This window comes from Somniosus microcephalus, chromosome 34 (genome assembly GCF_052327205.1).
Source record: "Somniosus microcephalus isolate GS21.2 chromosome 34, FLI_Smic_1.0, whole genome shotgun sequence".
Lineage (NCBI taxonomy): Eukaryota > Metazoa > Chordata > Chondrichthyes > Squaliformes > Somniosidae > Somniosus > Somniosus microcephalus.
Genome location: NC_141020.1, coordinates 19,022,380 through 19,158,843, shown reverse-complemented (window position 1 = coordinate 19,158,843; position 136,464 = coordinate 19,022,380). Strand labels below are relative to the sequence as shown.

The window sequence follows — 136,464 nt, the reverse complement described above, 5'->3', positions numbered from 1 at the left end:
AAGTCAGTATTTTGGCTTCAGCCACCCTTCCCGGCAACCTGCCCACCTGTTGCTCACTCCCTGTGTAAAGAAATACTTCCTGGTTGTGACTTGTGTAGAGTTATTGTCCTGTTAGGTGTGTACATGTCTTTTTAACACTGGCGGTAACCCAGTTCTGAAATGGATTCCAAGTTTACAGGAAACGGGATTGGCTTTGAGACACGGGTTTCAAAGGCAAGTGTTTTAGGCCGCCTTGTATTTCCCAGAACTACAGCTTCAGTTTGGAATGGAAAGAGGACAGTGGTGCCAAGCTGCGCTGGTTTCAGGCCCCCACTGTGTCTCCGAGCTGGGCCTGGGACCGTCGTGCGAAGCTCCCATCTGACACCAGGCAGGAACTTCAATTGCTTATATAAAACGGGGGGGGGGGGACAGGGAAGAGCACTGCACTGCATTTTCCGCACCCCCGGGAATGTCCCCAACAAGCGCACGGAAATCTGAGACACAGAGGCCTCAGGCAGGTTAGAGGCCCTTTCAAAGGCTCGTGGGTTTCAAAGGCTTTCGGCTGCCTTGTAGTTGTTTTTCTCCCCCCCCACAGTTCCCTTTAGTGGGTTGACCAATAAAGATGCTCCAAGCTGGCATGCTCAGAGAATGAGTTGGAGCTACAGAGGCATGCCGGGCAGATCAGGCTGCCTTGAGAGCTTCTCACACATCGGCAGAGGGAGAGAACGGGGGCGAAATTAGACATGGACGGAGACATGAAACGGGCAGTATCGCATCAATCGCCGGTTCTATGCCCTGGCCAATATTCAGTTCTACTAACTTTAACAGAAATCAACGTCAGACGTGTCCGATAATGGTCAACAAATGCAATTCCACCTGTTTGTCAAATTTCACTCCCAGCATATCTTGCTTAGGCAGATGGTGTGTTGATAGAGGCTCACCTTCCCAAAGGAAACACTGCCAGCAAATCGCTGGTGCCTTCAGTGAGATGTGATTGCCTGACTAACCATCCTGGTGTAATGTTCAATATCACAGCATGCCATGCTATTCATGGTCCTGCATGAAAGAAGCCAGTGATTAGACGCCAGCGATTGGCTGCTTGACCACACCTGTCAAGATCCAACCAACCTGAAAGTGACCAAGGGAATGTGTCTTCGAGGGGGCCTAGGTCAGCGCAGAGGCAGATGTTGCACTGTAAGAATGCCTGTAACTATCGAGCAGCAGAGGGCTGGCACATGCAAGGATAATAATGGTCAGTTGTGGCCTGAAACCTGACCACACCTTGCAAGCACGCCGCAGTGCTGAGCTATGGGGTGATGCCATGGAGTGGCAGAGAGGGCAGTACATTTTCAAAGATCTCGTGCAACACCACCTCCACTTCACCGTCTAACATCACTAATACAGATTATCTGGTCATTACCTGTGAGCTTGCTGTGTGCAGATTGGCTGCCGCATTTCCTACATTACAAAATGACTACACTTCAAAAGTACTTCATTGGCTGTAAAGCGCTTTTGGACGTCCTGAGGTCATGAAAGACGCTATAGAAATGCAAGTTCTTTTCTTTCCAGCCAGGCTGCTCCACCAGTCATTTCCTGGCAAGTCTGTACCTAGTCCTCCATTTCCCTTCATCATGGCCTGCCCATTCTAAATTTTCTGCCCGCTTAGCCTAGGCAAAGGCCTTTGATGGGTTGAGGTGCCTTTTAGGGCTCCAGATACTGTCTAGATGTTTGTTCGCGGTTGAAACTTTTTTTAATTGTCCCCATTCTTTAAAATTTCCAGGCTCCTGTTTCCATCCTCAGGATGATACTTAGAAATTGTTCTGTGGACAGATCTGAAGCCCTAGCTCCGTTAACCTCGGTGCACGGCATGCTGGTTAAGGCGGCACTAACTTAGGATCCTACAGCAGCTTGCCTAAAAGCAATGACTTGCATGCATAGGATCCCGCTTATCATAACTTCATGAGGCTCCCGCCTAAGTTGGGCAGACACCTCCGCTACCCGGCTTTAAGATAACCGCAGGGTGGAAAAACAACGGTAAGCGGGCTGCTTTAATTACATCTCCCGTACCGCCTCTGCTGTTTACATGGGAATCCTGGTACATAGATCACTAAAATGTCATGAACAGGTACAGAAAATAATCAAAAAGGCCAATGGAATGCTGGCCGTTGTATCCAGAGGACTAGAATACAAGGGGGTAGAAGTTATGCTGCAGCTGTACAAAACCCTGGTTAGACCACACCTGGAGCACTGGGAGCAGTTCTGGGCACCACACCTTAGGAAGGATATTTGGAGGCATTGCAGGGTAGCTTTACCAGAATGATGCCTGGATTTCAAGGGTTAAGTTACAAGGAGAGATTACACATTAGGGTTGTATTCCCTAGAATTTGGAAGGTTAAGGGGTGATCTGATCGAAGTTTTCAAGATATTAAGGGGAACAGATAGGGTAGATAGAGAGAAACTATTTCTGCTGGTTGGGGAGTCTAGGACTAGGGGGCAAAGTCTAAAAATTAGAGCCAGACCTTTCAGGAGTGAAGTTAGGAAACACTTCTACACACAAAGGGTGGTAGAAGTTTGGAACTCTCTTCCGCAAATGGCAATTGATGCGAGATCAATTGTTAATTTTAAATCTGAGACTGAAAGCTTTTTGTTAACCAAAGGTATTAAGGGATATGGGGCAAAGGCGGGTATATGGAGTTAGGTCACAGATCAGCCATGATCTCATTGAATTGGCAGAACAGGCTCGAGGGGCTGAATGGCCTCCTCGTGTTCCTATGCCAGGTTTCCACCAGGCGAAATGAAGTTTAAAATCCCGCCCTGTGCTTTCTCAGAGTGTTTATTATTTTTGGAATCACATAATGACTGGGTTTTTTAAGACAAGGATTTGGAGACAGCTTCAACAACAACAACTTCTACCGGTGGTCAGGAATGGCCTTGGCTGCTGCTGCGGCCCCCCAGAAACTAGAGTCACTCGGAAGTCCCATAATCTGAAAACTCTTTCTGTGCCCACTGGGTTCCTTTTATTTCCAAGGTAGAAGATTTCCTCGGTGTGTTTATAAACATGCGCATCATTTTGTTTCTAGCAAATAGAGAAAATCTTCCCCCTCCCCTATTACTAAAAGAAGCTGTTGTAGGTAGTGGTCATAAGGTCCTTCATAAAAAAGACAAACTTTGTTGTGTTATAAATTTACGTAAGAAATAGGAGCAGGAGTCGGCCATTAGGCCCTTCGAGCCTGCTCCGCCATTCAATGAGATCATGGCTGATCATCTGCCTCAACTCTATTCACCGGCCCTATCGCCATATCCCTCGATGCCCTTACTAGTCAGAAATCTATCGACTTCTGCTTTGAATATACCCAATGACTGAGCCTCCACAGCCCTCTGGGGTAGAGAATTCCAAAGATTCACCACTATCTAAACATCCTGGAAGATTAAGCTTCCAGGATGTTTAGATAGCCACTGTAATGAATGTATTTTATATAACAAGGGCTTTGTTTCTGTTTACAGCCCTTCGTGTTAGATTGCCACGTTGATGCCTAATTACAGGCAGTTTTGTGTTGCGGGGCCATACACAGTAGTAATAATCCCTTAGCCTTTTTTTAATCTATTGACATTCTTCACCCATAGTCTCTTCAAGTGCAGCACCCACATATCCTCAAAGATGCAATTTCTAGGCCATTAACTATATTCAGCCCAAGTGTCTCCACGACTTGAATACTTGTCCCATATCTAAGGAGATTATTCTAATACCTCTCCCAACACTCTGATAGATTACAATAAAAATCTTGTCATCTGATAGATTCTTCTCTCACCTCTAGCCCTCAACCTGTCAAACCCTTGCTTGTCTTTCTCTGTTTTGTCAATACTACTATGGTCACTGTTTCTCTGAACTTTCCTCTTTTAGATTGCTCCACCATTGGCGGCCGTGCCTTCAGCTGCCTGGGCCCTAATCTCTGCAATTCCCTGCCTAAACCTCTCCATCTCTATACCTCTCTTTCCTCCTTTAAGACGCTCATTAAAGCTTACCTCACCTGTCGGGGGCCAGAGAGAGGGGAGGGGGCATCTGATCGCAGGGAATGGGAAATAGCTTTGCTTCAGGGGCCCGAGGAAGCATTCCTGCTCCTGGCCCACAAGCCGTGCTGGAAAGGAATTTACCTGCTGGATCCGGCCATTCTCTCCTCCCTTCAGCTGCCGGGTTTTCCGAAACCTGGCCCACAGGCGATAAATTTTAAACTCAGCTAAAATCTGAGCCACACAGCCCATTAAAATATTTAAAATAGGGACCCACGTCTGCAGAGCCGATTAGTTGCCTGCCCCGCAACCCGTCTCCGTTTAAACTGGCAGTAGGCGCGTTGGAGATAGACGCTCCAGTGCAGTGGTGAGGGAGTGCCGCACTGTCAGCGATGCCACCCTGCGGATGAGACGTTAAAACCGAGGCCCCGTCTGCTCTCAAGTGGACGTAAAAGATCCCACGGCACTATTTCGAAGAAGAGCAGGGGGAGTTCTCCCTGGTGTCCTGGCCAATATTTATCCCTCGACCAACATTACTGAAGACATATTGGCCCTGAAATTAGGATCGGGGGCTTGCCGCGCGTGCAAGCCCCCGATCTGCACTCACCCTGCGCGCTGACATCTGAAGCCTGGGCCTGCTTGCATTTCCTGTCACAGGCCCGGTTCAGATGTCAGCGCGCAGTGCTTACCTGATCCAGCGGCGTAGTTAGTGCGATGTGCCGGCTGGGATCAGGTGAGCACTGCACAACCAATCAGGGGAGGGGAAGGTTCATTCATGAGTTTGAGAGTAACAGCTGTCAAACTCATGAAAACTACAGGGGCCCAAAACACTATTTAAACTTTAAATAAAAATTTAAAAAACATCCCAATCATTAAATTAAGTATAAATAAGTTTAAAAAAATAATTTAAACAATTTTTTTTGTGAACAAAATAAATTTTTAATAAAAAGGGTCTAAAACTAAACTTACCTTATTGTAGATTCTTTAAAATAATAAACCTGTGGGGAAAATTTTTTCTAAATTACACTAAAACACCACTTACCTGTAAAAAAATAAATACTTACGTGTGCTTTTTACAAGCGTAAAGACCGGAGGCCTTTACACATGCGCAAATCCCCCAAAATAGAGGAAATTCAAGACGCAAGCGCTGCCCCCTACAGCGCACGCGCTAGCCTCTTCACCTCTTGGGTTAGAGGAGAGGAAATGCTGGTTTTCAGCGCATGCGCTGTGCATGCTGAAAACCGGCATTTCCTCCGGCCAGACGCGTGAGTACCCCTTCCGTACTCACGTGTTTGGGGAGGAATTACTGCCCCAATATCAGTATGTTGATAACGTGTTGTCAAGTAGCAATCCTGGTCCCCTGACAAATTGGCTGGGGCAATGGGGGGTACTTTATAGTCAGCCGAAGTGTGCAGAATGATTGTGGCCTGCTGCATGCTGATTTAACCTTGAGGCTTTGCAGGGAAAGATACTTCCTTTACGGTTCTTCTCTCATCACAGAGCCCTTCAGACAAGAGGACGGCAGCCCAACGATGCTCTTCCTCCTCTGCCAAGGATTAGCTTTGTTCTTTTTCACTATCTGCAGTGTAGCTGGTGGGTTTGATATGTAATTGAGGCAGTGCAATCCGAGCGTTGATAAAAGTCTTCGGTTGATGTTTGCACAATCTCTTCTCATCGCTTAATTGCCATAATTACCAGCCAACTTTCATCCTCAGCCAGCCGCATCTATGCTTCCAGTTTCTTCATACGACGGCTTGTGACACTGTGTTAGCACAGAAACTTCAAGTGCCAGTGCCCTGAAATACATCCTGGTGTCGATGACCCCATCACCAGCCTTGTCCCCACATGCCCTGTGCCCAATTCCTGGCACAGTGGCTCCAGTTGCATGTTAAACCGTCAGTCATATCTGACTGATACTTAGCCAGCTCGAAACATGCTGGACCAGAGAAGAAGGTAGCTAGTTGCCGATCCTAAGGACTGTCCCAAGCTCCCCTTTTCAACAACAAACTATTCCCACCATCTTCATCTCCCACACCAAAGGCAAGGGGGGAGAAATTCGGTATCGCCCCGTTTGGGGCGCAATTATCGGCCGGGCGCAAAGTTTAGCGCCTGGCGCTAATTATCGCCTCCGACGGCAAACTTGGCTTCTATCGCCCCTGGAGGTGATTGCAACGCTAAATCAGGCGCTACACACCTGTCTTAAGGCGCTAACACTGAGGAGCGAGGCGCTAACTCAGAGCGCTGGCGAAGCTCATGTGATGTCAGTCAGCAATGGAACACAGACACACTGGCGCCGGTCAGTTCTTAAAGGGGAGGGTCGATCTTGCTCTCCATCCACACCCTGCTCATTGCAGCTTTGAATCTCGGCCTGGAGAGACCGTACATCAAATCTGCTGGAAAGAACATTGGAGAGACCCAGGGAAAGAGCTCAGAGTGCAGCCCCCACAGTCTCTTCTAAATCGATGCAAGGAAGGTCAAATCAAAATGAACCTGCAAAGTGCTGCTCAGTACCCAGAACTCCTTCACACAGCGTTGAATCTCTCCAGATGTCTCTCTCTCTCTCTCAGAATGCATGGTACAAAAATGTCGCCGACAAAAAAGGCAGGAAGCAGTCGCCTTTAAATAGCGCTCCCCCAGTCCCTTCCCGACTGCAAAACGCTCCCCTCAACCTGTCGTTGCTAGCGGCAGGCGGTAAGACAAGGGGCACCACTGAATATCCGGTCCAGGGCGTTACACGCTCGACTAACGTCACGATCTGCGAGCGCAGGAGATCGTGGCAGTAGTGTTTAGCACCGCCGCAAAATGTCTGGTCAATTTCGTGAGCGGCGCAAACATCGGTGCAAACATCGGTGCACCCGGGCGCTAGTTGCTTTGTGCCCCATTAGCGCCCTCTTAGGGCGCGTAAGGGAGGCGCAAAGCAATTGAATTTTTCCCCCAAGGAGTTTACAGATTTCTTCAAAGCTCAAGACCATGCACTCAACTGCCTCAGCTGCACCTTCTCCACCCACACACCCTCGATTTCTCCACACCTTCCTTGCTGATCTCGAGTTACACCCGTCACAAATTACACCTCATCCGCAATCTGCTGCCTGCATTATCGCCTCTACTAAATCGCATTCCACGCTCATCTTTGTCCTCATCAACCTTTATTGGGTCCCCACCGCAAAACACGTTTCTTTCAAAATCCTCATCCTGATTTACATAGAATGTACAGCCCAGAAACAGGCCGTTCGGCCCAACTGGTCCATGCCAGTGTTTATGCTCCACACTAGCCTCCCCGACTTCTTCTAACTCCATCTGCATGTCCTTCTATTCTTTTCTCCCTCAGCTACTTATCGAGCTTCCCCATACCAGTCCCTCCATCGTGTTGCTGCCCCCGACCTCCGCACATGCTTCTGCCCTGTATTATTGCATGACCTTCTCCACTATTCTGACTCTGGCCTCCATTGCATCCTTCCCCCCCCCCCACCCCTGCCCATCTCTCAGCCATTGGCAGAAGCCTGGAAACAGGCCTCCTGTGTGTCCTTTTGATTAGGGGGAAAAAAACCAAATGAGAGTTACTGAGAGAGCCTTGGAACACTGCCTTTTCACATCTGGGATCAAGATTTGAATGCAAAGTCATCTGATGAGTTCAGCAGCCTCGCTATTAGTGGTGCAAGTTTCCCAAAATTGAGCACTGATTGACACTAAATCAACAATCTCAAGCAGACAGTCCCTATGGAAAATGGAAAGCGCAGCCTGGTGCGCTGAGTGGGTGCCAGCTCTAAGTTGGAATTAATGCACGCTATCGAAAGAAAGACTTGCATTTCTATAGCGCCTTTCACGAGCTCAGCACATTCCAAAACGCTTTACAGCCAATGAAGTACTTTTGAAGTGTAGTCACTGTTGTAATGTGGGAAACGTGGCAGCCAATTTGTGCACAGCAAGCTCCCACAAACAGCAATGTGATAATGACCAGATCATCTGTTTTTAGTGATGTTTGTTGAGGTGTCCCCCAAGGATCTATCCTTGGCCCCTCCTATTTCTCATCTACATGTTGCCCCCTGGCGACATCATCCGAAAACACAGCGTCAGTTTCCACATGTACGCTGACGACACCCAGCTCTACCTCACCACCACTTCTCTCGACCCCTCCGCGGTCTCTAAATTGTCAGACTGCTTGTCCGACATCCAGTTCTGGATGAGCAGAAATTTTCTCCAATTAAATATTGGGAAGACTGAAGCCATTGTTTTCAGTCCTCGCCACAAACTCCGTTCCCTAGCCACTGACTCCATCCCTCTCCCTAACATCTGTCTGAGGCTGAACCACACTGTTCGCAACCTTGGTGTCATATTTGACCCTGAAATAAGCTTCCAACCACATATCCACGGCATAACTAAGACCGCCTATTTCCACCTCCGTAACATCGCCCGTCTCCGCCCTTTCCTCAGCTCATCTGCTGCTGAAACCCTCATCCGTGCCTTTGTTACCTCTACACTTGACTATTTCAATGCACTCTTGGCTGGCCTCCCACATTCTACCCTACCTAAACTTAAGGTGATCCAAAATTCGGCTGCCCGTGTCCTAACTCGCACCGAGTCCCATTCACCCATCACCCCTGTGCTCGCTGACCAACATTGGTTCCCGGTTAAGCAGCGCCTCGATTTCAAAATTTTCATCCTTGTTTTCAAGTCCCTCCATGGCCTTGCCCCTCCCCATCTCTGTAAACTCCAGCCCCACAACCCCCCCGAGATATCTGCGCTCCTGTAATTCTGCCCTCTTGAGCAACCCGTCTATATCGTCCTGTAGCCTGAGGCTTCCCTCCTCGCTATTTACCACTCCACCAATTTTCGTGTCATCTGCGAACTTATTGATCATACCTCCTACATTCATATCTAAATAATTAATGCACACTACAAACAGCAAAGGACTCAACACCGATCCCTGCGGTACACCACTGGACACAGGCTTCCAGTCACAAAAACAACCTTCGACCATCACCCTCTGCCTCCTGCCACTAAGCCAATTTTGGATCCAATGTGCCAAATTGCCCTGGACCCCATGGGCTCTTACCTTCTTGACCAGTCTCCCATGTGGGACTTTGTCAAAAGTCTTACTGAAGTCCATGTAGACTACATCAACTGCACTACCCTCATCCACACACCTAGTCACCCCCTCGAAAAATTCAATCAAATTGATCAGACATGATTTCCCCCTGACAAAGCCATGCTGACTATTCCTGATTAATCCCTGCCTCTCCAAGTGGAGACTAATTCTGTCCCTCAGAATTTTTTCCAATAATTTCCCTACCACTGATGTTAGGCTCACTGGCCTGTAATTCCCTGGTTTATCCCTACTACCTTTCTTGAATAATGGTACTACATTAGCTGTTCTCCAGTCCTCTGGCACCTCCCCTGTGGCCAGAGAGGTTCTGAAAATTTGTGTCAGAGACCCCGCAATCTCCTCCCTTGCCTCACGCAGCAGCCTGGGATACATCCCATCAGGGCCTGGGGATTTATCCACTTTTAAGCCCGCTAAAACCGTTAGTACCTCCTCCCTCTGAATGCTAATTTGTTCAAGTATATCACAATCCTCCTGCCTGATTTCTATGCCTACATCACCCTTCTCCATAGTGAACACAGGTGCAAAATATTCATTTAAAACCTCACCTACATCTTCTGGCTCTACACACAGATTGCCACTTTGGTCCCTAATGGGCCCTACTCTTTCCCTGGTTATCCTCTTGCCCTTGATATACTTATAAAACACCTTGGGATTTTCCTTTATTTTGCCCGCCAGTGTTTTTTCATGCCCCCTCTTCACTCTCCTAATTTATTTTTTAGGTACCCCCCTGCACTTTCTATACTCCTCTAGAGCTTCCACTGTTTTTAGTCCTTTGTATCTGCCAAAAGCCCTCCTTTTTTTCCTAATCCATTCTTGTGTATCCCTTGACATCCAGGGTTCCCTGGGCTTGTTGGTCCCACCCTTGACCTGTACGGGAACATGTTGGCATTGTACTCTCTATTTCCTTTCTGAAAGACTCCCATTGCTCTGATGTGGATTTTCCTACAAGTAGCTGATCCCAGTCAACGTTGGCCAGATCCTGCCTTATATTAAAATCGGCCTTCCCCCAATTTAGAACCTTTATTTCCGGTCCATCTTTGTCCTTTTCCATGACTACCTTAAATCTCACCGAATTATGGTCACTGTCACCAAAATGCTCTCCTACTGACACTTCTACCACTTGCCCGGCTACATTCCCTAGAATTAGGTCCAGTACCGCCCCCTCTCTTGCAGGACTTTTTACATGCTAGCTCAAAAAGCTCTCCTGGATGCACTTTAAGAATTCTGCACCCTCTAAGCCTTTCACACTCTGATTATCCCAGTTAATATTGGGAAAGTTGAAATCCCCTACTATTATTACCCTATTATTTCTACACTTCTCTGAGATTTGCCTACATATCTGTTCCTCTATCTCCCCCTGACTGTTTGGGGGCCTATAGTACACTCCCAGCAAAGTGCTTGCCCCCTTTTTCTTTTTAAGTTCTACCCATATGGCCTCATTAGAGGAACCTGCTAAGATATCATCCCTCCTTACAGCAGTAATTGACTCCTTGATTAATATTGCGACACCCCCCTCTATCTCGCCTGAAGATTCTATACCCTGGAATATTGAGCTGCCAGTCCTGCCCCTCCCTCAACCATGTCTCTGTGATAGCAACAATATCATACTCCCATGTGTTCGTCAACACCTTCAATTCATCTGCCTTACTCGCAAGACTCCTTGCATTAAAATAAATGCCATCCAGCCTTGCCATACTCCCTTGTGCCGTTACATATTTGCTCTGCCTTCCAGGCTGACTTGTTTTTTCCCTCTATATTTGGCTGTGCATCACTCCGTATCCCATCCCCCTGCCAAGTTAGTTTAAACCCTCCCCCAACAGTACTAGCAAACCTCCCCGCAAGGATGTTGGTCCCGTTCCGGTTCAGGTTCAACACGTCCGACTTGTACAGGTCCCACCTTCCCCAGAAGCAGACCCAGTGATCCAGGAAACTAAAGCCCTCCCTCCTGCACCAACTCTTTAGCCACGCATTCATCTGCTCGATCCTCCTATTCCTATACTCACTAGCACGTGGCACCGGGAGTAATCCAGAGATTACAACCTTTGAGGTCCTGCTCTTTAATCTGCTACCTAGCTTCCTAAATTCTTGTTGCAGGACCTCATCCCTCTTTCTACCCATGTCGTTGGTACCAATGTGAACCACAACCTCTGACTGTTCGCCCTCCCCCTTCAGAATGCCCTGCAGCCATTCAGTGACATAGAAACATAGAAGATAGGAGCAGGAGTAGGCTATTTGGCCCCTCGAGCCTGCTCCGCCATTCAATGAGATCATGGCTGATCATCCAAATTCAGTACCCTGTCCCTGCCTTCTCCCCATATCCCTTGATCCCTTTAGCCTTAAGAAATATATCTAACTCCTTCTTGAATATATTTAATGAATTGGCCTCTACTGCCTTCTGTGGCAGAGAATTCCACAGGTTCACCACTCTCTGGGTGAAGCAATTCCTCCTCATCTCTGTCCTAAATGGCTTACCCCTTATCCTTAGACTGTGACCCCTGGTTCTGGACTCCCCGACCATCGGGAACATCCTTCCAGCATCTAGTCTGTCTAGTCCTGTTAGAATTTTATAAGTTTCGATGAGATCCCCTCTCATTCTTCTAAACTCCAGCGAGTACAAGCCCAATCGACCCAATCTCTCCTCATACGTCATTCCTGCCATCCCAGGTATCAGCCTGGTGAATCTTCGCAGCACTCCTTCCATGGCAAGAACATCCTTCCTCAGATAAGGCGTCCAAAACTGCACACAATACTCAAGATGTGGTCTCACCAAGGCCCTGTACAACTGCAGCAAGACATCCTTGCTCCTGTACTCGAATCCTCTCGCTATGAAGGCCAACATACCATTTGCCTTCTTAACCACCTGCTGCACCTGCATGCTTACTTTCAGCGACTGGTGCACAAGGACGCCCAGGTCTCATTGCACTTCCCCTTCTCCCAATCTATTGCCATTCAGATAATAATCTGCCTTCCTGTTTTTGCCACCAAAGTGGATAACCTCGCATTTATCCACGTTATATTGCATCTGCCATGCTTCTGCCCAATCACCCAACCTGTCCAAATCATACTGGAGTTTCTCGGCATCCTCCTCACAACACACACACACACACAGCTTTGTGTCGTCTGCAAACTTGGAGATATTACATCTAGTTCCCTCGTCCTGATCATTAATATATATTGTGAATAGCTGGGGTCCAAGGACCGATCCCTGCGGTACCCCACTAGTCACTGCCTGCCACTCGGAAAAAGAGCCGTTTATTCCAACTCTTTGCTTTCTGTCTGCCAACCAGTTCTCTATCCAAGTCAATACCTTGCCCCCAATCCCATGTGTCTTAATTTTACACGCTAATCTCTTATGCGGGCCAATCCATGGGTACTGTTCCAGAGTCTATCGAATTTTGGAAGATGACCAGCAATGCATTTACTATTTCTAGGGCCACTTCCTTAAGTACCCTAGGATGTAGATTATCAGGCCCTGGGGATTTATTGGCCCTCAATCCCATCAATTTCCCGAACACCATTTCCCTACAAATACTGATTTCTATCAGTTCCTCCCTTTCATCAGACCCTATGTTCCCCGACATCTCTGGGAGGTTATTTGTGTCCTCCTTTGTGAAGACAGAACCAAAGTATGTATTTAATTGGTCTGCCATTTCTTTGTTCCCCATTATAAATTCCCCTGATTCTGACTGCAAGGGACCTACGCTTGACTTCACCAATCTTTTTCTCTTGACCCTGGCACCAGGGAGGCAACATACCCTCCTGGAGTCACGTCTGCGGCCACAGGAGCGTCTATCTGTTCCCCTTACGATAGAATCCCCTCTCACCATTGCTCTCCCACTCTTTGTCCTCCCCTCCTGTGCAGCTGAGCCACTCGTAGTGCCACGGACTTGGCTCTTGCTGCATTCCCCTGAGAAACCATCTCCCCCAGCAGTATCCAAAACGGAAAATCATGTAGGGTATGAACACCAGCTGGGCCAAGTTGATGTAAAAAGATTACTAAGCGCTTTGAGTATAAAACAAGGCTTTAATCAACTGTTTCACAACCATGAGATTCTAGTTACATCACTAATTCCTGGTTACAGAAACATCCTGAGCAAGCTGGGCCCACGCCCGAGTATTTATACTCCTTGGAAGGCGCCACCAGCTGGCCACCCAGTGTTACTTCATGAGTCATGATAAGAGTCATGACACAAGTGATAGAAGCAACGTCGACACAGGCTCCAAAGATTCCCGGGTCGAGATCCCCGCAGTTACCCCAGAATCGTGCCCACCGGTGAATTCCGGCAGTGACCCCGCCAAGGTTCGGAGGGCGAGCAGGAGAGTGCCCCATTCACATGGGGCTGGTGGGGGTGGGGGTGGGGTGGGGATGGACGGTGCACTAGTCACTGGGGGCACATCTCCAGCGTGCGCCAGTCCCGTGTAACCAGAAAAGCTGGCCCCAGCCCGCCACTGTGGGGTGAGGTGGAAACTGGCATTGAGAAACCGTTAAACTACGTGTGAACCAACCAAGCTCCAAAATGAGGCTTTAGTACAAAGCAAGTCAGAGACTAGGGGGGACAATAAAAAAGCTGAGCTGAGAGTTTCGCAACCACTATCAGATGTGCAGGTGGGAACAACGCATTAGGATCAGGATTAGGCCAACAGGATTCAACTCGAGGACTTGAGCCAAGAACCTGTGTGAGAACAGCTGCTGATGTCAGCTGGGGCCTGTGGAGAATGTGCTCACCCTCATCCTGGCGCAATCATACCAACTAACAACACACAAGGAGGCCACTTGGCATTGGCACCCCCACTCCATCATAGTCACCCTCTACAGATGTAACCCATCCATTCCTTACACTCACTCCATCTCTCTCACTCAACCTTCTCTTCTTTCCCTCCTTGCAGGAGAAGAGAGCCCACAATGAGAGGGAGAGAACTGGAGGTGGGCCTCCATCATTTGCCACCCTCACAACAGCAGAGGAGGCTGCGTTGGAAGTCTCAGGAGTGGTCGAGCAGCTGGAGTTGGGATACAGAGAGAGGGGGACATCACAGCAACCTGGTGACAGAATTACATAGCATACAGCTACATGGCTAACGTCAGTCACTCATAAAGGTGGCTGATGTCAGCAGCTATTGAACGGTCATTATGTGCATAATGGTATCTGTACCCAATCTACACATGGCATATCTAACTCATCTCTTTACTCTCCCACAGGTCCATCAATAGCCCCCACCACTGTCCAGGAGCAAGAGGAAGACAACTCCTCAGAGGAGCCTCCAGCCTCTGAGGACGCATCGTCACCAGACAGAAGTGCACCCAGCACCAGCGCAGAAACGCACACCTCTGTGGGTCCCTCGCGAGATAGACTAGTGTTGTCACCTGGTGTCTCACAAATCACAACCGAGCAAGAGATGGTGGGGACAGGGACAGCAGTGGAGACTCCTCGCCAGAGGGTGCAGGACTCTCCCAGCTCTGCTCAGCTGCATGTAGACACTGAGCCTCAGGGGCCATCCAGAAAGAGGGCGATCCTGGAGGTGCAGGGAGAAGTGCAGGAGGCTCTGACAGGTTTTGCGACCGCGATGTCTGCAAATGTTCAGAGAATGGAGGAGTCCATCTCCAGCTTGAGCACCACCGTATCGCAGGCGATGGCGACTGTAGGTTCCTCCATGGATAGGATGGCTACCTACATGGAGCAACTAATGCACCACTCAGGAGTATATGGTCTCTATGGAGCATAGATAACTATCTACAGAGTATACATGATTATCTATGGAGAATAGATGGCAGAGGCTCATAGACCTCCTGTCTACGAGGGATGTCAGTGTAGACGTGGATCCTCATGGCCCCACTGAAGTGCAGCAAGGTGCTCTTCAGCTACTTGATAGCAGGAAAGTGTGAGTGGCCCATGAAAGGAAGGATGTTCTTGCCATGGAGAGAGTGCAGCGAAGATTCACCAGACTGATACCTGGGATGGCAGGAATGACATATGAGGAGAGATTGGGTCGATTAGGCTTATATTCGCTAGAGTTTAGAAGAATGAGAGGGGGTCTCATTGAAACTTATAAAATTCTAACAGGACTAGACAGACTAGATGCAGGAAGGATGTTCTCGATGGCCGGGGAGTCCAGAACCAGGGGTCACAGTCTAAGGATAAGGGGTAAGCCATTTAGGAGGAATTTCTTCACCCAGAGAGTGGTGAACCTGTGGAATTCTCTACCACAGAAGGCAGTTGAGGCCAATTCATTAAATATATTCAAGAAGGAGTTGGATATATTTCTTAAGGCTAAAGGGATCAAGGGATATGGGGAGAAAGCAGGGACAGGGTACTGAATTTGGATAATCAACCATGATCTCATTAAATGGCGGAGCAGGCTCGAGGGGCTGAATGGCCTACTCCTGCTCCTATCTTCTATGTTTCTATGTTTCTGAGAGGGATGATGGTGAGAGGGGACATGGAAGTGGGGGCTCCTTTCAAAGTGCTCACACTTCTCCCCCATTGCCACCCTCTCAGTCAGAACCCCAAATGCCTCCCTGGACAGCGATGGTCGAGTCTGCCCCTGCACAGTCGCAGAAGGAGCAGACTTTGGCAGGGCCATCACAGGCTCCAAAACCCAGAGAACGTCCACCAAGAATGTCTAATCAGTGGCAGCAGGGAAGTGAGCAGGCTGCCTCTACCTCTGCTGAAGTCACAGGGGTAGCACCTGGTAGAAGCACGCGTAAGAGAAAGATGACACACAAGTAGATTCACAAGGGTAGCCACTTGGGTGTTTTATTCAATGTTAATGTGAAGTTTCCATGAATGTGATCTCAACCATAAAAATCTTTATTTTCACCACTTTCTGGTCTTGGACAAATTTATGTGCCCCTTTGGTAGTGGCTTAGTGAGTTGGAGTGAATGGTGAGACATAACGTTACCTCCAGCAATGGTGGTCAGTGTGAAAGGAATGGCTTGGTCATTGTAGGGATGCTTTAGGGTGTTGCTGTGGGGTGGCACCAACCTGGCACAGCATGTGGCAGCCATATGGGTGTGTTGCATAAAGTTAAGTAAATCTGGCCGTGATGAGACCATCCCTGGCCTCCCGGGCAGCAATGTGCTCGTGTGCTGGTAGGATCTTGCCGCAGGTTCCTCCAGCTCCTGCTCCTCCTCCTCCTCCTCTGAAGTGGCTGTGCACTCAGTGCCTTGCTTCTCATGCAGCGCTAATCCTCGCTACTGCGCTATGTTGTGCAGGGCGCAGCAGACCACGATGATTCTGGAGACCCTGGCTGGTGCATATTGAAGGGCTCCTCCAGATCTGTCAAGGCGTCTGAAGCACATTTTCAGCATGCCTATTTTCTGCTCTATGACACATCTGGTGGAAATGTGGCTTTCATTACATCTCTCCTGGACCTTCAGCACTTTGTTGCCTCAAGGGTGTCATGAGCTATGTCTTCAGTGGATAGCCTTTGTCTCCGAGCAGCCAGCCAGAAAAGTCTGTTTGGTGGTGCAAAGAGCTGAGGGAGGGTGGACTGGTGAAGGACGGAAGAGTCATAGCAGCTGCCAGGGAATTTGGTGCACACATGCATGGTCTTCCTATTGTTGCAGACCAGCTTCACATTGAGGGAGTGGAAGCCCTTGCGGTTGACAAAGACTCCTGGGTTATGATGGGCTGCCCTGATGGCCTCATGTGTGCTGTCAATGACGCCCTGCACCCGTGGGAAGTCAGCCAGAGTAGCAAAGCCGAGCGCCCGTTCAGTAACACTGGCTTCATCAGTGGCAGTGTTGATATAATTGGCTGACTTGCCAAAGAGGGCCTCGGTGATCTGTGCAATGCATCTGTGGGCGGCCGACTGCTAGATGGCACAAATGCCTGCTGCAGATCCCTGGAAGGAGCCTGAGGTGAAGAAGTTGAGCGCGGTGGTGACTTTGACAGCCACTGGTAAGGCGTGTCCACCCGTTCCTCTGGGCTGCAGGTCTTGCTCGAGCAATCTGTAAATGTCTGCGATGACCTGGCGCGATAGCCTGAGCCTCCTTTGGTCCTGCTGCTCAGTCATGTTGAGAAAGCTCATCCTCTGCCTGTATACCCTGTGTTGGGGGTATCGCCTCCGGCGCGGTGCAGCCCTGCGCTGATGCCCTCTGTCCTGTGGAGCATCAGGTGGTTGAGGAGAAGGTTGGTGGTGTTGTTGGTGCTGATGGTGTGCCTGGTGCTGCTGGTGTTGGGGCTCATCGTGGTCCGATTCTGAGGGCCAAGGTGAGAGTATAAATGGCACCCGTGCTGATGGAATAGATGGCAGGTCAAGTAGAGATCAAAGGAGCAAGCTGTCAATGGTGTGATAGGTTGTAAAAATGAGGTGAGACTGGATGCCGACTTTGCTGGAAACACTTGCAGCCTGCAGAAAGCTCAATCTGTGCTGGGAATGCAGTCAGCAACAGCTTCTGCCTGAGGAAAGTGATCAGCTGTGAGGTGGGAGCTTTTATACTACATTTGATGCTGTCAACTAATCAGCTGGAGCAATGGCCACTCAACTCCCGCCTCAGGTTGACAGACGTGGTTCCCGAGTTGCGTGAATCCCGTGGGCATCCCGAGAGAAAGGCGCACGGGGGGTGGGATGATGGCGGGTTCCCGACCCGCTGCAAGATATTTCAAATTTCCCACCTGTACGAACCCCAGAAAGTTCCTTACAGGCCTTACAGTGGGAGATGTTAGAGTTAATTGATTATATTTTGAAAGACAAAAGTTGAATCTAGCTGCAAAGTTCTCAAGATTCAGAAAGTGATAAAGATTATTCCTCACGGATGTCCCTGATGCACAGCTGTCATTGAGCACTGCTCATATCCGTCAGGGCTGTTTGATCTTATCTTCAAAGTTTACCAATCCGGGTAATTCTTGTTAAGTAATTAAGCAAGTTAACAACCTGATGTACACTCTGTGAGAGGCATACATAACCCTGGACCTCCCCCGGCTACGCTGAGGAACCATTTCACAGCCTCTGAGGACGCATCGTCACCAGACAGAAGTGCACCCAGCACCAGCGCAGAAACGCACACCTCTGTGGGTCCCCCGCGAGATAGACTAGTGTTGTCACCTGGTGTCTCACAAATCACAACCGAGCAAGAGATGGTGGGGACAGGGACAGCAGTGGAGACTCCTCGCCAGAGGGTGCAGGACTCTCCCAGCTCTGCTCAGCTGCATGTAGACACTGAGCCTCAGGGGCCATCCAGAAAGAGGGCGATCCTGGAGGTGCAGGAAGAAGTGCAGGAGGCTCTGACAGGTTTTGCGACCGCGATGTCTGCAAATGTTCAGAGAATGGAGGAGTCCATCTCCAGCTTGAGCACCACCGTATCGCAGGCGATGGCGACTGTAGGTCCCTCCATGGATAGGATGGCCACCTACATGGAGCAACTAATGCACCACTCAGGAGTATATGGTCTCTATGGAGCATAGATAACTATCTACAGAGTATACATGATTATCTATGGAGAATAGATGGCAGAGGCTCATAGACCTCCTGTCTACGAGGGATGTCAGTGTAGACGTGGATCCTCATGGCCCCACTGAAGTGCAGCAAGGTGCTATTCAGCTACTTGATAGCAGGAAAGTGTGAGTGGCCCATGAAAGGAAGGATGTTCTTGCCATGGAGAGAGTGCAGCGAAGATTCACCAGACTGATACCTGGGATGGCAGGAATGACATATGAGGAGAGATTGGGTTGATTAGGCTTATATTCGCTAGAGTTTAGAAGAATGAGAGGGGGTCTCATTGAAACTTATAAAATTCTAACAGGACTAGACAGACTAGATGCAGGAAGGATGTTCCCGATGGCTGGGGAGTCCAGAACCAGGGGTCACAGTCTAAGGATAAGGGGTAAGCCATTTAGGAGGAATTTCTTCACCCAGAGAGTGGTGAACCTGTGGAATTCTCTACCACAGAAGGCAGTTGAGGCCAATTCATTAAATATATTCAAGAAGGAGTTGGATATATTTCTTAAGGCTAAAGGGATCAAGGGATATGGGGAGAAGGCAGGGACCGGGTACTGAATTTGGATGATCAGCCATGATCGCATTGAATGGCGGAGCAGGCTCGAGGGGCCGAATGGCCTACTCCTGCTCCTATCTTCTATGTTTCTATGTTTAAGTAATGAAACCCCCACACTTTTGGTAGAGTGAGCAGACAGCACTTCCGCCACTTAAGCTGCCAAGTGAAGACGGGATCAACCTGTGAGTGCCCAGGACAGTAAGCTGATTACTGTCCAGTCGAGGAAGGAATGGAGGGATAGGAACATAGGCCATTGAGCCCCCTCGAGCCTGTTCTGCCATTCAATTAGATCATGGCGGATCTAATCAGATGCGATCTAAGCAGAGCTCTGTACAACTGTAATATAACTTTGTATTCCAGCCCCTTGAGATAAAGGCCAATGAACCTTTTTAATTTTTATACCTGTCCACTAGCCTTTAGTGATTTCTGTACTTGGGCCCCTAGACCTCTCGGCTCCTCTGCAATTCCGAGCTTCTCGCCATTTAGAAAATACTCTGATCGATCTTTCTTCGGTCCAAGGTGGATGACCTCACAATTCTCCATATTGAACTCCACCTGCCACCATTTTGCCCACTCACTCAATCTGTCAATGTCCCTTTGCAACTTTGTAGTCCAATCTACATTACTTACTGTGCCACCAAGCTTAGACCGAGAAATTGGGTTGGGGCGCCAAAGTGGCGCAAAAGTCGGCGGAGCGCAGGATTTAGCGCAGCGATCGGAGTGATACCGATCGCCAGAAATTCAGTTTCAGTGCCCCTCGAGGGACACAGGGCGAGGCTCGAGGCGCTCCGCGTCCCTCTTAGGGCGCTGAAACTGATTATCGCAGCGCAACGTGCCGCAGCGCCATATGCTGCGGCACGGCACGCTGTGATACTGCAGGCCTTCCTCCCACTGTTAAGGTGGAGGGGCCTGCAACAGCGCGAGCCCCGCTCGCAAGTGCCGGCAAACGAGCCCGGCACCAAGGAGAAGTGCCGGGCTCGCGGGAAACAGCCAGCAATGCCGCGGGGGGGGGGGGCGGTTAGGAGGCCGGGGACGGAGTTGCTGGCAGGCGGCCGCCGAAAAAGCGGCCGCCCTGCACCTCCACCTTAACTTGCGCCGCTGCCGGCACAGTAAGGCCCCGTGAACCGGGCGCGGGTAGCGAGCGGCGCAACTGCGGCGTTCGCTACCAAACATCGCAAACGGGGCATGAATGGAGCGCTGCACACACCGATGACATCATCGGTGGCGGCGCAGCGCAAATGCCTAACGCCACCATTAGCGCCCCTACTGAATATCGCCGCAGATGCAGCCAGTGGCGCTACAGCCACTGACTGCCTCTTTAGGCGCTAACAGGTGGCGCTACTCACCCAATTTCTCCCCCTTAGTGTCGTCAGCAAACTTTGGAAATACGGTTCTCTATTGCTTCGTTCAAGTCATTTATAAATACAGTGAAAAGCTGAGGCCCCAGTGAGTCCCCTGGGGGGACACCGCTAGTCACACCCTGTCAATGGGAGTACGTACCCATTATCCCTGCTCTCTGTTGCCTATCCACTAACCAATTCCCTACCCGATACGAGTGCCTGAGCGACCCCCTGGTCAGGTTCAGGAGAGAGGGGTAAGGGGAGGAAACTGTTACTTTGCCCCACTGAAAGGTTATTTACCTTCTTGCTCGCTGATTTACACAGCCGTTGTGGGAAACAGAACTTTGTCCAATGACTTTAAGCTCAAAAAACAAGCCCATGATTGTTTGCGGAGTCGGAATTCGAGCCAGTGAAGGACTGGCACCAGAGTAGCCACAATGGACAAAATGGCCTCACCCTCTGCTGTAATCTCTATATTGCCTCTATAAATGTGTGACGGAATTCTCGGTGAGCCTGTTATTCAACCTTTTGTGAAACCCACCCGCAGTCTGCAGCTGAGCTGAGGCAGAACGAAGATGTTGTTCCTGCTCCTGATTGCAGCCACTCTGCAGCCCTCCGCCGTGAGTTTTTTTCTCATTTATATTTGCTTAGAGTGACTTCAGGATAAAGGTTTTATCACTTCTGGGTCTGGCTGTGTTTGAGTCACCTTGGATTGAAGAGATCTCAGCAGGCTGGTCAGCCGATGATCTGGTGTGGGCAGCATCGAAGCTTTGACCACGCTCGATCAGCTCCGACGGACGGGTCACATTGTCCGCATGCCCGATACGAGACTCCCAAAACAAACGCTCTACTCGGAGCTCCGGCACGGCAAGAGAGCCCCAGGTGGGCAGAGGAAACGCTTCAAGGACACCCTCAAAGCCTCCTTGAAAAAGTGTAACATCCCCACCGACACCTGGGAATCCCTGGCCCAAGACCGCACAAAGTGGAGGAGAAGCATCCGAGAAACATAGAAACATAGAAACATAGAAGATAGGAGCAGGAGTAGGCCATTCGGCCCCTCGAGCCTACCCCACCATTCAATGAGATCATGACTGATCAGCCAAATTCAGTACCCTGTCCCTGCCTTCTCCCCATATCCCTTGATCCCTTTAGCCTTAAGAAATATATCCAACTCCTTCTTGAATATATTTAATGAATTGGCCTCAACTGCCTTGTGTGGTAGAGAATTCCACAGGTTCACCACTCTCTGGGTGAAGGAATTCCTCCTCATCTCTGTCCTAAATGGCTTACCCCTTATCATTAGCCTGTGACCCCTGGTTCTGGACTCCCCAACCATTGGGAACATCCTTCCTGCATCTAGTCTGTCTAGTCCTGTTAGAATTTTATAAGTCTCAATGAGATCCCCTCTCATTCTTCTAAACTCCAGCGAGTATAAGCCCAATCGACCCAACCTCTCCTCATACGTCATTCCTGCCATCCCAGGTATCAGTCTGGTGAATCTTCGCTGAACACCTCGAGTCTCTTCGCCGGGAGCAAGCGGAAGCCAAGCACAGGCAGCGCAAGGAGCGCACGTCAACCCAAGCACCCCACACCCACCCGCCCCTTCAACCACCGTCTGCCCCACCTGTGACAGAGACTGTCGGTCCCGCATTGGACTCATCAGTCACCTGAGAACTCATTTTTAATGTGGAAGCAAGTCATCCTCGGTTCCGAGGGACTGCCTAAGAAGAAGAAGAAGAGAAATGGGCAGTAGCTGAGAGGTGAGGCTCAATCGCCTCTAGCTTGTTTCCCCATTAATGTGTCCGGCCAGTATAACACCGTGTGCACAGTCACTGTGAGGAGCCCTCGCACTGCACTCTGTCTGAACAGATCCAAAGCTCCTTTCTACTATAGTGTGTTGAGTGGCAACGTTAGTGTAGCGCTTAAAGGCTGCATGTTTTCTAAGCTTTTTTTGTTACTCCCTGGTCCGGTTGATGTACTTTACTGTGTATTTTACATGAAATTTATTTTATAAACAGACCCTCAATGGTAAGGCATTCTATATTACCTTCGATACATTAAAAAATAATTGGGAAAATCACATCAAAGTAAATTGTGAGAGTAGGGCCAGGAGATGCAGGTTCAAACTAGTAAAAGGCAAATTTAGGAGCAATGTTAGGCAGTTGTACTTCACACCATCGATGGTCAGTGCAGGGAAACGGCCTCGGGGAAGAGGGGGGTGGGTAAGTAGGTTGTAACTACGAATCATTTAGGAAAGAATGATGGGAGACTATAGGGACCTTCTGGGTGGGTGAGGTAATATGGGCCGAATGGACTACATTAACCATATTGGTCTTGTGAACATACAGAGAAATAAAACAACAGAAAACGCTGGAAAAACTCAGCAGGTCAGGGGACCGTCCGTGGAGAGAGAAACAGAGTTAACGTTTCAGGTCGATGACCCTTCGTTAGAACTGGAAACAAGCAGGAAATGGAAAGCAGGTTTAGGGGCTGGGAAAAGGGTGAGGGGATGAAAGAACAAAAGGGAAGGTCGGTGATAGGATAGAAAGCAGGAGAGATTAAGAGACATTGAGAGATATTCAAGGCAAGAGGAGGTGGTAATGGGACAGGTTAAGGAACAAAGGATGGCTCTAGATGAGGTGTGAACTGCGCTGGCAGAATGAAGGGTTAGGGTTAGGGTTAGATATCACTTTTATAACTGTGGATATAATGAGGTCTTCAGTCTCTTTCCTCATTGGTGGAATTCATTCCGTATCAGCCTCTTGTTGTTGAATATCTTATTTCCAAGGGTGCCCCGTCACTTCTCTAGTCTAAGGATAAGGGGTAAGCCATTTAGGACAGAGATGAGGAGGAATTTCTTCACCCAGAGAGTGGTGACCCTGTGGAATTCTCTACCACAGAAGGCAGTTGAGGCCAATTCATTAAATATATTCAAGAAGGAGTTAGATATATTTCTTAAGGCTAAAGGGATCAAGGGATAGGGGGAGAAGGCAGGGACAGGGTACTGAGTTTGGATGATCAGCCATGATCTCATTGAATGGCGGAGCGGGCTCGAGGGGCCGAATGGCCTACTCCTGCTCCTATCTTCTATGTTTCTATGCCATTGATGGTGCTCTTTGGGGCTTTTGTTCATATTTTATTACCAGTAGAGTTTAGTGAACTGTGAGATAAAGATGTCACTGAGTCACAGTTACTGAAGAACTGTGCAGATACGGGAATATTTCCGCTGTTATTAACCTACATATTGATGGTGGTTGCAGATCTCCCAGGCTGTCAATGGGACCATCAACAGCGATGGTGTGTGCGTCTGCTCGCTGGTTTTGCCGGATGCCACATTCCCAGTGGAAAGAGTGGAATATTTAGAAATAGTATCACAGGAGCTCAATATCAGTGTGCAACATGAAATCGGCAAGGTATGGATATTACTGATACACTCCATCCCCTTTCAACTCTGGTTTCATGACCTGTACCCTCCGTATGAAAGGTGAATGCAGACTGCTCCCTGATGTTTCAGTGGGCATATTCCCTGACCGATAGGACGTATCCACTCCAGAGACTTGCGCACAAACTCCAGGCTGACACTCTCTGCGCAGTACTGAGGGAGTGCTGCACTGCTGGAGGTGCCGTCTTTCGGATGTGATGTTAAACCGAGGTCCTGTCTGCCCTCTCGGGTGGACGTAAAAGATCCCATGGCATTATTTCGAAGAAGAGCAGGGGAGTTCTCCCCGGTGTCCAGGGGCCAATATTTATCCCTAAATCAACATCACTAAAACAGATGATCTGGTCATTATCACATTACTGTTTGTTGGAGCTTGCTGTGCGCAAATTGGCTGCCGTGTTTCCTACCTTACAACAGTGACCCCACTTCAGAAGTACTTCATTGGCTGTAAATCGCTTTGAAACATCATAAAGTTGTAAAAGGCGCTATATAAATGCAAGGTCTTTTTCTTTACAAGAAGAAGTCCAGGATAAGAAAAGATTGTCTGTCTTTCAACTCCGCAGATGTCACTGCTCTGGTAGATTATTTCAAATGTATCACCTTTAAGAAAGAATGCTTTTTTCTATTTTACTATTCACTAATTATAATGTTTTTACTCTTGTCCTATTGGCCTGGCCTACCTTGAAGTAGTATTCTATTTAGATACTTCAGTGAAGTACAGGAAACTCTTTTTATCTGGCACCGACGGGACCGGCGTGGTGCCGGTTTATCAAAAAGTCCGGATTACAGAGAGGTATAGTAAAAGGTACGAGAGCCCCGTACACAGCAACAGATCCAGGCTTCCCTGTTGCTTAGCAACAGGTGCAGGAACCCCGGCCACAAGATCCAGGCGTCCCTGTTGCTTAGCAACAGGTGCAGGAACCCCAGTTACACGGCCACAGATCCAGGCTTCCCTGTTGCTTAGCAACAGGTGCAAGAACCCCGGCCACAAGATCCAGGCTACCCTGTTGCTTAGCAACAGGTGCAGGAACCCCGGCCACAAGATCCAGGCGTCCCTGTTGCTTAGCAACAGGTGCAGGAACCCCAGTTACACGGCCACAGATCCAGGCATCTCTGTTGCTTAGCAACAGGTGCGGGAACCCCGGTTACACAGCCACAGATCCAGGAATGGCCACTAATATGAAGTAAAACTTATCTGAACCTACTCCTGAATTTTGCCGGTTAACAGAGATTTCCGGTTATTTAGGTGCTGGTAAATCGAGAGTCTCCTGTAGTTCCCCTTAACCACCTTCTGGCTAGACTGTCGAGCTTAATGCTGTCTCATTTTTCCTCCTACCTCACCAACTTACACTTGCGATCATCCAGTGTTGCTCTTTTCTGCACTCTCCCAGTGCTAGTGTGTCCCTCTTGAAGTGCAGCATCTTTGAGCTTCACGCAGTGTTTATTCTGGACGAGGGGAGTTGCCACGGGCGGTAAGCTGGCGGAGCGGATTGTCCGCCCGGAGCCTCGTTTCCATTGAAATCGACGGCAATGAGAAGCGGACCGGGTCCGTAATGGGCAGGCGATACACTTCGCCAGTTTACTGTCCCTGCGTTGAAGGTGAAAGTTGCCCGCTAGGTCTGTCCAGTGCATGATCAGCCATGATCTTATTGAATGGCGGAGCAGGCTCGAGGGGCCATGTGGCCGCCTCCTGCTCTTAATTCTTATGATGAAGCCTCAACATAAACTCTGTAGACTTTACTCCGCCGTGCTACACAGCCTGAATTGTCTTCATTATTTCTCCTTGATGTTGAAAGTGACAAGTGTGATACAGTTTCCTTTATTGTCTACCTGTGCAGTTCACATTGCGATGGTCAGCACTGAATTTCATTTCTCTAATTTCATAGCCACACCCCATTCGCTGACGTCAGTGGAGTGAGGTGTAAATGGTTCATAGAAACATAGGAAAATAGGAGCAGAAATAGGCCATTCGGCCCTTCGAGCCTGCTCCACCATTCAGTATGATCATGGCTGATCCTCTATCTCAATACCATATTCCTGCTCTCTCCCCATACCCCTTGATGCCTTTTGTGTCTAGAAATCCATCTATCTCCTTCTTAAATATATTCAGTAACTTGGCCTCAACTGCCTTCTGTGGTAGAGAATTCCACAGGTTCACCACCCTCTGAGTGAAGAAATTTCGCCTCATCTCAGTCCTAAATGTCCTACCCCGTATCCGGAGACTGTGACCCCTCGTTCTAGACCCCCCAGCCAGGGGAAACATCCTCCCTGCATCCAGTCTGTCTAGCCCTGTCAGAATTTTATACGTATCAATGAGATCCCCTCTCATTCTTCTAAACTCTAGTGAATACTGGCCTAGTCGACCCAATCTCTCCTCATACGACAGTCCTGCCATCCCAGGAATCAGTCTGGTGAACCTTCGCTGCACTCCCTCTATGGCAAGTATATCCTTTCTTAGGTAAGGAGACCAAAACTGCACACACTACTCCAGGTGTGGTCTCACCAAGGCCCTGTATAACTGTAGTAAGACATCCTTGCTCCTGTACTCAAATCCTCTTGCAATGAAGGCCAACATACCATTTGCCTTCCTAACTGCTTGCTGCACCTGCATGTTTGCTTTCAGTGACTGGTGTACAAGGACACCCAGGTCCCTCTGTACATCAACATTTCCCAATCTATCATCATTTCAATAATACTCTGCCTTTCTGTTTTTCCTGCCGAAGTGGATAACTTCACATTTATCCACGTTATACTGCATCTGCCATGTATTTGCCCACTCACTCAACTTGTCTAAATCGCTTTGAAACCTCTTTGCATCCTCCTCACAACTGACAATCCCACCTAGTTTCGTGTCGTCAGCAAACTTGGAAACATTACAGTGTCTGTGGAGGTGGCTGTAACTCTGTGTGTTCGCTGTGCTGCTCCACTCAGGTGCAGCAATATTCGCGGACCCTCTCCGTGCACACGGCGAAGCTGCTGAATCTGACACGGCGGGTGGAGATAATGGAGGCCGGCGGCTCCTACACCCAGCTCGACTTTGAGCTGCTGAAGCTGGAGATCCGAGAGCTGAAGTCCCTCACCGATCAGCTGAGGCTCACGGTTAGCAGAAGCAGCACCATCATCGAGCAGCTTTATATCGAGGTGAGCAAGAAAGAGCCATATCAGAAACTCAATTCTCTTTGTCTGTGTAAATTGTGCGTGATTCATCGTTGATGGAAGGGGCCTGGGGGAGTTACTGAGCTGACAGTGCAATGCTGCTGAATTAATATCAGCAGAGCCATCCACAGATCTTCTCATTGACTGTGTGTGTGTGTGTGTGTGTGTGTGTGTGTGTTAATTCAGCTCCTCACACCATCAGTCTCAGTAACTCTTCCCATCAATGAGTCATAGAAACATAGAAACATAGAAGATAGGAGCAGGAGTAGGCCATTCGGCCCCTCGAGCCTGCTCCGCCATTCAATGAGATCATGGCTGATCATCCAAACTCAGTACCCTGTCCCTGCCCTCTCCCTATATCCCTTGATCCCTTTAGCCTTAACAAATATATCTAACTCCTTCTTGAATATATTTAATGAATTGGCCTCAACTGCCTCCTGTGGTAGAGAATTCCACAGGTTCACCACTCTCTGGGTAAAGAAATTCCTCCTCATCTCTGTTCTAAATGGCTTACCCCTTATCCTTAGACTGTGACCCCTGGTTCTGGACTCCCCCGCCATCGGGAACATCCTTCCTGCATCTAGTCTGTCTAGTCCTGTTAGAATTTTATAAGTTTCAATGAGATCCCCTCTCATTCTTCTAAACTCCAGCGAGTATAAGCCCAATGAGTAAATGAGAAGATCTGTGGCTGGCTCTGCTGATATTAATTCAGTGGCATTGCACTGTCAGCTGTGACACAATGGGTAGCACCCTCACCACTCCAGAGACTTGAGCACAAAAATCCAGGCTGACACTCCCAGTGCAGTGCTGAGGGAGTGCTGCACTGTCGGAGGTGCCGTCTTTCGGATGAGACGTTAAACCGAGGCCCCGTCTGCCCTCTCAGGTGGATGTAAGAGATCCCGTGGACACTATTTCGAAGAGTGCCATGGGTGTGAAGCACTTCGAGACGTCCGGTGGTTGTGAAAGGCGCTATATAAATGCAATTCTTTCTTTCTTTAACCCTTCATCGCCGCTGGGTCAAAATTCTGGAATTCCAAAGGCGAGCACTCTAGGGGTCCCGTACAGTCAGTGAGCCGGCTTTTAAATCGCAAACAAAAAACCGCGCATGTGTGGAATTTTGAATGGGCAGCGCAACCCGTTAAAGGGTTAAAAATGACAGGGAACGTTGCTTCCTCCCTAACGGCACTGTGGGAGAACTTTCACCACACGGGACGGCGGCGGTTTAAGAAGGCGGCTCATCACCACCTTCTCAAGGCCGCCCGTGTCCCCAGAATCAATTAAAATAAAGACAATCCTCAATAACCTCAGTAAATGTCACCAGGCGTAATGTTAATCAGAGGTACTCGGCAAGAAATGGAACAAGGCAGAAAATAGAAGCTATTAAAACGAATTATTCCCACGTGGTTAACTTCATTATGGAAGTCTGCGGATAAGCTTGTTCTCCATCGGTGCAAGGCCCTCACTTTAATTGAGATCCTGATTTTCCACTTTCACTTCTTTTAAGGAGGTACGGTATTGTTGTGTTTGTACCGCTATACACAACTACATAAAATAATAAAGCAGCAGAGACTGAGAGTAACTTCAAGTGATCTTTACTGGTTAACTGGAACTTTGGCACTGACTATACAAATCGATACGCGTCTGTTATATACGCTCGCAACTAAGGATGTACATCCGCAAGACAAAGTAGTCCCTTCAATGTTGTATACATTACACTTCATCCCCCTTTAGTTTAATAGTATATTAACGCAAAATTTCTATAATTAATGTACAGAACCTGTCTTTACAGTAACCTTTTTGTTTTCTTAAAAGTAACAAAATTCAAATTCCAACATAACATTTTATTTTGTCAACAGCCCTTTTACAAGTCAAGTCTCTGGGGAGGCCTCCTCTGCCTCTCTGGGTAACGTCTCTCCAGACTCTTTTGCTTTGGGGAATGAGACTGTACAGGTACAGGTGCATCAGGTGAGCTATCAGCACAGGTAGAGCTCTCAGCTGTGGATGAGGCTGGTGCTGATGCTGATGAATTAGGAGTGTCTGTTTCCATGTCAGGTGAGTCTGGGCGAGGTATAGGGGTGTTTTCCACCTGAACATCCAGAATTTGGTCCACATGACATCTCAAAACGTCCTCTCCCACATCCACAGTATACATCAGTGGTCCCTCTCTTGTGGATATCGTACCTGGTTGCCACTTTTCCGTCCGGAAATCATGAGCAAGAACTGACTGTCCCACACTGAAGCTTCTTGTTGGCTTAGCATTCAAATGTTTGAACTGTTTGTTCTCTACATCACGACGTACATTCGGTTTAAGAAGGTCCATGCGAGATCTCAGGTTCCTGTTCAGAAACATCATCGCTGGAGTCTGATTAGTGTCTGCGTGTACTGTGTTCCGATAAGCAAAGAGGAAATTGTCTATCTTGTGTTGCAGTGGTAGATGCTTTGATGGCCTTCTTGAAAGTTTGTACGAATCTTTCTGCCAAGCCATTTGTAGCTGGATGGTACGGGGCAGATGTGTAGTGCTTGATTCCATTTTTCCTCATGAACCCTTGGAATTCGTCAGAGACAAATTGTCGTCCATTGTCTGTGCAGATTTGTTCTGGTAGGCCATTTCTAGCGAACATGGTCCTCAGAACTGAAATGGTCTTTTCAGATGTGGTTAATTTCATTTTAATAACCTCGGGCCATTTGGAATGTGCATCGACTGCAATCAAGAACATGGAGTCCATGAACGGTCCAGCAAAGTCGATGTGCACACGTTGCCATGGTGATGAGGGCCATTCCCATGGATGGAGAGGAGCTTGTGGTGGTGCGTTCTGGACCTTTTGACATCCTGAGCAGCTCTTTGTCAGGTCCTCCGTCTGTTTGTCAATTCCCGGCCACCACACGTATCCACGGGCAAGGCTTTTCATCTTTACTGTACCTAAGTGGCCTTCATGCAGTTCATCTAGCACTCGGTTACGAAGCTTGGGAGGAATCACAACTCGTGAGCCGCACATCAGTGTTCCCCGACACACTGATAACTGCTCCCTCCTAGCTGAGAATGCTGGAAACAATGAGTCACCATGCGCTGGCCATCCCTTCACAGTGATGTCATAAACTTTTGACAATGTAGGGTCATTGCGTGTTTCTCTTTCAATGAGGGAGTTTGTCACTGGTAGCTGCTCAACTATTGTTGTGTGAAATACCACTGCTGAGTCAACTGTTGTAGTTCTCTCTGAGGTCGGCAGTGGTAAACGTGACAAACCATCAGCGTTACCATGTTGCTTGGTCCCCTTGTATTCAATGTCATACAGGTGAGCCCCTAGGAAGAGTGACTGTCGCTGTAGCCGTTGTGCCGTCATCACTGGAACGCCCTTCCTTGGGTTGAAGATTGAAAGGAGAGGCTGGTGGTCAGTTAACAGTGTAAACTGTTGACCATACAAGTAGTGGTTGAATTTCTTGACTCCCCACACAAGGCTGAGGGCCTCTCGGTCAATCTGTGCATAATTGCGTTCAGCTGTAGTCAATGATCTTGAGGTAAAGGCTATTGTCTTTCTGAGCCATCTGGGAACTTATGTGACAACACGGCATCAATGCCATGGGGTGAAGCATCACATGCCAGTCGAATAGGTAAGGATGGGTCAAAGTGAGCTAGCACCTCTTCTGAAGTAATGAGTCTTTTACTCTCTTGAAAAGCTTGTTCACAGCTGTCACTCCACTTCCATTGTGACCCTGTCTGTAGCAGTGCATTTAGTGGATGTAACACTGTGGATAGGTTGGGCAAGAACTTGTGATAGTAGTTCACCAGTCCAAGATATGATCTCAACTGAGACACATTTTCAGGTGTTGGTGCATTAATCACAGCTTCAATCTTGTCTGGAGACTTGTGTAAACTGTCCTTGTCAATCACATGTCCACAGTATGAGATTTCCTTTTTGAAAAACTCACACTTGTCTCGGTTCGCTTGGAGCCCATACTCCCGTAACCTGATGAGCACCTGTTCGAGGTTGGAAAGGTGGTCGTTGTCATTCTTGCCAGTAATGATGATGTCATCAAGATAACACTGAGTACCTGGGATCCCCTGCAGGACTTGGTCCATTGCCCTTTGCCAGATTGCAGGAGCTGATGCTATTCCGAATACCAGCCGATTGTACTGGTAAAGGCCTTTGTGCGTATTTATTGTCAGGTACTTCTTTGATGCATCATCAATTTCCATTTGGAGATAGGCCTGGGCCAAGTCAATCTTTGTGAAGCGTTCCCCTCTTGACAGGGAAGCAAAGATGTCCTCAATGCGAGGCAATGGGTACTGTACTGTGTGGAGGACTGGGTTAACAGTCACTTTAAAGTCTCCGCAGATGCGCACTTTTCTTGGCTTTCCTGGTTTTGTGCTGGAGGTTTTCTTCATCACTGGAACTATAGGTGTGGCCCATTCACTCCAATCCACCTTGGACAGGACCCCTAACTGCTCCAAGTTCTCCAGCTCTGCTTCTACTGAAGGGCGAATTGCATAAGGCACTGGTCTGGCCTTGTGGAACTTTGGATTTGCATTCTCCTCAATCTTAATTTTTGCTTTCATGCCCTTAAGTGTTCCTATTCCCTTCTTGAACACTTCCTGAGAGTCAGAGAGTATTTGTGACAGTCTCTCAGGAGTGGCGTTGCTGTCCTCCTTTGCTGACACAAACAGTGCTTGGATGGTGTGCCAATCCAACTGTATTTTCCTGAGCCATTCGCATCCCAGTAATGGTAGTCCTCCATTTTTCAGTACATAGAGGTTCAATTGCGGTATTTTTTTTTCTTTGTATGTCACTGTCACTTTTATTTTACCTTTGGAGCACACTCTTTGCCCTGTGTATGTCTTTAACAGTACTTTAGTTGGCCTTAGCGGTATGTGTGAAAACAGTCGTTTGTAGTCATGTACAGAGATCACTGTTAAAGCTGAGCCTGTGTCCAACTCCATTTTCAGCCTAACTCCTGCCACTTCTGGAGTAATCCATATTATTTTGTGATCCTCTGTCTCTTTCACACTGTGTAGTTTCGGACAAGCCAAATCCTCTTCCTCTGAGTCTGTGTCACTTTTTTTTTATCTGAACTGTTTCCAGTCACGTGGTGTACCTTCTTGTATCTTTCTTTGAAAGGTTTCTTGTTTTCAGTCACTTGATGTACCTTCTTGTTACTCTGTATTGTATCAGTTTTCTGCTTCTTATTTGCTTTGCAGACTCTTTCAATGTGCCCTTGTCTGCCACATTGTCTGCAGTCTTTGTCGTTAAACCAACAGTCATTGTGGTCATGTGACATTTTGCCACAGCGATAGCACTTCTTTTCTTGTTTCAGTGACATTTTATTAGTTGAATATTCCAGGGATTTTTGTTGAATTTCTAAAGCGCCACGTGCTGCTGCTTCCATTGATATTGCGATACTCAGAGCCTTCGCCAATGTGAGGTCTTTTTCAGACAGGAGCTTCTTTTGTGTGCTTTCATTTTGCATGCCACACACAAATCTGCCCCTCAATGAGTCTGATAAGCCCACTCCAAATTGGCAATGTTCTGATAATTTGCGCAACTTTGCCAAATATTCAGAAATGCTTTCATTTTTGCTCTGGTTCCGTTTATGGAATTTAAATCTTTCAGCTATGAGCAGTGGTTTGGGGCTTAAATGGTCTTGGAGTGTGTCCACTATTTGTTTGAATGTTTTGTTTGTTGGCTTTTCAGGGGTTAATAAACTACGTAGCAGCGCATATGTCTTTGCGCCCTTAACACTCAGCAAAACAGTGGCTTTCTTTTCTACCTCCACTCCGTTAGCCTCACAGTACAACTCCACTCTTTCAATGTAAGTTGCCCAGTCTTCAATGCTGCTATCAAATGCTGCAATAGTGCCAATCATCGCCATTTTTTTTTCCAAACCCATTTTTCTTTCTTTACTAGTTAGCTAGCGTCATGCAAGTCACTTTCTCCCTTTCTCCCAAGTTTCGGTGTCCTCTGGATGCGATGCCAGAATAGGAAGACGTAAGTTCATAATTCTTGTCGCCAATTTGTTGTGTTTGTACCGCTATACACCACTACATAAAATAATAAAGCAGCAGAGACTGAGAGTAACTTCAAGTGATCTTTACTGGTTAACTGGAACTTCGGCACTGACTGTAGAAATCGATACGCGTCTGTTATATACGCTCGCAACTAAGGATGTACATCCGCAATACAAAGCAGTCCCTTCAATGTTGTATACATTACAGGTACCATAGAGGTTATGTTACTGGACTGATAATCCAGAGGCCTGGACCAATGATCCAGAGACGTGAGTTCAATTCCCACTCACGGCATCTGGGGAATTTAAATTCAGTTAATTAAATAAATCTGGAATAAAAAGCTAGTGTCAGTAATGGTGATCATGAAACTACCAGACTGTTTGTAATGAAATCTGTTTGTCTTGATCCTGTATTCGTTTTGCACTCATGTATATTACCCTCCCCCACTGTGTATAGTTTCACTTCCTCTTTCCCGACTAACCTGGGAGGTTCCAGGTCTTGGCTCTTGGCTCCGCCCCTGACTTCTCTTACATAAAGATCCCAGGATCTGTATGACTCATTCCTGTGAACCAGTCGGCGTGTTGAGATGTTAGCTCTGATCTTAGTGATTAAAAGCCAACTTGTTTAAGTCTATAACTTCTAGTTTTGTGGTTATTGAAGGCCCATCAATTTTAATCACTAAAGAATACTAGGATGGATCGACTCCTAAAACCAAAGCGTCTGGACTTGGATCCACATTCTGCTGAAGCATCAAATCAATTTGGACACTGGCTCAAATGCTTCGAACTCTTCGCGGGGGCCTCATCCGCTAGCGAGGTAGATAAACTGAGTCTACTGACTACTCGCGTAAGTCATCGGATTTATTCGTTCATCCGGGGCACCACCTCTTAGACGGAAGCCATCACTATCCTGAAGGCCCAATACCAGAGGCCGGTAAACGAAGTGTACGCCAGACATCTGCTGGCTACACGCAGGCAGCGACCAGAGGAATCAATGGACGATTTCTTACAGGGCCTAAAGGACCTGGTCCGGGACTGTAACTGCAAGGCCGTGATGGCCAACGCGTACTCTGATGAATTGGTCCGCGATTCCTTCATCACGGGCCTCAAATCGAATTATATCCGGCAGAGACTGCTGGAGAAGGAGGTCCTGGACTTAAAAAAGGCAGTGGCCACTGCGCGATCGCTGGACGTGGCCCAGAAAAACTCTGACTCTTATTCTTCCGGCCATTGCGCCCTCACCGCCTCGTGCGCGCCGAGGGGGCCGCCATCTTGGAATCAGCCATCTTCCCCATCCAGGTCTCAGACCAGCTCAACGCCGCCGGAGTCCCCACACAGAAGTTCACCCAGGAGTCCTACTACAGCGGCAATGTCTCGAGGCCCGAAATGCTACTTCTGCGGCCAGGCCAAGCACCCCAGACAACGATGCCCAGCGAAGGACGCTACATGCTTCAAATGTAAGAAAAAGGGGCATTTTAGCAAAGTCTGCAGGGGGAATCCGATTTCCAACTCCGTCACCGCCTCGTGCGTGCCGTGCGGGCCGCCATCTTGGGATCCGCCATCTTTTCCCGACTCAACGGCCGCCCAGGACCCAACAGTGGCTTCGATCATGGTGGATCAATCCAGGCCACACCCGTTGACAAAATCCATGATGGACATACAGGTAAACGGGAATTTAACGAAATGTTTAATTGACTGTGGGAGTACCGAGAGTTTTATCCACCCTAGCCTGGTACGGCGGCACTCATTAACGGTAACCCCTACACGGAGCAGAATTGCTATGGCTGCTAAGCCCCACACTTCGGACATTTTGGGCTACTGTGTGGTAACACTGACTGTAAAAGGCACGGACTACAAGGATTTAAAACTCCTCGTGATGCCAGAACTCTGTGTTAATGTAATCTTGGGCCTGGACTTCCAGTGCCACCACGAAAGTGTCACGCTAGTATATGGCGGGTCCCAGCCGCCACTCAGTCTGTGGCCTATCAACCTTAAAAATCAGCCCGCCCTCTTTATTCGCTAATCTCGCTCCAAACTGTAGGCCCATAGCGACCAAAAGTAGACGGTACAGTCTGGAAGACAGACACTTTATCAAGGCGGATGTGGACAGACTCCTGCGGGAAGGCATTATTGAATGCAGTACCAGCCCGTGGCTGTTAAAAATAGTTAAAAATAGCGAAAAGAAACGGATGGTAATTGACTACAGCCAGACTGTTAATATTTATACCCAGCTGGACGCCTACCCTTTACCCCGCATATCAGAAATGGTCAACCAGATTGCGCAATACCGAGTCTTCTCGACTATCGACCTCAAATCCGCGTATCACCAGCTCCCCATTAGAACGGAGGACCGCCCATACACCGCCTTCGAGGTGAACGGGCGCCTCTACCATTTTCTCAGAGTGCCCTTCGGAGTAACAAATGGGGTCTCGGTCTTCCAACGTGAGATGGACCGCATGGTTGACGAGAATAAATTACAAGCTACCTACCCCTATCTGGACAATGTCACTATCTGCGGGCACAGCCAGCAAGACCACGATCTAAATCTTGCGAGATTTTTTAAAACTGCCCTAAAGCTGAATCTAACCTACAACGAAGACAAATGTGTCTTCAACACAACCCGTCTCTGTATCCTCGGCTGTGTGGTGGAAGATGGGGTAATTGGACCGGACCCTGACCGATTATGCCCCCTAAAGGAACTGCCCCTGCCACACAATCCCAAAGCTTTAAAAGGTGCCTGGGATTTTTTTCGTATTATGCCCAATGGGTGCCCAATTACTCTGATAAGGCCCGACCCCTCATTAAATCGACGTCCTTCCCACTATCAGCTGAAGCTCGGGAGGCTTTCACCAGTATTAAACAGGACATTGAAAGGGCTGCAGTGTGTGCAGTGGACGAATGCATTCCCTTTCAAGTCAAAAGCGATGCGTCAGACTTTGCCTTAGCTGCGACCCTCAATCAGGCTGGGAGACCTGTGGCCTTCTTCTCCCGAACCCTTCAGGGACCTGAAATCAGGCACTCTTCTGTCGAGAAGGAGGCACAGGCTATAGTGCAGGCAGTGCGGCACTGGAGACACTACCTAGCTGGCAAACGTTTCACCCTGCTCACCGACCAGCGGTCGGTGGCTTTCATGTTTAATAACAAACAAAGGGGGAAAATCAAGAATGACAAAATACTCAGGTGGAGGATCGAACTATCCACGTTCGACTATGATATTATGTACAGGCCGGGAGCCCTTAATGAACCCCCAGACGCCCTATCGCGGGGAATGTGTGCCAGCATTCATACGGACAAATTACAGGGTCTCCACAATGACCTCTGTCACCCAGGGGTCACCCGACTATACCATTTTATAAAGTCCCGCAATCTGCCCCACTCCATCGAGGAGGTCAGGGCAATGACCAGAGCCTGCCGCATCTGTGCGGAATGCAAGCCTCGTTTCTACAGGCCTGACCGTGCACACCTTATCAAAGCCACACGGCCATTCGAGCGCCTAAGTCTGGACTTCAAGGGACCCCTTCCCTCTGCCGACCGTAATGTATACTTCCTCAATATCATTGATGAATATTCCCGCTTCCCCTTCGCCATTCCCTGCCCAGACATGACCAGTGCCACGGTCATCAAGTGTCTCTGTAATCTATTCTGCATGTTTGGCATGCCGAACTACATACACAGCGATAGGGGGACGTCATTCATGAGTGACGAGCTGCGCCAGTTCTTGCTCTCGAAGGGGATAGCCACTAGCAGAACCACTAGCTACAACCCCCGGGGTAATGGGCAAGTGGAAAGGGAGAATGCTACTGTTTGGAAGGCTGTCACGTTAGCCTTAAAGTCAAAAGGCCTTCCGACCTCCCGCTGGCAGGAAGTCCTCCCAGACGTGCTCCACTCCATAAGGTCTCTGTTATGTACAGCCACTAACGCTACCCCTCACGAAAAGATGTTCGTTTTCCCCCGGAAATCCACCTCGGGCATATCTCTACCCACGTGGCTGACGTCTCCGGGGACAGTACTATTGCGGAAGCACGTGAGAGGCCATAAAACGGACCCCCTTGTGGAAAAGGTACAGCTCCTCCATGCAAACCCTCAGTACGCCTATATTGAATACTCTGACGGGCAAGAGGACACTGTTTCCATAAAAGACCTCGCTCCCTCGGGGAGCGGAGAGAACGATGGGAGACTACCCGATGAAGACCTACACTACAAAGAGACAGGACGCCCAGAGGTATCAATACCCAACTTTAACCTGGAGGACACTGCAGATAACCTGGAAGACACTGCAGAGGTCCGGACAGTGGAGGAACCAGAATCCACTCCCCTAGAGGCACCCCAACCGGCTTTGCGCCGATCACTGAGAACTGCAAAACCTCCTGACAGACTCACTTATACCAACTTTTAAGAAACATCACCCCGATGGACTAAATCTATAGAAGGGGTGAATGTAATGAAATCTGTTTGTCTTGATCCTGTATTCGTTTTGCACTCATGTATATTACCCTCCCCCACTGTGTATAGTTTCACTTCCTCTTTCCCGACTAACCTGGGAGGTTCCAGGTCTTGGCTCTTGGCTCCGCCCCTGACTTCTCTTACATAAAGATCCCAGGATCTGTATGACTCATTCCTGTGAACCAGTCAGCGTGTTGAGATGTTAGCTCTGATCTTAGTGACTAAAAGCCAACTTGTTTAAGTCTATAACTTCTAGTTTTGTGGTTATTGAAGGCCCATCACTGTTGTAAAAACGAATGTCCTTTAGGGAAGAAAATCTGCTGTCTGTACCCGGTCTGGCCTCCAGACCAACAGCAATGTGGTTGACTCTTAACTGCCCTCTGAAGGCAATTAGGGATGGGCAATAAATGCTGGCTTCTGGATGATGCCCACATCCCATGAACGAATAAAAAAAAATATTTTTGGAAAAAGCGTTTGTTTCTTGAAACAAAATGAATTGTATTGGTACCAGCGAAAAGAAATAATTTTTTCTTCAGCCTGTACATCCGAGTAAAAGGATTGACGTGTCGCCCGCTCCATTTATCCTCCTCTGACCCAATTCTTTGTTCGTCGTCCTGATGGAAGGGACAATCTGAGCTGTCGATACCTCCACTGGTGCAAATAGTCATCATCGTGGGGGAGGCAAGATGCTCTGGGGTTTGATTGGTGTTGCAGCTCTTCCTCCTCCGAGGCTGCTCTTGTCTATAATGAAGATGGAAGGACTGCAGGATTTGGACATTGAGTTTAAACTGCAGTTTGGAGAGCCAAGCCCAGCCATTGGACAAGGAGTCCAGCTACAGCAACTGGTTGGCATGACTTGTATTAATGGAGCTCCAATTTCTAATTGCTTCTCCCTTTAACCATTCCGCGTGTTGCAGATTGAGAACATGTCACTCATCGTGCACCAGCTGGAATCCTATGATAAGAACAACGTGCTGGAGATCCGCAGACAAATCACAGCCCTGAAGAAACGGCTGGAGGAGTATGAGAAGATCAAGATTCCGACAACCCCGCCTCCTCCCATTGATTGCGGTCAGTTATTGATCAAGGTCAATGGCGACTCGCTGAATGAAATGTGTTATTTTTAAAGGGGGGAGGAGGAGGGAGGTCATCACGTCTGTCGAGTTCTGAGGAAACCATTTTCCTACTGCTGACTTACGTGCAACACAGTGTTATCATTGATAGCGTCATTGCAAGCCAGGGTGGAGCCCGGTACATGTTTCATCCCCTGGGATGGTATCAAAGGATCTGACCAAGAAATTGGTGCCAATGTGCTCCTTGATGGGCTTCTCACCACTTCTCCTGGTGACAGTTCTTCCTGTCCTTCAATCTCTCTTCTTTCCTTCCTGACTCACTCTCCTCTTTCCCTTCTGTGTATTTTTCTCTCTCCTCTTTCCCTTGCTTCTGCTACTTTCTCAATTTTCCCCTCTGTCCCTCCTTCTCTCTTTTTCTTCCACCCTGTCTCTCACTGTCTCCTTCCTATCTGTCTCCTCATCTTTCGATTAGGCACTTTACAGCCTTCTGGACTCAACATCGACTTCAACATTTTCAGACCATAACCTCGGCCCCTATTTTTTCAGATGGCAGCTGCTGCTGATTCTGCCATTCCCATTTACACCTCTTCTAGACCCATCTTTTGTTTCTTAACTTGTCCCATTACCATCTCCTTTTGCTTTGTACAATCATCCCTTTTGTCATTTAATCTCTCCCGCCTTCCACCCTATCACAGACCTTCCCTATTGTTCTTTCCTCCCCTCCCTCCTTTCCCCGCCCCAGCACTTGCTTAAAACCTGTTACACCTCCAACTTTTTCCAGTTCTGACGAAGGGTCATCGACCTGAAACGTTGGCTCTCTTTCTCTCTCCACAGATGCTGCCTGACCCGCTGAGCATTTCCAGTATTTTCTGTTTCTATTTCAGTTTTCCAGCATCCGCAGTATTTTACTTTTGTCTCGTCTTCTTCCCTTCTTTGATTGTTTTTTTTCTCTCCTGCTACCCTTCTCGCTTCCCCTCTTCTGGTCTCCATATTATGAGCAGGATATAGAGACGCTGGAGAAGGTTCAAAAAAGATTTACATGGATGGTACCAGAATTGAAAGGTTATACTTATCAGGATAGATTGAACAGGGACTCTTTCCTCTGGAAGATTGAAGGTTGAGGGGTGACCAGACATAGAATTATAGAAACTTACAGCACAGAAGGAGGCCATTCGGCCCATCGGGCCTGTGCTGCCTCTTTGAAAGAGCCGTCGTGCTCAATCCCACATCCCCCGCTTTTTGTCCGTAACCCTGTCAGTTCCTCATCCTCAAGAACCCGTCCAACTCCCTTTGAAAATTATCGATGGAAACAGCTTCCACCAGCTTTTCAGGTCGAGCGTTCCCGATCCCGACAACTCTCCGAGCGAAAACATTTCTCCTCCTCTCCCCTCGAGATCTTTTCCAATGATTTTAAATATATAACCTCTGGTTATTGACCCACTCGCCAGAGGGAACAGTTTTTCTCCATCTACTCTTTCAAAACCTTTAATCATCTTGAAAACCTCTATTAGGTCACCTCTGAACCTTCTCTGTTCCAAGGAGAACGGCCCTAACTTTTCCAACCTCGCCTCATAACTGAAGTCCCTCATCCCTGGTAACAACAGATGGAGGTCTTTAAGATTATGAAAGAGTTTGATAGGGCAAACATAGAGACTAGGGGCCATAAATAAAAGATAATCTCTAATAAATCCAATCGGGAATTCAGGAGAAACTTCTTTACCCAGAGAGTGGTGAGAATGTGGAACTCGCTACCACAGGGAGTGGTTGAGGTGAATAGTATGGATGCATTTAAGGGGAAGCTAGATTAACACATGAGGGAGAAGGGGTAGAAGGATACGTTGATGGGGTGAGATGAAGTAGGATGGGAGGAGGCTCATGTGGAGCATAAACACCGGCACGGACCAATTGGGCCGAAAGGCCTGTTTCGTGCTGTACATTGTATGTAATTTGTTCCTTTCCTTCCCTTGTTCTTTCTTCTGTTCACTCTCCATTCTCTTTTCATCCCCTGTGCTCCTATCTTTTTGACTGTCACTCTCCTCTCTTCCCTTATTGCTGCACTGTCGTCGGTGCCGTCTTTCAGAAGAGACGTTAAGCCGGGGCCCGTCTGCTCTCTCAGGTGGATGTAAAAGATCCCATGGCCACTATTTCGAAGAAGAGCAGGGGCGTTCTCCCCGGTGCCCTGGCCAATATTAACCCCTCAACCCACATAACAAAAACAGATTATCTGGTCGTTATCACATTGCTGTTTGTGGGAGCTTGCTGTGCGCAAATTGGTTGCTGTGTTTCCCACATTACAACAGTGACTACACTTCAAAAAGTACTTCATTGGCTGTAAAGTGCTTTGAGACGTCCGGTGGTTGTGAAAGGCGCTATAGAAATGTAAGTCTTTCTTTCTTTTATTGGGCTGCTGCTGACATGCAGTGGCCCTCAGGTAAGCAATAACAACAACAACTTGTATTTATATAGCGCCTTTAACGTAGTAAAACGTCCCAAGGTGCTTCACAGGAGTATTAAAAGACAAACAAAAAAATTTGACACCGAGCCACATAAGGATAAATTAGGGCCCGTGACCAAAAGCTTGGTCAAAGAGGTAGGTTTTAAGGAGCGTCTTAAAGGAGGAGAGAGAGGTAGAGAGGCGGAGAGGTTTAGGCAGGGAATTCCAGAGCTTAGGGCCCAGGCAACAGAAGACACAGCCGCCAATGGCAGAGCGATTATAATCAGGGCTGCTCAAGAGGGCAGAATTAGAGGAACACAGATATCTTGGAGGGTTGTAGGGCTGGAGGAGATTACAGCGATAGGGAGGGGCGAGGTCATGGAGGGATTTGAAAACAAGGATGAGAATTTTGAAATCGAGGCGCTGCTTAACTGGGAGCCAATGTAGGTCAGTGAGCACAGGGGGTGATGGGCGAATGGGACTTGGTGCAAGTTAGGACACGGGCAGCGAGAAGTGAGGAAAGGGTCAGGTTGGGTCTGGAGGGGAGGGAGCGGTGGTGATTGTGTGCGGTGGGGGGGGGGAGGGAAGGGAAAGAAGATGGCACAGCACTACATCTGCCTCCCTGTTCATCCAAACCCTGAGAAGGAAGATCCAACTGACGTGGACATACATTGCATAACTGGACGGTGTCACCATGCTCCCAGTCAGGCAGTGTTGATTGCGCTGACCTGCAGTGCCTCTAATAGCGAAGCATAGGCCCGTATTTTCCGACCCCCACGGGTGGGTATGAGGTGCTTACGCAGCCGTAGGGGGCCTCGCAAGTGCCGGTTTTAAGCGCATGCGAAGCTCACGTGCTGAAACCCGGCACTTCCGATCCTCTTGACAGATCGGACGCCTGTCCCGGAGAGGGACCTCTGCGGGGGGGAGAGTTCCGCTTTCTGCAGAACCTCTGCCTGCTGAAAACACTTAAAAATCTTACACCTGGTAAAAGCCTGCGTAAGGCCTGCTTTTACCAGCGTAAGAGTTTTAAAAAAGTAAAAAAAGATTTTTTTCACGCATTTAGAATTTATTAAATACTTTTTTAAAAAGGCACGTTTATTTTTAGCCCCGTAAAAAGCTTTAATTACATTTTTCAAAAAATTACATTTTTGTTTAAAATATTTAATTTAATGTAATTTTAACTCATTTTAAAAACGCGATTTAAAAAAAAAATGTTTTAGCGTGTTTCTTGAGTGATCTCCATTCATACTTTTGACGGGTCTAAACTGAGAGACCTTTCAAAAGTATGAAGGGAGATTCCCTTCTCCCATTGGCTCCCCATGGCCCACGTGATCCCAGGGACGCTTGCGAATCGCCTGCGCCCCGGGATACCTGGGCCCTGCGCACTTTGCCGTGGAGAGGCCCAGGAGCGGAAATGTCCAGACCTCCGGAACCCTCAGGTAAGACTTAGAGTTTTTCCAGATCGGAGGCCTCCGCACGCAGGAAGCCTCCAATCGGAAAATACGGGCCTAGTGTTGTAGGGTTGTTTCCATGATGCCCTTGGGACCTAGTATCCCAACTTACTTTGGGAAGACATGCATCAATACGCACTGAGGACTCGAATTTCCAAGCCCCGTGTAGGCGGGTTTGGAGGTGGGAGTGGGGGGAAAATTGCAGAATCAGGGGGCACGAACCCTTCCCGCCCCCAACCCGCCTCCATGCCCGTTTCCCAGGAGGTGGGTACCCGACCTGTGCTGGGAGCCGCCTCCCCGAGGCGGGAAGGGGGTTAGTGCCAATTAACTGCCTGTTAACAGGTAGTTAACAGGCAGTTTTTAACCTAATCCCTATTTTTAGCCCTGAAGTGTGGGCTTCCCGACGGCTCCGAACCACGCCAAGTTAGCGAGGCGGGCCGTCGGGCTGAAGGGCTTGGAGGGTTCGAGATGTCCGGTGTTCAAGTGAGTGATGGGTGCATGAGTGCAGAGGTAAGTGTGTTTGGTGTGTGTAATGTGTTTAAATAAGTTTTACTTACCTTTACTTACTAATGCAGGCTTCCTTCCTTCAGGTCTCGGGAGTCCCTCATCTCACCGGCACAGAAAGCAGAATGGCCGCGAGCTGTCAAAAGTTGCAGCATTCTGCTTTCTGTTCTGGAGAGATTTCTAACTGAGTCTGAGGAGAAGGACTCAAGTTAGAAGACAGATTGTCAGTGATTGACAGCTTCACAGAGCTGTCAAACGCTGATATTTCATCTGTCAAAAGCTCTTGACAGATGAAATGTCAATCCCTGACGTCACCTGTAACCGGGTGTCCCTTAATTGGCCTGCTGAGCCCGCTGGGCGGGCTTAACAAGGTCAATCAAGGGAAAATCACGTGGGTTGGCCACAAATCGATGGAGGCGGGACTACAACCCAAAAAGTGGGAGTCCCGCCTCCATCACATCCCCATTGACAAAATCCAGCCCAAAGGGTCTACCAAAGGGAGGCATTTTACCTGGATATGTGGGTACGGGTAGATGGGCACAGAGCATCCTACGTACATCACTCTGTAGGTCCTTCTGCTCTTCCGCGGGATTCCCATTGTAGTAAACGTGCTGGCGGGGGCTGGGGGGAGAAATAAATCATTGATGAGAACTGGCACAAAGTCTCATCCGAACATGAGAAAAGAGAAAGAGAAAATAACACAATACAGTCAAGAAAAGCAGTCAAGAAAAGGCTAAAATACCCTTGTATCCTCTGCATGGGTTCCAGAATACATGCTGCCGCCCAACAACCCTGGAAGCCTATTTTAAAAGGACTTTCTTATAGGCCAGAACTGTGGGAAGAGGCATGGGCTGACATGGCCCCTTAATGCCTATTAAAATTAGATGTACAGGAAACTCTCGTTTAAATGGCACCTAAATATCTGGAAATCTCTATTAACCGGCAAAATTCATACTCCGAAAACACCTCAATAACCGGAAATGTTGCCGAGTCCGAGTCCGAGTCTGCCGTGGTGGCCGAGTTAGTTAGTGGGGGTAGTTCTCCAAACTGCCACTACTCGGCTTCTTGGCGCTGTCAGAAGTCCGAACACCTCAATAACAGGAGTCTGACTCTTTGTTTGTTAAAAATAGCCTCGGTAGATAACCCTCTCCGTCATCCGGAATTTTTAATCAACCGGCACCATCCCGGTCCCATTGGTGCCGGATACCAAAGAGTTTCCTGTATTTTATTATAATAAATACCCCAGAAAGCTGTGGATGCTCAGTCAATGAGTATATTCAGCACTGAGAGCAATAGGTTTAAGGGATATGGGGTTAGGCTGGGAAAGTGGAGTTGAGGTAGAAGATCAGCCATGATCTCATTGAATGGCGGAGCAGGCTCGAGGGGCCGAATGGCTGACTCCTGCTCCTATTTCTTATGTACTTAGGTTTGAGATGGGCACTTCTACCACTGCTGCTTGCCCTCACTGAAAAATGCCCCGGGAAAAAAGAAAATGACTTGCATTTATATAGAACCTTTCACGACCACCGGACGTCCCAAAGCGCTTTACAGCCAGTGAAGTACTTTTTGAAGTGTTGTCACTGTTGTAATGTAGGAAACATGGCAGCTAATGTGCACAGAGCAAGCTCCCACAAACAGCAATGTGATAATGACCAGATAACCCTGTTTATGTTAAGTTGATTGAGGGATAAATATTGGCCCAGGACACTGGGGAGAACTCCTCTGCAAAATAGTGGCCATGCGATCTTTTACATCCACCCGAGAGAGCAGACGGGGCCTCGGTTTAACGTCGCATCTGAAAGACGGCACCTCCGACACTGCAGCACTCCCTCAGTACTGCACTGGATTGTCAGCCTAGATTTTTGTGCTCAAGTCTCTGGGGTGGGACTTGAACCCACAATCGTTTGCCTCAGAAGGCGAGGGTGCTGCCCACTGAGCCACAGGCTGACACGGACACAAATCGAGCAAATTCCCAGTGGGGCGGGACGTTCGACAATATTCCTCGAGTGGCCGCCGTGATAGCATCTGGAAACGGGGAAGGAAAAAACAGGGTGATGGGTTGGCACTCTGTACAGATGGAAACGTCACAGATGAAATAAACTTGATCACAAATATACTTTTATTTGTTTAACAGGGAGCTGCGATCATGGTGGCCTTCTGAATGTAACTGTGCCCCTCGTAACCCAACTGAACTGGAGAGGATTCAGTTATAAATATGGAGGCTGGGGCAAAGATCCTGCTCCACTGCCCAGTAAAAAGGAGGTGTATTGGGTGGCACCACTCAACACAGATGGACGAATACTCGACATCTTCAGACTCTACTATTCACACGATGATTTGCTGCTCTACAAGAATCCAATACAGAAAAGACTGGCTTTAGGGCAGGGAAGTGGAATGGTTTTGTACAGTAACTCCTTGTATTACAACTGTTACAATACTCGGGACATGTGCAGCTTTAACATAGACACTGGTGATGTACAGAGGCAAACTCTTGAAGGTGCAGCTTACAACAACAGGTTTTCTTATGCGGGCGTCACATACCAGGACATGGACTTTGCTGTCGATGAAACTGGGCTGTGGGTCATTTACTCCACCGAGGAAAATGGTGGAAATATTGTTATTAGTAAAATTAATGTGACCTCCTTCACTGTGGAAAGGACATGGGTCACCAGCCAGTATAAACCTAGTGTGACCAATGCCTTCATGATATGTGGTGTGTTGTATGCAATTAAGCCGGTTGAGCACACGGATTGAGGAGATTTTCTTTACATTTGATACCAAAACTGGTGAGGAAGACAGGGCGAGTATAAAGATGGATAAAGTGATGGAGACACTGCAGAGTGTTAGTTACGACCCATCCGACCACAAGCTCTATGTGTACAATGATGGCTACCAGGTGACTTACGATGTGATATTTAAACGCGATGAACGACCATCGTAATCTCAACAGATCAATTTTAACAATTAGCAAACTGATCAACAGGGGCGGGGAATCACTGGGGGAATCTGGGTCCAAATTGAAAATTCTCTACCTGAATCTCAGGTTAGATTTAGACTCCACGTTACACTCTTCTTACCATCACACCTTAACCTGCAGCGCCAAAGATCCTGAAAATAAATTCACCCAGATCGACTAGCATGTGTCGTCCGAGGTCTGACTAATTCTATCTGAAGAGGTCCACAGTCCCAGCGGTGAATCAAAACAAACATTGGTTCAACCAATTGGCCGTGGTTGGGCTGGTCGGACACTCAGTGTAAGAGTTGGCGGGCGGGTATCTGAACTCAAGCTGACGCTGCAACTTACGGCTTTGGAAGACGAGCCAAAGCCAAAATGGGTTAAATTCTAATCTGCAAAATAGCTCTGAGATTGAATTTGCAAATGTGAGAGGCAGGTGATCTATCTGTTAAGGTTTAATTGACTGAGTTCTTTCAACTGTTGGACAAGTTGACACGGTAAGCGTGAAGAGGTGTCCTTTCAGATGGATGGTGACGTTCTGACTGTGAGAATAGCTCTGGGTGTGACGGTTCGTTTAGTATCTGAACAGCTGTCCTGCTGGATGGGCAGATGGTAAAAACCTCACACAGGGAGAAAGTGCTTCTGGTAGGACTCTCATTCCTGGGTGTTGTATTCATTCATTTTCTGCCTCTGTCACTAATTATTATAGGAGTTAATTATCAGATATAAGGTGACAAGTGTTTATCTGGAGATTTACACCGGAATTCTCAGCAAATTTATTAATAAACAGCCGCATCTACAAAGATTGTGTTGTGTGTTACTAATTGCATTTGTTTATTCTAAGTTTCTTTACTTTTCAGCCCTTTATTCCCATCTGGAAACTCTTTGATTTCCCCCTCACCATACCTGGGATGGCAGGAATGACGTATGAGGAGAGATTGGGTCGATTGGGCTTATACTCGCTGGAGTTTAGAAGAATGAGAGGGGATCTCATTGAAACTTGTAAAATTCTGACAGGACTGGACAAACTAGATGCAGGAAGGATGTTCCTGATGGCGGGGGAGTCCAGAACCAGGGGCCACAGTCTAAGGATAAGGGGTAAGTCATTTAGGACAGAGATGAGGAGGAATTTCTTCACCCAGAGAGTGGTGAACCTGTGGAATTCTCTACCACTGAAGGCAGTTGAGGCCAATTCATTAAATATATTCAAGAAGGAGTTAGATATATTTCTTAATGCTAAAGGGATCAAGGGATATGGGGAGAAAGCAGGGACAGGGTACTGAATTTGGATGATCAGCCATGATCTCATTGAATGGCGGAGCAGGCTCGAGGGGCCGAATGGCCTACTCCTGCTCCTATCTTCTATGTTTCTATGTTTCTATCTCTATCACACCACGCAACAAAAGGAAAAGGCTGCGGCGGCTGGAATTCAGAAATAAAAACGCAAAGTGCTAGAAATACTCAGCGGGTCAGGCAGCGTCTGTGGAGAGAGAAACAGAGTTAACGGTTCAGCTCGATGACCTCCTCTACACTGGGGAGACCAAACGCAGATTGGGCGACCGCTTTGCTTTACACTTCCGTTCAGTTCCCGAGCTTCCGGTCGCCTGTCACTTTAATTCTTCGTGCCACTCCCACTCTGACCTCTCCGTCCTCGGCCTCCGACACTGTTCCAACGAAGCTCAACGTAAGCTCGAGGAACAGCACCTCCTCTTTCGATTAGGAACTTTACAACCTTCAGGACTCAACACTGAGTTCAACAATTTCAGACCATAACCTCTGCCCCCATTTTTTCGGACACCAGCTGCTGATGATTCTGCTATTCGCATTCACACCTCCTCTCGACCCATCTTTTGTTTCTTTACTTGTCCGATTACCATCTCCCTTCGCCTTGCACCATCATAAAGAAACAGTTCTGACGAAAGGCCATCAAGCTGAAACGTTAACTCTGCTTCTCACTGAGAGTTCGGCACAGGCTCTTGTTCCTGGGTTTCTGCCAATGTCCCACTCGGTCCCGTCTGTAGTCAGTGCACAAGAGTATCCTAAAGCCCCTGATCCAGTCGGTTCGCTTACCTCTCCCTGCTGTCTAACTCCTTCTGTGGGTATGTTTCCCAACCGGTAGCAACCATGAGAAGGGGCAGAAAACCAGTGATTGCAGCATCTGTTGGTGATTTCAGTGCTGTTTCCAGTCCGTTGCCTTGTAATTACACTAATCTTCTAACAGTTAGTTCCCAATGTTCATGAATATCAATTAAAGGTTTAGCAGGTGACCCTAACACTGATTGGTGCTTTATACTGCTGGGTACTGTTAAGTCCGTGCATGATTGAGACACGGACTAGCAGGAGTGAAAACAGATAGATGTTTACTGGTGTAAGTCCATAACGAAACTAACCAACAGAGGCTCTCTAGCGCCTTTTATACAGGGGTGGTCACTGCCGGTACTGCAGTCTGAGACCAGTTATTCTCTTAAAGGTACATACACAACAGGTACAATATTCTCACTCATGATACCTCTTCACCCATCAGCCCTGTGCTCGCTGACCCACATTGGCTCCCGAATTCTCATCCTTGTGCTGAAATCCCTCCATGGTCTTGCCTCTCCCTATCTCTATAACCTACTCCAGCCTTACAACAACTCTGTAATCTCCCTCAGCCCCACAACCCCCCGAGATATCTGCGCTCCTCTAATTCTGCCTTCTTGAGCATCCCTGATTATAATCGCTCAACCATTGGTGACCGTGCCTTCTGTTGCCTGGGCCCTAAGCTCTGGAAGTCCCTGCCTAAACCTCTCCGCCTCTCTACCTCTCTTCCCTCCTTTAAGACGCTCCTTAAAACCTACCTCTTTGACCAAGCTTTTGGTCACCTGCCCTAATTTCTCCTAATGTGGCTCAGTGTCAAATTTGTTATCTTATAATACTCCTGTGACGCGCCTTGGGACATTTTACTACGTTAAAGGCGCTATATAAATACGAGTTGTTGTTGCATATAGCGTCGTTAACATAGTAAAATGACACCGAGCCACATAAAGAGATATTAGGACCAAAGCTTGGTCAAAGAGGTACGTTTTAAGGAGCGTCTTAAAGAAGGAGAGAGAGGCGGCGAGGTGGAGAGGTTTAGGGAGGGAATTCCAGAGCTTAGGTCCTCGGCAACTGAAGGCACGGCTGCCAATGGTGGAGCGATGAAAATTGGGGATCCGCAAGAGGCCAGAATTGGAGGTGCGCAGAGATCTCGAAAGGCTGTAGGGCTGGACGAGGTTACAGATAGGGAGGGGCGACCAGGAGCTCCTTGGAATACTCGAGGCTAGAGGTAACAAAGGCATGGATGAGGGTTTCAGCAACAGATGAGCTGAGGCAGGGGCGGAGAAGAGGGATGTTACAGAGGTGGAAGTAGGCATGTCTAGGTGATGGAGAGCGCATGAGGTCAGATGCTCAGCTCAAGTTAATGCTTGCTATATAATAGCACACAGGAATTACAAAGAACCGTGGTAAACCTGCCCACATTTCCAGGTTCTTGCCTCTGATACACCTCAGCTCCTTCTTCAGTTAAAAATGTGTTCACCATCACCCACCCCCCTCCCTGCTCTTCCATCTGTCAACACTTGCTGGCCAGTTTGTTCCACACATTGCTGCCCTCTGTGTGAGATCATTAAATCTAAGGTTCACCCACTCATGTTCTGATCTTGAGTCTGTGTAATTTGTGGTTCGGTTAGTTTAGGTTCCAGTTCATCTCTAACCGTTATGATCCTTTGATAATATCTCCCACGAGCCTCCTTTACTCCAGTGCGAACATTCCCAGCTTCCTGAACCTCTCCCTATAGCCCAAGTGTCTAAAAGCAAAAAGAGATTGGGGGCGAAATTCGGTATCGCCCCGTTTGGGGCGCTAGTATTGGCGGTGCGCAAAGTTTAGCGCCAGGCGCAAATTATCGCCACCTCCTGCGAAATTGGGTACCTGCGCCCCTGAGGGTGATTGCGGCGCTAAATCAGGCACTGCACGACAGTCTGAAGGCGCTAACCCAGCGGAGCGAGGCGCTACCTCACAGTGCTGGCGAAGCTCATGTGATTTCAGTCAGCAATGGAACACAGACACACTGGCACCATCCAATTCTTAAAGGGGGAGTTCTGACGAATGGTCATCGACCTGAAACGTTAAATCTGTTTCTCTCTTCACAGATGCTGCTTGACCTGCTGAGTTTCTCCTGCATTTTCTGTTTTGTCCTTAAAGGGGAGGGTTGATCTTGCCTTGCTCTCCATCCACATCCTGCTCATTGTAGCCTTGAATCTCGGCCTGAATCTCAGCCTGGAGAGACCTGTACATCTAATCTGCTGGAAAGAACAATGGAGAGGACCAGGGAAAGATCTCAGAGTGCAGACCCCACAGTCTCTTCTAATTCGATACAAGGAAGGGCAAATCAAAACCAAACTGCAAAACTCCTTCACACAGCGTGGAATCTCTCCAGAAGTCCGTCTCACTCTCTCACAATGTGTGGTGCAAAAATGTCACCTTCAAAAAAGGCAGGAGGTGTTCCCCTTTAAATAGCGCTCCCCTAGTCCCTTTCAGACAGCATAACGGTCCCCTCAACCAGTCGTTGCTAGCGCCAGGCGGTAAGGCAGGGGGCGCCACTGAATTTCCGGACCGGGGCGCCCCAAGGGCGTTGCACTCTGGAATGATGTCATGATCTGCGTGCGCCGGTGAGCGGGCGCTACGGTTTAGCGCCAGCGCTAAATGTCCGCTCAATTTGGGAAGAGGCGCAGGGTTCGCTGCGCCCAGGCGCTAGTTGGTTCGCGCCCCACTTCTCGACCTCTTTAGGCGCTAATGGGTGGCGCAACCAACCGAATTTTTCCCCCATTAAATTTACGTTGCAATTTTCATGTCATCCCAAAGCTCTTCACAGCCAATATCTTTTGAAGTGCAGTCACTGTTTCATAGGCAAACGAAGTCGCCAATTTACACTCAGAAAGTTCCACAAATAGCAATCAAGATGAGTGACCAGTTCATCCGTTTTAGTGGTGTTAGTTGAGGGATGAATGTTGGCTCCAGGAGAACTTCCTCCTCATTGGACACCACCATGGGATCTTTTACGTCCACCGAAACAGTTGGCCCGGGCCTCAGTTTGACATTGCATCCTCAGGACGAAACCTCCGTTAATGCAGCACTCCCTCAGTACTGCACCAAGTGGCAGCCCAGCGGATGTGCTAAAGACCTGGGTGTGGTGCCGGAACCCACAATCTTCTGACGTAATAGCAAACAATTGACTGCGGAACCAGCTGATGTTACTGGGAGCTGATGAATAAAGGCAGATGAGACATAGCGCTAAGCAAACAAATCGTCTTGATTCAAACTCTTCCTGTTACAACTCCCCTTAACAACCTCCTCAAAAGTCTCAGGTCAGCGTAGTTTCTCCTGGGTTACAGTAAGCGACCACTACATTTTAGCCACTAGATGGCAGCATGGCTTAGAACAATAGGGGGCTATGCACTAGCTGATCTCCTGTGGCAGTGCTCATGGCGAGTAGGGGGATATGCACTAGCTGATCTCCTGTGGCAGTGCTCATGGTGAGTAGGGGGATATGCACTAGCTGATCTCCCGTGGCAGTGCTCATGGTGAGTAGGGCGATATGTGTAATGTATGTACCTTTAAGGGGGAGAACTACTTTTTACAGCTCCTGTATCCTGTAGTACCGGCAGTGACCACACCTGTATATAAACCCTGAGTAGTGATCTGTACAGTCAGTTGCAGTTTGAACCCTCATTCAGTAAACACCTGTTGATCGTTCCCTGCAGTCTGTTGTCTGATTATTGAAGGACACAACATTAAGATACACGGATCTAACATTGGTGACGAGCAGATTCGAACCTACCTGCAACTCTGCATCACCTCCCAGGGATTCGCTCCTGGAGAACAGTGGAAGGAGGTCGAGTCCAGAAGCATGGGCGTCGACCACGGGCAACCGCCCAGTCATCCAGCGGAGATTTGAGCATCGCAGGGGAGGCTGTCGAGAGCCAGGCTTGGCTTTCCAGTCATGGTGGTCCTGCGAAACAGGCTGGCAACAGGTACTGCGCAGACCCTTCCCGGACAGCGGCGGCTAGAGCCGACCGAGCGGCACAGAAAAAGGCCGAGCAGCGTCGACGGGGGAGAGAGGGCAGAGCACACAGGGTGCAGCCGGTGTTCAGGACCGAGCGGCGTCAACGGGGGAGAGAGATGAGAGAGAGCAGAGCGCAGCTGGTGTTCAAGGGCCGAGCAGCGTCAACGGGGGAGAGAGGCACGCAGGAAAACGCGAGGCGCTGCCATTGCCACGAGGACGGCAGAGAGCGGCATTGGCAGCAGCGCAGGAGCAGCGCAGGAAACCCACAGGGCGTTGCCATTTGCCACGAGGACCGCCGAGAGCGGCGTTGGCAGCAGCGCGGGAGACGCCATTTTAAGCCGCAGCGGGGAAGAAAGTAAAGTGCGGGAGAAGCCATTTTAAGCCGCAGCGGGGAAGAAAGGAAAGCGCGGGAGACGCCATTTTAAGCCAGTCTAACCACACCCAAAAATGCCGAAGAGTGGCAGTATCACAGCGTTCGACAATGAAGTCGAAGATTGGACGACATATGTCGAACGCATAGAAGTATACTGCAAGGCGAATGAAGTACCAGATGACAAGAAAGCGCTGGTATTGTTGAATTCAATGGGTGCAAAAACGTATGGCTTACTACGAAACCTAGTAACCCCAGAGAAGCCAGTAGAAAAGGATTTTGAAAACATAGTGTCAATCCTACAGGACCACTTAAACGCCACACTGCTGCTGATAGCAGAAAGATTTAAGTTTCACAAAAGGAACCAGCATAAAGATGAAAGTAATGCTGAGTATTTAATGGAACTGCGCAAGCTATCGAAACACTGCCAGTTTGGAATGGGACTAGCAGATACTTTAAGGGACAAGTTTGTGTGTGGGCTTCAAAGTGAAGGAACCCAGAAACGGCTTCTATCAGAAAAGGATCTTACGCTGGACAAGGCTTTCAGCATTGCAGTATCACACGAAGCAGCAGCACGGGGCGCTGCAGAGATACAACGGAGACCGCAAGAATATGGCACAAATGAAATGTCATACGGAACAGTGAAGTGCTATCGCTGCGGCAGAACAACACACGACCATAATGATTGCTGGTTCAAGGACAAAGTGTGCAGACAGTGTGGAAAAGTAGGACACATAGCAAGAGTCTGCAGGTCGGGAAAAAAAACCAGCAGCAAGAAATCTCCACAGGAGAAGTACAAGAAGGTACATAAGGTGACGGAGAGTAGTTCAGATGAACAGAAGAGTGATACAGACTCCGGAAGCAAGGAGCTGGGTTGTCTGAAACTACATAATGTGATCAAACCGGAGGATCACCAAACTATCTGGGTCACGCTCAAGATAGCAGGAGTCCAAGTGAAAATGGAATTGGACACAGGATCAGCCCTAACAGTCGTAAACCGAAGGGACTACAAGCGGCTATTCTCACATATACCCTTGAGAGATACAAAGATTGTCTTGAAGACGTACATGGGGCAAAAAGTCTATCCCAAAGGAAAAATAAGAGTGAACGTTATATATAACGGCAAGGAAACACCAAAAATGGACCTATATGTATTGCCAGATGGAGGACCACCACTACTAGGACGTGAATGGATCCGGAAGATACAGCTAGATTGGCATTCCATACAAGCACTGACTGTAGATGCCAAAAAGGATGACGACGTCACACCTGGACGACTGTCAAAAATGCTAACTGACGCACAAGAAGTGTTCCAGCAGGGACTCGGAACACTAAAAGGCATAACAGCGACGATCAAAATAGAGGAAAATGCAAGCCCAAAGTTTTTAAGGCCAGACCGGTACCTTATGCGATCCGCCCAGCCGTTGAAGCAGAGCTGGAAGGTTTGGAACGTTCAGGAGTACTGTCCAAAGTGGACTGGAGCGAGTGGGCTACACCCATCGTTCCTGTAATGAAGAGGTCGTTGAGTAATACGCCTGGGGAACCAAAGAAGGTTTGCATCTGTGGGGACTTTAAGGTGACAGTGAACCCAATCCTTCACACTGTACAATATCCGCTTCCGCGGATTGAAGATATTTTCGCCTCGCTATCTGGAGGGAAACGCTTCACTAAGATTGATCTGGCCCAGGCGTGGCTGCAAATGGAGGTAGAAGAAGCCTCGAAACAGTACCTCACGATCAACACTCATAAAGGTCTCTACCAATACAACCGGCTGGTGTTCGGGTTGTAGCATCAGCTCCGGCTATTTGGCAAAGGGCAATGGAACAAGTCCTGCAAGGGATTCCAGGGACCCAGTGTTATTTGGACGACATCCTGGTCACGGGCGAAAATGACAGTGATCACCTCGCCAACCTGGAACAGGTGCTCACTAGATTGAAGGAATATGGGCTCCGAGCTAATCGCCACAAATGCGAGTTTTTCCAGAAGCAGATCTCGTATTGTGGCCATGTTATTGATAAAGAGGGGTTGCATAAGTCCCCTGAAAAGATTGAGGCAGTAGTCAAGGCTCCAGCACCGGAAAATGTGTCACAACTGAGGTCGTTCCTCGGGCTGGTGAACTACTACCATAAGTTCTTGCCGAATTTGTCTACCGTACTACACCCACTGAACACCCTACTGCAAACGGGGGTACCATGGAAGTGGAGTGACGAATGTAAATGAGCTTTCCAGAAGAGCAAAGCATTGATCACATCAAAAGAGGTGTTGGCTCATTTCATCCCAGCACTACCAATTCGGTTGGCGTGTGATGCATCACCCTATGGCATTGGAGTGGTGCTGTCGCACAAATTCCCAGACGGCTCGGAGAGGCCAGTAGCCTTTGCGTCTCGGTCACTAACCTCAGCCGAGCGTAACTACGCCCAGATTGACAGGGAGGCCCTCAGCCTAGTGTGGGGAGTGAAAAAGTTCAACCACTATCTGCAAGGGCAGAAGTTCACCTTGCTGACTGACCACCAACCATTTGTCTCCATCTTTAATCCAAAGAAGGGCGTTTCGGTGATGACTGCGCAACGGCTACAAAGATGGTCCCTTTTTCTAGGGGCGCACCAATATGAAATCGAGTATAAGGGCACGAAACAGCATGGAAACGCTGATGGGCTATCACGCCTGCCACTGCCTACAGCAGAGGAAGAACCAGCAGTGGATCCTGTCGAAATATTTCATGCGACTATAATTGAATGCTTGCCAGTAACTAACGCTGGTATAGAGAAGGAGACCCGAAATGACCCGACACTGTCTCGGGTATATGATTTGACGGTGAAGGGATGGCCAGCACATGGCGACTCACTGTTGCCAGCATTCTCATCCAGAAGAGAACAGCTGTCAGTATGCCAGGGGACCTTGATGTGTAAGAATTCGCAATAATTTACAGTTCTGAAGATTAATTTTTTTTGATTAAAGAATCCCTGGGCGTTGTGCTTTTAAATTTCCAGGGATAAAAATGGCTGTCACCACATGGCCGAAGACAAAGGACAATGCTTTGTTTACAAAGCAATTGAATGCTATTAGCATTTGTTTGACCATAGAGCATATATATCAGAAACGCTGCCTATGGAGGGCACGGTCCATCATCAAAGACCCTACCCACCCCAGCCACAGTCTGTTCGCCCTCCTACCATCTGGAAGACGCTACAGATGCATTCACACCCGTACGACCAGATTTAGGAACTGCTTCTTTCCCAGGGCTGTCATCCTACTGAACTCCACAAATAAACACTAAAGCCTGCACATCTGCCAATGCACTTTATTATGGTCATATTTATACTAATATACTGCAAGCCAAATGTATAAATGTATGTTGAATGTTTAAGTGTCCTAATCCAAATTGTACACTCTCGGGAGCCGCAAGCCTACATTTCGTTGTACTGCACTTGTGCACTAACAATGACAATAAAAGTTGATTTGATTTGATTTGATTTTGATTTGTATATCGAGTGGATACATCTAAACTGCAGAAGAGACTTTTGGATCTTGAATGAGAATCCGTTTAAGAATTGAATGGGTCTAAATCACCCAGCACTGGACAATAGGGCTGTTGCATTCTCTTTTGTTTCAGCCCAGGATGCTCCGGAAGACACATTAACCCAGTCTAACCACTTTGAGTTGGCCAATCACAGCTTTCTCTTGTGTATTGGACCCTTTGGGCGGGGAATTTTGCACACAGCCCTTGCAGGGCAGAACGGCAGGACCTCACCAGATATAAAAGATAGCTGCTGAGAAGCTATCTCTCGCTTTACTTCGCTGGACCACAGGTGAGCAGGGTGTTCTGACTCCTCGGCAAGGTAACCTAGCAGGAGTTTGGGGGATGGTAATTTAAGGGGATATTGCTAAGATTGTTTAATCAACATTGTGGTCACTTACCCTTCGTTTTTGCCATCTGCCTTACCCCATTTTAAGCAATTTTACTGTAATTACTGTGTTCGTGTGGGATAGTTTGATATTTTGATTATAGTTTCTTTTAGTTAATAAAACTTGATTTTTCTCTCATCCAAACCACGTGTCTGTTTTAATATCAATAATTATAAGCCCTGCAGTCAGAACTGGAAGGTGGGGTAGCGATTCGAAACCGCTGTTATAAAATTGGTTTTATTGGAATTGGCATGAGTGCAGGCAAAGGCTGCAAGACCAGGAAAATTACTTTAAACCAGTTTAAAGAAGTCCCAGCCTTACAGATGTGTGGATCCCGAGTGGTAATTCCACCCAAGTTAAGGGAGAGAGTGCTCAATGAGCTTCACGAAGGTCATCTGGGAGGGGTGAAAATGAAAAGCCTTGCTAGGGCTTATGTGTGGTGGCTGGGCATCGATCAGCAAATCGAGGACCTGACAAAGAGCTGCTCAGGATGCCAGAAGGTCCAAAATGCACCACCACATGCCCCTCTACACCCATGGGAGTGACCCTCATCTCCATGGCAATGGGTGCATATTGATTTTGCTGGTCCATTCATGGACTCAATGTTTTTAATAGCCGTGGATGCGCACTCGAAATGGCCTGAGGTGATCAAAATGTCCTCCACCACCACGGAGAAAACTATTGCAGTCCTACGGACCATTTTTGCCAGGAACGGCTTGCCAGAGCAGATTTGCTCTGATAACGGACCACAGTTTGTGTCCGAAGAATTTCAAAGATTTATGAAAAGGAATGGGGTAAGGCATTACACATCCGCCCCGTATCATCCAGCCACAAATGGATTGGCTGAGAGGTTCGTACAAACCTTTAAAAAAGCAATAAAGGCCATGTGCGATGACGACATTCCACTGCAGCATAAGGTGGACAATTTCCTGTTAGCCTACAGAAATGCGACACATGCAGTCACCAACCAGGCCCCGGCCATGATGTTCTTTAACCGAAGGTTGAGATCTCGTCTGGATTTGCTCAGACCAAATGTACGAAGAGATGTTGAGAGTAAGCAATTCCAGCACATCAATGAGAAGCCGACAAGGAGCTTCAATGTAGGGCAACCAGTCTTGGCCCGCGACTACTGAACAGAGAACTGGCAACCAGGAACGATATGCACACGGCAGGGGCCACTAATGTACACAGTGGATGTTGGGGAGAACATTGTGAGACGCCATGCTGACCAGATCCTAGAGTTACAGGAACGAGTCAACCCCATGTCTCGGCCATACGTACCTGGTGAGGAACCCAATGTACAGGTCGCATCTACCTCAGAAACAATAGCATTGGAAGCTGATGAATCAACTGACGACAAGGTGTTAGAATCGCCTCCGCACCAAGAGCGAGACACTCGGGAAAGGCGTTATCCAGAAAGAATCAGGAAGCCTCCCCAAAGACTGAATTTATAAATAGACTATTTTCAGTTAATGTTGCATGTTAAAAGTGTTAATTGTAATTAGTTTGATATTTAATTGTTAAATGAGTGTTATGGTACTGTTAATCTATAAGGGGAGGAATTGTAATGTATGTACCTTTAAGGGGAAGAACTACTTTTTACAGCTCCTGTATCCTGTAGTACCGGCAGTGACCACACCTGTATATAAACCCTGAGTGGCGATCTGTACAGTCAGTTGCAGTTTGAACCCTCATTCAGTAAGCACCTGTTGATCGTTCCCTGCAGTCTGTTGTCTGATTATTGAAGGACACAACATTAAGATACACGGATCTAACAATATGCACTAAATGATCTCCCGTAGCAGTACTCATGGTGAGTCAGGGGATATGCACTAGCTGATCTCCCGTGGCAGTGTTCACGGTGAGTAGGGTGATATGCACTAGATGATCTCCCGTGGCAGAGCTCATGGTGAGTAGGGGGATATGCACTAGGTGACCTCCCGTGGCAGTGCTCACGCTGAGTAGGGGGATATGCACTAGCTGATCTCCCATGGCAGTGCGCACGGTGAGTAGGGGGATATGCACTAGATGATCTCCCGTGGCAGTGCTCATGGTGAATAGGGGGATATGCGCTAGCTGATCTCCCGTGGCAGAGCTCATGGTCAGTAGGGGGATATGCACTAGCTGATCTCCCGTGGCAGTGCTCACGGTGAGTAGCGGGATATGCACTCGCTGATCTCCCATGGCAGTGCTCACGGTGAGTAGGGGGATATGCACTAGCTGATCTCCCGTGGCAGAGCTCATGGTGAGTTGGGGGATATGCACTAGCTGATCTCCCGTGGCAGTGCTCATGGTGAATAGGGGGATATGCACTAGCTGATCTCCCATGGCAGTGCTCATGGTGAGTAGGGGGATATGCACTAGATGATCTCCCATGGCAGTGCTCATGGTGAGTAGGGCATATGCACTAGCTGATCTCCCGTGGCAGTGCTCATGGTGAATAGGGGGATATGCACTAGCTGATCTCCTGTGGCAGTGCTCATGGTGAGTAGGGGGATATGCACTAGATGATCTCCTGTGGCAGTGCTCACGGTGAGTAGCGGGATATTTTCTAGCTGATCTCCTGTGACAGTGCTCATGGTGAGTAGGGGGATATGTTCTAGCTGATCTCCTGTGGCAGTGCTCACGGTGAGTTGATTGATATGCTCTGGCTGATCTCCCATGGCAGTGCTCACGGTGAGTTGATTGAAATGCTCCAGCGATCTCGAGTGACAGTGCTCATGGTGAGTTGATTGATAGGTTCTAGCTGATCTCCCGTGGCAGTGCCCATGGTGAGTAGGGGTTATGTTCTAGCTGATCTCCTGTGGCAGTGCTCATGGTGAGTAGAGGGTACGTTCTAGCTGATTTCCTGTGACAGTGCTCACGGTGAGTAGGGGGAATATTCTCTGGCTGATCTCCCGTGGCAGTGCCCATGATGAGTAGGGGGTATATGCTCTGGCTGATCTCCCGTGGCAGCGCTCACGGTGAGTAGGGGGATATGCTCCAGCTGATCTCCCATGGCAGTGCTCATGGTGAGTCGATGTATATGTTTTGGGACTCATATATTTGAATGGAACCTGTAAATCAGTGCCTTTTATCACAATTACATGCTCATTTATCTATTCTAGGAATTTAGGGCTAGATTTTCAGTTGCTTGCGCCAGCAGTTAGCGCCTTAAGAGAAGTGATTTTCGGGCGCTATGCGTGTAGCGCCCGGGCGCAGCGCAGTTTGCGCCCCGCCCCAAATTAAGTTGCCCGTTAGCGCCGGCGCAAAGTTTAGCGGCCGCCCGGATGCGCGCGCAGAAAATGGCGTCACATCCTCGTGCAACGCCCTTTGGCCGCCCCGAATCCAAACTTCAGTCGGACCGCCCCATTGTGCGGCTGGCGTCCAGAGCGTTTGTAAAATGGAACGCAACACACCCTGGGGAGCGCAAATTAAAGGGCACTCCTCCTGCACTATAAAAGGCAGTCTGCATGTGTTGTGTGGAAGGATCCAGTGTGTTGTTGTGAATGGTGTATTCTCCTCCTCCTCCTCCTCCTCCTCCTCCTCCTCCTCGTTTTCCCCCCCAGACTCTGCCTTTGAAAAAAACACATGCACCCTTCCCCTTTAAGAGCTCACTGGCACCAGAGTGTCTGCCGTGCGCTGCGCCCGAGCTCGGGTGTTGCGCTCTGCACCGCCGGCTTAGCGCCTAAAGATAGTAGTGGAACGCCTCTTTTAGCGCTCCACCAACCTCTTAGGGCGAAGCCACTGAATTTCCGGCAACGGGGCGCTACTTTGGGGCGGGCGCTAACTTCGGGCGAGCGCTAAGGTTAGCGCCCCAAAACTGTCTATACTGAAAATCTAGCCCTATATCTCTAAACTTTTTTTAAAAGCCCAGGACACAGAGAAAAGTAGAAGGGGACATTTTTCTGGTAGATTGTAGGTAAATTGTAGGAAGTGTATAGAAGCAGTGGAAGAGGAGAGGTGTGGGGGTTGGTGTGTGTCATGAATCTTATCATGACTCATGAAGTAACACTGGGCGGCCAGCTGGTGGCGCCGTCCAAGGAGTATAAATACTCGGGCGTGGGCCCAGCTTGCTCAGGATGTTTCTGTAACCAGGAACTAGTGATGTAACTAGAATCTCATGGTTGTGAAACAGTTGATTAAAGCCTTGTTTTACACTCAAACCAAGTGTTCAGTAGTCTTTCTACATCAGTGTGTGTGGAATGGAAGCATTCACAAAGTGGGTTCGGGAGCATTGGGGAGTGGCAGCGGGGGTGGGGGCGGGCAGGGTCTGCTAGGGGTGGGAGAGGAGTGTGGGGTGTGCCAGCATGGGGTGAAATTCTGGAGTGTGGCAGGAGGGTTCAGCAGTGTGGGAGTATTTCTTTGCGGGGGGGGGTTGCAGAGTGCCACTGATAAAGTGCAACGCTGGGGGCTTCCTGGGGGGTACTTAGTGTACGGGGGAGGATGACAGCACTGTGTGGGTGTAGGAAGGTGAGTTGGTGCATGTGGTGAGAGGGCTTCGGGCTCAGCAAAGTGGTCCTGTCACAATGAAGGGCAGCAATGGGGACAGTGTTTTGGGAGCGAGGGATTTCTGCAGCTCCCTGATATACAATGCCACCCTTGCCAGCACGCTTAAAGCACAGATGCATGAATGCAATGTAAACTGGCCAAACCAGGTGCTTAAATGCTTGTTAATTTGACAGTCTCTGCATTTTTACGACCTCCTCTTGGTTTGGCACTGTGCATCCAGTGAGACAGTCAGCTAAATAGGTCACTCAGTGAATAAATACTCCACCCTCTTCAGATGCTGTTAGCCATCTTGCCACACAGTATCTCAGCTGAACTTCGAGAAGATTCTTGGTGTTCCTCAACCTATTGCATGGTTCCTGCCTGCTTGTAGGGTGAATCGCCCGTTCAGCCCTCACCTTGGCTGTTTCAAGTCACTGTCCTGGTTTATTTTGGTGCCTCTTTGAAGGCCGGTCAATCACACATCGATATCTATCACATTCAATGGTTTCCCCTCAATGCATCGTCTATTTAGGGGCAGCAGTAGATGTCAATGTGGAAGGGTTCCAGTTAGAATTTGACTCACTGTCGGGGTCTTCAGGCCTCATTGTATTCATTTCAGGAACACAGTGAACAGATTCAAGGTGGAAGAGCTAAGGTCGATCGGCAAAGCAGTTTGACACTGCCTGCCATTTTGGTTCGGAGATAAACATAGAAACATAGAGATAGGAACAGGAGTAGGCCATTCGGCCCTTCGAGCCTGCTCCGCCATTCAATGAGATCATGGCTGATCTTCATCTGAGATCTTAGCTGATCTTACCAGTTCAGTACCCCGTCCCCGCCTTTTCTCCGTAACCCTTAATCCCCTTAGCCTTCAGAAATATATCCAATTCTCTCTTGAAAATATTTATTGAATTAGCCTTCACAGCCCTCTGTGGCAGGGAATTCCACAGGCTCACCACTCTTTGAGTGAAGAAATTCTTCCTCATCTCTGTTTTAAATGATTTGCCCGCTATTTTTAGACTGTGGCCCCTGGTTCTGTGCTCCCCTGCCATTGGAAACATTCTCTCTGAATTCAGCCTGTCCAGGCCTGCCATAATTTTATATGTTTCGATGAGATCCCCTCTCAATCTTCTAAACTCCAGTGAGTACAAGCCCAAACTATTCAATCTCTCCTCGTAGGTCATTCCCGCCATTCCAGGTATCAGCCTGGTGAATCGCCGCTGCACTCTTTCCATGGCAAGAACATCCTTCCGCAGATGGGGCGACCAAAACTGTACACAATACTCCAGATGCGGTCTCACCAGCACCTTGTACAGCTGTAGTAAGGTATCCCTATTCCTATACTCGAACCCCCTTGATATGAAGGCCAACATACCATTTGCCTTCTTAATCGCCTGTTGCACCTGCATGCTCTCCTTCAGTGACTGGTGCACAAGAACACCCAGGTCCCTCTGCACTTCCCCATCTCCCAATCTATTGCCATTTAGATAATAATCTACCCTCCTGTTTTTACCCCCAAAGTGGATAACCTCGCATTTATCCACATTATAGTGCATCTGCCACGTATCCGCCCATTCCCCCAACCTGTCCAAATCGCACTGTAGCCTCCTGACATCCTCATCAGAGCCCACCCCTCCTCCTAGTTTAGTGTCGTCAGCGAATTTGGAAATATTGCATCCAATTCCCTGATCCAGATCATTTATATATATTGTGAACAGCTGGGGTCCCAGGACAGATCCTTGCGGCACCCCGCTGGTCACTGCCTGCCACTCCGAAAACGAGCCGTTTATTCCAACTCTCTGTTTTCTATCCGCCAGCCAGTTCTCTATCCACGTTAATACTTTGCCCCCAATCCCATGAGCCTTAATTTTGCATGATAATCTTTTGTGTGGAACCTTATCGAAGGCTTTCTGGAAGTCAAGGTACACCACATCCATTGGCTCTCCCCCATCTATTTTACCAGTTACTTCCTCAAAAAATTCCAGCAGATTAGTCAAACACGATTTACCCTTTGTAAATCCATGTTGACTCTGTCCGATCCTTTCCCCATTTGTCAAGTGCTCCGCTATTTTATCCTTAATAATGGACTCTAGCATTTTGCCCACAACCGATGTAAGGCTTACTGGTCTATAATTCCCTGCTTTCTCTCTACCCCCCTTTTTAAATATTGGGGTAACATTAGCTACCCTCCAATCCACGGGTACTGTTCCCGAGTCAATGGAGTTCCGGAAGATGATCCTTAGAGCATCTGCTATCTCCAGGGCCACCTCCTTAAGTACCCTAGGATGTAGTTTATCAGGCCCCGGGGATTTGTCGGCCTTCAGTCCCCTCAACTTACCCAACACCATATCCCTAGAGATACTAATTTCTGTCAGCTCCTCCCTCTCATTAGTCCCTATGTTTGCCGATATTCCTGGGAGGTTATTTGTGTCCTCCTTTGTGAATACAGAACCAAAGTATGAGTTTAATTGGTCTGCCATTTCCTTATTCTCCATTATATATTCTCCCGAATCGGACTGCAAGGGACCGACTTGGGATTTTACCAGTCTTTTCCTCCTGATATACCGATAAAAGCTTTTGCAGTCTGTCTTTATGTTTGCTGCAAGTTTACTTTCGTATTCTATTTTCCCCTTCCTGATTAATCCCTTTGTCCTCTTTTGCTGTATCCTGTACTGCCCCCAATCTTCCGGTCTGGTGCTTTTTTTTGCCAGTTGATATGCCCTTTTTTTTGATTTTATGCTGTCCCTAATTTCCCTCGTTATCCACGGTTGAGCCACCTTTTTAGGTTTATTTTTATGCCAAACCGGTATAAACATGTTCTGGAATTCTTCCATTCTATCTTTGAATGCTTGCCATTGTCTATCCACTGTCAATCCCCCCAGAAACACCACCCAATCAATCTTACCCAATTCCCGTCTCATACCCTCGTAATTCCCTTTATTTAAGTTCTGGACCTTAGTCTCTGATTCAATTTCCTCACTCTCCATCTCGACTGAGAGCTCGATCATATTATGATCGCTCTGACCCAAGGGGCCTCGTACAAGAAGATTGTTGATAAGTCCCTTCTCATTGCACAATACCCAGTCTAAAATGGCCTGATCTCGAGTCGGCTCCTCGACATATTGGTCCAGATAACCGTCCCGAAAACATTCCAGGAATTCCTCCTCCTCAGAATTTTTACTAATTTGGGTAGTCCAATCAATATGTAAATTAAAGTCACCCATGATGACAGCTGTGCTCTTATCGCACGCTTCTCTAATTTCCCTTTTTATGCCTTCCCTCACCTCCATATTACTATTTGGAGGCCTATATATCACACCCACTAACGTTTTCCTCCCCTTGCTATTTCTCATTTCTACCCATACAGATTCCGTTTCATCCGAGTTAATATCCTTCCTTTCCATTGCATTAATCCCCTCCTTTACCAGCAATGCTACCCCACCTCCCCTACCTTTTTGCCGATCCTTCCTAAATATTGTATATCCCTGGATGTTAAGTTCCCAGCCTTGCCCACCCTGCAGCCACGTTTCTGTAATCCCAATCAAATCATACTTGTTTACCTCTATTTCCACAACTAATTCATCCACCTTGTTCCTAATGCTTCTAGCATTAAGATACAAAGCCTTCAGGCTTGCTTTTTTCACACTCTCATTATGAATTAGTTTGGCCCTTTGTGTTTCTCTCCTTTGCTTATTGCTTCTCACCTTTCTACCATCTATTTCTGACTTCATATGACTTCCCTCTTTTCCACTATCTAGGTTCCCATCCCCCTGCCAAATTAGTTTAAATCCTCCCGAACCGCCCTAGAAAATATTACCCCGAGGACATCGGCTCCCTCACAGCTCAGGTGTAGACCGTCCCCTTGGTACAGGTCACTCCTCCCCAAGAACTGGTTCCAATGCCTCAAGAATTTAAATCCCTCTCCCTTGCACCACTGCTCAAGCCACGTATTTAGCTTATCTATCTTACTCTCTCTAAACTTATTAGCTCGTGGCACTGGTAGCAATCCAGAGATTACTACCTTTGAGGTCCTACTTTTCAATTTAGCTCCTAACTCCCTAAATTCAGCTTGTAGGACCTCCTCCCTCTTTTTACCTACATCGTTGGTACCTACATGTACCACGACAACTGGCTGATCCCCCTCCCCCTTCAGAATGCTCTGCACCCGCTCCGAGACATCCTTGACCCTTGCACCAGGGAGGCAACATACCATCTTGGAGTCTCGGTCTCGGCCACAGAAACTCCTATCTATCCCCCTTACAATTGAATCCCCTATCACTATAGCCCTATCCCTTTTTTTCCCACCCTTCTGTGCAGCAGAGCCAGTCATGGTGCCCTGAACCTGGCTGCTGGTGCCTTCCCCTGATAAGTCATCTCCCCCAACAGTACCCAAAACGGTAAACCTGTTTTGGAGGGAGATGACCGCAGGTGACTCCTGCACTACCTTCCTGCCTTTACCCTGCCTTTTGGTCACCCATTTACTGTCTGAGCTAGCCTTTACCTGCGGTGTGACCAACTCACTGAATGTGCTATCCACAACATCCTCAGCATCGCGTATGCTCCAGAGTGAGTCCATTCGCAGCTCCAGCGCCGCCATGCGGTCTGCTAGGAGCTGCAGCTGGACACACTTCCTGCACACATAGTTGTCAGGGACAGTGTCCCTGATTTCCCACATGGCACAGGAGAAGCATGACACGGGTCCGAGCTGCCCTTCCATGACTTAACCCTTACAATACCCTTTTATTTACTACGATTTAGCTTAACTATTGAATTCTACTTAGAATAAGTTTGTGAAAGTACTCACCAACCAGTCACCTACCTGTTTTCTGGTGTTGTATTTTCACTGCCGCCTCCTGTCCTGGAACCTTCTCCACCTAGGTTAGGCTCCTGAAATAAAATAAATTGAACCTACCTTTTCAACTTCCCCTAACCCCTAAAAGGTTAGAGGAGGTGGAAGGGTGGGAGACACTACACTGTAGTGTTTCGGGTTTAGCAACAGCTCCACCTATATAAGAGTTACTGGCCTCCTGCTCTCCCGTCTGCACCAGCTGTGAAAGAAAAAGCCCGCGAAAGGTGAGCTTTTAAACTCACCAGTTACTGGCCTCCTGCTCTCCCGACTGCCCCAGCTGTGGTCTCGGGCCTCGCCTCTCTCCGGTTTTTATACCGGCTCTGAATCACTGCTCCCGACTGGTCTCGGGCCTCGCTGGTCGCCGGGTTTTCTCCCAAGCTCCTCCTCGCTGCTCCCGCTGCTCCCGACTGGTCTCGGGCCTCGCCTCTCTCCGGTTTTTATACCGGCTCTGAATCACTGCTCCCGACTGGTCTCGGGCCTCGCTGGTCGCCGGGTTTTCTCCCGAGCTCCTCCTCGCTGCTCCCGACTGCCCCAGCTGTGGTCTCGGGCCTCGCCTCTCTCCGGTTTTTATACCGGCTCTGAATCACTGCTCCCGACTGGTCTCGGGCCTCGCTGGTCGCCGGGTTTTCTCCCGAGCTCCTCCTCGCTGCTCCCGCTGCTCCCGACTGGTCTCGGGCCTCGCCTCTCTCCGGTTTTTATACCGGCTCTGAATCACTGCTCCCGACTGGTCTCGGGCCTCGCTGGTCGCCGGGTTTTCTCCCGAGCTCCTCCTCGCTGCTCCCGCTGCTCCCGACTGGGATTGCAGTTGTATTACAACAACAACAACTTGTATTTATATAGCACCTTGAACGTAGTAAAACATCCCAAGGCGCTTCACAGGAGTGTTATAAGACAAAAAATTTGACACCGAGCCACATAAGGAGAAATTAGGGCAGGTGACCAAAAGCTTGGTCAAAGAAGTTGGTTTTAAGGCGTGTCTTAAAGGAGGAAAGAGAGGTAGAGAGGTGGAGAGGTTTAGGGAGGGAATTCCAGAACTTAGGGCCTAGGCAACAGAAGGCATGACTGCCAATGGTTGAGCAATTATAATCAGAGATGCTCAAGAGTTGCTGTAAGGCTGCAGTAGGTTATAGAGATAGGGAGAGGCAAGACCATGGAGGGATTTCAGCAAAAGGATGAGAATTTTAAGATCGAGTTGTTGCTGGACTGGGAGCCAACGTGGGTCAGCGAGCACAGGGTTGATGGGTGAAGAGGTATCATGAATGAGAATATTGTACCCTGCAGTAAAATGCACCAATCAGTGTTAGGGGCACCTGCTAAACCTTTAATTGATATTCATGAACATTGGGAACTAACTGTTAGAAGATTAGTGTAATTACAAGGCAACGGACTGGAAACAGCACTGAAATCGCCAACAGATGCTGCAATCACTGGTTTTCTGCCCCTTCTCATGGTTGCTACCGGTTGGGAAACATACCCACAGAAGGAGCTAGACAGCAGGGAGAGGAAAGCAAACCGACTGGATCAGGGGCTTTAGGATACTCTTGTACACTGACTACAGCTGGGATCGAGTGGGACATTGGCAGAAACCCAGGAACAAGAGCCTGTGCCGAACTCTCAGTGAGAAGCAGAATTAACGTTTCAGCTTGATGGCCTTTCGGCAGAACTGTTTCTTTATGATGGTGCAAGGCGAAGGGAGATGGTAATGGGACAAGTAAAGAAATGGGTCGAGAGGAGGTGTGAATGGGAATAGCAGAATCATCAGCAGCTGGTGTCCGAAAAAATGGGGGCAGAGGTTATGGTCTGAAATTGTTGAACTCAGAGTTGAGTCCTGAAGGTTGTAAAGTTCCTAATCGGAAGAGGAGGTGCTGTTCCTCGAGCTTACGTTGAGCTTCGTTGGAACAGTGTCGGAGGCCGAGGACGGAGAGGTCAGAGTGGGAGTTGGGCGAAGAATTAAAGTGACAGGCGACTGGAAGCTCGGGAACTGAACGGAAGTGTAACGCAAAGCGGTCGCCCAATCTGCGTTTGGTCTCCCCAGTGTAGAGGAGGTCATCGAGCTGAAACGTTAACTCTGTTTCTCTCTCCACAGACGCTGCCTGACCCGCTGAGTATTTCTAGCACTTTGCGGTTTTTTTTCTGATTTCCAGCCGCCGCAGCTTTTTGCTTTTGTTGCGTGGTGTGATAGAGATAGAAACATAGAAACATAGAAGACAGGAGCAGGAGTAGGCCATTCGGCCCCTTGAGCCTGCTCCGCCATTCAATGAGATCATGGCTGATCATCCAAACTCAGTACCCTGTCCCTGCCTTCTCCCCATATCCCTTGATCCCTTTAGCCTTAAGAAATATATCTAACTCCTTCTTGAATATATTTAATGAATTGGCCTCAACTGCCTTCCGTGGTAGAGAATTCCACAGGTTCACCACTCTCTGGGTGAAGAAATTCCTCCTCATCTCTGTCCTAAATGGCTTACCCCTTATCCTTAGACTGTGACCCCTGGTTCTGGACTCCCCCGCCATCGGGAACATCCTTCCTGCATCTAGTCTGTCTAGTCCTGTTAGAATTTTATAAGTTTCAATGAGATCCCCTCTCATTCTTCTAAACTCCAGCGAGTCTAAGCCCAATCGACCCAATCTCTCCTCATACGTCATTCCTGCCATCCCAGGTATGGCGAGGGGGGAATCAAAGAGTGTACAGATGGGAATAAAGGGCTGAAAAGTAAAGAAACTTAGAATAAACAAATGCAATTAGTAACACACAACACAATCTTTGTAGATGCGGCTATTTATTAATAAATTTGCTGAGAATTCCGGTGTAAATCTCCAGATAAACACTTGTCACTTTATATCTGATAATTAACTCCTATAATAATTAGTGACAGAGGCAGAAAATGAATGAATACAACACCCAGGAATGAGACTGCGACCAGAAGCACTTTCTCCCTGTGTGAGGTTTTTACCATCTGCCCATCCAGCAGGACAGCTGTTCAGATACTAAACGAACCGTCACACCCAGAGCTATTCTCACAGTCAGAAGGTCACCATCCATCTGAAAGGACACCTCTTCATGCTTACCGTGTCAACTTGTCCAACAGTTGAAAGAACTCAGTCAATTAAACCTTAACAGATAGATCACCTGCCTCTCACATTTGCAAATTCAATCTCAGAGCTATTTTGCAGATTAGAACTTAACCCATTCTGGCTTTGGCTCGTCTTCCAAAGCCGTAAGTTGCAGCGTCAGCTTGAGTTCAGATACCCGCCCGCCAACTCTTGCACTGAGTGTCCGACCAGCCCAACCACGGCCAATTTGGTTTGATTCACCGCTGGGACTGTGGACATCTTCAGATAGAATTAGTCAGACCTCGGACGACACATGCTAGTCGATCTGGGCGAATTTATTTTCAGGATCTTTGGCGCTGCAGGTTAAGGTGTGATGGTAAGAAGAGTGTAACGTGGAGTCTAAATCTAACCTGAGATTCAGGTAGAGAATTTCCAATTTGGACCCAGATTCCCCCAGTGATTCCCCGCCCCTGTTGATCAGTTTGCTAATTGTTAAAATTGATCTGTCGAGATTACGATGGTCATTCATCGCGTTTAAATATCACATCGTAAGTCACCTGGTAGCCATCATTGTACGCATAGAGCTTGTGGTCGGATGGGTCGTAACTAACACTCTGCAGTGTCTCCATCACTTTATCCATCTTTATACTCGCCCTGTCTTCCTCACCAGTTTTGGTATCAAATGTAAAGAAAATCTCCTCAATCCGTGTGCTCTCCGGCTTAATTGCATACAACACCCCACATATCATGAAGGCATTGGTCACACCAGCTTTATACTGGCTGGTGACCCATGTCCTTTCCACAGTGAAGGAGGTCATGTTAATTTTACTAATAACAATATTTCCAGCATTTTCCTCAGTGGAGTAAATGACCCACAGCCCAGTTTCATCGACAGCAAAGTCCATGTCCTGGTATGTGACGCCCGCATAAGAAAACCTGTTGTTGTAAGCTGCACCTTCAAGAGTTTGCCTCTGTACATCACCAGTGTCTATGTTAAAGCTGCACATGTCCCGAGTATTGTAACAGTTGTAATACAAGGAGTTACTGTACAAAACCACTCCACTTCCTTGCCCTGCATAAGTGTAATGCCCTGAAATCAGAAGTCTTTTCTCTGTTGGATTCCTGTAGAGCAGCAAATCATCGTGTGAATTGTAGAGTCTGAAGATGTCGAGTACTCGTCCATCTGTGTTGAGTGGTGCCACCCAATACACCTCCTTTTTACTGGGCAGTGGAGCAGGATCTTTGCCCCAGCCTCCATATTTATAACTGAATCCTCTCCAGTTCAGTTGGGTTACGATGGGCACAGTTACATTCAGAAGCCCGCCATGATTGCAGCTCCCTGTTTGAAAAAAGTAAGATCTAGTTCAGCTTTGGGTATTGGCATTTTTCAAATTTGATGCTTTGGTTCCAGGCAATGCGCCATTGGACTAAAATACACATGCGTATATTTCATGCACACTACAATGTCTATAATACATTAACATCTTACATCTAACCCACTTTGGATTGTCAAACTTTTCTCACACTTTTGCATCAAATCTTTTCCATTATAAATTCCTATCTCCACCTTTATAATTGAAACTCTATGTAAACTGTCACGCTGTAATTGTGCCCTCCGGCCCCATGGTGGTGCTGTAACATCTCCAATCTGCACATCCCAGCATCTCTACCTGTATTGCAAAGAAACTCTGACATGCCAACCAACTCTATTTCTCTGCTTCCCAAGATGCTGTAAGTTTTGCTATCTCGTTCTAAATAGGAATCTGAAATGAAAGTATTGGCCCGCCATTCCTCCTTTTAAACTGACCTCAGCTTTGGGATTTGGCACAGGCGCATGCGGAAATCCCGACGCTGCGGTCAGTCAGTGACAGCTCCGAAATAGGCTTAGCTGTGCCTCCCGCCCACCCGCCGCCCAACAATAAGTGAAATCAGCCAAACTGACCAAAACTTAGTAATTACACTGTTAAATCCCCCACTAAAAGTTAAACCCAGAGAGATTAGCGGGGAACAATTTTAGCGCCCCGAAACAGTTAGCGCCCCCGCAGTCGAAATTGGATGGTAGCGCCCCAAGCAGGAGGCGGGACACTACTGGAAGCGCTCCCCCTCCCTCTTGGGGCGCTCCAGCTCAATATTGCGGCGCTACTGTAGGCCTCCCTCCCCTGATTAAAGGGGAGGGGAGTTGCGCAGCGCAAACCGGGGCCCTGCTGGACCATCGGGTAGAGGGGTGCCAGCAAAAGTGCCCGATCGCGGCCGGCAGCCGCGGGAGGAGGTGAGAGGGGGCAGGTGCTGCAAAAGAAAATGGCCACCCGCCCTTTAAATATCGCCGCCCCACCTGCACGAACACCCCCCTTGACCCTGTCGGACATAGCGCCTGGTGGTAGGTCAGGGGGCGTGAGCCAAGTTTGCGGCCGGGGAGCTGTGCACGGTGATGAAGTCATCACTGGGAGTGTCAGCCTAGATGTTTGTGCTCAGGCTTCTGAAGTGGGACTTGAACCCACAAACCTTCTGTTTGGAGCGGCGAGAGTGCTGCCCACTGAGCCATTGGGTGGCCCTTAAATAATGATGAGAAATCCTGAGGAAACAATCTACCTTTTAAGCGGACTAGCAGATATCCCGTGGCGTTGCTCATAGTGCTGTTGCAGGAAGTGATGCAATGTCGTACTTTGAAAGCAATGATGTATATCATGACTCTAGTCATGTCATTGCATTGTGCGGTTATTAGCCGAATAATGATCCAGAGCTGATGACTTCCCTCCCCCTTTAAGAGGCACACTCTTTCACCCAATCACCGTTAACCTCGATTAATAACTGACCGTAGTCAATGGGGGCAAGAGTCGGTGCAACTTGATTCTCTTCGCAGTCCCGAAGCCGTTTCTTCAGCAGCACAATTTCTCTGCGGATCGCCAGCACGTTTTGTTTATCGAACAACTCCAGTTTGCTGACAGTATGAGACATGTTCGAAATCTGAAATAAACAGGGGCAGTTAAAGGGAGCAGTCTTTGAAATGATCGGATCAGGCGGAGGCCATTCAGCCCCTCGAGCCTGTTCCGCCAGTCAATTAGATCACGGCTGATCTGCATCTTAACTCCATCTACCCACCGTGGTTCTGTAACCCTTAATAACCTTAACCAACAAAAATCTATCGATCTCAGTTTTGAAATTTTAAGGTTATGCCCCCTTTTGGACTCCCCCAGCAGATGTAATAATTTTGCTTTATCTATCCTATCAACTCCTTTAATGATCTTAAGCACATCAGTTAGATCACCCCTTAATCTTGGTTGAAAAGGTTGCCTTCAAGGAGGGACTTGAAGTAGGAGAGAGATATAAAGATGGAGAGGAGTTTGGGATGGGAATTATTCAATTAGTCCCACTCCACGACTTTTTCCCCATAGCCCTGCAAATCTTACCATTTCAAGTCCAACATTCCACCCTACATAAACTTGAGGTCATCCAAAACTCGGCTGCCTGTGTCCTAACTCGCACCAAGTCCCATTCACCCATCGCCCCTGTGCTCGTTGACCTACATTGGCTCCCGGTTCAGCAACGCCTCGATTTCAAAATTCTCATCCTTGTTTTCAAATCCCTCCGTGGCCTCACCCCCTCCCTATCTCTGTAACCTCCTCAAGCCCCACAACCCACCCCGAGATATCTGTGCTCCTCTAATTCTGCCCTCTTAAGCATCCCTGATTATAATCGCTCCAGCATTGGCGGCTGTGCCTTCAGCTGCCTGGGCCCTAAGCTCTGGAATTCCCTCCCTAAACCTCTCCGCCTCTCTTTCCTCCTTTATGACACTCCTTAAAACCTACCTCTTTGACCAAGCTTTTGGTCACCTGCCCTAATTTCTCCTTATGTAGTGCGTGTCAAATTGTTTGTCTTTTAATACTCCTGTGAAGTGCCTTAGGATGTTTTACTATGTTAAAGGCGTTATATAAATACATTTTGTTGTTGTTGCTGTTGTTTATCCAATTCCATTTTGAAAGTTACCATTGCATCGACTTCCACCACCCTTTCAGGTAGTGCATTCCAGATCATAAGAACTCACTGCGGAAAAAACATTTCTCCTCATCTCCTGCCCTGGTTCTTTTGACCTTGGCAGCGGGAGGTTGATTCTTTCAGTGGCGAGGAATCGGGTGTGTGGAGGGGGTTGAAGACGATGGCTTCAGCCTTCCCATTGTTGAACTGAAGGCCGTTAAGGCTCATCCAAGGCTGGGGAATCAGACATGGACAGTGAGACAGTGGGAGGAAGTAGGAGGGATCGAGAGAGGTGGATCTGGGTGTCACCAGTGGACATGTGTTAGCTGTTAGCTGAACCATTGTCTACGGATGACATTGCTAATGGGGAGCGATGTGAAAAGACTACTGAGCACTTTGAGTATAAAACAAAGCTTTAATCAACTGTTTCACAACCAGGAGATTCTAGTTACATCACTAGTTCCTGGTTACAGAAACGTCCTGAGCAAGCTGGGCCCACGCCCGAGTATTTATACTCCTTGGACGGCGCCACCAGCTGGCCGCCCAGTGTTACTTCATGAGTCATGATCAGATTCATGACAGGGAGTATGCAGAAGAAGAGGAAAGTGGGGTGCAAGGATAGATCCTTGGGCCACCCTCAAGGAAAAGATGTGGGAATGGGAAAATAAGCCTTTGCTAGAGCTGCTCTGGCTACAGTCAGCGAGGTAAGAGTGTCATCAAGTGATGGTAGTCACATGGAGATGGACAACAGAGGAGAGGCATTGGAGGAGGATAGTAAGGTCAACCCTACTAAAAGCTATGAAGAGGCCAAGGAGTATGAGAAGGAAGAATTCACCACAGACACACACAATATCATTTGTGACTTTGATTAGAGCTGTTTTGGTGCTGTGGGGATGGTGGAAACTGGATTGGAGGGATTCAAACAAGAGATTGCAGGCTGATATGATTGCTGATAAAGTCTGGGTTACAGAACATAGAAATCCCAGCACAGCGAGGGCCATCGTACCTGCAACTACAATTGTGCCTATTACGGTTGCTGCTACTACGGCTCTGCGCTGCTCTGATTCTGAACTCTTGAGCATCCCGATCCTGCTCATCCACCATTAGCGGCCATGGCTTCAGCTGCCTGGACCCTAATCTGGAATTCCCTCCCTAAACCTCTCTACCTCTCACTCCTCCTTTAAGACGCTCCTTAAAACCTACGTCTCGAACCAAACTTTTTGGTCATCTGTCCTAATGGCCCAGACATTCGGGTCGGAGGCTTCCCGCGGGTGCAAGCCCCCGACCTGCACTTACCTAGCGCGCCGGCCGTTGTGCTGTGGGCCCCCATGGGATTCCGATCCTGGGCCTCCTCCAACTGCCGGCACGCAGTCCTTGCGTATCCCAGGGGCGCAGTTAGTTCAAAGCGTCCCCTGGGATCACGTGGGCCATGGAGAGCCAATCGGAGCAGGGAATCTCTATTCATAGATTTGACAGGAAGAGCTGTCAAATCTGTGAATACAATTCAGCCCCAAAACATCACTAAAACTTCAAATACATTTTTAAAAAATCACATTTTAAAAATAACTATAAATTACATGAAATAACTATTTTAAACAATAATTTAAATTTTTAAAATAATTAATTACATTTTCTAACGGGGCTAAAAAATAAACTTACCTTTCTTTAAAGTATTTAAAAATAATAAAGCTGTGGAAAAAATGTTTTAATTTTACTTAATTCACCACTTACCTTGTTAAAAGCAGGCCTTGCGCCTGCTTTTTAAAAGCGTAGCTGCTGGAGGCTTACGCTCCCGGAGAAACCTGGAGAAAAAAACGGTAAGTTCCAGGCGTACGCGCTGCCTCTCCGGCGCACGCGTCCGACCTGTGAACCCCTTCCTTTAAGGGAACGGAAGTTCTGGTTTCCCACGCATGCGCAGTGCATGCACGAAACCGACACTTTCGTTGGGCCAACGCGTGAGTACCCCGTGCATGCTCACCTGTGGGGATCCGAATTTCTGGCCCATGATCTCCTTATGTGGCTCGGTGTCAGATTTTGTTTGATAACGCCCCTGTGAAGCGCCTTGGGATGTTCTGCTATTTTAAAGGCGCTATATAAATGCTAGTCGTTGTTGGGCTAATAGGTCCCCTCCATCAGGTCAGTAACTCTCTACCGTCTGTTCCCCTGGTGATTCATTTTTAAACAAAACACAAAACATGTTCAGCCAATAAAGGACAGAAAAACACAATGTACAGGAAACTCTCGATTTACCGGCACCGGAAATCTCTGTTAACCGGCAAAATTCAGGAGTAGGTTCAGGTAAGTTTTACTTCATATTAGTGGCCGTTCCTGGATCTGTGGCCGTGTAACCGGGGTTCCTGCACCTGTTGCATAGCAACAGGGACGCCTGGATCTGTTGCTGTGTACGGGGCTCTCGTACCTTTTACAATACCTCTCTGTAATCCGGACTTTTTGATAAACCGGCACCACGCCGGTCCCGTCGGTGCCGGATAAAAAAGAGTTTCCTGTAATAAGCTGAATTAATTGGTTTTTTTACACCTAATATCGCTTCCTGACCTCGATATAAAGCTGCTCGATGATGGTGTTGCTTCCGTTGACCATGAGCCTCAGCTGACTGGTGAGGGACTCCAGCTCTCGGATCTCCAGTTTCAGCAGCTCAAAGTCGAGCTGGGTGTAGGAGCTGCCAGTCTCTATTATCTCCACCCGCCGTGTCAGATTCAGCAGCTTCGCCGCGTGCACGAAGAGGGTCCGCGAATATTGCTGCACCTGAGTGGAGCAGCACAGCGAACACACAGAGTTACAGCCTCCTCCACAGACACTTTGACCTATTTGCACCTCATTGCATTGTTGGAACGCCAACTCTGGTTTGATGTGTTGAGTGCATGGTAACACTTTATAGTGCACCTCCTACAGGAATTCCCATCTCTAAAAATATGTAAATGTTGTTTTCCTAATGTTGTAAGAACTAAGGGCGGAATTGTTGTATTGTTCGGCATCTTGGGAAGTTAAGGATGAATAATCAAACTTCCTTGTATCTTAGTTAAGATGCAGGTACAGCAAGCAATTAGGAAAGCAAATCGTATGTTGGCCTTTATTACAAGAGGATTTGAGTATAAGAGTAAAGACGTCTTACTGCAATTTTATCGGGCCCTGGTGAGACCACACCTGGAGTATTGTGGACAGTTTTGGTCTCCTTACCTAAGGAAGGATATACTTGCCATAGAGGGAGTGCAACAAAGGTTCACCAGACTGGTTCCTGGGATGAGGAGATTGTCAATTAGGAGAGGTTGAGTAGACTAGGCCTATATTCTCTAGAGTTTAGAAGAATGAGAGGTGACCTCATTGAAACATACAAAATTCTTACAGGGCTTGACAGGGTAGATGCAGGGAGGATGTTTCCCCTGGCTGGGGAGTCTAGAACCAGGGGTCACAGTCCCAGAATAAGGGGTCGGCCATTTAGGACTGAGATGAGGAGAAATTTCTTCACTCAGAGGGTGGTGAATCTTTGGAATTCTCTACCCCAGAGGGCTGAGGAGGCTCAGTCGTTGAGTATATTCAAGGCTGAGATCGATAGATTTTTGAATATTAAGGGAATCAAGGGATATGGGGATAGTTCAGGAAAGTGGAGATGAGATAGAAGATCAGCCATGATCTTATTGAATGGCGGAGCAGGCTCGAAGGGCCAAGTGGCCTCCTCCTGCTCCTATTTCTTATGTTCTTATGTTCTTAGAGCAACTGACTTTCCAGGATAAACAGGATGGCTTTGAAGCATCGTGAGAGGAAAGCCTGGCTTGTCTTCTGCTTTTAGTGTCTGAATGTTACATATGAGAAATGCTGTGCTGGGAAATATGGGACAGTAATGACGTCAGCCATGAGTGATTAAAGTATAACTGTAGTGGCTAGGGTAATAAACATAGGTTGAGGGATCCATTAACTATAGTGTAGAAATATAACGGTTAATAAAGCCTGTTTCTCAAAGGGTTCAAGAACAGTTAAGTCAGGAAGTCTTGTTTGAGGGAAATGGTTTTGAAATAAGCAGCTACAACTAGAATCATAGATCATAGAAACTTAAATCACAGAAGGAGGCCATTCGGCCCGTCGTGCCTGTGCTGGCTCTTTGAAAGAGCAGTCATGCTTAGTCCCACATCCCCGCTTTTTGTCCGTAACCCTGTGAGTTCCTCATCCTGAAGTACCCGCCCAACTCCCTTTTAAAATTATTGATGGAATCAGCTTCTACCACCTTTTCAAGAAGAAAGTTCCAGATCCCAACATCTCTCCGAGTGAAAAAATGTCTCCTTATCTCCCCTCAGCATGGTGGCATAGTGATTAGCACTGTTGCCTCACAGCGCCAGGGACCCGGGTTCAAATCCGGCCTCGGGTGACTGTCTGTGTGGAGTTTGCACATTCCCCCCGTGTTTGCGTGGGTTTCCTCCGGGTGCTCCGGTTTCCTCCCACAGTCCAAAGATGTGCGGGTTAGGTTGATTGGCCATGATAAAAATTGGCCCTTAGTGTTAGGGGGGATTAAATACGTGGGGTTACGGGGATAGGGCTTGGGTGGGATGGCTGTCGGTGTAGGGACCAGGTGCTAGGGTTTGGATGATCAGCCATGATCTCGTTGAATGGCGGAGAAGGGCCGAATGGCCTATTCCTGCTCCTATGTTTTTCCAATGCTTTTGAATCTATGACCTCTAATTATTGACCCACTCACCAGAGGGAATCGTTTTTCACTATTTACTCTTTCAAAACCTTTCATCATCTTGAAAACCTCTATTAGGTCACCTCTGAACCTTCTCTGTTCCAAGGAGAACAGCCCTAACCTTTCCCAACCTCTCCTCATAACTGAAGTCCCTCATCCCTGGCAACATCGTGGTGAACCTCCATGTACCCTTTCTAAGGCCTTGAGATCTTTCCTGAAGTGTGGGGCTGTGAATTGTCCACATTACTCCAGCTGAAGCCTAACCCGTGATTTATTAAGTTCTAGCATAGAATCATAGAATGGTTACAGCACAGAAGGAGGCCATTCGGCCCGTCGAGCCCGTGCCGGCTCTCTGCAAGTGCACTTCGGCTAATCCCACTCCCCCTCCCTTTCCCCGTAACCCTGCAAATTTTTTTCTTTCAGGTACTTATCCAATTCCCTTTTGAAAGCCATGATTGAGTCTGCCTCCACCACCCTTTCAGGCAGTGCATTCCAGATCCTCACCACTCGCTGCGTAAAAAAGTTCTTCCTCATGTCTCTTTGCTTTTATATTCTATTCCTCTATGTAAAAACCCAAGTGACCCATATGCTTTTTTATCAACTTGCCCTGCCACCTTTAAGGATATATGGACACCAAGGTCTCTCTGCTCATCTACACTTTTCAAAATCATGCCATTTATTGTATACTGTCTGACGTAATAAAACTCACTACGCACTTGGTTCGAGTATAAAGCAAGGCTTTAATCAACTTGTTTCAAAACATGGAGGTCTAGTTGTACTTCACTAGTTCCTTGTCTTACAAAGTATCCCTGGGCAAGCTGGCCTACGCCCGAGTATTTATACTCCTTGGACGGCGCCACCAGCTGGCCGTCCAGTGTTATTTCAAGAGTAGTTCCTGTATGATGATGAGATTTATAACACTGTCTTTCCATACTAGTCCTCCCAAAGTGCATCAATTCACACTTCCCTGCATTGAACTTCATCTGCCGTGCTTCTGCCCATTTCACCAACCTGTCTGTCATCCTGAAGCCTATAACTATCCTCATCATGATCTACTACTTTGTTAAGTTTTGTATTATCTGCAAACTTTATAATGCTGCTCCCCATGCCCAAGTCTAGGCCGTTTATAAAAATTGCAAAGAGTAATGGACCCAAAACTGGCCCTTGGAGAACCCCACTGCAAACCACCTCCCAGTCTGAAAAACATCCATCCACTACCACCCTCTGCTTCCTGTCACTGAGACAATTATGTATCCATACCACCACTTTCCCCTTAATTCCATGGGCTTCCATCTTCTTAATAAGCCTCCTTTGTGGCACTTTATTGAATGCCTTCCAAAAGTCCATATATACAGCATCTACTGCACTACCTTGATCAACCATCTCTGTTACCTCATCAAAGAATTCAATCAAGTTAGTCAGACACGATATGCCTTTAACAAATCCATGCTGGCTTTCCTTGATTAACCCATGCCTTTCCAAATGAAAGTTTATTTTGTCCCTGATAATGGTTTCCAATAACTTCCCCACCACCGATGTTAAGCTGACTGGCTTGTAGTATCCTGGTTTATCCCTCCCCCCTTTCTTGAATAGTGGTATAACATTAGCAACCTTCCTGTCCTCCAGCACTACTCCTCTATCCAATGAGGATTGAAAGATTGTGACCAATTCCTCTGCTATTTCTAGCTTTGCTTCTTCCAGCAACCCAGGATGCATTTAATCCAGACCAGGTGACTTACCAACTTTCAGTAATGCTGATCATTTTAGTACGTCTCCTCTATCTATCACTATCCTGTCCATAACTTCCCTCTCCTCTTTCAGTGTAATATTCACCTCATCCGCTTCCTTTGTGAAGACAGATGCAAAGTATTCATTTAATACTTTGCCATGTCCTCTGCCTCCACATGAAGATTTCCATTTGAGTCCTTAATAGGTCCAACTTTTTCCCTAGCTAATCGCTTACACTTTATATGTTTCTAGAATGTTTTCGGGTTCAATTTAATGTTGCCTGCTAATCTTTTCTCGTAACCTCTCTATTCCTCCAGTATTAACTTTTTCTATCCCCTCCTGTACTTTCCATAACCTTCCTGGTTATTGATTGAATCTTGCTCCTGACCTTTGTCATAAGTCTCCTTTTACTGTTTCTTTTTAATTTTTATTTCCTTTGTCATCCAGGGCGCGTAAGCTGTTTCCATGAATAGATTGTTTTCAAGGAATTCAGGAACAGATATGTCATGAGGTCTTATCTGTGACATGTATCTTTGCTGTAGGCAAAATATATGGTGTATAAAGGAACATGGTTATCAACAGTTCAGAGGGCTCGAATGGTAGAACTAGAAACCAAAAGCCACTCTCTGTGTCTAGTTGGGCCGATCACCTACGCTAGAGATCAATAAAGTCTGTTCCGTATACTCCACCGTCAAGTGTCTTGTGCTTACTCGAATGTTTCATTTTGAACCATAGAAGGGAGGCGGTTGACTAACAGTTGAATGTTAATATCCCCCATTGATAAACACCCCATTTATATCACCCATCAATATTCCCAATTAATAAACACCCCATCCATATCAACCAACAATAAACCATTGATAAACACCCCATTCATATCACACCTCAATATCCCTCATTGATAAACACCCCATTCATATCACCCGTCAATATCCCTCATTGATAAACACCCCATCCATATCACCCATCAATATCCCTCATTGATAAACATCCCATCCATATCACCCGTCAATATCCCTCATTGATAAACACCCCATCCATATCACCCATCAATATCCCTCATTGATAAACATCCCATCCATATCACCCGTCAATATCCCTCATTGATAAACACCCCATTCATATCACCCATCAATATTCCCCATTGATAAACACCCCGTCCATATCACCCATCAATATACCCCATTGATAAACACCCCATCCATATCACCCATCAATATTCCCCATTGATAAACACCCCATCCATATCACCCATCAATATTCCCCATTGATAAACACCCCATTCATATCACCCATCAATATCCCCCATTGATAAACACCCCATTCATATCACCCATCAATATACCCTATTGATAAACACCCCGTCCATATTACCCATCAATATCCCCCATTGATAAACACCCCATTCATATCACCCATCAATATCCTCCATTGATAAACACCCCGTCCATATCACCCGTCAGTATTGCTCCATTAATATCGTGGGGTAGGGATTGCCGAGCAGTTTTGTCTCACCATTATTTTGACTCTGGTTCTAGGGCGATGCAATATAATAATTAATTTGTTAGCGCAGAGTCTGAAAGAGGGCAGAGTGTCCCAGTAATATCCATACCTTGGTGATTTCACGTTGCACGCTGATACTGAGCTGTTGTGATGATTTTTCCAAATATTCCACTTTTTGCACCGGGAATGAGTTATCAGGCAAAATCACCGAACAGACACACACTCCATCGCTGTTGACTGTCCCATTGGCAGTCTGCCCAAACTGTAACCATAGAGATCAGAATTAGTGCAACTCATTCAGCACTGTGCGAGCTGGTAACACTGCTTCACCCCTCCGCCGGGCTGGTAACACTGCTTCACCCCTCCGCCGGGCTGGTAACACTGCTTCACCCCTCCCCTGGACTGGTAACACTGCTTCACCCCTCCGCCGGGCTGGTAACACTGTTTCACCCCTCCCCCGGGCTGGTAACACTGCTTCACCCCTCCCCCGGGCTGGAAAAACTGCTTCACCCCTCCCCCGGGCTGGTAACACTGCTTCACCCCTCCCCTGGACTGGTAACACTGCTTCACCCCTCCGCCGGGCTGGTAACACTGTTTCACCCCTCCCCTGGGCTGGTAACACTGCTTCACCCCTCCCCCGGGCTGGTAACACTGCTTCACCCCTCCCCTGGACTGGTAACACTGCTTCACCCCTCCGCCGGGCTGGTAACACTGTTTCACCCCTCCCCTGGGCTGGTAACACTGCTTCACCCCTCCCCCGGGCTGGAAACACTGCTTCACCCCTCCCCCGGGCTGGTAACACTGCTTCACCCCTCCCCCGGGCTGGTAACACTGCTTCACCCCTCCCCCGGGCTGGTAACACTGTTTCACCCCTCCCCCAGGCTAGTAACACTGCTTCACCCCCTCCCCCGGGCTGGTAACACTGCTTCACCCCTCCCCCGGGCTGGTAACACTGCTTCACCCCTCCCCCGGGCTGGTAACACTGTTTCACCCCTCCCCCAGGCTAGTAACACTGCTTCACCCCCTCCCCCGGGCTGGTAACACTGCTTCACCCCTCCCCCGGGCTGGTAACACTGTTTCACCCCTCCCCCGGGCTGGTAACACTGTTTCACCTCCTCCCCTGGGCTGGTAACACTGTTTCACCCCTCCCCCGGGTTGGTAACACTGCTTCACCCCTCCAACAGTGCAGCACTCCCTCAGCACCGCACTGGAGTGTCAGCCTAGATTTTTGTGTTCAAGTCTCTGGAGTGGGACTTGAACCCACGACCTTCTGACTTGGAGGCACGAGCGCTACCCACTGAGTCACGGCTGACACAAGGTGAGTCAAGCACAGAAAGATCCAAAACAGAAATGAAAAACGCATATTCTGAAGTGGCTTTAAGTAAACGTAAATTAGAAATAAACTTACGGAAGGCAGGAGAGTAACTGCGACCAGTAGAAGGAGCAGCATCTTTGTTCTGCTTCTGAGCTCACCTACAAGATGCAGGAGGGTGGGTTTACAACAAGGTTTAAATAACAAGCTCGCCAGAAACTCCTCCCCAAATTTAGAGACACATTCTTTTGGAATTAAGTCAGAAATGGAAAACTTTCTGACAACACGCATCTAAAGGGACAGCTATTAAACCAGCACAAGGAGCTGTTGAGTCATTTCCATGACGACAGGTAGCCCAGGGCACCTTCTAGCTGAGGGCTCAGTGGGTAGCACACTCACCTCTGAGTCAGAAGGTTGGGGGTTCAAGTCCCACTCCAGGGACTCGAGCACAAAACTCCAGGCTCATCTTCCAGTGCAGTACTGAGAAAGAAAGACTTGCATTTCTATAGCGCCTTTCATGACCACCAGATGTCTCAAAGCACTTTGCAGCCAATGAAGTACTTTTTGGAGTGTAGTCACTTTTGTAATGTGGGAAACACAGCAGCCAATTTGTGCACAGCAAGCTCCCACAAACAGCCATGTGATAATGACCAGATCATCTGTTTTTGTTATGTTGGTTGAGGGATAAATATTGGCCCAGGACACCGGGGAGAACTTCCCCGCTCGGAGATAGTGCTTTGGGATCTTTTATGTCCACCTGAGAGAGCAGACGGGGCCTCGGTTTAACATCCCATCCGAAAGACGGCACCTCCAACAGTGCAGCGCTCCCTCAGCACTGCACTGGAGTGTCAGCCTAGCTTTATGTGCTTCAAATCCCTGGAGTGGGACTTGAACCCACAACCTTCTGATTCAGAGGCGAGTGTGCTACCAACTGAAACGCAGCTGACAGCTGAGGGAGTGCTGCACTGTCTGAGGTGCCGTCTTTCACATGAGATGTTAAACCGAGGCCTTGCCTGCTCTCTGGCACTATATAGATACAAGTCTTTCTTTCCCCCTCTCTGACAGATAGAGGGTGCCAGACTAGTTGTATGATTGTGCAATGCCAGTTGTCTTAGGAACAACTAACTTGAAAGTGAGTTCTTGCCCAGTATTCCATGCTATTGTTTAAATGGATATTGTGTAGTGAAGATGCACTCCAGATTGTAGAGATTGAACAAGAGGGGGAAGTGATTGTATGAAAGAAACTGTGAAGTGTGAGAGCCATAGAGTCATAACGGCACAGAAGGAGGCCATTCGGCCCATCGAGTCCATGCTGGCTCTCTGTGGAGCAATCCAGTCAGTCCCATTCCCCCGCTCTAGCCCTGTAGCCCTGCAAGTTTATTTCCCTCAAGTGCCTATCCAGTCTCCCCTTGAAAACATTGAGTGTCTCCGCTTCCACCACTTCCGTCGGCAGCGAGTTCCAGGTCCTCACCACTCGCTGCGTAAAAAAGTTTTTCCTCACGTCTCCCCTGTATCTCTTGCCCAAAACCTTAAATCTGTGTCCCCTAGTCCTTGTACCATCAACTAGTGGGGACAGCCTTTCCCCGTCTAGCCTATCCAAACCCGTCATAATCTTGTGGAAGTTACCAGAAAGGGAAATCTTTTCCAGTGCTAACCAGATCAAAGTTGCTGGTGCCAGCTTTGAGGGCAGCAGAAGGCGTGGAGTGTTTGGTGTGAACTAAAAGAGATGTCACTTTGTGATTCCAAGAGTGACACGTGCATTGCGGGAGGGGGGAGAAGGCCATGCTGGAGGAGATGTGTGGTACTGCAGGACTTCTTCAAATTCATTTCAGGAGGTGAGTGTCGTTGTCAAGGCCGGCATTTATTGGCCACCTCGAGTTGCCCTTGAGAAGGTGGTGGTGGGCCTTCTTCTTGAGCTGCTGAAGGAGCTGACGTTGTAATGAGCCGGCGAGGTCGCTTGCCTGGGCTACCAGCCTGCGCAGTGCCTGAGGAGCAGAGGACCCCAGGCCGTTGTGCATTATTGGCTCCTGCCGCCCTTGAGGTGAGGAGGCACTTCCTTGTAGCCCATCTATCTCTGGTAATTGAGCAAGAGCTGCCCGATGAATGCACAGCGCTGTCACAAATCCTTTTACCCTCAGGTCTCGGTGCACTCGGTAAACAGGAAATTACAACACAGTGCAGGCCTTGTGTAAACTTGTAACTGGGAAGGTCCCCTCAGGCCTCACCCTTGTCTCGACACATGCTCAAACTTGTTGGTCAAATCTTGAGAAAAAAGGCAGCTGAGGATGAGCATATATCAATGTCACCCGGGGAAAGCACTCAATACCATTACGTCATAATGGTGTAGGGGGTGGTGTGTGGGTGTTGTTTGTCAGCTTCACCTCTGACTCCTTTGAGCGGTTCGAATCGCTCCCACTCCCTTTTGTTCTAGACTTTGGACTTATTTGGGGGTCGTAATAAACTTGCAACAGACATCTGGGTTAGTCAAAAAGAATTCAGATCTTTATTTTGTGACAGGAAAATATACAATACAATGAAACTTACACTTTAAAAGGGTGGGGAACACACGGAATAAGCGAGGGAGAATTACAATGTACAAAAATCCCTTACCCTCCCAACCCCACTACACTAGCTAGGCTGGAATCCAGAGGACCAGGAAATGCTCACCAAAACGACTTTCTTGACAGTTGTGGCGGTTCGCGATTTCGGGGTTCTCTTTAGTTGTGGCGGTTGGGGCCTGCCGTACCTCGGACATGGTAGAAGACTGCACCTGCGTTGGGTCTTCAGTTGAGTTTGGTCTGCTGATGCGGTTAGTCGCGCTGTTGGATCTATCGGGTAAGTACCCAATTTTCTTTGGTTAGGGCTAGTTTTAGAGTCTTTTGTGTCCAAATCTTACCATGGGGTAAGTCAGACTAGCCTGTAGAGTGGAAACAAGTCTTTGGTTCGTGAGTTTTTCGACGGTTGGTTCCTTGTTGGTCGGGGTGGCCCAATATTACCTGGTTGGTGGTAATATTGGTGAGTGTTGGTTTCTGTAGGCCTTTGGTTGCCGTGATCTCTGTTTCTTCTTTCTTCCTTCGAGTCTCCGATGATGATCTCTCTCTTGAGCTGGTTGGCTGAACTTGAACTCAGACTGGCTGTCCGTTTGAACTGTCTCTGCTGGTCTCGTCTGTCTGCCTGTACTGCACTGCCCTGCTGAACTGAAAAGGCAGGCCTCAATTATACTAATTTGGGGCCTGGCTTATCTGACCGCCAAATCTCAGTTTCCTTTGTTAAATTTGGCGGGCTCGTTATTTTTAAATGTCTTTTAAAACTTTAACGAGCTTCGGGGATGGCCCACCCAAACTTAACGAGTTTAGGGGATGGTTCATCTAGACTTAATCGGCCTTTAACTGGTTTCGGGATTGCCTTAAAACCAGTTTTAAAATGCAATACGTTCGCAAATCTCTTTAATTGACTTTGGACTGTGGTTTGTTTACAAGGCTAATGTGCCTTCTTTTGTATAGCTGGGGTTGTCTTGTTTGCTCGACACCTGGCTCTGTGACTTCACGGTCGGGAAAACAGGCTTCATTGTCCTTATGTAAAACTGGGGCGGCCCTTGGACATTCCTTAGACAGTCCAATATCCAAACTCGGGGGCCCACTCTTCTCCCCTTTGTCCCAGCCTTCTGCAAGCCTGAACATGTCTTTTTAAACCAGCCAAATCTTCCTGGGATTTTTATTTTAAATCCCTTTTGTCCAATAACTTTGAAAATAGTCCAAAAATCTCTTCCTTAAATTAAACTCTTGCCTAGAAATTGGGTTGAGGCGCCAAACTGGCGCCAAGTTCACCTGGGCGCTGGTTTTTGCGCAGCGTTCGAAGCTGTAGCGATCGTCAGAAATTCAGTTGAAGTGCCCCGAGAGGGAGACGGGGCGTGGCTCGAGGCGCTCCCCGTCCCTCTTAGGGCGCTGAAACTGAATATCGCACCGCAACGTGTCGCAGCGCCACACGCTGCAGCACGGCACGCTGCGGTACTGCAGGCCTTCCTCCCACTGTTAAGGGGGAGGGGCCTGCAACAGCGCGAACCCCGATCGCGAGTGCCGGCAAAAGAGCCCGGCACCGAGGAGAAGTGCCGGGCTCTCGGGAAACAGCCGGCAATGCCGCGGGGGGGGGGGGGACCAGGAGGCCGGGGACGGAGGTGCTGGCAGGCGGCCGCCGAAAAAGCGGCCGCCCCACACCTCCACCTTAACTTGCGCCTCTGCCGGCGCAGCAAGGCCCCGTGAACCGGGCGCGGGTAGCGAACGGCGCTACAGCAGCGTTCGCGACCAAATATCGCATTCGGTGCGCAAATGGGGCGCTGCGCACACCGATGACGTCATCGGTGGCGGCGCAGCGCAAATGGCCAACGCCACCATTAGCACCCCTGCTGAATATCACGGGAGGCGCTACAGCCACTGACTGCCTCTTTAGGCGCTAACAGGTGGCGCTACTCACCCAATTTCTCCCCCTTTGAAATCCTTCTGTTTGGCCCAACCACACGTTTGCCCTTTTTTACAGATCTGTTCTGTAATGTTCCAAAAATCACTTTAAAATGATGCTATCCTTCTGTTCTGGGTTTGTGCAGAAATTTTCGAACCTTACAATGGCTGATGTCGACACAGCGCACTACGAAATTTTACATTGAGGTGGTTAAAAAAGAAAGACTTGCATTTATATAGCGCCTTTCTCGACCACCGGACGTCCAAAAGCACTTTACAGCCAATCAAGTGCCTTTGGAAGTGGAGTCACTGCTGTAATGTAGGAAACGCAGCAGCCAATTTGCACACAGCAAGCTCCCACAAACAGCCATGTGATAATGACCAGATAACCTGTTTGTTTGTTATGTTGATTGGGGGATAATTATTAGCCAGGACACCAGGGATAACTCCCCCGCTCTTCTTCGAAATAGTGACCGTGGGATCTTTTACGTCCAGCTGAGAGAGCAGACGGGGCCTCAGCTTAACATCTCATCTGAAAGACGGCACCTCCGACAGTGCAGCACTCCCTCAGCACTGCACTGGAGTGCCAGCCGAGATTCACGTGCTCGAGTCCCTGGAGTATGACTTGAACCCACAAACTTCTGAATCAGAGAGCAAGAGTGCTACCCACCGAGCCACGGCTGACACAGACTTTTAAGCTGATAACTGCGTCAGGAGTGGCGGAGTGTATTGCTGTGATGCCTCCATTGTATTTGTGAATGGGGTGTTGAGTTGTTCTATGTTCCACGGTCTGTTCTGGGTGACCACAGTTGCACACTGGAGAGTTTTTACACCTCCATTTGTGCATCGTATCCACATTTGCCGCGGTTTGTGCGGATGCGGTTTAGGGGTGCCCATAATCCTAGCAGAAGATCGAAGCCAGGGATCTTCCACCAGGTGCTTGTTTGTGTCTTCTTGTGAACTCCAGTTGGCTTTCCAAGCACCATCAGGGTTGAAGCCACATTGTCGAAGGTTAAGCTCGTGGGTCTAAAAGGACTGGCGCCACTTCATGCGGTGGTGAGTGTAGTGTCCGTGTGTAGATAAAGACACTGAAGACAGGAGTTGGTTCATAGGTATTTACTAAGCAAGTCTGGGGGGTGTTCTAAAGGATATACACAATACACAGGCTTATATAGCCCAAGTGGCAATTACCGGCATTACGCACACCTGGGGCTCTTAAAGGCACATACACCACAATTCCTCCCTTTTTAGCTAACCAGTACATCATATTTTAAGTAATTATTAATTACATGTTATATGCAAAATAATATACATTGCTGTAATTAATTAATTATAAGTTAGTCTCTCAGGAGGCTTCCTGACTCGGTCCGGATAACGCCTCGGGGGTGTAGCAGTTTCTGGTGGTGTAGTAGGTTCTTCTGGCAAGGCTGATTCGGCTTGAATGCCAGTGTCGGGTTCATCGGGTTCCAGTATCACCGGATCGGAGGTAGATATTAGTATCTCTACTTCATCATTAGATGTATAGAGTGGTGGTGTAGGTTGTCCCTTTTCGGATGACTTTATGATTTGGTCAGCATGGCGCCTTATTATGCTTTCTCCGATGTCCACGGTATACATCAGTGGTCCTAGTCGTGTGCAGATAGTTCCAGGCTGCCATTTCTCGGTACGGTAGTCCCGGGCCAAAACCTGTTGGCCTATCTGGAAGGCCCTAGTTGGCCTTTCATTCATGCCTTGAAACTGCCGGTTCTCCACGTCCCTTCTGATGTTGGGCTTGACCAAATCCAGCCGGCATCTTAGGTTTCTATTGAAGAACATCATGGCGGGAGTTTGGTTGGTAACCATATGTGTTGCATTCCTGTATGCGAATAAGAAGTTATCCACCTTGTGCTGAAGTTTTATGTCTTCATTACCCATGGCCTTTATGGCCTTCTTGAAGGTCTGGACAAACCTTTCAGCCAATCCATTGGTGGCGGGATAGTATGGGGCGGACGTGTAGTGCTTTACCCCATTGTTTTTTAAGAACTTTCTGAATTCTTCGGACACAAATTGCGGTCCATTATCAGAACATATCTGTTCCGGCAGCCCATTCCTGGCAAATATGGTCCTTAATACTGTGATGGTTTTTCCGTGGTGGTGGAGGACATTTTTATTACCTCCGGCCACTTGGAGTGTGCATCAACCGCGATTAAGAACATTGAGTCCATAAATGGACCAGCAAAGTCGATGTGCACCCTTTGCCAGGGAGATGAGGGCCACTCCCATGGATGTAGAGGGGCCTGTGGTGGAGCGTTTTGGACCTCCTGGCATCCTAGGCAGCTCTTGGTCATGTCTTCGATGTCTCCATCGATACCTGGCCACCATACCAACGCCCTAGCTAGGTTCTTCATTTTCACTCCACCCAGATGCCCCTCGTGAAGCTCCTTCAGCAGTTTATCCTGGAGTTTGGGTGGAATCACCACTCTGGATCCACACATCAAGGTTCCTCGGCACACTGACAGCTGTTCTCTTCTTTGCGAGAATGCTGGCAACAATGGTTCGCCATGTGCTGGCCATCCCTTCACTGTTAAATCGTAGACCCGTGAGAGAGTCGGGTCATTTCTCGTCTCCCTTTCAATGGCAGAATTTGTCACTGGTAGACATTCCACTATGGTAGAGTGGAATATCTCTACTGGGTCTACTGTAGGTGCCTCTTCTATCGTTGGCAATGGTAGGCGCGATAAACCATCAGCATTCCCATGCTGTTTTGACCCTTTGTATTCTATGTTGTATTGGTGTGCCCCTGGAAAAAGGGACCACCTCTGTAGCCTTTGTGCTGTCATAATGGGAACACCTTTTTTAGGGTTGAATATGGAGATGAGGGGTTGATGGTCAGTCAACAAGGTAAATTTTTGTCCGTGTAGGTAATGGTTGAATTTCTTCACTCCCCATACCAGGCTGAGTGCTTCCCTGTCTATTTGGGCATAGTTACGCTCAGCTGAGTTTAATGAGCGTGACGCAAAAGCTATCGGCCGTTCTGAGCCATCAGGGAATTTATGGGATAATACTGCTCCTATGCCGTAAGGGGATGCATCGCACGCCAGTCTGATTGGTAGTGATGGGTTGTAATGAGCCAAAACTTCTTCGGATGTGATCAAGTCTTTGCATTTATGGAAGGCACGTTTACAGTCTTCGTTCCATTTCCAAATCACTCCTGTCTGTAGAAGTTCATTAAGAAGGTGTAGAAGAGTTGATAAGTTCGGTAAAAATTTATGATAGTAATTTATTAATCCCAGGATTGACCTTAATTGTGAAACATTCTCAGGTGCTGGGGCTTTTATAACTGCTTCAATTTTTTCAGGTGACTTATGCAACCCTTCATTATTAATTATGTGGCCACAATATGATATCTGATTTTGGAAAAATTTGCACTTGGGGCGATTTGCTCGTAGGCCCCGTTCTTTCAGCCTAGTGAGCACCTGCTCCAAATTGGCAAGGTGCTCGTTGTCGTTTTCTCCTGTTATAAGGATGTCGTCTAGGTAGCATTGAGTCCCCGGAATCCCTTGCAGGACTTGCTCCATAGCTCTTTGCCAGATAGCTGGAGCTGATGCTACTCCAAAAACAGTCGATTGTACTGGTACAGGCCTTTGTGTGTGTTTATTGTGAGATACTTTTTAGAGGTGTCCTCAACCTCCATCTGTAGATATGCCTGTGCCAAGTCAATTTTGGTGAAGCGTTTCTCTCCGGATAGTGAGGCGAAAATATCTTCTATCCTCGGAAGAGGATACTGTACTGTGTGAAGGACCGGGTTTACAGTCACCTTGAAGTCACCACAGATGCGAATTTTTCTCTGTTCTTCAGAGTTATTTTTATTCAATGCTTTTTTCATGACTGGAACGATGGGTGTTGCCCATTCGCTCCAATCTATTTTGGATAATACGCCTGCTTTTTCCAAATTCTCCAGCTCTGCCTCGACTGCTGGACGTATTGCATATGACACCGGTCTTGCCTTAAAAAACTTGGGAATTGCTGCATCTTCCACTTTTATTGAGGCGGTGATGCCTTTCAAGGTTCCTAGTTTCTCTTGAAACACTTCTTTGGTGTTGGCCAAGATGTCTTTTAATCGTTCAGGTATGATGTCATCATTGTTTTTTAAGAACTTTCTGAATTCTTCGGACACAAATTGTGGTCCATTATCAGAACATATCTGTTCCGGCAGCCCATTCCTGGCAAATATGGTCCTTAATACTGTGATGGTATGATGTCATCATTGTTTTTTTTCTTACTGGTCACCGTCAGTGCCTGAATGGAGTGCCAGTCTAAACATATCTTCCTGATCCATTCACGTCCCAACAACGGTGGACCACCATTTTGTAGAATGTATAAATACAACTTTTGTATTTCTTTGCCGTTGTATACAACAGGCACCCTTATTTTTCCTTTGGGGTATACTTTCTGCCCCGTATATGTTTTTAAGATAATGGATGTGTCTTTTAGAGGTATATGCGAAAATAGCCTCTCGTAATCTCATCGATTTATTACGGTTAGAGCTGATCCTGTATCTAGCTCCATTTTAACTGGGGACCCTGCTATTGTGAGGGTAACCCAAATGGTTTGGTAATCCTCTTTGGCAAGTACATTATGTAATTTGAGACAGCTTAGTCTCTTGTTTTTGAAGTCGCTATCGCTCTTCTGGTCTTCGGAGCTACTGTCCGTCATCATTTGTACCTTCCTGTACTTTTCTTTATTGATTTTTTGTCTTCTGTCAGTGGATTTATTTTGTCTAGATTGGCATACCCGTGCAATGTGTCCAATCTTCCCGCATTGCCTGCATGCTTTGTCCTTGAACCAGCAGTCCCTCTGGTTATGGGTGGATCTGCCGCAGCGATAACATCTTCCGAACCCCTGTGTCATTTCATGGGTGCCGAAGTCCTGTGTCTTTTGTTGTATCTCTGCAGCTCCTTTTGCTGCTGCTTCGTATGATACAGCCATACTGAAAGCTTTGTCCAATGTTAAATCTTTTTCAGAAAGCAGTCTTTTTTGTGTTCCTTCACTTAAGAGACCGCAAACGAATTTGTCTCGAAGATAATCTGGTAGTCCTGCCCCGAATTGGCAGTACTTTGATAGCTTTCTTAATTTGGTTAGGTAATCAGCGTTACTTTCATTCTTGTGTTGATTTCTCTTGAAGAACTTGAATCGTTCCGCTATCAGCAGCGGTGTTGGGTTTAAGTGCTCCTGCAGGGTATCAACAATTTCTTTAAAATTCTTGTCCTTTGGTTTGGCTGGAGTGATTAAGTTTCGTAACAGCCCGTATGTCTTTGCGCCCATTAAGTTCAGAAGTACTGAAGCTTTTATTTCATCTTCTATACCATTTGCAGTGCAATATACCTCTACTCTTTCCACGTATGTGGTCCAATCCTCTATTTCGCTATCAAAAGCATCAATATTACCAGATTTAAGCATTTCAGAAAAGATATGGCGCTTCCCGCGCTTTCCCGCCGCTGCTGCCGATAACAACGCTGTTTTCCTGCGGTTTCCGTTTATTCACTGTTGGAGACTCGTTCCCACCGGAGGTCTGAACGCTGACCTGCTTGCCGCGCCGGCCGTCTCCCGAGTGCTCCCTCCCAGTCCGTTATTGCTTGCCTCCGATTTCGCTGCCTGTCTCAGCTGTACAGCCCGCCGCTGGAGCCCCAGCCTGACGCCCAGGAAGGATTAGCGCAGTACCTGCCACCAGCTTGGCCAGCTGGTGAAACCACAGTTTCTCTTACTTCCTTGAGTCTTCTGGACGCCCGAGGAATCGATGTCCTTGAGGTGCTGCCGAATTGCAGGTAAGTCCGTTTCCACTTCGTCGCCACTGTAGTGTCCGTGTGTAGATAAAGACACTGAAGACAGGAGTTGGTTCATAGGTATTTACTAAGCAAGTCTGGGGGGGGGGTTCTAAAGGATATACACAATACACAGGCTTATATAGCCCAAGTGGCAATTACCGGCATTACTCACACCTGGGGCTCTTAAAGGCACATACACCACAGTGAGGGATGGTTGTTGAGATCATAAGAACATAAGAACATAAGAAATAGGAGCAGGAGTAGGCCAATCGGCCCCTCGAGCCTGCTCCGCCATTCAATAAGATCATGGCTGATCTGATCCTGACCGCCAATCTACTATCACAGAACCATCTCCTGAATCTAACAGAATTAGACACACAAAATAGGAGCAGGATCAGGCTACACGGCCCCTGGGCCCGCTCCGCTACCTACAGGGCCATGACTGATCCGAACCTAAACTCATGTCCAAATTCCTGCCCGCTCCCCATAACCCTTTATTCCCTCTACTTCTAGGAAACTGTCTATTTCTGTTTTAAATTTATGTAATGAAGTAGCTTCTACAGCTTTTTGGGGCAGCATATTCCATGGACCTACCACCCTCTGAGTGAAGTAGTTCCTCCTCATCTCAGTTTTGAAAGAGCAGCCCCTTATTCTAAGACTATGCCCCCTAGTTCTAGTTTCACCCATCATCGGGAACATCCTCCCCGCATCCACCCGATCCAACCCCTTCACAATCTTATATGTTTCAATAAGATCGCCTCTCATTCTTCTGAACTCCAATAAGTAGAGTCCCAATCTACTCAACCTCTCCTCATATGTCCATCCCCTCATCCCTGGGATTAACCGAGTGAACCTTCTTTGTACTGACTCGAGAGCAAGTATGTCTTTTCTTAAGTATGGACACCAAAACTGTATGTAGTATTCCAGGTGCGGTCTCACCAATACCTTGTACAACTGAAGCAATACCTCCCTATTCTTATATTCCATCCCCCTAGCAATGAAAGCCAACATTCCATTGGCCTTCTTAATCACTTGCTGCACCTGCATACTAACCTTTTGAGTTTCGTGCACCAGGACCCCCAGATCCCTTTGTACTTCAGTACTTTCCAGTTTCTTGCCATTAAGATAATAACTGGCTCTACGATTTTTCCTGCCAAAGTGCATAACCTCACACTTTCCAGTATTGTATTCCATCTGCCAAATCTCTGCCCACTTACTTAGCCTGTCTATGTCGCCTTGCAGGTTTTTTATGTCCTCCTCACTCACTACTTTCCCTCCCATCTTAGTGTCATCTGCAAACTTTGATATGTTACACTCGGTCCCCTCCTCCAAATCGTTAATATAGATTGTAAAGAGTTGGGGACCCAGCACTGACCCCTGTGGAACACCACTAGTTACTGATTGCCAGTCCGAGAATGAACCATTTATCCCAACTCTCTGCCTTCTGTTAGATAGCCAATCCTCTATCCATGCCAGAATATTACCCCCAATCCCGTGATTTTTTATCTTAAGCAATAATCTTTTGTGTGGCACCTTGTCAAATGCCTTTTGGAAGTCTAAATACACTACGTCCACTGGTTCCCCTTTATCCACCTATATGTTACTTCCTCAAAGAACTCCAGCAAATTTGTCAAACATGACTTCCCCTTCATAAAACCATGCTGACTTTGTCCTATTAAATTATGATTATCCAAATGTCCTGTTACTGTCTTCTTAATAATGGACTCCAATATTTTACCTACCACAGATGTTAGGCTAACCGGTCTATAGTTTCCAGCCTTCTGTCTACTGCCCTTTTTAAATAAGGGCATTACATTAGCAGTTTTCCAGTCTGCCGGGACCTTTGCTGAGTCCAGGGAGTTTTGGAAAATTATTACCAATGCATCCACAATCCCTACCGCCACTTCCCTCAAGACCCTAGGATGTAAGCCATCAGGTCCAGGTGATTTATCCGCCTTGAGTCCTATTATTTTACCGAGTACCACTTCCTTAGTGATTTTGATCGTGTTTAGCTCCTCCCCCCCTATAGCCCCCTGTTTGTCCAGTGTTGGGATATTCTTAGTGTCTTCTACTGTAAAGACTGATACAAAATATTCATTCAGTGTTTTTGCCATCTCCATATTTCCCACCATTAATTTCCCGGTCTCATCCTCTAAGGGACCAACATTTACTTTAGCCACCCTTTTTCTTTTTATATAACTATAAAAACTCTTACTATCTGTTTTTATATTTTTTGCTAATTTACTTTCATAATCTATCTTCCCTTTCATAATCAATCTTTTTGTTATTTTTTGCTGTCTTTTAAAGTTTTCCCAATCCTCTATCCTCCCACTAGATTTGGCTACCTTATATGCCCTTGTTTTTAGTCGAATACTATCCTTAATTTCTTTACTTAGCCACGGATGGCTGTCTTTTCTTTTACACCCTTTTCTTCTCAGTGGAATATATATTTTTTGGAAGTTGTAAAATAACTCCTTAAATGTACACCACTGATCATGTATTGTCTTACCCTTTAATCTATTTTCCCAATCCACTCTACTCAATTCCGCTCTCATACCTTCATAGTCTCCTTTATTCAAGCTTAGCACGCTTGTTTCAGATCCACCCTTCTCACCCTCTAATTGAATATGGAATTCAACCATGTTATGGTCACTCATTCCAAGGGGATCCTTTACTAGGACATTTTTAATTAATCCTGTCTCGTTACACAGGACCAGATCTAAGGTTGCTTGCCCCCTGGTCGGTTCAGTTACATACTGCTCAAGAAACCCATCCCTAATACACTCAATGAACTCATCCTGAAGGCAGCCCTGCCCAATTTGATTTGTCCAATTAATATGATAGTTAAAATCCCCCATAGTTATAGATGTTCCCTTATTACAAGCCTCAACTATTTCCTGATTGATACTCCGTCCAACAGAGTTGCAACTGTCCGGAGGCCTATAGACTACGCCCACTAGTGTTTTTTTCCCCTTATTATTCCTTACCTCCACCCAAACTGTTTCATTATCCTGATCTTTTGACCCAATATCATTTCTCTGTATTAGTGATTCCTTCCTTTTATTAACATAGCCACCCCACCTCCCCTTCCTTCCTGCCTGTCCTTCCTGATCATTAAATAACCTGGTATGTTTAATTCCCAGGCATTGTCACCCTGCAGCCATGTTTCTGTAATGGCCACAAGATCATACCCATATGTAGTTATTTTTGCCATTAACTCGTCTATTTTGTTACGAATGCTACGTGCATTCAGATAGAGAACTTTCAAATATGTTTTGTGACACTTAGTTCCTGCTTTTGCCTTTTTTATTACTTTACCTTTTACTCCATACCTTCTGCCCCTTCCTGACACGCTCTGGTTTTTAATTTCCCCACTGCTACCTAAGTCTATGACCTGCTCTGTTGTCATTTTTATTATTTGCTCTCTAGGAACCTCCCCCCCCCCACTAGTTAGTTTAAAGCCCTCTCTACAGCCCTAGTTATATGATCCGCTAGGACTCTAGTCCCAGCACTGGCCAAGTGAAGCCCGTCCCAACGGAACAGCTCCCTCCTGCCCCAGTACTGGTGCCAGTGTCCCAGGAAGCAAAACCCATTTCTCCCACACCAGTCTTTGAGCCACGCATTTAAGTCTCTAATTTTATTTGTCCTAGTCAAATTCGCTCGTGGCTCAGGTAATAATCCATTATTACCCTTGAGGTTCTGTTTTTTAATTTGACCCCTAGCTGCTCATACTCCTTTAACAGAACCGGCTTCCTAGTCCTATCTAAGTCGTTTGTACCAACATGGAGCACGACAACTGGATCCACCCCCTCCCACTGCAAGTTTCTTTCCAGCCCCATCCTGGTGTATGGGGGAGATGTCAGCTTTCCGCGATTCGCTGGACTTCCGGGAGGGGAGGGCGGCAAATGGATGGGGGCGATGTTAGCTTTCCACAGCTCAGGCAGCCAGGGTGTTGGGGTCGACCTGAGGGTTCCAGTGATGCACCGCATTGCAGTGTTCAGCTGGACATCAACAAGTCGGGTGTGGCTACTTCTGGTGTGGCATAACCAGCAATATAAGATAGTCACCAAGAAATCCAGTAGAGAATTCAGGAGCAACTTCTTTACCCAGAATGTGGAACTCGCTACCACAGGGAGTGGTTGAAGTGAATAGTATGGATGCATTTAAAGGGAGGCTAGACAAGCATATGAGGGAGAAGGGAATAGAGGGTCACATTACTCGGCTACGCAGTACACAAGGGCCATCCCTGATGTCCATTGAACTGATGCTGATGCTCCCCAGCTTGTGCTGGCCAGTTCCTGGATCAGGTTGTCTCTTGTTTTCATCTTGGCGCCTGCCTTCTTCAGGTGTTTGTGGAATGTTAGCCTCCATTTCCAGAAATATTCCTCCATGGTGTTTAGGTCCCCGTTCAAGGTAGACTCCATGTCGTTGACAGTGGCTGCTTGCGTTTCATAGAATCATAGCATCGTTACAGCACAGTAGGAAGCCATTCGGCCCGTCGAGCCCGTGCCGGCTCTCTGCAAGAGTACTTCAGCTAGTCCCACTTGCCCCCGCCCTTTCTCCATACCCCTGCATTTTTTTTTTTGTACAGGTACTTATCTAATTCCCTTTTGAAAGCCACGATTGAATCTGCCTCCACCATCCTTTCAGGCAGTGCATTACAAATCGTAACCACTCGCTGCATAAAAAAGTTTTTCCTCATATCGCCTTTGGATCTTCTGCCAATCACCTTAAACCTGTGTCCTCTGGTCCTCGACCCTTCCGCCAATGGGAACTGTTTCTCGCTATCTACTCTGTCTAGGCCCCTCGTGATTTTGAACACCTCGATCAAATCTCCTCTCAACCTTCTCTGCTCTAAGGAGAACAACCCCAGCCTCTCCAGTCTATTCACGTAACTGAAGTCCCTCATCCCTGGAACCATTCTTGTAAATCTTTTCTGCACCCTCTCTAAAGCCTTCACATCCTTCCAAAAGTGCGGTGCCCAGAACTGGACACAATACTCCAGTTGTGGCCAAACCAGTATTTTATAAAGATTCAACGGATTCCATCGGATATACGGCACAGAAACAGGCCATTCGACCCAACCAGTCCATGCCGGCGTTTATGCTCCACTCGAGCCTCCTCCCGTCTTTCCTCATCTAACTCAATCAGCGTAACCCTCTATTCCCTTCTCCCTCATATGCTTGTCTAGCCTCCCCTTAAATGCATCGATACTATTTGCCTCAACCACTTCCTGTGGTAGCGAGTTCCACATTCTCACCACTCTCTGGGTAAAGAAGTTTCTCCTGAATTCCCTATTGGATTTCTTGGTGATTATCTTATATTGATGGCCTCTAGTTATGCTCTTCCCCACAAGTGGAGACATTCTCTCTGTATCCACTCTATCAAAAGTTTTCATAATTTTAAAGACCTCTATTAGGTCACCCCTCAGACACCGAGCCTAATCCCACTTTCCAGCTCTTGGTCCGTAGCCCTGTAGGTTACGGCACTTCAAGTGCATATCCAAGTACTTTTTAAATGTGATGAGGGTTTCTGCCTCTACCGCCCTTTCGGGCAGTGAGTTCCAGACTCCCACCACCCTCTGGGTGAAATTTTTTTCCTCATCTCCCCTCTAATCCTTCGACCAACTACTTTAAATCTATGCCCCCCTGGTTATTGACCCCTCTGCTAAGGGAAATAGGTCCTTCCTATCCACTTTATCTAGGCCCCTCATAATTTTATACACCTCAATCAAATCTCCCCTCAGCCTCCTCTGTTCCAAAGAAAACAACCCCAGCCTATCCAATCTTTCCTCATAGCTAAAGTTTTCCAGTCCTGACAACATCCTCGTAAATCTCCTCTCCACCCTCTCCAGTGCAATCACATCCTTCCTGTAATGTGGTGACCAGAACTGCACACAGTATTCTAGCTGCGGCCTAACCAGTGTTGTATACAGTTCTAGCATAACCTCCCTGCTCTTATATTCTATGCCTCGACTAATAAAGGAAAGCTTTCCGTATGCCTTTTTAACCACCTTATCTATGTCCTGCTACCTTTAAGGATCTGTGGACATATACTCCAAGGCCCCTGTGTTCCTCCACACCTCTCAGTATTCTCCCATTAATTGTGTATTTCCTTGCCTTGTTGCCCCTCCCCAAATGCTTTACCTTACACTTTTCCGGATTGAATTCCATTTGCCACTTTTCAGCCCAACTGACCAGTTCATTGATATCTTCCTGAAGTCTAAAGCAATCCTCCTCACTGTCAACCACACGGCCAATTCTTGTATCATCTGCAAATTTCTTTATCATGCCCCCTACATTTAATTGATATATACCACAAAAAGTAAGGGACCAAGTACTGAGCCCTGTGGAACCCCACTGGAAACAGCCTTCCAGTCTCAAAAACTCCCCTCAACCATTAACCTTTGCTTCCTGCCACTGAGCCAATTTTGGATTTAATTTGCCACTCTCCCTTGGATCCCATGGGCTTTTACTTTTTTGATCAGTCTGCCATGTGGGACCTTGTCAAAAGCCTTGCTAAAATCCAGGTAGACTACATCAAATGCACTGCCCTCATCGACCCTCCTTGTTACCTCCTCAAAGAATTCAATCAAGTTAGTCAGGTCCCCCCCTTCCCTTAACAAAACCATGCTGACTGTCCTTGTTTGTTTTATGCCCCTTGATAATTTAATTTCATAGTTCCTCTTTGCCTCCCTAATTATTTTTTTGACTTCTCCCCTAATCTTTTTGCATTCTCCCTGCTATCTGTGTATTTAATGTATGCCTCTTTCCTTACCCTCAATTGTTCCCTTATGGCTTTATTCATCCATGGAGTCTCATTATTGTTTAGTTTGTTCTTTCCTTTTAGCGGAATATATTTTTCTTGCACTCTGTTGAACACCATTTAAAATGTTTCCCATTGCTGTTCTATATTGTTGTTTGCCAATATTGTTATAGAGTCATAGAGTTATACAGCACAGTAAGAGGCCCTTCGGCCCATCGTGTCCATGCCGGCCATCAAACCCTGCCTATTCTAAACCCATTTTCCAGCACTTGGTCCGTAGCCTTGTATGCTATGGTGTTTCAATTGCTCATCTAAATGCTTCTTGAATGTTGTGAGGGTTCCTGCCTCTACCACCCTTTCAGGCAGTGAGTTCCAGATTCCAACCACCCTCTGGGTAAAAAAGTTTTTCCTCAAATCCCCTCTAAACCTCCTGCCCCTTACCTTGAAACTATGCCCCCTGGTTATTGACCCCTCTACTAAGGGGAAAAGTTCCTTTCTATCTACCCTACCTATGCCCCTCATAATTTTGTACACCTCAATCAGGTCCCCCCCTTCCCCATTTTTTTTCCCAAGTTCTATTCTCAGCCCCTCAAAATCAGCTTTTCTCCAATCTATTAACCTGGTTTTTGTCATACTTATGTCCTTCTGAATTATCATCTTAAAGCGTATTATATTATGGTCACTACTGCCTATATGTTCCCCAACTTTTACTTCTCTTATCTGCTCTGGATCATTCCCCATTATTAGATCCAATAGTGAATCCTCCCATGTTGGGCTTTTTACATATTGGGTTAGAAAGGAATCCTGTCTTCTCTTCTTAGGCAGTCCCTCGGAACCGAGGATGATTTGCTTCCACAGTAAAAATGAGTTCTCAGGTGACTGATGAGTCCAATGTGGGACCTACAGTCTCTGTCACAGGTGGGCAGACAGTGGTTGAAGGGGCGGGTGGGTGGGGTGCTTGGGTTGACGTGTGCTCCTTGCGCTGCCTGCGCTTTGCTTCCGCTTGCTCCCGGTGAAGAGACTCGAGGTGTTCGGCGCCTTCCCAGATGCTTCTCCTCCACTTTGTGCGGTCTTGGGCCAGGGATTCCCAGGTGTCGGTGGGGATGTTACACTTTTTCAAGGAGGCTTTGAGGGTGTCCTTGAAGCGTTTGCTCTGCCCACCTGGGGCTCTCTTGCCGTGCTGGAGCTCCGAATAGAGCGGTTGTTTTGGGAGTCTCGTATCGGGCATGCGGACAATGTGACCCATCCATCGGAGCTGATTGAGCGTGGTCAGAGCTTCGATGCTGGGGATGTTGGCCTGAGCAAGAACACTGACGTTGGTGCGCCTATCCTGCCAATGGATTTGCAGGATCTTGCGGAGGCAGCGTTGGTGGTACCTCTCCAGTGCTTTGAGGTGCCTGCTTTACATGGTCCATGTCTCTGAGGCATACAGCAGGGCAGGTATCACTGCTGCCCTGTAGACCATGAGCTTAGTGCCGGGTTTGAGGTCCTGGTCTTCAAACACTCTCTTCCTCAGGCGACCGAAGGCTGCACTGGCACACTGAAGGCGGTGTTGGACTTTGTCATCGACGTCTGCCCTTGTTGACAGTAGGCTCCTGAGGTATGGAAAGTGGTCCACGTTGTCCAAGGCCTTGTCGTGGATTTTGATAATCGGGGGGCAGCACTGTGTGACGGGGGCAGGTTGGTAAAGGACCTTTGTCTTACGGATGTTTAGTGTAAGGCCCATGCTCTCGTATGCTTCGGTGAAGGTGTTTACGATGGTTTGGAGTTCGACCTCCGAGTGAGCGCAGACGCAAGCATCATCTGCATACTGTAATTCGATGACAGAGGATGGGACGACCTTGGATCTGGACTGGAGGCGATCCTGTAAAAGGAATCCTGTACACATTGTAGGAACTCCATTCCTTATCCCCTTTACCTGCCTCTTCTGTCATAACTTCCTTGCTTTTGTACTCTATGCCTCTATGTATAAAGCCCAGGATGCCGTATGCTTTTTTAACCTCTTTCTCAACCTGTCCTGTCACCTTCAATGATTTGTGCACATATACCCCCAGGTCTCTCTCTTCCTGCACCCCCTTTAGAATTGTACCCTTTAGTTTATATTGCCTCTCCTTGTGCTTCCTACCAAAATGTATCACTTTGCACTTTTCTGCATTAAACTTCATCTGCCACCTGTCCGCCCATTCCACCAGCCTGTCTATGTCCTCTTGAAGTCTATCACTATCCTCCTCACTGTTCACTATACTTCCAAGTTTTATGTCATCCGCAAATTTTGAAATTGTGCTCTGTACACCCACATCCAAGTCATTAATATATATCAAGAAAAGCAGTGGTCCTAGAACCGACCCCTGGGGAGCACCACTGTACCTTCCTCCAGTCCGAAAAACAACTGTTCACCACTACTCTCTGTTTCCTGTCACTTAGCCAATTTTGTATCCATGCTGCCACTGTCCCTTTTGTAGTGTATGTGCCTTTAAGAGCCCCATATGTGGTGTAATGCCGCTAATGGCCACTCGGGCTATATAAGCCTGTATATTGTGTTATATCCGTTAGTACCCCTCCAGACTTTGCTTAGTAAACACCTATGAACCAACTCCTGTCTTCAGTGTCTCTATCAACACACGGACACTACAGTGGCGACGAAGTGGAAATGGACTTACCTACAATTCGGCAGCACCTCAAGGACATCGATTCCTCTGGCGTCCAGAAGAATTAAGAAGTGAAAGAAGCTGTTGTTTCACCAGCTGGCCAAGCTGGTGGCAGGTACTACGGTAATCCTTCCTGGGCGTCAGGCTGGGGCTCTAGCGGCTGGCTCTACAGCTGGGCCAAGCAGCGAAAGCGGAGGCAAGCAGTAACAGACGGGGAGGGAGCACTCGGGAGACGGCCGCGGCTGCAAGCAGGTCGGCGTTCAGACCTACAGAGAGAGTCCGGCGGGAACGAGTCTCCAACTGTAAATAAATAAATAAATTAAAAAAGAACGGAAACCGTGGGAAACAGCGTTGTCATCGGCAGCAGCAGCGGGAAAGTGCGGGAAGCGCCATATCTTTTCTGCAGAAAAGAAAGAAAAGCGCGGGAAGCGCCATATCTTTTCTAAGATGCCTAATTCTGGCAATATTGATGCTTTTGATAACGAGATAGAGGATTGGGCCACATATGTGGAAAGAGTGGAGGTATATTGCACCGCAAATGGAATAGAAGATGAGAAAAAAGCTTCAGTACTTCTGGATCTAATGGGCGCAAAGACATACAAGCTGTTACAAAACTTAATCACTCCAGCCGAGCCGATGGACAAGAATTTTAAGGAGATTGTTGATACCCTACACTGCCAATTCGAGGCAGGACTGGCAGATTCTCTGCGAGACAAATTCGTCTGCGGTCTCCTAAGTGTAGGAACACAAAAAAGGCTATTTCCTGAGAAAGATTTAACACTGGACAAGGCTTTCAGTGCAAGAGGAGCTGCAGAGATACAGCAAAGGCCACAGGACTTCGGTACCCATGAAATGACACGGGGTTTCGAGAGATGTTATCGCTGCGGCAGATCCACCCATGACCAGAGGGACTGCTGGTTCAAGGACAAAGCATGCAGGCAATGCGGAAAGATGGGACACATTCCACGTGTGTGCCGATCTGGAAACAAATAATCCACTAACAGGAAAAGAATCAATAAGGAAAAGCACAGAAAGGTACAAATGATGACGGACAGTAGCTCCGAAGACCAGAAGAGCGATAGCGACTCCGGGAACAAGAGACTAAGCTCTCTCAAATTACATAATGTAATTGCCAAAGAAGATTACCAGACCATTTGGGTTACCCTCACAATAGCAGGGTCCCCAGTTAAAATGGAGCTAGATACAGGATCAGCTCTGACCGTCATAAATCGACGGGATTACGAGCGGCTATTTCCGCATATACCTTTAAAAGACACATCCATTATCTTGAAAACATATGCGGGGCAGAAAGTATACCCCAAAGGAAAAATAAGGGTGCCTGTTGTATACAACGGCAAGGAAATACAGAAGTTGTATTTATACGTTCTACAAGATGGTGGTCCACCGCCGTTGGGACGTGAATGGATCAGGAAAATATGTTTAGACTGGCACTCCATTCAGGCACTGACGGTGACCAGTAAGGAAAAAAATGATGATGACATCATACCTGAACGATTAAAAGACATCTTGGCCAACGCCAAGGAAGTGTTTCAAGAGAAACTAGGAACCTTGAAAGGCATCACCGCCTCAATAAAAGTGGAAGATGCGGCAATTCCCAAGTTTTTTAAGGCAAGACCGTGCCATACGCAATTCGTCCAGCAGTCGAGGCAGAGCTGGAGAATTTGGAAAAGGCAGGCGTATTATCTAAAATAGATTGGAGCGAGTGGGCAACACCCATCGTCCCAGTCATGAAGAAAGCATTGAAGAATCATAAATCTGAAGAACAGAGAAAAATTCGCATCTGTGGAGACTTCAAGGTGACTGTAAACCCGGTCCTTCACATGGTACAGTATCCTCTTCCGAGGATAGAAGATATTTTCGCCTCACTATCCGGAGTGAAACGTTTCACCAAAATTGACTTGGCACAGGCATATCTACAGATGGAGGTTGAAGAGGCCTCTAAAAAATATCTCACGATAAATACACACAAAAGTCTGTACCAGTACAATCGACTGGTTTTCGGAGTAGCATCCACTCCAGCTATCTGGCAAAGAGCTATGGAGCAAGCCCTCCAAGGGATTCCGGGGACTCAATGCTACCTAGACGACATCCTTGTAACAGGAGAAAACGACAACGAGCACCTTGCCAATTTAGAGCAGGTGCTCACTAGGCTGAGAGAACGGGGCCTATGAGCAAATCGCCCCAAGTGCGAATTTTTCCGAAATCAAATATCATATTGTGGCCACATAATAAATAAGGAAGGGTTGCATAAGTCACCTGAAAAAATTGAAGCGGTCATAAAAGCCCCAGCACCTCAAAATGTTTCACAATTAAGGTCGTTCCTGGGATTAATAAATTACTATCATAAATTTTTACCGAACTTATCAACTCTTCTACACCCTCTTAATGAACTGCTACAAACAGGAGTAATTTGGAAATGGAACGAAGACTGCAAACGTACCTTCCATAAATGCAAAGACTTAATCACATCCAAAGAAGTTTTTGCTCATTACAACCCATCACTGCCAATCAGACTGGCGTGCGATGCATCCCCTTACGGCATAGGAGCAGTATTATCGCATAAATTCCCTGATGGCTCGGAACGGCCGATAGCTTTTGCGTCACGCTCATTGAACTCCGCTGAGCGTAACTATGCCCAAATCGACAGGGAAGCACTCAGCCTGGTATGGGGAGTGAAGAAATTCAACCATTACCTACACGGACAAAAATTTACCTTGTTGACTGACCATCAACCCCTCATCTCCATATTCAACCCTAAAAAGGGTGTTCCCATTATGACAGCGCAAAGGCTACATAGAATACAAAGGATCAAAACAGCATGGGAATGCTGACGGTTTATCGCGCCTACCGTTGCCAACGGTAGAAGAGGCACCTACAGTAGACCCAGTGGAGATGTTCCACTCTACCATAGTGGAATGTCTACCAGTAACGAATTCTGCCATTGAAAGGGAAACGAGAAATGACCCGACTCTCTCACGGGTCTACGATTTAACAGTGAAGGGATGGCCAGCACATGGCGAACCACTGTTGCCAGCATTCTCGCAAAGAAGAGAACAGCTGTCAGTGTGCCGAGGAACCTTGATGTGTGGATCCAGAGTGGTGATTCCACCCAAACTCCAGGATAAAGTGCTAAAGGAGCTTCACGAGGGGCATCTGGGTGGAGTGAAAATGAAGAACCTAGCCAGGGCGTTTGTATGGTGGCCAGGTATCGATGGAGACATCGAAGAAATGACCAAGAGCTGCCTAGGATGCCAGAAGGTCCAAAACGCTCCACCACAAGCCCCTCTACATCCATGGGAGTGGCCCCCATCTCCCTGGCAAAGGGTACACATCGACTTTGCTGGTCCATTTATGAACCCAATGTTCTTAATCGTGGTTGATGCACACTCCAAGTGGCCGGAGGTAATAAAGATGTCCTCCACCACCACGGAAGAAACCATCACAGTGTTAAGGACCATATTTGCCAGGAATGGGCTGCCGGAACAGATCTGTTCTGATAATAGACCGCAATTTGTGTCCGAAGAATTCAGGAAGTTCTTAAAAAACAATGGGGTTAAGCACTACATGTCCGCCCCATACCATCCCGCCACCAATGGATTGGCTGAAAGGTTTGTCCAGACCTTCAAGAAGGCCATAAAGGCCATGGGTAATGAAGACATAAAACTTCAGCACAAGGTGGATAACTTCTTGTTCGCATACAGGAATGCAACACATATGGTTACCAACCAAACTCCTGCCATGATGTTCTTCAATAGAAACCTAAGATGCTGGCTGGATTTGGTCAAGCCCAACATCAGAAGGGACGTGGAGAACCGGCAGTTTCAAGGCATGAATGAAAGGCCAACTAGAACCTTCCAGATAGGTCAACAAGTTTTGGCCCGGGACTACCGTACCGAGAAATGGCAGCCTGGAACTATCTGCACATGACTAGGACCACTGATGTATACCGTGGACATCGGAGAAAGCATAATAAGGCGCCATGCTGACCAAATCATAGAGTCATCCGAAAAGGGACAACCTACACCACAACTCTATACGCCGAACGATGAAGTAGAGATACCCATATCTACCTCCGATCCGGTGATACTGGAACCCGATGAACCCGACACTGGCATTCAAGCCGAATCAGCCTTGCCAAAAGAACCTACTACACCACCAGAAACTACTACACCACCGAGGCGTTATCCGGACCGAATCAGGAAGCCTCCAGAGAGACTGACTTATAATTAATTAACTACAGCAATGTGTATATTATTTTTCTTATAACATGTAATTAATAATTACTTAAAATATGATGTACTGGTTAGCTAAAAGGGGAGGAATTGTAGTGTATGTGCCTTTAAGAGCCCCATATGTGCTGTAATGCTGGTAATGGCCACTCGGGCTATATAAGCCTGTATATTGTGTTATATCCATTAGTACCCCTCCAGACTTTGCTTAGTAAACACCTATGAACCAACTCCTGTCTTCAGTGTCTCTATCAACACACGGACACTACACCTTTTATTGCATGGGCTTCAACTTTGCTGGCAAGCCTATTATGTGGCACTTTATCAAACGCCTTTTGGAAATCCATGTACACCACATCAACCACATTGCCCTCATCAACCCTCTCTGTTACCTCATCAAAAAACCCGATCAAGCTGGTTAAACATGATTTGCCTTTAACAAATCCGTGCTGACTTCCCTTAATTAATCCACACTTGTCCAAGTGACTGTTAATTTTGTCCCGGATTATTGTTTCTAAAAGCTTCCCCACCACCGAGGCTAAGGTGACTGGCCTGTAGTTTTTTGAATAAGGCTGTAACATTTGCAATTCTCCAGTCCTCTGGCACCCCCTCCATATCCAAGGAGGATTGGAAGATTATGGCCAGTACCTCCATAATTTTCACCTTTACTTCTCTCAGCATCCTAGGCTGCATCCCATCCGGTCCTGATGACTTATCTACTTTAAGTACAGACAGCCTTTTTATCCCATCCAATATCTCAACTAGCTCTTCTTTCACTATGGTCAGAATTTTGCAGGGGGTTAGCGGGCGCGATCGGTGGCGGGTCGGGTGGGAAAGTGTTTTTTTTGACAGCGGGCGGGACCCCGTTGTCAACCCACCGCCACACGCCTTTCCCAATGTCGAGTCTGTTAGCGCTGAGCAGACCTGACAGGCAGCGGCAGGGGGACCCAATTAATCTCATTATTGCTTTGCTGACAGATCATTAACAGTTTTTTTAAACTTACCATTTCACCTTAATTTCATGGCCACAGGAACCACACTGTCTGGGGATCATGGCTGTCAACCTGAGGCGGGAGTTCAGTGGCCATTGCTCCAGCTGATTCCTTCACAGCTTCAAATGTACAGTAGGTAGAGATTCGAGTGTCTCTGGTGATCAGGATCGAGTGCATACCAATATGATGGGTATGTTGTGCTTAATCGGAGTTTAGGATGGAATATAACACACTAGTTATACAGCAAAAACATACGACTGTGACAAGTAGCTGGTACCGGACCTGAGGCTCAGAGGGTGAGGGACTATTTTGGCAGATGGAGTTATTATTGCACTGGGTTTTTCTTGTTAGATTGTACGAGTTAATACCGGGATCCCCTGATTTAAGGCGACTGACAGCCACAACGGCAGTCGCTTGTCTCCCCAGTTTTCCCTTCAATTCCATCATTTTTAATTCGCAGTGAGTATGGTCAGTGCTCACCAAAGGGGGTTTCTGGAGTCATTCTCTAGGCCCCGCCTGGCGTCCTCAAGTTGTGAGATCAGGGATTCATTTTTGATTTTTAAAGCCTTGTTATCCTCATTCACCTGATGGTGGCATCTTGAGGCAAGTCGTGCTTCATCTGCCGAGACTTGCTCTTGGCGGAGAAGGGAACAGGCTGTGACGTGCCAGCCTTGCCAGTCCTGTGAGTCTCTTTCAAGTTGTGCATTTCTCTCTTTCAGGAGTACAATTTGGCCTTGCAAGTGAACGGCACACAAGCGGGCCGCGTAAGCCAGCCTATTTCTGGCTTCTTTAACTTTACATTTCTTTGCACCCACCTGGAAGGCTATCTCACCCCAAATCTCAGAGTAACTCTTCTCGCTCGTCTCCTCACCCTGCACTATTCTGATTACCGCTCGGGCCCCCGGGGTCTCTAACTTATCCGAGAGACTGTTTGCAATTTTGTCTCTAAAATACGCATCCGCCATTTCGTTTTTGCTTTACAGCCCGATAGGCAACGTCTGGTACCTTTATAGACCGAACCCGTCCTCAACTCGTTTTGACCACAACAACCCTTTTGCACTCCGGGCTCAGCTTGCCAATTTGTAGATATTCGTGTATCTCTGTTAAACAGGAGCGAGTGCAAACCAATATGGTGGGTAGAAGCATAGAATCACAGAAAGTTACAGCACGGAAGGAGGCCATTTCGGCCCATCGTGTCCGCGCCGGCCAACAAAGAGCTATCCAGCCTAATCCCACTTCCCAGCTCTTGGTCCGTAGCCCTGCAGGTTACAGCATCCCAAGTGCACATCCAAGTACTTTTTAAATGTGGTTAAGGTTCCTGCCTCTACCACCCTTTCAGGCAGTGAGTTCCAGACCCCCACAATCCTCTGGGTGAAGAAATTTCCCCTCAAATCCCCTCTAATCCTTCCCCCAATTACTTTAAATCTGTGTCCCCTGGTTTTTGACCCCTCTGCTAAGGGAAATAGGTCCTTTCTATCCACTTTATCTAGGCCCCTCATAATTTTATACACCTCAATAAGGTCTCCCCTCAGCCTCCTCTGTTCCAAGGAAAACAGACCCAGCCTATCCAGTCTTTCCTCATAGCTAAGATTCTCTACTCCCGGCAACATCCTTGTAAATCTCCTCTGTACCCTCTCTAGTATATTGTGCTTAATCGGAGTTTAGGATGGAATATAACACACTAGTAATACAGCAAAAACATACGACCATGACAAGTTGCTGATACCGGATCCGACCAGACAGACGGCTGGCGTACACGAACAACTCTTCTTATTCGTCCTCCTTCTTGTCTCGCGTGTCTCTCTCTCCCTCTCTCTTTCTCTGAACTACCCAAGAGTGTTAGACTAGGGTCCGCATGTGTCCACTCTCTGAAGAGTGAAAGACCACCAACTCACTCTTGGGAGCCCTCTGCTCCCCTGTCTGATCTAAGGGCTTTTCGGGTCTTGCTGTTATTCTCTTTTTAGGGGTGGGCCTGAGGTAGAATAATGGACAAGACCATTGAGCCTATCGAGGTTCGCCTTAAAACAAGATGCCCAATGGCATGTCGAGTTCTTTGTTCTAAACTTACAGGCGAAGACCCTCCCTCAAGGGAGGGTCTTCACAACCATTACACATGCTTTCTGCTTTATACGTTTTGAAGGCCATCCATCTGGATCACTCTCATCTCGTCCGGCCCTTCCCCTCCAAAGCAATATAGTCTCTTACCTCATCCTGTCTTGTCTCCCCTGGTGCAGCCAGTGCGTGTACCAGGCACAGCTTTGGGCCATTAAATCAGAGGCCCAAGCCAGAGCTGTCGTACTCAACCAGCCGCCATCCAAGCTATCTCCCCTTAATCTACCAGACTATTCCATCCTGAGATGATACCTTAACTCCCATAAGTTCCTTCTAGTCTATGTCCTTTATACTAATTAACTTTTAATTATCTTCGCAAGCAGTTCTGTGAAACGAGCTCCAACTCCTACCTTAGCATTATAATACGGTTATTAGTAATAATGAAAAAAACACAGGCTGGGCCTTCATTGGCCAAATTAAAGCCACAACTACAGAGTCAAAATCCTAAACTTACAAACAACAGACAGCTATCCTGTTGTTGGCTGACAAAGCCATACTTTGGGCCCCTGTGTGGGATGTTATACATCATCTAATCTAACTCATTACAAACACTATCTCAAATTCTAATGCAAGTTTCTCCAGGGAACCGAAACTTATGCAGTCCCAGTAAAACATAACTTATACATTAACCTCTTACTTGTCTTGAGCAGAAACATACAATCATTTAAACACAGTATTATTCGTGTAGCCATATACGTTTTTAGGCACCCCTAGTTCCTAACAAGTAGAGGCTCCCACCTGACAGAAGCTCCCACTTTCCAGGGGGACTGAGAACACGAACACACTTGTTTTGTCTGAAACTGCGGTCTTTCCGATTGCTGTCATCATAACTTTTCTGACTCAATTGTTTCGGTTCAACTCTTGAGGCCAAATTTGGTTGAACAAGACTCAATCGTGTTCTCAATCTCCTCTTCATCAAGAGTTCTGCTGGGGTATGTCCAGTTGTAGTGTGCGGAGGAGTTCTGTACTTCAGCAAGGAATTTGCCAAACATTGCTTCATGCTGGGTCCTGAACAACCCGGCAACACTTGCTTTTTGAGAGCTTCTTTTACTATTCTGACTGACCTTTCGGCTGCTCCGGTTGAAGCTGGATGATACGGTGGAACGAGAGTGTGTTTGATGCCGTTCCATTTCATGAACTCTTGGAATAGAGCAGAACAGAAATGAGGGCCATTGTCAGAAACAAGCTCTTCAGATAAGCCATGACATGCGAAGATAGACCTCAACTCATCTATGGTACGTTCAGTTGTATTATTTGAACTCATGTGTTTCACTTCAATCCACTTTGAGTGACTATCTACAAGTACCAGGAAATAGCCATTTACTTTCTCACAGAAGTCTACATGTACTCTCTGAAAAGGTCTACTTGGCCATGACCAGGGTTGTAGTGGGGTTTTGGGTGGTTTGTTTCTGCATTTGCTGACAAGTGATTCAAGATCCCTGTCCAATCCAGGCCAGTAAACAAAGCTTCTTGCAATTGATTTCATACTGACGATCCCTGGATGTTCAGTATGAAGTTCAACCAGAATTCTATCTCTCAAAGAAGTAGGTACCACCACTCTGTTTCCCCACTTCATAGAATCTTGCTCACAAGACAATTCAGTACGACGGTTATGGAATGGTTTCAACTCTGTGTCCATACACTGATCAGTCCATCCAGTCAAGGTGTTTTCATACACTCTTTTCAGTACTGAGTCCTTTTGAGTCTCATTTGCAATCTCAGTTGCATTCACGGGAAAGTCTTTGTCAACTGCACCTAGCGTGAAAACCTCACCTTCACTCCCATCACGAGTCTTCATGTGGCAACCTGAACAAGGCATCTGCGATTGCGTTTTGCTTTGAAGTGCGATATTCAATCGTGTCGTCATATTGTGACAACAACACTGCCCAACATTACATTCTTGATGTGGCCATTGCAGGGATGGCAGATTTGGTCCCCAATATTGCTGGGAGCGGTTTGTGATCGGTTATCAGTGTAAACTTTATGCCAATCAGGAACTGTTGGAATTTCTTGATTCCAAACACTATGCTTCTTTTTCAATTAGTACCTAGTTTCTTTCGCTCTTTGTGAGGGTTCGCGATGCGAACGCGATTGGTTTCTCTTGGCCGTCATCCATTACATGGTTTACGACAGCTCCCACACCGTAGCTGGGAGCATCACACGCTAACAAGCTCACACTCTGTGTCGTAGTGCACAAGTAGAGCATCGCTAGAGAGACTTCTCTTACAAGTGTCGTAAGCTTCCTGTTGAGCTTTTGTCCACTTCCACTGGACATCCTTCTTGAGGAGCTCGTGCAATGGAGCTAACATGGTCGCTAACTCAGGTAAGAAACGTGCGTAGTACTGGACCATTCCAAGGAAAGATCTTAACTCAGACACGTTCTGTGGGTTTGGAGCATTGATGACAGCATCAACCTTTTCCTTAACTGGTTACAAGCCAATTGCATCAACTTTCAGACCAATGTACACAACCTCGGGCTGCACAAAAGCACATTTGCTCCTTTTCAATTTGACATTGTGGGCATTCAACCTTTGAAGCACTAAATCTAACACTTCTAGATTTTCTTCCTCACTGCTTGGTGCGATCAGCACATCGTCTTGATTGCATAAGCAATTTGGAATTCCTTGCAAAATCTTATCCATTGTAGCCTGGAAGATTTTGGGGAGGACTTTACACCATACGGCAGCTTAGTGTATGAGAGCAGTCCCTTGTGTGTGTTGATGGTGAGATGCTGTTGACTCTCATTGTCAACATTCAGCTGAGTGTAAGCGTGCGACAGGTCAAGCTTGGAGAAAACCTTTGACCCAGAGAGTGCTGCATACAAATCCTGTGATGTAGGTAACAGGTACTGCTCATCGTCAACTGCTTGGTTGATAGTAACTTTGTAGTCACCGCACAAGCGGACAGTTTTGTCTGCTTTGGGCACTACCACAATCGGGGCAGCCCATTCACTTTTGTCAGTTTTTACGAGCACTCCGTTCTCTCTGAGCTTCACTAACTCTTCCTCCACCTGACTTTTCAACACATAGGGGACCGGCCTTGCCTTACAATAGACAGGCTTCGCATTGGCCTTGATGCGGATATGCGCATCACACCCAGTGATGCCCTCATAACTGTCTGAGAACATGCTTTTATACTCGTTCAGCATTGTGTCGAGTCGCTTCTTTGAAGATGTTTTTCCAATCTAGTTTTAACTTTCTCAACCAGTCTTTGCCCATGAGAGTTGGTCTGTTGTAGCTCGCTACAATAATAGGCAGCTTTATTAACTGGCCATTGTGCTGAACTGTACAATCCATTTGTCCACATGTCTCTAGGATTTCTCCGGAGTAGGTTTTTAATTCTACGTTACTCTTTGTAAGTGGTATTTGATTAAACTTACTCTCATAAGTGTCCTTACTCATGATAGATGTCAATATATTGCTTGTTGATCAAAGGTTTTGTACGGAAGTCTTTCTCACGACTACTAACGTTGCCGCAAGTGGCATAGATACTGTAGATGCCTAGTTCTTCAACATCAGGTATGTTCACTTCAATATTGTGAACTCCTCCCTTTTGTTGTCGCTGCTCTGCATTGCCACTAGAATGGTTCTTACTTCCTGCTCTCGATTTCGCTCCGCAAGCTGTTGAAATATGACCTTGCTCCTGGCAGTGAAAACACTTCACATTTCTGTATTGGCAGTTCTGTGGTGAGTGATTTCCATCGCAGCGATAACAATTCACTGAACTGCTCTCACCAACTTGCTTTTGATCCAGTCTCACAGCCTTAGGTTCGGCGGGGGCTTTGTGACTGTAGACCTCAGCTGCACGAGTCACTTGAGTTGGACGGAGCTCCCCAGCATTCTTAGACGCCATCTCCATAGATCGGGCAATCTTGCTTGCTGTGTCAAACGTTAGGTTCGGAGTGTTCAGTAACTTGGACTGTGTGCGCTCATCCACCAGTCCACACACAAATCTATCTCGCAACGCACGATCCAACAATGTGTCGAAGTTACAATGCAAAGACAGGTTTTTAAGAGCTACAAATGTACTCACTGATGGTTTCACTTTGTTTTTGATTTCTAGTACCAAACTTATAGGCCTAGAAATTCAGTTTGGGACCGCCAGCTCGCTTGCGCCCAGAAGTTACCGCTGCGCGCGGAGCCACTTGCGCCCGCCGGAAATTCAGTTTCAGCGCCCCACGTCGAAGCCGGCCGCTATTCAAGGGTTTCGGCGCCCCCGCTTGGGGCGCTGAAACTGAATATCGGCGCGCTAGGTGCCGCAGCGCCACCCGCTGCGGAGCGGCAGGCTGCGGTACTGCAGGCCTTCCTCCCTCTCTTAAGGGGGAGGTGCCTGCAACAGCGAGATCGCCGCTCGCTAGTGCCGACAAATGAGCCCGGCACCACGGAGAAGTGTCGGGCTCCCGGAAAACAGCCGACAATGCCGCGGGGGGGGGGTGGTGGAGGAGGCCGGGGAAGGAGGTGCGGGCAGGCGGCCGCCGAAAAAGCGGCCGGCCGCACATCCGCCTTAACTCGCCCACTAACGCTACAGTACGGCCCCGTTTTCTAATCGCTGTTTGCGGCCGCTGCGGAAGAGGCGGCCGCAACTCAATATGGCGGTTGGGCCGGTAGCGGGACGGTAGCGGGGCACTGCGCACACCGATGACGTCATCGGTAGCGGCGCAGCGCTACTGGCTAACGCCGCCATTGCCGCAGCGCTGAATATCGGCGAAAGCTCAGCAAGTGGCGCAAAAGCCCTCTTTGGGCGAAAGCTGGGCGCAAAGCCTACTGAATTTCTAGCCCATAGCTCTCTGCTATTTCTAATGGCTGTGGGTCGAAATGGTCCTCGATTTTCTCGACAATGTCTTCAAACGACACATCCTTCGCTTTCCTTGGCGCGAGTATGTTTGTCAACGTTCCGTAGACATCTGGCCCGATCTCCGTTAGAAAAATTGCTTTTTTTTCATTCACGAATTACTTTATTTTGAGCTTGAACATTCTCGTCTGCATCTTCAGTCTTAATAATGTTATTGGCCTTAAAAAAATCTCCATCGCTCAATGTAAGGACTGAATGGTTTGCGAGCTCAGTCATACAGGCTGAGGCTTCCAATGAATTCCGTAGGCGCGGCCATAATTGTCCCGATCCTGTTGAACAGTGACTCAGCACGCTACCCGTGTACCTGTGAGAATCAACGCTGCTGTTGCTGTGTATACATACACACGAAGGCGAAGCACAGAGGATTCTGCATTAGCATTAACGGTAAAACATCGCAAAAAATTCAGTTTAGGCGTCACAAATTCATCTTAAACTTGTCCACTCGAAGGTTGAACACTGTGTCCTTCCATGATCCCAAAAAATGGCTTTGGGATCCCATCCTCGTCGCCAAAATTGTAATATATGTGGGTAGAACAAATGAAGGACAGAGACAGGATGAGTTGCGAGTCCATGAGCTTGGTTACTAGGCCAGAGCGAACTGAGCATGCTCATACTAAACCATGTGACAAACCATGTGATAATACATTACAAATGGCATTACCATCGCCGAATCCCCCACCATCAACATCCTGGGGGTCACCATTGACCAGAAACTTAACTTCCAAACCCACGACCTCTACCACTTAGAAGAACAAGGGCAGCAGACGCATGGGAACATCACCACCTACAAGTTCCCCTCCAAGCCACACACCATCCTGACTTGGACCTGTATCGCCGTTCCTTCACTGTCGCTGGGCCAAAATTCTGGAACTCCCTTCCTAACAGCATTGTGGGTGTACCTACACCATATGGACTGCAGCGGTTCAAGAAGGCAGCTCACCACCATCTTCTCAAGGGCAATTAGGGATGGGCACTAAATGCAGGCCTAGCCAGCGACGCCCACATCACATCAATGAATAATTTTTTTTTTTTTTTTAATTGGACCAGCCACATAAATACTGTGGCAATAAGAGCAGGTCAGAGGCTGGGTATTCTGCGGCGAGTGTCTCACCTCCTGACTCCCCAAAGCCTTTCCACCATCTACAAGGCACAAGTCAGGAGTGTGATGGAATACTCTCCACTTGCCTGGATGAGTGCAGCTCCAACAACACTCAAGAAGCTCAACACCATCCAGGACAAAGCAGCCCGCTTGATTGGCACCTCATCCACCACCTTAAACGTTCACTCCCTCCACCACTGGCGCACCATGGCTGCAGTGTGTACCATCTTCAAGATGCACTGCAGCAACTCACCAAGGCTTCTTTGGCAGCACCTCCCAAACCCGCGACCTCTACCACCTAGAAGGACAAGGGCAGCAGGCGCATGGGAACACCACCAACTCCAAGTTCCCCTCCAAGTCACACACCATCCTGACTTGGAAGTATATCGCCGATCCTTCGTCGTCGCTGGATCAAAATCCTGGAACTCCCTCCCTAACAGCACTGTGGGAGGAGCTTCACCGCACGGACCGCCTTCTCGAGGGCAACTAGAGATGGGCAATAAATGCTGGCCTTGCCAGCGACGCCCACATCCCAGGAACATAAGAGTTAGGAGCAGGAGGAGGCCATTTGGCCCTTCGAGCCTGCTCCGCCATTCAATAAGATCATGGCTGATCTTCTACCTCATCTCCACTTTCCTGCACTATCCCCATATCCCTTGATTCCCTTAGTATCCAAGAATCTATCGATCTCTGTCTTGAATATACTCAACGACTGAGCCTCCACAGCCCTCTGGGGTAGAGAATTCCAAAGATTCACCACCCTCTGAGTGAAGAAATTTCTCTCAAACTGAGTCCTAAATGGCTGACCCCTTATTCTGAGACTGCGATCCCTGGTTCCAGACTCCCTAGCCAGGGGAAACATCCTCCCTCAATCTACCCTGTCAAGCCCTGTAAGAATTTTGTATGTTTCAATGCGATTACCCCTCATTCTTCTAGTCTAGTCTACCCAACTGTGACCTGACTCCGTGTACCTTTGCCCCATATCTCATAACACCAAGAAAACAAAAGAAATCATTGTGGACTTCAGGAAGTCCAAAGGTGGAAGTCACACCCCCATCCACATCAATGGGGCTGTGGTGGAAAGGGTGGACAGCTTTAAGTTCCTCGGAGTCCACATCACGGAAAACCTCTCCTGGTCCCTCAACACCTCCTCTCTGGTGAAGAAGGCCCAGCAGCGCCTATATTTCCTAAGGAGGCTGAAGGGATGTAATCTGTCACCCCTGATCCTCTCTAACTTTTACCGCTGCACTATAGAGAGCATCCTGACAAACTGTATCACAGTATGGTATGGCAGCTGTAGCTACTATGACCGGAAAGCCCTGCAGCGGGTAGTCAAAACTGCCCAACGCATTACCGTCACCCGGCTACCGACCATCGAGCACATATACCAGAAAAGCTGTCTATGGAGGTCACGGTCCATCATCAAAGACCCTACCCACCCCAGCCACAGCCTGTTCACCCTCCTGCCATCTGGGAGACGCTACAGATGCATTCGCACCCGTACGACCAGATTTAGGAACAGCTTCTTTCCCAGGGCTGTCATCCTACTGAACTCCACAAATAAACTCTAAAGCCTGCACATCTGCCAATGCACTTTATTATGGTTATATTTATGTTAATATACTACAAGCCAAATGTATGTTGAATGTTTAAATGTCTTACTCCAAATGTACACTCTCGGGAGCCGCAAGCCTACATTTCGTTGTACTGCACTTGTGCACTAACAATGACAATAAAAGTTGATTTGATTTTAATACCTTTGGTTAACAAAAATCTATCACTCTCAGATGTAAAATGAACAACTGATCTAGCATCAATTGCCGTTTGTGGAGGGGAGTTCCAAACTTCTACCACCCTTCGCGTGTAGACGTCTTTGCTAACTTCACTCCTGGGCCTAGAAATTGGGTTCTGGTCTTGCCAGGGCTGTAGCGCCAGAAAGTTTGCGCCAGCGGTAATGCGGCAGCGCGCGATGAAAATTCGGGTGCGCCGGGCCCAGACGGCGGCGGGCGCTAAAACCCTCCTTTAGCGCCTCAAAACAGGCGTGAACTTGGGTTTCCCGGCGCTAATCCCCCGCTGCGGCACCCGATGCGGTGCGGCAGGCGGGGGAACTGCAGGCCTCCTCCTCCTGTTAAGGAGGAGCTGCCTGCAGCCGACAACTGTCCGGCGGATTGACCCGACATCTGAGCCCGGCACCTCGGGGAAGTGCCGGGCTCGCATGAGACACTGATCAGGGCCGCGGGGGGGGAATGCAGGAGTCCGGGAAGGGAGGTGCGGGCAGGCGGCCGCCGGGAACGCGGCCGGCCGCCGCTCCACCTTTATGCGCCGGCGCACACTGGGGGAAGACTCTGTTGCCAGAGTCTTAGTTGCGCCTGCCACGGGCGAGGCGGGCGCAACTGAATTTCGGCTTGGGGCCGGGTTACCACGGCAACCGGGACGCTGCGCACACCGATGACGTCATCGGTGCCGGCGCAGCGCTACCGGTGCAACGCCGATTTAGGGCCCCAGGGAATTTCTCAACTGGCCATAACTCCGGCGCTAGGCCCTCTAGCGCCTCAAATGCGGCGCTAAGCCTACCGAATTTCTAGGCCCTGAACTTTTAGGCTATGTTCCCTGGTCCTAGACTCCCTATCCAGTAGAAACAGTTTCTCTCTATCTACCCTATCAGTTCCCCTTTCAGGCAGCGCATTCCGGATCACAACAACTCGCTGTGTAAATAAAAAAATCCTCATCTCCCCTCTAGTTCTTTTGCAAATTATTTTAAATCTGTGTCTTCTGGTTACTGGCCCTCCTGCCAGTGGCAACAGCTTCTCCCCTACCTACTCTCTCAAAACTCCTCACAATGTTCAACGACTCTATTAAACTTCCTCACAGCCTTCTCTGCTCTCAGGAAAACAATCCCACAGTTCTTTTAAAGAGTCGACACAGCTGTAGGGGGTGGTGTGTGTGGTCAGCTTCACCTCTGACTCCTTTGAGCGGCTCGAATCGCTCCCACTCCCTTGGTTCTAGACCTGGACTTATTTGGGGGTTGTAATGAAATTGCAACAGACACCTGGGTTGGTGAAAAGAACTTGGATTTTATTTGAGACAGGAAAATATACACAACACAATAAATCTTATCACTCTAAATGGGGGAACACTTCGGAATATGTGAGGGAGAATGACAGTAGACAAAAATACCTTACCCCTCCCAATCCCACTATCCTAACTAGGTTGACTTCCAGAGGACCAGGAAATGCTCACCAAAATGCAGGAATAGTTTGTAGAGTGGGAAAAACTTGCAGATCTTCGGTTTCTTCCAGGTTGGTTTCTTGTTGGTCGCGGTGGCCCAATGTTACCTAGTTGTTGGTAATATTGTTGGTTGTTTGTTTCGTGGGGCCCTTGGTTGCTGCGATTCCTTCCGTCCTCCTTCTGTTGTCCCGAGGCTGATGTCTTTCAAATGAGCTGTGCCTTTTTCTGTGTCTGTCCGAACTGTACGGCTGACTTCAATTCACTGACTGCTGTTTCAATTCTCTGCCTGAACGACTGTCTCTGTACTGATCGAGCCCATCGAACTCATCGAACGAGCTCTGTGGAGACAGCTCTTTAGTTTATACTAAAATGAAACCTGCTAATCTTGTTAGATTTTGGGCGGGCTCGTTATTTTTAATAGGTTTTAAAACTTTAACGAGGTTCGGGGATGGTCCATCTAACTCTTAATTGACTTTTAACTGGTTTCGGGATTGCCTTGAAACTAGTTTAAAAATGTTTGTCAATCTCTTTAATTGGTTTTGGACTGTGGTTTGATTGTTGTATCCTGTAAGGCTATGTTCTTTCCTTTGTGTTGCTGGGGACATGTCCTGTTTTTATTCATGTACCTGGCTCTGCAAAAACAGGTTTCATTGTCCTTATGTAAAACTGGGGTAGCCCAGGACATTCCTAGACAGTCCAATATCCAAACTCGGGGGCACACCCTGCTCCCCCCTTGTCCCAGCCTTTTGCAAGCCTGAACATGTCTTTTTAAACCAGCCAAAAATCTTCCTGGGATTTTAATTTTAAATCCCTTTGGCCCAATATTCCTTAAAACAGTCCAAAATCTTTTCTTCTTACACTTAGGAAAACTGTAATTTAGCTCTTTGAAATCTTCTGTTAGGCCCAACCATACTTTTATCCCTTTTTTACAGATTTCTTCTGTGATGTTCCAAAATCCTTTTAAAAATTACTTTCCTTCTGTTCTCGGGTTGTGCAGAAATTTTCGAACCATACACAGGCGCGATGGGCCGAATGGCCTCCTTCTGTGCTGTGGGACTCTGTGATTCCCTGCCCTCCTGGAGTGACTGTTGGAACTATGCTTCCCCAGGGGGTCTTTGATACGAGCTCATCCTCAGCTGCCTCTTGTCTCAAGACTTGACCAACCAGTTGACAAGAGGCGAAGCCTGAGGGGACCTTCCCAGTTACAGGTTTGCACTGTGTCTTAGTTCCTGTTCACAGACCTGAGGGTAAAAGGATTAGTGAGAATCCTGCATCTAAATGGCTTAAGATTTCAGGGCCAGGTTAGTTCGTAACAAGTGACCAATTAGCCCAAGTTCTCGACACTACGCTAGATTCAATGAAAACCTGAAGGACGGAGACTTCACACGTGAAGTCTCTGGGCAAAGCGTAATTTGACGGGCCGCAACTTCAGGATTTCCGCATTAGGCTGCGCATGCGCTTAATCCTGAAGCTGCGATCAATTTCAGAGGTGAAATGATGGCGGACGCTGCCAGTTTGCCCTCATCAGGAACACAAATTCCTGGGGCCATGATCTTGAAAACTTCAATCAAATCACCCCTTAATCTTCTAAATTCCAGGGGACACAACCGTAGTTTGTGTTATCTGATCAGCCATGATCTCATTGAATGGCGGAACAGGCTCGAGGGGCCGAATGGCCTACGCCTGCTCCTATCTTCTATGTTTCTATGTAATCCCTCCTCGTAATTTAACCCTTGGAGTCCGGGTATCATTCTGGTAAACCTATGCTGCACTCCCTCCAAGGCCAATATATCCTTAACAACAACAGAAAATGCTGGAGATACTCAGCAGGCCAGGCAACATCCATGGAGAGAGAAACAGAGTTAGCGTTTCAGATTGAAACCCTTCGTCAGGACCCAGGAATATATCCTTCCTAAGGTGTGGGGCCCAGAACTGAATGCGGTACTTTAGGTCTAACAGGGCTTTTCCCTGACATTGCTGTTCCTTTCCAGTCTCGGCTGCCGACCTAGTTCTTGCCTGGTGTATTTCTTGGGATCAGGTGCTGCAGCTTATCGCATCACGGCCTAGAAATTTGATCGCACTGCGCCAATTTTACAGGCGTAAAACGAGCACCATAAAGGTCCAAAACAGCGAGCGGCACGCCCGCGCTAATTCTGCGACGGAAGTGCACCATCCACCTTATTGGCTCAGGGTCCTCCTTAGACGTCCAGGGTGAGTGCCCTCAGGCTCAGTTGGAAAATTGGACTTGAGGACGACCGTAGCCTACACAACTCTGATGATTGCATCTCCCCCCAGCCCAGACTCTCCCGAGGACCTCGACTGATTTGACTGGCTGCCTCACAGTTCCACGTCCTGTCTGAACCATCGAGAATATTTGACATTCAAGTGACACTCAACAGGCCTGGGAGAGGAGGCAGAGGCGATTGACCAGAATGGTACCAGCGATGAGGGATTCCATTAAATTTCCCCGTAACCTTCTCTTGCTCTAAGGAGAACAATCCCAGCTTCCCTAGTCTCTCCGCATAATTATTTTATTTTATTTATTTTGATTGCAGCAGGGGCTATTGGAAGGTGATCTGAGGTCGATTGTAGCCTCCCTGTCCTGCCCTGGGTTGAGACCTTGTTAACTCAGCACAGACTGAGCATGGACTGGTCCTACATAAGACATAAGAACATAAGAAATAGGAGCAGGAGTAGGCCATTTGGCCCCTCGAGCCTGCTCCGCCATTCAATATGATCTGATCTTGACCTCAACTATTGGAATTTTTTGAGGATGTAACTGGTAGAATAGATAAGGGAGAACCAGTGGATGTGGTGTATTTGGACTTTCAGAAGGCTTTCGATAAGGTCCCGCATAAGAGATTAGCGTGTAAAGTTAAAGCACATGGCAAGGTACTGACTTGGATAGAGAACTGGTCGGCAGACAGGAAGCAAAGAGTTGGAATAAACGGGTCTTTCTCCGAGTGGCAGGCAGTGACTAGTGGAGTACTAGCTGGGTGGGCGTGTGTGCTGTGAGGACGATGCAGAGAAACTCCAGTATGATTTGGACAGGTTGGGTGATTGGGCAGATGCATGGCAGATGCAGTATAATGTGGATAAATGTGAGGTTATCCACTTTGGTGGCAAAACAGGAAGGCAGATTATTATCTGAATGGCAATAGATTGGGAGAAGGGGAAGTGCAATGAGACCTGGGTGTCCTTGTGCACCGGTTGCTGAAGGTAAGCATGCAGGAGCAGCAGGCGGTTAAGAAGGCAAATGGTATGTTGGCCTTCATAGCGAGAGGAATCGAGTACAAGAGCAAGGATGTCTTGTTGCAGTTGTACAGGGCCTTGGTGAGACCACACCTTGAGTATTGTGTGCAGTTTTGGTTGCCTTACCTGAGGAAGGATGTTCTTGCCATGGAGGGAGTGCAGCGAAGATTCGCCAGACTGATACCTGGGATGGCAGGAATAACGTATGAGGAGAGATTGGGTCGATTGGGCTTATATTCACTGGAGTTTAGAAGAATGAGAGGGGATCTCATTGAAACTTATAAAATTCTAACAGGACTGGACAGACTAGATGCAAGAAGGATGTTCCCAATGGCGGGGGAGTCCAGAACCAGGGGTCACAGTCTAAAGATAAGGGGTAAGCCATTTAGGACAGAGATGAGGAGGAATTTCTTCACCCAGAGAGTGGTGAACCTGTGGAATTCTCTACCACACAAGGCAGTTGAGGCCAATTCATTAAATATATTCAAGAAGGAGTTCGATATATTTCTTAAGGCTAAAGGATCAAGGGATATGGGGAGAAAGCAGGGACAGGGTACTGAATTTGGATGATCAGCCATGATCTCATTGAGTGGCGGAGCAGGCTCGAGGGGCCGAATGGCCTACTCCTGCTCCTATCTTCTATGTTTCTATGTCCCAAAGTGCTTCACCCCCAGTGTGATACATTGATAAACGTGGCAGCCAATTTGCGCACAGCAAGGTGTGACAAAAAGCAATGAGATAACCGACTGGATATGTGTTTTACTGAGGGAATCTTCTACGTCTCTATGTTAACTCCACTTTCCTGCCCATTTCCCATATCCCTTGACTCCCCTGAAGCTCAAATATCTGTCTATCTCCGCCTTGAATATATTCAATGGCTCCGCCTCCTCAGCTCTCTGGGGTAGAGAATTCCAAAGGTTCACGACCCTCTGAGAGAAGAAATTCCTCCTCATCTCCGTCTTAAATGGGCGACTCCTTATTCTGAAACTATGCCCCCCTAGTTCTAGAGTCCCCATACTGGACTGTACAGCTCAGTACCACACTGGACAACTGATCGATCTGGGGCAAGGACTATGTTAATCACTGAGCGGCTTTCAAGCCCACCCATTACATTGACCATGTACAACCTGCCCCATTGTGGACTCTACAAAATACATGCCATCTCGTGAGGACAGGTTCTGCAAAGCTTCTGCATTCCCAGCTCTCCGGGATGCGTACTGGCTCAGCCATGGCTCAGTGATAACACCCTTGCCTCTAAAGTCAGAGCGGGTGTGGACTTAATCCCCAGTTCAGAGACTTTAGCTCCTTAAATAGGTTGAAACTTTGCGAAGAATGTTGTATTGTTGCCGTGGCTCAGCTGGTATGACTCTCGTCTCTGATAAAGAATTGTGGGCTCAAGCCCCACTTCAGAGACTTGAGCACAAAAATATAAGCTGGGTCTCCCAGTGCTGTGCTGAGGGAGTGCTGCACTGTCGGAGGTGCCGTCTTTCAGACGAGATTTTTTAAAATTTGTTTATGGGATGTGGATGTCGCTGGCAAGGCCAGCATTTATTGCTCATCCCTAATTGCCCTCGAGAAGGTGGTGGTGAGCCGCCTTCTTGAACCGCTGCAGTCCGTGTGGTGAAGGTGCTCCCACAGTGCTGTTAGGGAGGGAGTTCCAGGATTTTGACCCAGCAACGATGAAGGAACGGCGATATACATCTAAGTCAGGATGGTGTGTGACTTGGAGGGGAACTTGAAGATGGTGGTGTTCCCATGCGCCTGCTGCCCTTGTCCTTCTAGGTGGAAGAGGTCATGGGTTTGGGAGGTGCTGCCGAAGAAGCCTTGGCGAGTTGCTGCAGTGCATCTTGTAGATGGTACACACTGCAGCCACGGTGCGCCGGTGGTGGAGGGAGTGAATGTTTAAGGTGGTGGATGGGGTGCCAATCAAGCGGGCTGCTTTGTCCTGGATGGTGTCGAGCTTCTTGAGTGTTGTTGGAGCTGCACTCATCCAGGCAAGTGGAGAGTATTCCATCACACTCCTGACTTGTGCCTTGTAGATGGTGGAAAGGTGCTAAACCGAGGCCCCATCTGCTCTCTCAGCTGGACGTAAAAGATGCCAGGGTACTATTTCGAAGAAGAGCGGGAGAGTTTTCCCCGGTGACCTGGCCAAAGGTTATCCTTCAACCAACATCCCGAAAACAGATTATCGGGTCATTATCACATTACTGTTTGTGGGAGCTTGCTGTGCGCAAATTGGTTGCCACGTTTATCAATGTACCATACTGGCGGTGAAGCGCTTTGGGACATAGAAACATAGAAGATAGGAGCAGGAGTAGGCCATTCGGCCCCTCTAGCCTGCTCCGCCATTCAATGAGATCATGGCTGATCATCCAAACTCAGTACCCTGTCCCTGCCTTCTCCCCATATCCCTTGATCCCTTTAGCCTTAAGAAATATATCTAACTCCTTCTTGAATATATTTAATGAATTGGCTTCAACTGCCTTCTGTGGTAGAGAATTTCACAGGTTCACCACTCTCTGGGTGAAGAAATTCCTTCTCATCTCTGTCCTAAATGGCTTACCCCTTATCTTTAGACTGTGACCCCTGGTTCTGGACTCCCCCGCCATCGGGAACATCCTTCCTGCATCTAGTCTGTCTAGTCCTGTTAGAATTTTATAAGTTTCAATGAGATCCCCTCTCATTCTTCTAAACTCCAGCGAGTATAAGCCCAATCGACCCAATCTCTCCTCATACGTCATTCCTGCCATCCCAGGTATCAGTCTGGTGAATCTTCACTGCACTCCCTCCATGGCAAGAACATCCTTCCTCAGATAAGGCGATCAAAACTGCACACAATACTCAAGGTGTGGTCTCACCAAGGCCCTGGACAACTGCAGCAAGACATCCTTGCTCCTGTACTCGAATCCACTCGCTACGAAGGCCAACATACCATTTGCCTTCTTAACCGCCTGCTGCTGCTGCATGCTTACCTTCAGCGACTGGTGCACAAGGACAGCCAGGTCTCGTTGCACTTCCCCTTCTCCCAATATATTGCCATTCAGATAATAATCTGCCTTCCTGTTTTTGCCACCAAATTGGATAACCTCACATTTATCCACATTATACTGCATCTGCCCAATCACCCAACCTGTCCAAATCATACTGGACATCCTGAGGAGGTGGATGTAATGATATCAGCAAATAGTGATGATATTTGTCTGTGTTTGATTACTTATGCCTTACAGCATATTTGTCTGTGTTTTTGATTACTTGTGCCTGACCAGCAGAGGTCATGTGAGAGACAAGCAGTCCAGAGGAGTTTTACTTTCAGTTTCATTCTAGATGCATCACAGCATAGTGTGTTCTGTAAAAAGCTGTAGAAAATCTTGAACAAGACTTTAGATTAAACAACATTCTCTTTCAGAAATGAGTCTTTATTGAACCCAAAAAGAAATCAAAACATGATGTCAGAAGTGGCTGAAAGAGAAAAAATCTGAAGTTAGCAACTTGATGGGACAGTGAAAGCAGTTGTGGCAAGTAAGCGAAATCAGCTCTCCACATATTAGCAAGCCAGAAGAGAACATCGTTGCTTACCATTAGAGAATAGCTAACGAAGTGAAAAAATGGAAGGTTTACTCCCACCGGCGACGCTTCAATTGACAGGTAATGTGGCTGAAAATTGGAGAAGGTTCAAACAACGTTTAGAGTTGTATTTAGCGGCAATCGGGGCTGACGAGAAAAGTGATAAACAAAAATCGTCCGTGTTCTTACATGTCGTGGGTGATGCAGCGCTGGAGGTATATAATAATTTCATATTTGCTGTTGATGGAGACAAAATTAAGCTAGATAAAATAATGGAACAGTTTGAGGCCTACTGCATACCTAAACGCAACGTGACCTTTGAGAGGCACAAATTTTTCACATGTGTACAGAAAATCGGCGAGACTATTGATCAGTATGTGACTGAACTGAGAAACCGGAGCAAATCGTGTGAATTTGGGGGACTCACAGACTCGCTGATAAAAGACAGACTGGTGTGTGGTATTCCAGATAATGGTCTAAGGGAAAGGCTGCTAAGAGAGCAAGATCTAGACCTGGGAAAAGCCATAGCATTGTGTAGGGCTACAGAGACTGTGAAGTTGCAGGCAAAGGAGCTGTTCAGTGACAGTAGCTGCAACGTGGATGCAGTGAGAAAGAACGGATACAAACCGTTTAACAAAGAGAGCGCCAATGTGAAAAAAGAGACGTGGCCAGCAAACGAAAATGAAAGAGACAATCGGAAGTCATGTAGTCGATGCGGTACACAGCATCCACCAAGAAAGTGTCCAGCATATGGTAAAACATGCAATAGATGCAACAAAAACAACCATTATGCCCGTTGCTGTAAGAACCAAGCGTAACAAAGCAAGGTCCATACAGTAGATGAAAGCGAGATAGAGGAATTCAATGTAGATGTTGTGTCTGAAAACAAAAAAGAAAGAGACTGGATGTTGACACTTAAAGTGAATGACATACACATTCCATTTAAATTGGATACTGGAGCACAAGTTAATGTGATATCAGAGACCGATTTTAAGAGAATTAGACCCAGACCAAAGTTACATGGAATACAAGTGAAAATGACCGGATACTCAGGTACTGATATACCAGTGAAAGGAAAATGCATTGTCAAAGTAACACACAAGGACAGAGAGCACACGCTAGCATTAATCGTGGTGCCAAAGGATGTGCAAGCCATACTAGGGTTAAAAGCCTGTGAGAGACTGAACCTGGTAAAGAGAGTCCTCGTTGTGGAAAGCGAAGGAGAGACAGTCTATGATGAACTCATGAAAGAGTACAAAGACCTATTTAAGGGTCTAGGCTGCATTCCAGGAGAACACACGATCAGAGTAGATAAAAGTATGACACCGGTCATACATCCATGCAAAAAAGTTCCGTTTGCTCTTCAAAAGCAACTGAAGGCAGAGTTGGACAGGATGAAAAGCCTGAACGTGATTCAGAAGATAGATGAGCCAACTGAGTGGGTGAGTTCCCTCGTCGTAGTGGACAAAAAGAATGGAAAGCTCAGAATTTGCCTGGATCCAAGAGATCTAAACAGAGCAATAAAGAGAGAGCACTTCAAGCTTCCTACACGTGAGGAAATCATGGCACAGTTTGCAAATGCAAAATATTTCAGCAAGTTAGATGCGTCCTCAGGATTTTGGCAGATGAAGCTGGACGAAGCAAGTTCAAGACTGTGCACGTTCAACACTCCATTTGGCAGATACAGATTCCTAAGGTTACCATTTGGCATTGCCTCAGCTCCTGAAGTGTATCACAAGACTATCCATATGATCTATGAGCACCTGGAGGGAGTTGATACATCAATGGATGACATCATAGTATGGGGAACCACGAGAACTGAGCATGACGAGAGACTGAAAAAAGTGCTGGAAGCAACAAGGAAAACAAACCTGAAGCTGAATAGAGAGAAATGCCAGCTCGGGGTGACAGAACTGACATTCGTGGGAGATATCCTTAGCAGTGAGGGCATCAGACCAGATCCCAGAAAGGTGTCCGCCATTGAGAATATGCCAAGGCCACAATGCAAAAAGGACGTGCAGAGGTTTAATGGAATGATCAACTACATGGGTAAATTCATATCCAACCTCTCAGAAAAAATAGCGCCACTGAGAAGACTAACTGAAAAGAACATAGAATGGGAATGGAATCATGAGCATGAGAAGTCATGGAGCGATCTAAAGAAACTGCTCACAGAGGAACCAGTTCTGAGGTTTTATGACCCAGCGAGACCCATCAAGATATCATCAGATGCATCACAGAGTGGGCTCGGTGCCGTTCTTCTACAACAATATGACTACTGGCAACCTATTGCATATGCATCGCGCTCAATGACAGACGCGGAGACGCGATATGCTCAAATAGAAAAGGAGCTGCTCAGCATCACATACGCCTGTGAAAGATTTCACCAGTTTGTGGCAGGACAAGCAATCAGTGTAGAGACTGACCATAAGCCCTTGATTGCATTGTTCCAAAAGCCACTGAATAGCTGTCCGCTTAGAATACAAAGAATGATGATCAGGCTGCAACGCTATACACTGAATGTTGCATACACACCGGGTAAGCTGATGTATACAGCAGACACGTTGTCCAGAGCTGTTGACCCAAGTGAGCCCGCAAACACCACAATGGATGAAAAAGTGAACGCCTATGTGGACATGATCACAAGTGCACTGCCCATAGCAGATGCAAAAATGGAGCTCATAAAGACTGAGACAAACAAAGATGAAACAATGAGACGACTGAGAAAAAGCATCTTGGATGGATGGCCCAACATGAAGCAAGACTGCTCACCTGATATAACAGAGTACTGGAACTGCAGGGCGGAACTATCAGTGGTCGAAGACATCATCTACAAAGGAAGTAAAATAGTTATCCCAAAGAGTCTGAGAAGAGAGATGCTAAAAAAGATCCATGGAGGACATCTGGGAATCGAAAAGTGTAAGAAAAGAGCACGAGAGGTGATGTACTGGCCACGAATCAACCAAGATGTGACAAATGAGGTGTCAAACTGCACAATATGCCTGAAATATCGAGCAAGCAATCCGGTAGAACCACTAAAGCCACACCCAGCACCAGACAGACCTTACCAGAAGGTAGGCGCTGACCTATTCGTATGTCAAGGGAAGGACTATCTTGTCGTCACAGACTATTACTCCCTGTATCCAGAGGTTTGTAGACTGTACACCACCACTGCAGAAGCTGTGATAAGAAGTATGAAAGCCATATTCTCCAGACATGGCGTGGCAAGCGAGGCCTTCACAGACAACGGACCCCAGTTTAACAATGCAAATTTCCGACACTTTGCCAAAGAGTGGGACTTTGTCCACACAACGTCAAGTCCTCACTATCCACAGTCCAATGGACTAGTGGAAAAATCGGTCCAGACAGTGAAAAGACTGATGTACAAGGCAAAAGACAGTGGAACTGACTTCTACCAAAGCATGCTTGTATACCGCACAACGCCGCTCGAGTGTGGTATGTCACCAGCCCAACTCCTGATGGGACGTCGGCTAAGGTCAAACCTACCCATCCCGGAGAACCTCCTGAAAACAAAAGAGGGGGAGAAAGTGAGGAAGTTCAAAGAGCAACAGAAAGAAAAGCAAAAGTACTACTATGACAGAGGAACACAAAACCTACCTGAACTCCACACTGGTGACCAAGTAAGGTTGAAAGACAAAACAAACACATGGACTCAGAAGGGAACTGTCCTGAGTGAAGTTCAACCAAGATCATACACCATTCAGACAGATGAGGGTGCTGTTCTGAGAAGAAATCGTCGAGATCTTCTCATGGGACCAGCCACAGCAGGTCAAGAGACTGATACTGGTGAACAACCTGATCACACAGCTGAGAACCAACCATCTGAGGCAACAACTCAGATTCAGGGACAATCAATCAGAAAATCCTCAAGACACGTGAAGCCTCCTGAGAGACTCATTGAGCAAATTTAAGGACTATTGTTAAAGAAGGAAGTAATGTTATCTTATTCTTTCTTCAAGTTCTAGTGTATTGACATATTTCATGTGAACACACAAAGCAAGGGTAAAAAACCTTGATCATGATAATGATAATGTAAGTTCATTAAATGTTGTTAGTTAAAAGTAAAATACTTTTGTTTTAAGAAAGGGAGATGTAATGATATCAGCAAATAGTGATGATATTTGTCTGTGTTTGATTACTTATGCCTTACAGCATATTTGTCTGTGTTTTTGATTACTTGTGCCTGACCAGCAGAGGTCATGTGAGAGACAAGCAGTCCAGAGGAGTTTTACTTTCAGTTTCATTCTAGATGCATCACAGCATAGTGTGTTCTGTAAAAAGCTGTAGAAAGTCTTGAACAAGACTTTAGATTAAACAACATTCTCTATCAGAAATGAGTCTTTATTGAACCCAAAAACAAATCAAAACAGTGGCCACACGATATAAGTGCAAGTTCTTTCTTCTGCTAATCGTCTTTAGTCATCCCGGTCAGTTCCAGAGTTAACCAAAACCTGATTGGGGTGCTGACCACACACTTCCTCCTCAAGATTTACTGCTACATATGGCTGCCTCCCATTTCCACCTCCTGTCTGAACCATCTAACCATTCATGACCCTTCATCAGAACTGGAAAAAGTTGGAGATGGAACAGGTTTTTAAGCAAGTGCAGGGGCAGGGAAAGGGGGGAGGGGAGGAAAGGTCAAAGGGGAAGGTCTGTGATAGGGTGGAAGGCGGGAGAGATTAAGAGACAAAAGGGATGATGGTGCGAGGCAAGAGGAGATGGTAATGGGACAAGTTAAGAAACAAAAGATGGCTCTAGATGAAGTGTAAATGGCGATGGCAGAATGATCGACAGCAACCATGTGAGAGAGAGAATTTTTTTTTTTAAATGGATGGGGGCAGAGGTTATGGTCTGAAACTGTTGAACTTGATGTTGAGTCCAGAAGGCTGGAAAGTGCCTAATCGAAAGATGAGGTGCTGTTCCTCGAGCTTACGTTGAGCTTCGTTGGAACAGTGTAAGAGGACGAGGACAGAAAGGTTAGAGTGGGCGTAGAGCGGAGAATTAAAGTGACAGGCGACCGGAAGCTCGGGGTCACACTTACGGACTGAACGGAGATGTTCCACAAAGCGGTCACCCAATCTACGTTTGGTCTCCCCAATGTAGAGGAGACCTCATCGTGAGCAGCGAATACAGTATATTAAATTGCAAGAAGTACAAGTAAATTGCTGCTTCACCAGGAAGGAGTGTTTGGGGCCCTGGACAGTGGGAAGGGAGGAGGTAAAAGGGCAGGTGTTGCATCTCCTGCGCTTGCAGGAAAGGTGCCGGGCGAAGGGGAAGGGGTGCTGGGTGTGATGAAATATTCCATTCATCACTGTCTGTGACTGTGGTTGGTTTCAGTTTCACTTCCCTTACCTCTGTTCCGTTTCCTCACCATTGTATTGTACTATGTGTAGGGCTCCGCCCATACCTGGCCCATTGTATTGTACTATGTGTAGGGCTCCGCCCATACCTGGCCCCTATGTAAGCTGGCCCAGCCTGCAGCACATCCAGTACGGCAGAGCTCTGGATGGAAGATACCTCTCTCCTGCGTGTTACCTTCTAAGTCAATAAAAGCCTTGTTTTGTTTCGCTAACATCGAGTCTCGGATTTATTGAGGCACATCATTGGGGTGATAGCGGAGTGGACCAGGATGTCGCGGAGGGAGCGGTCCCTTCGGAATGCTGAAAGGGAAGGTGAGGGGAAGATGTGTTTGGTGGTGGGATCACGTTGGAGGTGGCGGAAATGGCAGAGGATGATCCGTTGAATGTGAAGGCTGGTGGTGTGAAAGGTGAGGACAAGGGGAACCCTATTGTGGTTCCAGGAGGGAGGGGAAGGGGTGAGAGCAGAAGTGCGGGAAATAGAACGGACACGGTCAAGGGCCGTGTCAACCACAGTAGAGGGGAATCCTCGGTTGAGGAAAAATGAAGTCATTTCAGAAGCACTAGTATGGAAGGTGGCATCGTCAGAGCAGATGCGGCGGAGATGGAGAAACTGGGAGAATGGAATAGAGTCCTTACAGGAAGCGGGGTGGGAGGAAGTGGAGTCCAGGTAGCTGTGGGAGTCAGTGGGCTTATAGTGAATGTTTGTCAATAGCCTATCCCCAGAGATGGAGGAAGGGAAGGGAAGAGTCGGAGATGGATCATGTGAAGGTGAGGGAAGGGTGGAAATTGGAAGCAAAGTGAATGAAATTTTCTAGTTCAGGGCGAGAGCAGGAAACAGCACTGATGCAGTCATCAATGTACCAGAAAAAGAGATGAGGGAGGGGACCTGAGTAGAACTGGAACAAAGAATGTTCCACATATCCCATGAAAAGGCTGGCATAGCTGTTCTGAATCTATCCCATTTAACATGGTGGTAGTGCCACACAACATGATAGAGGGTGTCCTCAGTGTGAAGACAGGTTTTTCCCTTGTGTTGGTTCTCTCACCACCTGTTGCAGGCCCAGACTGGCAGCTATGTCCTTCAGGTCTCGGCCAGCTCTGGTGCTACGGAGCCACACTTGGTGATGGACATTGAAGTCCCCCAGCCAGAGTACATTCTGTGCCTTTGCTACTCTCCGTGCTTCTTCCAAGTGGTGTTCAACATGGAGGAGTACTGATTCATCAGCTGAGGGAGGGCGGTAGGTGGTAATTAGCAGGAGGTTTCCTTGCCCATGCTTGACCTTGTGTTGGTTCTCTCACCACCTGTTGCAGGCCCAGACTGGCAGCTATGTCTTTCAGGTCTCGGCCAGCTCTGGTGCTACCGAGCCACACTTGGTGATGGACATTGGAGTCTCCCACCCAGCGTATATTCTGTGCTCTTGCTACTCTCAGTGCTTCTTCCAAGTGGTGTTCAACATGGAGGAGTACTGATTCATCAGCTGAGGGGAGGGCAGTAGGTGGTTTCCTTGCCCATGCTTGACCTGAAGCCATGGGACTTCATGGGGTCCAGGGTCAATGTTGAGGACTCCCAGGGCCACTCCTTCCCGACTGTATACCACTTTGCCACCACTCCTGGTGGGATCTGTCCTGCCAGGAATGGTGATGGATGAGGTTGGGACATTGGATGAAAGATATGATTCTGTCTATGTCAGGCTCTTGCTTGACTAGTCTGTGGGACAGCTCTCCCAATTTTGGCATAAGTCCCCAGATGTTGGTGAGGAGGATTTTGCAGGGTCAACTGGGCTGGGTGTGGCGTTGTCATGTCTGTAGCCGGTGCTAAGTGGTCTGTCCAGTTTTATTCTTATCATTGTTTTTTGTAGTGTTTTTTTTACAACTGAGTGGCTTGTTCAGCCATTTCAATCGAACCATTCAGTATAAATCAAAGGACACCATTCTGTGATTGTACAGATCATTGGGTTGACCGCATTTGCTGGACTGCACCCAGTTTTGGTGCCCTTACCTGGCGGGCGATATAGTGGCCTTGGAAAAGGTTCAGAGGAGAGCTACGAGAATTATTCCTAACCGAAAGAACCTTAGTTACGCAGATTGGCTTAAAGAGCTGGGCCTAATTATTTTAGAGCACCGTAGGCTTAGAGGTGACCAGATAGAGATCCATACCGTGCCGTGCCCTGTTGGACTCAGTACCATTCCATGCCGTGCCCTGTTGGACTCAGTACCATTCCATGCCGTGCCCTGTTGGACTCAGTACCATTCCATGCCGTGCCCTGTTAGACTCAGTACCAATCCATGGGGTGCCCTGTTGGACTCAGTACCATTCCATGGGGTGCCCTGTTGGACTCAGTACCATTCCATGCGGTGCCCTGTTGGACTCAGAACCATTCCATGGGGTGCCCTGTGGGACTCAGTACCATTCCACGGGGTGCCATGTTGGACTCAGTACCATTCCATGCCGTGCCCTGTTGGACTCAGTACCATTCCATGGAGTGCCCTGTTGGACTCAGTACCATTCCATGCGGTGCCCTGTTGGACTCAGTACCATTCCATGCAGTGCCCTGTTGGCCTCAGTACCATTCCATGCTGAGCCCTGGGTCCAGAGAGCAGAACGTTCCTTGACTGAAACGAGTGGGAGAGTCTACCTAAATCAGGAAGGAGTGGATTGAGTTGGGGTTTAAACACCTGAAAGTTGTGGAAGATATATGACTCAACCAGAGATAAGGCCAGAGCGTTCTGGGTGGTGGGTAATTTGAGAGTTAACATTCACCGCTATAACCTGAATAAAGAATTAAACATTCTCAGCTCTGAGCTCGTTCCTCATTTGCAGTTCACGTACCCAACACAGCGTCCCGCGTATATTAAATGATTCCACTACAAAGCCCAGCTGGAAGTCACTCACTTTGTGCAGAAGATCGTCCTTAGATTATAGTGTTGGCTAGTGGCTCAGTGGGCAGCACTCTCTAGGTGGGAGGGGCTAGGAGTGAGCCAGGTGTGACTGGTTGCCTAATTGCAGCTGGGTGTTGGAGGAAGTTTTGTAAAAAGTTGGTGGAGGGTTTTGGGGTGTTGTTTTCAGGTTTTAGGGCCTTTTTGGCCCGCAAAAAACAGCCAGATGGCTGCTGAGGGGTCCGGAGTGCCGGGCCCCTCAGAGGACAATATCCCCGAGAGGAATTTTATTAGGGAAGAAACTGTGGTGGGAAGGGGGAAAAAAAGGCCCAAAGATTTGGGTCGGGACCTCAGGAGGTTTGGTAAAGAAAATACGGTGGTGGTGCAATGTGAAGATAAGAAGATTCGAGCCTGGGCTATAACCCAGGCGGTTCATGAGGACTGTGGTGAGGGAAGCTGTTTTGCCTGCCGACCAAAACCAAATGTGGGATTTGAGGTGACGGTCAGTGGCCGTGAGGAGGTGGAAAAACTGCTGCTCAGTCTGAAAGTTGGGGAGAAATTTTTGGAGGTGACTCTGCTATATTCAGAGGAGGTGGTGGTTTCATTTTTGAACTTGCCTGTGTACATCGAGGACGAAGTGCTGAGCAAAAAGTTGGAGTCGTGGGACATTAAAATCTGTTCCGAAATAAAGAGGAGGTACTATCCGGGAACACGGGTAGCAGACAGAACCCGGTATGTAAAGGTGCGGTTCCCAGAGGGGGTGAGGTCTTTCCCTTACAGTATGAAGTTCGAGACACTGGAAGGAGTACAGTACTTTCGTGTGCTGCACGATAACCAAGTAAAGGTGTGTTACTATTGTCTGGGACATGACCATCTCGTAAGAAACTGTCCTGATTTGTATTGTTACAATTGCGGTGAGTTGGGACATATCGCGCGGAGCTGCAAGGCGGAGAGCTGTGGGGTGTGTCGTAAAGGCCCTGCCCGCTGTGAGTGTGTGGCAGAAGGGAGCGAAATGAGTGATGAGGAGATGGGAGAAGGAGCAGGAGAGGAGTGTGGAACGGCCGGAGGTGCGGTGCAGTCGGAGGACACAGCCGGTAAAATGAAGGAAAAAGGAGCACAGGAAGAGGCAGAGGTTGGCAGAGCGGAGATTGAGATGGAGATGGCGGAAAACACGGCGAGTGCTATGGAGGGGAATAAAGACAGCAGCGGGCAGCAAGGGTCGAGTGCAGACTCGAGCCTTAGTGCAGTTCGGCTCCCCCTGGGGAGTCTGGTGTCTGCGGGGGGAGAGGAGGCAGGAGTGGGGTGTGTGGTGGAAGTGAGTGCTCCAGGGAGAGGCGGGGAGTCGGATATTTTGGTGAGCGGGAGGGGGCAGGGCGGGGAGAGGGTGCAAGAGGCAGGAGCCTTAAAGGGACAGCAGAATGGGATCGGCGAGATAGAGACGTCAGAAGGGAACAATTTAGGTGCGCCATTGTCCCATGGAGTGAGGGAACAAGGTGCAAGGGTCAGAGGTAGAGACGTGGTCGAAGGGGGTGGCACATTGGGAGAAACTGCGATAGCAGGAAGACTCTCTATGGGAGATGAAGTATCTGACAGGGAGCAGGATTATGTATCTGATGGGGAGCAGGCACAGGGGGTTGCAGAAGAGCTTGAGTGTGAGGAATTAGAGGGGGACAGAGACATGGAAGTTGGGGATGGGGTGGCATCATGTGGAAAGGGAAAGGTTAGTGAGGGGCAGAAGGAGGGAGAAAGGGCAGCTCCTGGGTCCAAACTTAAGGCAAGGAAGAGGCTGAAACAGCAGGGAGGGGTCAAACAGGAGGGGAAAAAGAGCCGGAGGCTGCAGGAAAAAGCAACAGCTGCCCGAAAAGTTGAGAAGGAGCATGAGAGGAGGGAGGAGCCAGAGATTAAATGATGGGGAGATTATCGGGCATACTTCCCTTCTTTGGAGCCATGATTACATTGGTCTCGATCAATGTGAACGGACTGAGGGGTGAGAAGAAATTGCAGCAGTTGTTGCAGGGCTTTAAAGGCATGGACTTGTTGTGTCTGCAAGAAACCTTTTGGGATGAGGATATTCTAGAAAGAGTTCAGAAGGTTTGGAAGGGAGAGGTGTTTGCAAGTTGTGCAAACAATAACCGTAGAGGGGTGGCTGTTTTGGTGAGACCGTCCATAGAAGAGAACGTTGCCTTGGTGGACAAGGACACTGAGGGGAGATTTTTACGGCTAAGGGTAAAATTGGAGGGATTTAATTGCGATCTTTTTAATATCTATGCACCGAACGACCATTGCAAGCGTCGCCAGTTTTTTCGGGGGTTATTCACTGAAGTGGCAGAGGTGGAAAATCCTTGTATAGTGGGGGATTTTAATGTATTTTTATCTTGGATGGACATTTCAGCACAGATGACCTTTAAAGAGGATAACTCCAGAGGGATGATTATAAAAATGATGGCAAATTTAAATTTGAGAGACTTATGGAGGGACCGGAACCCCATAAAAAGGGAGTTCTCCAGAGCAGGTTGGGTGGGTGATGTTTTAAAACAGAGCCGAATAGATTTTGTATTAATGCGGGAAGGGTTAAGTTCAGAGGTGATGGAGATTTATTGTAAAAAAAGTATTTTTTAGTGATCACTCGGTTTTGGTTCTTAGAATTAGGAACAGCAGAGTTAAGATCGGTTCAGGGGTGTGGATTTTAAACAATCAATACCTGAAGGAATGTGCTTATAAAGAAGGGATTATAAATATAATAAAGAATGCTCGGAAGGAACTTTTGTTCTTGAAAGAAAGAAGAGTTTGGTGGGACAATTTCAAATATGAGGTAAAAGTTTTTTCGGTACGTTATGGGAAAAAGAGGGCGGCAGCTAACCGGCATCGAGAAGAGAATATAAACAAAAGGTTTACGGATGTCTGTAAAGCAGTTGACGGAGGGGATAAGGGAGCTGAGACTAAGTTCCGGGTGCTAAAGGAAGAGTGGGAATTATTGCAAGCTGAAAAATGCAAGGGGGCCATTCTCCATGCAAAGGCTAGAGATGCATTGGAGGGCGAAAGATGCACTAGATATTTTCTAGAGCAAGAGAAGCTGCGACAGAGATTATCGTTAATTGAGGAGTTGAAGGTTGGGGAGAAGATCATTCATGAAAGTGAGGAGATTTTGGAGGCGGCTAGCAGCTTTTATCAAGAGCTATATACAAAAGAAGACATTTCCAATTTGGAGATGGAGAAGGTTACTGCTTTTATTGAAAAGGGTTTAAAGGAGGATGAGAGAAGCATGTGTGATAAAGAAGTAGGATTAGCGGAAATAAAAATAGCAATAAGTGGAATGAAGGGGGGGGGGAAAGCCCAGGGTCCGATGGACTAAGTGCAGAATTTTA

The 136,464-nt window shown here is 47.7% G+C and overlaps 2 protein-coding genes across 2 annotated transcripts; one reads left to right on the top strand and one right to left on the bottom strand.

Annotated features, from left to right (window-relative positions):
- The first annotated feature begins 18,358 nt into the window (after positions 1 to 18,358).
- LOC147096860 (olfactomedin-4-like) lies at positions 18,359 to 46,662 on the top strand. Its single transcript, XM_085973135.1, is given in 6 exon segments — positions 18,359 to 18,412; positions 23,687 to 23,839; positions 26,725 to 27,006; positions 38,382 to 38,535; positions 45,061 to 45,668; positions 45,670 to 46,662. Coding segments are annotated over 6 exon segments (1,449 nt in total). The 3' UTR covers positions 45,868 to 46,662.
- Positions 46,663 to 68,318: 21,656 nt separating this feature from the next.
- Positions 68,319 to 82,009, bottom strand: LOC147096859 (olfactomedin-4-like). The gene is made up of 5 exons (XM_085973549.1): positions 81,919 to 82,009; positions 80,620 to 80,772; positions 75,140 to 75,349; positions 71,425 to 71,575; positions 68,319 to 69,950 (listed from the first exon to the last, which is right to left on the bottom strand). The coding sequence occupies exons 1-5, from the start codon at positions 81,958 to 81,960 to the stop codon at positions 69,133 to 69,135; spliced, it is 1,374 nt and encodes a 457-aa protein (XP_085829675.1). The 5' UTR covers positions 81,961 to 82,009; the 3' UTR covers positions 68,319 to 69,132.
- Positions 82,010 to 136,464: the final 54,455 nt, after the last annotated feature.

What these genes read in the sequence shown, in the direction of transcription:
- LOC147096859 (XM_085973549.1), bottom strand. Translation starts at nt 81,960, where the DNA reads ATGCTGCTCCTTCTACTGGTCGCAGTTACTCTCCTGCCTTCC. An exon ending in CAGTTACTCTCCTGCCTTCC is followed by an intron (nt 80,773 to 81,918) that starts GTAAGTTTATTT and finishes CTATGGTTACAG; the next exon opens with TTTGGGCAGACTGCCAATGG. An exon ending in TCGAGCAGCTTTATATCGAG is followed by an intron (nt 71,576 to 75,139) that starts GTCAGGAAGCGA and finishes TGTTTATTTCAG; the next exon opens with ATTTCGAACATGTCTCATAC.